Below are 124,906 nucleotides of genomic sequence, written 5' to 3'. Positions count from 1 at the left end.
CCTTAAGAAAGGTTCAAAACGCTGACCTGATGACCTCTGAAGCTGCAACACAGACACACAACATTGTTCAACCTGAATTATTATTACTTATTTATTTCAAAGAATATTATATGAGCTATATCTGAACAAATGATCAAGAAGTTATTCATTCATTCCATGTCCTGTGAGGCAGGAGTATACTTTCTGAGAGCCTCCATCATATCCAGCAACACAGTACACTATAATACAATATAATATTCATCATTTGTAGTTCTGCCTGTGAATGCAGTTTAAAAATCTTGTGTGAAATCAGAGTTTGCAGGACAAAGTTGCATCTAAATCATGAAACCTTAGTCACAGTTTGGATAACTGAAATGTGTTATTTTTAAATAATACATTTTTCACATATTGTATGAAATGAAGTTTCCTTGCAATAAGAAAAAAATTAAGAAACGTTTTCACGTCAACATGTGAAATATCCTGGAGTTTTTATTGAAGGTATTTTTCTAGTTATTCAACACTGACCTTCCACAATACATCCAGTCCTGTATATGCAGTCAATTTCATAGATTCAGAGTCGGTCGCATTCACTGCCCACTACTCAATCAAAAAGTCTATAAAGGAGCGAGCAACTCTTCAAGTGAGGAAGATCCGAACTTCTCAGTTGCATTTCCACCACCGAGACAAGTTCTTTATTGAGTGAAATGAAGGAAATTGCGCCTAGAAACAAGGTTTTCTTCATCTTTTATCAAAGACTTGTTTAAGATTAATTCATCTTTCATGAATAACATCAATTCAAAACAAATCTTTGCACTGTGCCAAGATGGTTGGAGCTTGCATTTCTTGAGATTTTCTTCATGTGCAGCCAAGTGCCGCTATTTTTTTTTTTATCTGGACTAGTAGTATATACAAACACTTATTTTGTGGTTGTACTTGAGCTATACCTTAAACACTTTACATTTTTATCAAAGCCTCATAAATCAATTTTTTTATAAAATTGGTTTGCTTTAGTAGAACCATTCCATGACGACATGGCAGAGGAACATTTCAAGCTAAATTAGCAGGGGAGCAAGAAGCACAAGGTAAGGCAGCGAAGTAACAAGCAGCTGGAGCAGAAGTTTCGAGTCTGTCAGGAGAATAGACACTTTAAATTTATCCTTCAATGACGACATCACAGCCTGTCGAATCTCATGCGAGGCATCTTGAACTTGAATCTTTTGTTCATCTTGCATCACCTTCTTTAATTTACATGATCATTTTCAAGCGCCTTCTGAGGCTCAGGCAGACGGATCAAATCCCGACTCAAGTCACAACTTTGATTCTTGCCTGCGACTTGTTTCAGCAGCTCCGACACGCAACCTTCTCTTCTGAGAACAGAACGTCGTTTCGTCAATCTTACTGGTGCAACGGCTGTGAGAATGTCTTTTAATAAGCACATACATTGCTGAAATAATAAGAAAAAACAAGTTCGCCATCAGCCTTTATAGTAGGTTTGTCGACCTGAACAGTTAAAATGTGTCAGAAACGTATCATCTCTGGTGATTTTTCCTGAGCTTGGAATCCATTCCAGGTGTGAAACACCCTGCAGGCACTTTTCCAGCTGCAGGACACACGTACAATTTGCCAACACGTAAATCAAGAGTTAAAAAAAAGAGCATTAATTAGGGATTCATTAAAAATTCAGACTCACAGGCAGGTGTTCAAATAAAGGATTAGCTAGACATCAATTATACCACATAAGAGAACATTTTTAATTGCAATTCCTGGATTGATTTACAGAGGGGAAACAAGCAGGCACCATGCAATATGGCTGATTGCTCATTTTCTGGGAAAATAATGAGAACACCACCTCACCAGGTTGAACAGTCTCCAGCTGTAGATTAGACGCACGCACGCACGCACGCACACACACACACACACACACACACACACACACACACACACACAGTCAACCAAAACTACATGGGCTTTGTCATGGTCACAAACACGTATCGGCTGAGGTGAAGGTTCGACATCTCGAACCTGGCATTTTGGAGTCACTTCTGTCGACCAGCCAACAGTTTGTGGCAACTTTTGTTCAAGGAAAAAGGTTGTGCTAGTTATTGGACCTCATAAAATATCAAGCATTTTCGACTGTTTCGCTCAATCCTTCACAAGTTTCACACCTACCTCACCCCACTGGGACTCGTCCAAACCGGTCGACTGGATCGACATGGGAATTTCTCTTCGGAGATTAATAAAGTATTTATCTATCTATCGATCTCAAATCCCAACACTGTGAGAGGGTGAAGCCAGAGAGGCAGCAGCCGCATAAACAGTCCCACAGCTTGTCCGCCCCATCTGCCCGCGACACTGGAGAAGTTCTTAAGCACCAAATGTTGCGCTGCTATAACTCAAGTTGTGAATTCTCCAGCCTCCTCTGTGTTCCTGATTACCGCATGATGGCATCTGCTTAATTAGCTTGGCTTGTGTCACATGCTGCTCACGCGGGGGTGTTAAAAAGTGCCCTTCCCACTCGCTCATTATCTGCCTGGATTCTGTGAAGTGTCATCTCTCCAGACAGACATTCACGGTGACACAGGGACAGATGTCGCAGGATCCTGGGCCTTTACGACCCAAATCAACACATGCGTGCACAAAAGCAGCTCGTGAGAAGGTGGAGATGGGGAGGCGTTTCAGTCTTCAGGTGGAGAGAAGTCAGCGTTAGAGGTGAAAGGGCACGCTCACGTATTAGGCGATAAGTGACAACACAGTACAGTGTCCATAGCTTAAATCCAGTGTATTGACAGTAGCATTGTTGCACACCGACCGAGACGCAAATAAACGGCACAAAATTATGAAAATTTTTGATGCGAATATTGTCTTTGCACATCGGGGATGACATTTGGGGCACACAAGCCACAGCGAATAATACGGCCCTATGATTTGCCGGACGGATGGAATCAGGGAATTGGCTGAAACCTTTGTGCGAGGGACATGTGTTTAAGGAAACTTGTGAGGAGGGTGGTATTCTTGAAGGCTGCTCGGAGCTGTGCCTGTCAGCAAGATGGCTGCCCCCTCTGTTGACCCCTTTGTTTACGCTATTATACTCCAAATGTCGGCTTTTTATGTGGTTTGTTGTAAAGAACCAGGTGCTGAGAAATGAACACACTCAAGCGCTCCGCCATGTTGGATGTTTTGGTATGTGACGTGTCAACACCGAGTGATCCGATTGGTCTGATGTGCTCTTGTCGCAAGCAAAACTTCTGGGAAAACAGACCATCCATCCATCGTCGCCCAATTATCTATTGCTGGAAACAGACCTCGGTCCCAAAAAAATAAACGTTGCAATTGCGCTCTGCGAAATGGCGTTGCTGATGAGGAAGCTTGCACTGCAACAGCGGGTTAGAAAAATACAAAATAATGCCCAAAAAAATGTACAAGGACCGGGATATATATATATATATATATATAGGGATATATTCCTCTGCTGGACTATGAATTTCAACTGAAGGTCTAACTGGACATTATAGAGTGAGCTGTATTGTACTTATTTACATTGTTATTTGTCCGGACTTTTGGAGGTTTCTTATTGCCATAGACCTCCTCTTAAACCTAACTATCCTAAGCAAATTGCTAACCTTAACCAGGACTCTTTACCAAACTTAAACCCAATTAGAATCAGATCAACAGTTAGCATTACATGCCAACTCCATGCCAGTGATGCGGACTTGCAGGTGTCCCCCTGGTTCTGAGCTCGGGAATCACGCAGAGGTCAGGTTCCAAGTGAGGGGGGGGGGGGTACCGTACCGTACACGTACCGTACATCATTGCGGGGTCGCTCCCCAGCTCAACGCAACAATGGACAACCTAGCAGGGTCCAGTGAACGCAGCAAGATGCAAGTCCTGGAGCTATGGCTTGCAGCAGATGCAACTATCGTGTTAGAGGTTAATGTTTAATGTTGTCTTTAATGTCTTTAATGTTTCAGCAACAACCAAAATCCCCCCATTGTAGGACCAATAGGGGCAGTCTAATCCAATGTCAACTAATCTAATCCGCCATTGCATTCCAGTATGGTGCTGCTACTTCCACAGATTTTCAACTATCGCACGTGGTCCCGGGACACAATGAGGCAACACCTTATACTTCATCTAGTACACAGACATTACATTACATATTATGCATCAGCATATGCTGAGATAGTCCAGACTAAGCCTGGAATGTTCAGAGTAAATTCTGTAGCAGTAATTTTGCTTTGCATTCTGTAATTAGCAGAAGGAAAAAACTGTCATCCTCACTTAAAAAAAAACTGTTCGTGGCCCTTTTTATATTAAAATCCAGTCGACAGGTTTGGACGAGTCCCAGTGGGGTGAGGTAGGTGTGAAACCTGTGAAGGATTGAGCGAAACAGTCGAAAATGCTTGATATTTTAAGAGGTCCAATAACTAGCACAACCTTTTTCCTTGAACAAAAGTTGTCATAAACTGTTCCAAAATGCTCTGGATGTCCATAAACATTGAAAAGTTGAAGTCATTGGAGGGAATAAAGATTTGCACAATGGAACAGAACCATTTATTTCAACCCACATGGGAGCAAACACATTTCTCCTTCCTGCCGGACACTGGAAATTGGCTGTCATGAGCAGAATCAGGTACAGAGTTAGGACTTTGCCTTGAGGCCTTCTGTCAAAAACACCTTCAGTGCTGTGTTTTAATTGATACTTATTACCTTCCTCATCTTAAACCACAGTTTTTTTTCATAACTTAGACATGAGCAAAAATCACGACTGCCTGGAACCTGCATTTTTTTATGACTGTTTCATCTGTTATACCTCAAATGGCACACTGTTGCATGGGGTTGACTTTAAATAACTTAAGCTTTTCTGAATGGTGGCAACTTTGTAGTTTATGAGAGCTGCAGTTAAAGACAAGACCCTCGCCAGACCTGCACTTCTCTGCACTTCTTCCACTCTTGCCAAGTGAGCAGGGTCGGCGGTATAAAGCAAACACGCCTGACTTCCATCCACCCAGAAGCTTCTTCTGTGATCATGAGGGAAACCCATGAACAACCCAGAGACATCATTTCGTCAGGTGAGGCGTTGACTTGTGCTCGATCCCATTATCAGGGACCAACATGAACCCACCCACTGCAAAGGATCCAGTGAGGACAAGGGCCAGACAGACTTGTGACCTCTCATGACATCCATCAAGAAATGGTAAGATCCTGTGATCTTTTCATACAGATAAAAGAAAGGTGTTACTATATATATATATATATATATATATATATATATATATATATATATATATATATATATATATGTATTCCAAACATAATAAACGTATGACATCACATATTACATGACAATTTTAACAACTGTTCTCAATGTAACTTAGAGGACGGTGTTATCAACCCCAAATTTGTTTACTCCAACAACCCAACAAAACAGATACTGTCGAGAACATTCTTGAGAACAACCATGGCAATGTGCTAAAAGCACAGTGCAATGATGGAGAAGACACTCTGAAAGGATGCTCACGTTTGGACTGAAGAGGGAGTTAGCTGTTTATATGAGTGTTTATTACAACTAGAAAGCGTTGTCCTCTGTTTTCATTTAACGTCACTGTATCAAATATTGAAACCTAGCCTGAATGACAAGGAGCCCTTAATGTTCAAGGTGGAGATGGAGAGGACAAACACCTTGTTACTGGACAGTTTTATTGCTCATTGTTTGAACATCGTACCAGGACGAGACAAGTGGCTGTGCAGAGCTCTGCCCCTGGCAAGACATCAAAAATCATAGGCTGCATCATATTTCCTTGTCCGAACCTCCTGCAGCAACAGCGGATCCCACCCCATGTAACTACTCCACAGCACTCCGTGGACAGCAGAGTTCACATCGACAGCGACAGTCTTGTAGAAGTCTTGTAGAAAGAAGCACCAGGCGTGACTTCATATTGACTTCATAAATTTGTTTGTCATATTTCCAGTTTATTTCTCTCTATCTGTGCGAGCCACATTGTTGCTCCGTGATTGACACCATCCTTGCAGGATCTCTGAATACACTTGTTCTTCGGACATTTCTGCTCATGCTAACACGGTTTTTGCATCGAACGGTAATGTCAACGACGAGACCCTTTATGACAAAAAAGCAAGGTTTTAAACTTAACAACTGAACACAGCTGGTGTCCCAGATTACGCATACTCCACCAACAGTATCAAGCATATGCATATAAAATGAAGTAAATGGCCGCAGATGCACAAACTTGCCCTGAAAGAGGTTTGCTTACTCTGTGATCTCATTCTTAAATGAAACCAATTTGCCTAGAAATTGGTTCTAAGGCCTAATGCTGAACTCTGTACATCAGCACCAGCGCCGCCACACACAAACACACACACACACACACACACACACACACACATTTGGCTTTTACAAACACTTTCACAGTCACACAGCATTCACCCCTTCCTCAGCTGCAAATCATGTTTGACTTTGAAGTGCTAATTTCGGAAGTTTAGCCAATTTTTATTTGCCGCTTTGAAATGTATCCCCTAAGCTGCTGCACCAGCAATGAAATATACAGACCTTTACAATGAGGGATAAGTGGCCAAAATGAGAAATGCCTGGTTTTCTTCGGAATATTATATAACTGTGAATAATCCCCACATAGCATTTTCCTGCTGTGCCATCAGCACCTCAATTTATATTCAAAATATTGTGCAGACCTTTTACTTTCTGCTCTTCCCTCAGTGCCCCCATCGGTCTGAAGTTGGGCCTCATTTAACATCTAAAACTCTGGCTTTCTTTCAAATCCATCTCTGTGGCTTGTGAACAAAATTGGCTTCATTCACCTTTTTATTTTACAGACGGCCAGCAAGCCAACATACTGCACCGCTAACTGCTCATGAAAACAAGAGGAAAAGTAAGTAAATGTTCCTGTGGAAGTTGATTTGTGTGGCAGTTATCCTAAAATACATTGCATCAGAACGGTCCATACTGACATTGCAGGTACATAGAAGATGATAGTAGAGATATTGACAACAGAACTGGACACAAGCCAAACTGACAACCACCAGTCAGTGGAGACATCAGAGTGTTATAAAAATGGAATGTCTTTGTCTGTCTACACCAAAGAACAGTGGAAATTTCCTTTTTTGTCAGATACATGTGAAGAATCAAATTGAATTTTTATTTTTATTTTTATTTTTTTAATTGACTTAACTTGAAAATACTGACATTAAATACACAACTGACTAGGGATATTTGTGTATGAGACCAATGTCTCTGTCGAGGAACTCTCTTTTTGAGGATTTAGTTATTCACTATATGCCAGTAGTAAATTTGCTGCGTCCTATTTGGAACTTTGGAAAGTGTTCAGCCTTACTACAGTACTCTTGCCACACCTCAGGACCAGTACATTATCATATTCCTATCATCGAAAATGTGATAAGTATGACATTTATTTTCTTGTAGAAGTCTGTTAGGAGAAGGAAACATCAAGTATTAAATTTCTGACTTTCATGATATATAATCCAATAACCCAATAAAACATGAATGGTTTTAAAGAAAATGTTTCAGGTTGCTCATTCAGTTCTGTAGTCATAGATCGACCCGCCACCAAATGACCTCGATGTGAGGAGACAAACTGTAACACTGATGTTCCACGATGAACAATATGATGGCAGAGAGTCTGAGATGGTCCTGAGGAAGACCCAACAGAGATGTTGTTGAGACTGGCGGTCGGCCAGAAGCACGAGGAAGCAAGGAAAAACTTGCGGAGTAGTTGGAACTCTGCATCAGGGACAGCAGACAAGATCAGTTGCAGGGGATTGAGCGGTTCATAGAACTTTTCCATATTTTGTTAGGTTGCATCTTCAAGCATAAGGAGACAGTTTATATTTGTATTGCAAATATTTGGTAACTTGATCATTTGCCACAGGTCCATGAGACAAGCTGCGAGACGGCGGAGGGTTTTTGACCCTCGCAGATTTGGCAATCTTGGCTCAGTTGTACGACTGAGAATGCTGGGCGGCTTATACGCTCTTGCTTTGTGAAATTAGAACCCCGTCTCGGTGCTTCTATCACTAGCTAAAGTGTGTGGAGTGATAAAAGCAACCAAGGTTGGTGCAAGTGTCTTTTCAGGGCGACACAAATTGGTTGAAAAGTGCGGCAACAAGGACATCAGTTTCAACGTGTTGGTTAGCCTGGTAAGTCAGGCAAAGTTTGAATAAGTCATATTCAGCCGTTACTCTGGTGACACAGTAGAACCCCAGCGAGATCTCTGTTGCACTGACATACTTTCGCCGCGCAGGTACAGGAAGCCTCATATATGATTAATTAATTGCGGCAGGCTGCCATCTGTGTTTTAACTGATTAAATAGCTCACAAAGTGAGTTGCAGCGTTTGATGTGAACCTTTGGGGACCAGGCACCGTCTTTGTATTCCTACCTTGATTAAGCACAATACCGCCGCACTTCCTCCAGCCGTCTATTTCAAAGTCTCTTTTAATTTGGGAGGTAAGGGCACAAAGGCACCGGCGCTACTTTAAAACCGTGCCCATTTCCAAGACACAAACAGATGTTGCTCCATTTATCCGTTTTCCAAAACTGTCCATCACAAGTTTCGCAAGACGCGCTTAAGCTAGTGAGCATCAAGCCTTCGGCAAAGAATTGATTCTGGTATATTCTCACCTGAGATCCATCGTAGAGGAAAGCTTTAAAAGGTCACACGTGTAATAAGTTCCTGTGGTCTCCGTCCCTTCCAATAATGGGCCTTTAGTCTGCCATTGGAGGCTGATATATAGAAATAATTGAGTAATCTCTGGACCATTCAATTCAATCGTGGCGCGCGGTGACAGTGCAGGACCAGCTGGCCTCAAAGAGGTGATCCTGGAGACTCTCTGCAGGGAAGCAGATTATTCCTCTCATGCGCCGCCAACATCGCCATGCCACAGAAGACCGTTGACATTTTCCAAAGCTGCTCCAAGAAAAAGTGTAAGACGTGGTGCTAGTATAAAGCAGAAAAAAAGGATCATGGAATAAATGTGAATTTAATTCAAACCTACCACGGACAAGATGTCCTGTGTATACAACACGTGTGTCAAACTCAAGGCACGGGAGCCACATCCAGCCTTCTAAAGCATTTTATGTGGCCTGTGGGTGTTATACCTGAAAAGGGGAATTTAATGGAAGATGGAAAGACTTGACCTTCAAGGAGAGAACCATTGTGTTCCTTGTTCAATGAGCTGAAGTCGGCAGTGACAGAGGACGTGCTGTATTGTGAAACTAACCACAGAAAAGTTGCTAAATTCACCATCTGATATTTGGCAAACTGACACCACATTTCTGGTGATAGGACTTGATTTAAAAAAACGTAATTTATTCGTGATTAACCACATGTTAACATTTGACACTAGATTGATCTAGTTTTAGCTGAATGTTTTCGAATAAATGGAGCATGAAAGTGCACTGAACAATTTTGTGTTTCATTTTTTTTTTGTCTCCATCATGGATGCTTTGCTTAAGACATCAATTTATAATGTGGTGCACACATAAAGTTGATGTGTACACAATTGTTCTGTGCTATTTGGACAGATTCCATCAAGCCTTCCATCTCCTCTGCTCACACCACAAACATATCTATGCAGTTCTTGTTCTTAAAACCGTCCGCAGGTTTCTCCACAGCACTACACCGACACAGACCACCGCTTCTGAACGCACTGGCTTTTAAAGCCTTTCAAAAAAAAAATAACACACAATTTTCATATTTCTTTATGCAGTCAAGTCTTCTTTGCATTTTTTTCAAACTGGGGATGGCTCATTGCCACTTTTTTCAATCCGATACCAATACCAATATTTCAGCCTTGAGGTTGAATCGATGCTTTTCTGATCCAATACCTTCTACTTGTCACTCAAAAGTAATGTCAGTTGATGTGAACTGTTTAATACCTCAAACACTGGAGCTGTGCACAGCTGCTTTGGCTTTATTAAAACATAAAGATTTTAAAGACAAAGAAAAGTGCAACATGGAAAAAACAGGCACGTGGATCAGATCAACTGGGTTCTTGAGAAAAAAAATCCAACACCTGATCCAGTCATTTCAGCCTGGATCGGACCTGTCACCCATAACTATGCCTAGTTTTTCCTACAGTAAGATCACCTGTGTGTATATATAGACACTGTTGTAACACACCTACATGGTCACATCATGGCGACACAAACAATGGCTCCCACTGGACTGATGTCATTGAAGCGATGACCTAATACCGAAGTCTGAAACAGGCTTTTAATCGCTCACGGAGCCTTGACACGTACAAGCAGCTCCAGCAGACTCCCCCTCCTCCTTCCTCACAATGAGATTAACATGTGTTTGTGTGTGTATCTAGTCATTTACAGGTTGCATATGTTTTAGAAACCATTCTGTCAGCGGCACATTTCCCCACCAAATAAAAGCCTTCTTGTGTTTTCCTCCGCAGCTCGATGAGTATGTTTGCAGACTTCATACACAAATCGCACATTTCTCAACAGTCTTTCCACGTTCTTTTGTTTTCTTTTTTTGGTCGAGCACAAATGTCCCCATTACAATAGTCCTCCACACACTCGTACACACACGCGCATGCACGCACACACACACTCACAACATGACAGATTTAGAAATATGACTTAAACCAGAACAGATGGCCATTAAAAGTAAAACACAGTAATTCAATCTGGCTAATGGGAGGAAAGCCACAAATGGCCCCATTCTCATTTCTTTGACTAAGAAAGTGAACTGAATTGCTTCTGCAGCTTTGATGCCTCAGCCCTCTATCATAGTGTGTTTCTGTGTTCTCCATGCATATTATAGGACATTTAAAAGGAAAACAGTGTATATTTACCAGACGTGTCTCACCATGTGCACAGACAGAAGCTATTAGTGCCAGACAGACGGGCGATGTATTGAAATTGATTGTTACGAAAAGATTACCCTCTTCAGGAAGCCATTTGGAAACTGCATTTGAGGCTTCATGTAGCAACGAATACCCACTCAGCTCCCGGTTCATCAGGACATGTGGTGTACAAAACCAATTGCCATGCATTATTGGAGATGTCTCCGCACTGAGGCTCATGTAAAGCTCTCTCGACGTGGGGCCTATTGAAAGGATGTTTCCTTTCCATGACAACATGGATCCGCCGTGATAGAAGAGCTCAAACAGAACTCACAAATTATTGGAATTACATCTTGGAATTTATTTGATTTACTATTTCCGAAGCTGCAGCCATTACGGATGGTGAGGTGCGCCACCTATTTGGCAACCTGTTGTGTTACAAACTCCGTTAATCTGCCACCGCTGCAAGGTGCAGGTGTAGTTTGATCCAAGGTCACTTCATTCATAACGGCCGATTACTGACTTATTACTAAAAAAAAAGGGTCGAACCCTTTAAGGCCAAGGCCAAGATGTTGACATGACTTTTGCTAAAATAGAACATGACGTCATCTTGAGCTGCGGTGACGGTGCAACGATGATAGTGAAAGGTTTGAGAGGGAAGAGAAAAAGGGAAATGTTTTTGTAGCTCATTCATCCAAGCAATGATGCTGATGATGATGATGATGATGATGAAGATGGTGACTGGTCATCAACACTGTCGTTTACAGCATGACGTTTTTTTTACATGCCAAATACGTTGTTTTCTGTGCTTCTACGACGTGCACAGAAGGAGCGTAGTGACAGCGAGTCCGATCGATAACGTAGCGTACAGAAGTCGCGATTTGATTGTAACTTTTTTGGAGTAAATGAATCTGATTTGATGCAAGTTTTCGCGACAAGCAAAACACTTACATTATACTAGCAAAAGACAATACAGTGATACCTCGGTTTTCAAACATCCCGGACTTCGGACAAATTGGAGTTCGAACAAAAATTTCGAGATTTTTTTGCTCGCTACCATGGTGTAGCATATTGACGGATGTTTTCAGTCTTCAAAACATTCATAGAAGTACGCCCACAGATGCTGCTCAGTGACTCAGTGACAGGTGTCCACCAACTGCTTATGTAGAGTAGTATGTACAGCAGGCATCATACTTGCAGCTGGCCTTGTTTAATTAGGGGTCGAATGCTTTTTTTTAGGGCCGATACCGATATGGACATCTGGTGGCTTAGATAAGCCGAGTTGGCTTTGGTATTTCGACAATTACATTGCGAAGATATCAGTTTGTTTGCAAACATTCCATGAGAAATAACAGACAGTGTACATTGTGATGCAGAACGGATACATTGCTGAAGTTGGACTGAAAAGTGCTGACTGACTAACACGCACTAACAGTTCAATAACGCTTACAGACAACATGTAATGCAGTCAGTAGCGTGGCCGACAGATTAAGGGAGAATAGTAGAACCAAATCTATCACTGATGAAGACATGAATTAACAAAAACATCAAAAAAAGACAGCAGATTTCAGTAGACTTGCAGTTTGCCAAAAGTACGAATGAGCGGCTATATTCTTAGCACAATCGGACAAATATCGGCAGGGACCCATATGATGGAGGCCGATAACGATATGGAACAATAAGGGAAAAATGGCCCCAAAACATCTGATATATCGGTCAACCTCTACTTTAGACGCAGCAATACTTGTCGTCACAAATGTGTTAGTTTGGCACTAAAAGGGTTAACAGATGTGCAACTGAGGAATTAAAGTAGCAGGTGCCACATGGCTGTTAATTGAGAAATATGGCAAGAAAATGTCTGCTGAGTTAAAAAAAGAAAACTACCATGTTGGTGCTAATGAAAAGCAGTATCATGGAAACCAACCATGTTTGTAAATTCAACAGTAGGAGGCGCAAAACAAGTAACTTACGACCGGGATCGGTTCCGACCAACCGGTTGTAAGTCAGATTTGACGTCAGTGGAATGCCATTCAAAATAGCCGACGCGAGGGTTATAGGTACTACTGTAGTGGTAGAACGCTGTGTGAGATGCTGGGATACTGTGCCGCCGTAACTGTCGTACGCGATGCCGGGCTGCTACGTGCTGCGGGGCCAGACATTGAATTAAAAAAAAAAAAAACCTCTGATGGCCGTGGTCGTAAGTTCAGGTGGACGTAAGTCAGATGTTACTTGTACAAGTGAATGCACTTTTGTTGCCAGATTTTTGCGGTTAACCATCGAAAGGTCCCCAGTCCATCGCCGCAGACATGCACAGCTACACGTAACATGCTCTAGACATGCATAAGTCAGCAAGAGTCCTGGATGAACAGAGGTTCGAGAGAGATCTCCACCCCCCCCTCGCTCCCCCCTCGCTCCCCCCTGCCCTCCAGACATGACTAATTACCCTGGGATTCTAAATGTAGACTTCTATCCTCCAAGTTAATCGACTCTCCATTCGCACCAGAGATGATGACAAACTAAAATAACTGATTTGCTGTGAAACACATCTGTGTCTATTAGAAATAAGTAATGTGTGTCTGCAGGGGTGGCTTTTTTTTGGGGGAAGTAAATTTGGTTTGTGTTCAGCAGCAGCACAGCACGGACACTCTGAGTCGATCTTTGAAAGGTGCTACATTAACCTGCTGCACACAAACTTTCCCAGCCCATTGTTGACAGCCTTTATTAACCTAATGCACTTGTGATGTATAGCACAATAACCAGGTCTGTGACTGCGGGGCGTTACTCTTATTATGGGCTGCTGAGCAAATCAGGCAAAATTATTGTAATGAGACAAAATTTACATACAACAGCAAAATGAGTTCATTACTCTAAGTTATAGCGGCAAAGTTACCAAAAAGAAATGGATGGTTTTATTAAAATTGAATTGAATTTCAGGCAGAAGCAGAGTTAGGCGAAAGACGCAGACAGCAAAATATGATAATAATCGCTTCTGCCTTGTTGAAAGTGTAGCTCAGAAAGGCCTCTGATTCATCGTGGTTTTTCGTTTGTCATACAGCTTCTGTGTCGAACGGGAAGATTGAAATTCTCACAGGCACCTGGTCTGAAATCTGTTTAGTCTGTGGAATCGCTGAATGAGAGCTCGAGAACCAAAAGAAAACAGAGACAAGAGAGTTTGACACGCATTTTAAAAGTGCCATGTCCCAACTCCACAAGTGGCAAGATGGCCGACGTCACGTGAAATTATTTATCTGTTAGAAGTAGCAGGATCAGAGCTGGTATACCAACCACATGCTGCTGCTCAGATCAGTGGTCAGTAAACCAAGTGCACACGGTGACTGTCACCACACACTACTTTCAACATCTGAGACACTGCCTGTATAGTTGCATTGAACAACAGAGAAGCGCCATGGTTGAATAAACAGAGCAGAATGGAACATTGGTTTGGCAACATTGGACAGACACAAAAACACACCCATGTGATTCACCAAAAAACAAAAAGAAAAAAAGATGGCCGACTCACCAGGAAATCTTGAGCCTGTCACGACTGGATGTGGTAGACATGTACGATAGGGGCCGTCAATAGATTTGAAATTTAACAGAGATTAAAATTTCAAATCTATTGACGGCCCCTATCGTACCTAGTCTCACTACTGGAAGTTTACCTGAATGCCTCATAGAGTGGCCATTTTATATAAGGAAGCTGAAAGCTCCGAGCCGTTCTTGAACGCCTCAAACGCTACCAAAGTGTGCAGCAACACCAGTAGAAGGAGAAACACTTGTTTTGTTGTTTCCTTGGGTCTTTACTCATGTCTACCACATCCAGTCGTGACAGGCTCAAGATTTCCTGGTGAGTCGGCCATCTTTTTTTCTTTTTGTTTTTTGGTGAATCACATGGGTGTGTCATTGTGTCTGTCCAATGTTGCCAAACCAATGTTCCATTCTGCTCTGTTTATTCAACCATGGCGCTTCTCTGTTGTTCAATGCAACTATACAGGCAGTGTCTCAGATGTTGAAAGTAGTGTGTGGTGACAGTCACCGTGTGCACTTGGTTTACTGTCGCAATCAGTGGCAAGCTAGTCTCACATTTTGTTTCTGTTGTGAACGTAACTTAAAGGATGATGCGGCCAGTCATGTTTACAATGTTGTGCTGTGCGCCTGTTGAGCCTCTCATGGCCTCTGAGGTTATTCTACAGTAAGTCTGTAAAGCATGTTCTTGACAGTACGTGTCATGTTGACTTGTTGGAGTGAACAAATGTGGGGTTGATAACATCTTCCTGTAACTTACATTTAGAAGATATGCATTTAACATGTAATTGATGGAGCTTTTCTGTTTGTCAGTTGCATGTATTATTAAACAGGCCAGATTAGGCCCACCTTTTCATGTATGACATCATCGAGAGATTGAGGACATATAATATATAATATAAAGTATATTATTTCCATCCACTATGAACTAGTCCTCGTGTGATGACAGGAAACAGATATTATGAAGGTCAACAGTTCATTGCAAACTGTCCAAGAAGAGAGAAATCAATGCCGAAGGCAGCCATTTTAATAAAAATAAATAAGTGAAAAGGTGAATAACTAGTTAGTGTTTTTGCCTCAGGAGGAGATAAGAAGCTTCTTGGTTACATTTCTTAAACATACTTTTAATCCAAGCCTCTCTCAATAGCACGTGCTTTCAGAGACTCTAATTCAGTGTTTGTTTCATTGCATTGTGCTCCATATCTGCGCAGAATCTTCAGATTTTGATCCTTCCAACGGGCTTTCATGCTCACCTGATGTGAATCAGTGTGTGTCATTGGGATTCATAAACTTCTAAAATTAGTGTTAATTTCATCATTCAAGATATATATATATAAATATATATAAGAAATATGTTCATCAACGGCCCCTTTTTCCCATGACGAAGATGAGACGTCACCAATGTTACAATGAATGTACATCATAGTTAAATAAAATAAAACTAGACTAAAACATTTTGCAAGTTTTTTGTGTATCACACAAAAAGAAGTGCAACTCATTTATGACTTTTATTGTCCCGCTTCCACCTTTACAAATGAAGAGAGGGACCAGGTGAAGGCAGCAGCAGACTGAAGAGAGATGTACTTCTCTCCATTAAAAACTAGTTTTGTTTTTAATTTTTTTATTGTCACCAAGTCAATAAATGTCAAAACTTAGTTTCGCTTCTTGATTGGCTGCTTTCCATCTCTGCTACATTAAATTGGGGTGGACAATTGAGACACTAACAGCATGAAAGTTTCATTGAGAATTCATTCTATTTACCTTCTTTCACCTTCTTCTGCCGCTTATCCGGGGTCGGGTCGCGGAGGCAGCATTCGGAGCAGGGAAGCCCAAACTTCCCGATCCACACAAACCTCCTCCAGCTCCTCCCGGGGGATCCCGGGGCGTTCCCAGGCCAGACTGGAGACATAATCTCTCCAGCGAGTCCTGGGTCTACCCCGGGGTCTCCTCCCGGTAGGACATGCCCGGAACACCTCCCCAGGGAGGCGTCCAGGGGGCATCCGGATCAGATGCCCGAACCACCTCAGCTGGTTCCTCTCGATGTGGACCAAGGACCGTGACGTCGCCCGGCATGGCGCAGCCGGGGCCCCACCCTGGAGCCAGGCCTGGGGTTGGGGCTCGAATGCGAGCGCCTGGTGGCCGGGCCTCTGCCCATGGGGCCCGGCCGGGCCAAGCCCGAACGAATGACATGGGCCGTCCCACCACCCACAGAGGGAGTCATAGGGGTCGGGTGCAAAGAGAACTAGGTGGCAGTCGAGACCAGGGGGCCCGACGACCTGGTTCGTGTGGACATTCTCATTCTATTTATTCAAGATATTTATTATTCCAGACTTTCAGTCAATATTTTATCTGTGCAACATAACTCAACTGGAATAAATAAAAGTGTTCGTTTGACGAATACTATACTAAATTCTAGTGACTTTTAGTCCACTAAAACATGACTAACAAATATGACATGTGAACGACTAAACGTGACTGAGATGAAGAATTAACTTTGGCCCAAGACAAAGACGAAATTGAAAAATGGGCGCCAAAACTAACACTATCTAAACCGTCACTCAATGACACTCAATGTGAGTCAGTGTCATGTCTTTGTTCCTAGAGTAGCTTCACTCTCTTCACTCTCTGTATATATATATATATATATATATATATATATATATATATATATATATATATATATAACATATGCAGGTGCTGATCAGGGGCCCCTCGTCAGCTGATGGAGCTCGCAGCCGTGGCCTGCCGTAACAAACGCTAAAGTGAGATTCCTCCCGCAGCCATTAGAGCGTTGTTATTATTCTGAGGTTCCTCCCCTGCTCCAGTGCATCCTCTACATCAATTGATTATGCTATCTTTCAACCCCAGCTGCTTCTGCCGTTTAAGCCTTTGTCAAGCCCTTCACAAGATCGGGGGAACAGCAAACAAACAAATTTCACTTTTGTAACCCTCCACCTGATCATCACTCACTGTACCTACAAGATAAATTACAGCGCAATATTTTGGGAAGGTGCGCGGCCGTGATTGATGTGTGGTGAAAACTATGAAATGGCTGGGTTTTGTTTCGGATCCTCGTCGAGAAAAACTATAAACAAACGGCCTTTTTTTTTTCTTCGTCTTCTTGCTGTTGCCAAGGCACAAACACAACGCTGGCAGCAACAAAGATTCAATTATAAAAGTACAGAAAATAATTAGAAAAAAAAATAATGGTACTTGAAAAAAAAAAATTGCCCCTCCAGGAATTGCGCACAACAATAAATCCGTTAATTAGCTCATTAATATTCAATTGGGGTCAGTGGACTTAATGGAACCTTTTTCATGGGCCAAGGAAATGTTTAACACTTGGTTTTTCCACTGCCTGTTCTCATTATCAACTATGCACAGGCGGCTCTTATCAGTGGTCCAGATGGCGAGGAACAATGCAGCACCATTATCGTCTTACAGCAGCGTGTGTGCCTTGTAACCGGTGTGTGTCTGGGACAGTGAAGTATAGATACTGAGGCATTTAGTGTAATTGATATGTGGTATATATCGTATTGTTTAGGACTGTTTGTTTGCTCTGCTGGTATTCAAGGCCAGGAGAGAGGCAAAGATTGATTTTCACCGCAGCCGCTCCTGCTCTTACCACAGGTCACAGATAACTTGACAACACCTTTTTTTGGGGGGGGAGGAGGAGTAATATATATCAAGGCTAAACACTTAGGACAACAATAGTTGGATAGGGAATGGTTTCTGCTAAAATTGTCTCATTGTCATGAAGCAGTGTGGGGAGAGAGCGTTGTTTTACATACCATTGTTAGACACGGAGGGCAGAAAGGTGGTCTTTGTCTGGTCATGTGGCCTATAAAACCTGTTGAATGAAATCGAAACCAGTGAGGCGTGACTTCCGGTTCCCACTGGATGTGTGCGTTCTGCGTCCTTGGTGGCAGTTGAGCAACCATTGTGATCCAAATGTGTCTCCACTGACTGCCTCCGTCATCTGTCTCAGCCGTCGGAGCACCCCCCAGTGGACACACGAGGATCGCATTTGTGCCGCAACTTATTTCAGCTGAGCACGGTTTAAGCACGATACTTCACTTCTGCTCTGGACTTCCACCCTCATCGGGGAGTCTCATTTCTCGCTGTCCAGTTTTTGTATGCGACTCCATGTTGTTTTGTATTGTTTTTTTTTATGAGTTACATATGACTATAAGGAGCCTAAGTCTCTGCCCCTTCCACTCGGTCCATGGGACCTAAGATCTCAAAACAAATGGAGAATGAGTTTCCACTGTGTTGGTCCTGTAATGTATGATTTATTTGCTTGTGAAAATACACATTATTTGGATTACAAATCAAACGTCGCGTGTTTGACGTCACAGCAGAATCCGACTGCTCCAGCGCTAAGATAGAATCTAAAGGTACTAAGCTATCAAAGGTGGAAGGTAGCAAACATTAGCTGACATTGTTAAACACCGTGACCTGTAGAGCTTGTCCCGCCTGCTGGCTCTCACTGCTCCGACTATCTAGTGAGAGCCTGCGACCAGCCTTGTAGTTCCCTACTACATATCACACAAAACCTAAAGTAACTTTGCTGCCGGTGGAAAAGCAGTGGTCTCACAGCATTAGAATGGATCTTTCAAATTCACAGACATCATATGTGAGATCGTATGTGTATCAGAAAATAACTTTCACTTAGATCCCATGAGGTGGAAGAAGATGGGCAGGAAGATCATGATAATGATGATAAAATAACCTGGACTTTAAATATGAACTGATTTTCTTTTGGGCTGTAAGTGCTACAAATGGCAGCTGTAAAGAGAGAAGGTTGATTTTTTTCTTTTCTTGAAGTTCAAAAATGAGCAAATGCTGGCGTAAATCCTCCGTAGTTTCTGTATAAATGGAACTGGAATTGCTTCACACGTAATATATGCTCTCACTTTGCATTGCCTTCAGCCAGGATTTTATTTTATTGATCACTACTTCGTGTGGAAAATGAAGACGATATCTGTTTTGTCAGCATTTACCACACAGAGAGGAATAAGTGTCTCAGTCAGAACCTGAAATATATGTCATCCATCATTTCTCATTAAACAGCAAAACAGTACCTTGCTGGAAAATCAGATGCATTTTAGCTTGTTTTCAAATATAGCTTTTTCTGATGTGAAAAGATCAGATAAAGTACTGTGGCTAAACACGTTATATAGGCGTTTACTTCAGGGGAATATTCTGAGTTGTGCCCCACCACCAACATGTATTGATAGCTGAAATATTCTAATGAGAACTGAGGTCACCTGCCACCATGGCAGAACTGCTGAGAGTGAAAGTGCTGAATCCGGCGACACTGCAAGTAGAATTGATCCTAAATGAGGTGCTTAAGGGTTGTAGCTCTGGAGTCCAGGTGTCATGGATAATTCCCACTCAGAAAGCTGCGGCTCTCTATCTTAGCCCCCTCCTGCCCCCCACCTAGCTTACCCTCACCTCGGCCAGAAAGGCAAGTATCCATGCCCTTCCAAAGCCCTCCACAACCACCACCCCCTCCCTAGTCTCGGTCCCTAAACCTGTGGGTAAAAAGAGAAAAATGACACTCCCCACTGAGCCCAATTGGGATTTGGCAAACTTAAACACTTCTCAAGCACAAAATTCCAGCCTGGGCAGCAGAGTGGGGATTCTGTCCTGGGGCCTTCTCACACTCACCTGATCACAGGGTCAGTACCAGCATCATCATCCTTCATGCCCATCTTGCACTCTTCAAAAGCTCCAAATGGGCTCAACTTTTTCATTTTGCTTCAAACACTGCTGTCAACAGAATTTCCAGGTCTCCTTGACTCTATTTGATACAGGGCTGCCCTTTGGAGGAGCACAATGGGGAGTGGAGATGCTTGATGAAGGAGCAAGGGAAGAGGTGATTAAAGAAGAAGATGACTAGAACATGTTTCTAGAACCCGCCAAAGAGACCGACAATGTCCTGACGCAGCAGGTTTACTCACCTCCATTCATTACGTTTCAGCTCAATACTTGGCAGTGTTTTTAATGCAAAACCTCACAGTAACTGGGATTCATGTTTGTTCTATCTGACCGAGTCTGGAATCTGTCGAGAAGAGAGTTTGAAGACTCAAATTCTGTTCAGACGGATATAGCAATTAATAAACTTCTGCCATGTCCATGGGTATTAAAACCATCTGGATCTCTGGGTGAATTCCAATTCCTCCCTTTATCCTCAAGTATAACCCTCAACCTCAGCCCTCAAAACCAAGTGTTAAGGGCAATGTGCGACTTAGAAATGGGGCAACCCTTAAATGCACATACTTCCTCAGACTGTGGGGGGCAGCATCACGCAAAACCAACGTTCTGTCTGATAATTCAGAAGAAGAAGAAGAAGGAAAAACATTGTAAAATAACAAAAAAATGCAATGCAACAATGAGGTAAATAATCCATAAAATGGTCTAAGATCATACAATGGTTTCGTAATATTTATATATCCATTAACAAAGAAAATTTGTAGCTCGCTTCTTTGCCACTTTGGACGCCATTTTTTACTGGCTGAAAATACGCAAAGCATTCTGGGTACTCCTCAGTTCTAAGGTAGGTGCTGTCTAATCTCAAGATCCAGGAAGCTACTTTCCTCACTCTTGCTCCTCAGAGCAGAATAGGCTTTAAAGTCAAATACACTGAGACCCCTCTGATTCTATGAGTCAAGCTCATGATCACATAAGGTACTATACATACCAAGTGTCATTAAATTGGATTTCAAGAGCATCAGTACCTTAAGGAGTGACACCCTTTATTCTGTCTTTTTTTTTGTGTTTCACATTATTTTGTTTCACGTGTTGGACAACACTTTCTCACTTCTTTTGCATCAAATACAGCCTAAAACTTTTGCGTCCCAGAGTAACATAAAAGTCAGCATAGCATCTTGACTTCCATGGTAAAAAGAGAAGACAGAGTTGGGGTGGTTTTCCTTTCATTCAGAATAAAAAATGTCTCTTAGCATTTCACTCACGGTGCTACCTACCCTGAATAAAGTGTCCATTTAGATATCATCCCACCTGAAGTAGTGAGTCCCCCACGCGTCCTCACCCCTTTTTCAGGAACATCATGCGGGACGGAAAACGTTTGACTCCAATGAAACACCTATGCATCAAGACGAAACACAGAATGTTGACTTCCACATCAACATTGGACGGCAAAATCCACTTGAAAAGATTCGCCTTGTGATGCCTTAGCATAAAGAATGTGATGGTTGGACATTCCAGTGACGCACTACGTAACGTGGGATCAGGAAACTCAGTAGGAGGTGAAACATGATTTAACTGAAAGCCTAATGTACATATCTAGATATTAGCGATGACGACTTCAATACTGAGCCTTGTTGGAAAGGTTCGGCAGCAAATGTGGCAGATGAGGAGAGGGGAGAATTGTGTAGCGCTAGATCAGTCCGACTTGAGCACCACTCACTTTGTATTCTCCACTTGAACATGTTGGATGCATTTACTCCGTCTCAGCTTGTTCATAGATTGATTTTACATGTGACCTTTACCGGGACAAGGATGGCGGCTTCGGACAAAAGTCAAGTCCGACACAAACACAGATGTTATTTGAAGCTCCAACACACCAGTCAAGGACATCCGCTCTCATGTTAAATTCAATGTTAGGGTTGCATGCCAACATTTGTGAAGCTTTGTCTCTATGACTGTGGTTCGACTAAGGCAGTAGCTCGATAAAGCAGCCAAGTCTGAGTGTGTTATGGTCTCTCGGTTTACATGCAGTGTATTTAAAATTGAGCTATGAGTAGGGCACCTCCGAGACGAGGGGTGGCGCCGTGAGCTCTTCAGTCCTTGACCGTAGAGAAAGAGCGATCGAAGCTGACAGGCAGCAAGGAGCCGTTTCAGACTGTTATATTGAGCGCTGTAGACAGCGATCATGACTGACTAACTAGTTTAACTTCAGAGGTCCAGAATCAGCGCGTCAGAGCGATGGTTCAATGGCATCACCGCCATGGAGCTGTCTTCATCGTCAACACGCTTCCTTTGGCAGGGAATAAACTCGCAAGTGTCTGAATAAAATTAAATATTCTGCAGATTGTGCTGTCTATGTATCACACGAATGATTGATGTGGAGAATCTAAAGAGTCGCGCTTTAGCTCAACAGTGTGGGCGTCAACTCACTTAGCAACAATGCGTCCTAACAGTTGCTAACATGGTGGTAATGTTGTCTCTTTAAACCAACAAATCATGTCTTCCAGTCTTCTTGTGAAGACTAACAATCAAAATCATGAGACACAAAACACAGCTGGTATCAGGTGTGTCAGATTCGGTGGCTTTCGTCCAAGTGAAAATGGCACCTTAGTGATGGTGGAGGAGGCCGATGTGCTGTCGCAAACCTTGGAAATGCTGAAAGGAGACAGCAAATTCCGAAGACAAGAGGACAACAATTCCGTCCTAAAATCACAAGCTCTTGCTGTTAAAAGGTTACTGTTTGTACAGCAACACATCATCTGGTCAACAAACACTTTGCCTCCTTTGCGTTTGTCCTTCTGTCACAGCTCACGTTTGCTTCTACCTTCTTCCTGAAGCTGTTTCTGGATCCTTTTGTGATGAGTCTCTTGGAAGTGAGTGATGATCTAGTAGCAAACCAGACATTTCCAGCTGTGTCTTCACAAGAGCAGTTCAGAATCCAAACCTCAGACATATCGATATTCTTTGTGTCAGCAACTGCACAGAGTCAGGTTGACTATTGCTGCCCACTGAGCTGGGTCGCCTGTAAGGGCCAAGATACAAGAGGTCAAGGTTCCCCACCACAGAAGCGGCACCATGAGAAGAAGAAGAAGAGGGTAAGGAAATGAGTTTCAAACAATGCAGATCGGCCTCCGTTCCCGGACTCTCTTTTGCTCCCATCATCCCACCCTCTCGGGGTTAGCAGGCCTTCCTTAGTGTTCAAAGATTATCTGTTAATCCAGAATGTGCGGGAGCTGGAGACGGCGGGAAAGGGACCAACACCAAAGGGGAGGAAGGGAGGGCTTTATTTATTTGTTGGCTTTCACATTAATCCATTGGAACACAGTGTCGTCCCCCCCCACCACCACCCCACCCCCTCATTTCTGGGCAAGTGTAAACGTTTTAGGGCCATTAAATGGGAGATGAAATTTTCAATGGATAGCATGTAAAAGTATTAATTGTAAAGACCTTTATTTGGTGTCCATGAGGCTGAATCAGCTTAGCCACCCCATCCCCCCCATTTGCATACAAAATGCTTTATTTTGGCAATCAATGAAAGTGCTCGACTGTACGTGTGGCTTATCACACACTTGCAGGAAATGGATTCCTTCGCCATCTCGTTAAATTCTGTTGATGCAGAACAATTTGAAACATGGCACAGACAGCAATGACATTTAAAGATGCCTCGGCTTAATTATATTTTGCAAACATTTGGGCTGTTTGTCCTCGGGGATAAAGTGCCTCCACTACAAAGTTAACTTGTTAATAATTCAAAATGAATCTCTTTTCCACTGAGCACCAATCATTAGCTGCTATTAGCGCTAAAGGGCATCGGAAGTTGCCGCAAAGACATCGGGGAGACACGCTGTTTTTTTTTCACCGAATCTATTGTTTTCCTCTGTGTTTTCTAACCTTCTGACAAACACAATGCGACGATCAATTCAGCAGAATTTCACTTCACACATCTTATATGAAATATGGTTTAACTTGTGAGGCTTGTGAAGAAATAACACTTGAATTGACATTAAAATGGTTGGAGAAAGGACACTAGCAGGTTTGTTAGCATCACAGCTAATCCGATTTGGCTGACACCAGTGGTTCCCAAAGAGGTGGTCAGGGGTTGCTGTGAGGGGAAAGGTACAGGATGCATGTTTTACATAGTTTGATTAAATCACTGTAAAAAACGTTAAAACTGGACTTGACATTGAAGGTACTGAGCTTATGGTTTTTTGTATTTTTAACCTATGGATAGGCCCAGGTTACAAGCGGGTGAAATGAGTTTTCTCCAACGGGTGGCAGGCATCTCCCTTAGAGATAAGGTGAGGAGGTCTGTCACTCGGGAGGGACTCGGAGTAGAGCAGCTGATTCTCCGCGTTGAGCGCAGTCAGCTCTGGTGGTTCTCATGAGGATGCCCCCTAGAGGCCTCCGTTGTAGGTGTTTCAGGATGGACCAGCTGGGAGGACACTGAGGGGTTGACCCAGGACCAATCAGAGCAGGTGGATGTTGCCCCGGAGAAGGGAGTTTGCCGTTTGGCATGACCTTTTGAAGCTGCTGCCCAACGGCTAAGCATTGGGGATGGATGGGTGGATGGATGGATGGGTGGATGGATGGATGGAAGGATAGATGGATGGATGATGGATGGGTGGATGGATGGATAGATGATGGATGGATGGATGATGGATGGGTGGATGGATGGATGGAAGGATGGATGATGGATAGATGGATGGATGGATGATGGATAGATGGATGGATGGATGATGGATAGATGGATGGATGATGATGGATGGATGGATGGATGATGGAAGGATGGATGATGGATGGATGGATAGATGGATGGATGGATGGGTGATGGATAGATGGATGGATGGATGGATGGATGGATGGATGGAAGGATAGATGGATGGATGATGGATGGGTGGATGGATGGATAGATGATGGATGGATGGATGATGGATGGGTGGATGGATGGATGGAAGGATGGATGATGGATAGATGGATGGATGGATGATGGATAGATGGATGGATGGATGATGGATAGATGGATGGATGATGATGGATGGATGGATGGATGATGGAAGGATGGATGATGGATGGATGGATAGATGGATGGATGGATGGGTGATGGATAGATGGATGGATGGATGGATGGATGGATGATGGATAGATGGATGGATGGATGATGGATAGATGGATAGATGGATGGATGATGGATGGATGGATGGATGGATGGAAGGATGGATGATGGATAGATGGATGGATGATGGATGGATGGATGATGGATGGATGGATGGATGATGGATAGATGGATGGATGATGGATGGATGGATGATGGATGGATGGATGGATGATGGATAGATGGATGGATGGATGGATGGATGATGGATAGATGGATGGATGATGGATAGATGGATGGATGGATGATGGATAGATGGATGGATGATGGATGGATGGATGGATGGATGGATGGATGGATGGATGGATGGATGGATGGGCTAAAATCTGCATATCTGTGCACATGTTTTCTGCCTCCCTGTTCAGGCGGTGAGGGTTCTGTCTGTGACCAATATTTAAGGGGACATGGGCTGTAAAGTGTAAAGTTTACACAATGCTTTGTAAACTTGATAAAATGGCTCCTGAACATCTACCGTCCCCACATTTGAAATCATAAAGACAGAGACCTGCAGTGACACTGGACTCTCCACAACAACCATTCACTGCCATGATGAACAACAGTCGACTCGTCCCCAATGCAGCAAAGGAGTTGGGCGTCATGTGGGCCACAGTGAGGCCCGGTGGGTCGTCCAGACAAAGTTACACTGTCTACAGTTAAAATTTACCTCAAATACAGAACACCTTCCTTCAAAAATATGTTTCCATTATGATTGATCAGAAAGTTGACTCCAAATCACCAGCCTTGATCATGAAACCGCCTCGTCTTTCTGATGCAAATAAACAATGGCGAGGAAACATAACCGTGGGAGAGTCAAGGTCCCGCCACTATTGTGAAGCACATTTCAAACCCATTCACCTCCCTGCGTCAGTTTTCACGACAGTATTTCTTCCTTAAATATAGCAGCTATAAATTTGCGACCGTGTGTCCTTCATGACATCCAATATCACCAAAAAGCGGGGAAAAATTAAACCTTCTAAAAATACATACCATAGAAGAGCATTGATTTAATAAAGAGCCATAAGCCGTTGCTCCTACACTCGACATGCAATTTGGAAATAAATTGACTGATTTAGATAGAGGCAGAGCGAAGAGTGGTGGGGGGTGATCTGAACCTGCACCGCCACTGTTGAGTAAGGTGACATTGCGCAACAAATCACTTGCATGAATAGAGAAAGAAAACGATTTCTGTTTCTAAAAAGTAATTTTGTTTGGAGAAGGTGCACTGATTGCCTTGTATGTGAATCTATTCCACACTCCGCTCGAGGAGCATGAACATTCTTATAAAAGTCAATGTTATATTTTGCTGTTAGCATAATAATCGCAAAGGCCACGCTTTCAACAGAATCCCATTTATTCTGGAAACACCAGAGAAGACCAGCAGCAGCCTTGTCTCTGAGAATCATGCAGAAAAGGAAGGTAATTATTCCATACCACTGTGTTTTATATAGTATTGACAATGCAATAATTAGACTGCTGAAAGGGGTAATACAACAACTGGGACTGTGGAGGCACTTGGCTCTCTAGTCCCTCCCCCCCCACCCCCAGTCCAGGAACTGACTCACTGGACATTTCCATTGGATTTTACGAACAGATGAAATCACAGAACATGTAAGGGCTTTACTTCAGCACAAGGTTTTACTACACTAGGATTCTGTCTCCAGCAGTTGCAGGGCATTCTGTACTAAACCCTAACTGCACTCTCAGTGGTTCAGAATGGGGCGATTACAGCCTGCTGTAGCAACCTGGAGCTTCAGTACTACTGGCCCATATGAACAAGTGGGTCAGGACAGCAGGCAAAACAGCCATTCAGTGGAATAGCAATATCAATAGGTGTGACTTAGTGTTATTCGTGTTGTAGTGCGGACCAAGCCAACTGAGACCAAGACAGTATAGAGACTGGAGAGTATTGAGACCAAGAAAATTAGCTCCAGTGGGTGTTAACCAATCAGGAGTCAGCTGAAACAAGCAGCACCAGTCTGACAAACAGACTCCTTACTGGTGTGTGGGTTTCCTCCTGGTTAGTTAGGAACAAAAACCTGCTCCCACTGTGGCCCCTCTAGTGGATCAGGTAGGTATGGAGGTATGACGATGTTAACGTTAACGGATGCCAGTCGACCGTTGTTTGTTACGAAGAAATAAAGCCATACTGTTGAACATACATGTTGTATTGTTCATGTTGTCAGACGCAGTAGACCATTTGAGTCGCTAACGTATGTTACCAGAGAAAGTAAACAAACAGAAGAGTATCCCTAGTTACTAAAATGTCCCTGTTGTCCAACTACTTGTACTTTGGTATCCTGGAAATCTATCCACACTTCATGTTCCCACTTTGTTTTAAGTCAGCTCCGGAGCCTCCTCGGTTTGAAGGGATCATAACGGTGAGTGCCCTCAGTTTTAGAGTATTGGGACACACTACACTAACACGTGAACACGCAAAACCCAGTGTTAGGGCCAAAAATGAGTGTTTGGGTGAGAAATGGGACACAGCCTAAGACCGATCATGAGTACTACATAATTAGTGGTTATACTGTTACACACCGCTGCACTGTACTGTTACACTCAAAGTTGGAGAAAGGACATTAGCAGGTTTGTTAGCATCACAAAGTGTGGCCCAGGGGCCACATGCTGCCCTCATCCTGTATTTAGCTGGTCCTCATGAGGTAAGTGACAAGTGCATCGAAAGGATTTTTGTGGCTTTCATTTCTGACAGTTCAAAGTTTCTGCTGTGTACCGAGACACATACTGGACTGCTCCGGTCGACATGCAGAGCGATCAAGTGGAACACGTGAACCACAACAATTCAACTCGAGGTGGAAGATTCCTCATGACAAATGATCTGGCTGTTGACACTTGAAGCCTCGCGTTTCTATGGTGCTTTATTCAAGTAAACTTACAGACAAATGTAAAACTGACAATCTGTCAAGGGAAATACATGAAAAAGGAGGCAGAAATTGTAAGAATTGTTCTTTACTCTGCTCCTTCTCAAGTACTCTGAAATGTCTGTTGAAATGAGACGTGTAGTGCTTGAAGACACCGTGCAGGCATGTACCAGAAGTAACGCAATATAATGTAAGCAGTAGAAATGTCAAATGTAATGACAAGAAACTGAAATAAACTCATTCATTCATTTAAATTCAAAAACCTGAGGTGAAAATCCGGTAGTTATGGTGAGAGAGAATGACAGAGATGGGTGACGAAAGAAGAGGCTGTGGTGAAGACCAAAAGCAAAAGAGAACTAGGCTTTTGTCAAAACATTGTTCTATACTGCACAGATCATTGCGTCTTGAATGTTTTGCTGAAGCATTCTTGTATGAAATATGCATATCTCTTTGATCTTTCTGCAGTATTTATTTTATGCCTGTCCGCATGTAGCCACTCCAGGTGCCGTTGTTAAAGGCTCCAGTTCCTCTAAATGTTGTGGATAAAAACAGCAGAGCAAGACAAAAGCATCAGAGGTAAAAAAGCAAAAAAAAAAAAGACTGACAGTCAGTCATTTCTCTAAAGAGCTTTCAGCTGTGAATATCCACTTGGCCAAATTCAAAATATAATACATCCCAGCTGGATTTTAGGAATGTGAGTGCTCTGATATTTTCAGCACTCTGACATTAGCAGGTTTTATTTTTTGAGTAATTGCACAGCTTGATGTGTACTCAGGGGTTTCCATGAGAACGGTGAAATTCTTATTTCAACAATACCGCAATTATGGGGGAATATGGAAATACATTTTCAGCCAGTTCACAGTTGACTTGACTGGAATAATAGGAGAAGAGGACGGAAACATGGAGCGGAGCTTGAAAATGGCTATTCAGAGCTCAACTGTCTTTTAAACACAAAACAGATATGGAAACAAATCTTCTCAAATAGCAGCCGCACACCAGCGCCTCAAACACTCCCACGTGGTGATGACTCTGAAGTCGCACATGATGCCAAATTTTCTCCCAAACACTGGTATCTGCTTTATTCAATATACAGCGGCTATAATCTGTGTTGGCATCATACGCTGTTTGGCAGTGATAATCTATAATCCATCCATCCAGAGAGGGTACACAAACGCATATTTGTTTCCGAGGATTAAAAGCTTATAGAGGGAGTATGGCCGGGCCAATGATGTTCATCCATGCCAGCCACGACAAGAGTTTCCAGCCGTATTGTTGGCCTCCAAGTCAGTGTCGCCACCGGGAACACAAAGTTCTGCGGAATTCATCGGCTCCTGTCTGTGTGGTGGAGATTCGCCCACTAGGTCCAGGACCGTGAAGGTGGAGTTTGAAGTTGTGAACCGGTAGAATGATACATGTGACATTGTGCAAACCAATCCACAGACGTGACGGATCCTCACATTTGTCTTCAACAATATCATTTATTATTCATAAAAGTGTCTTATCCAGTGTTACTTAAGAGCGTGTTTCAAACTGGAAGTAACCCATCAGGTCACCCTCGGAGAAGGTTGTACTCTCAAAAGGTTGGGTGGCCCCTGATCTCAAATAGCTGGTTGGTTCGATTCTACATCAGTTCTTCAGTTAAAGTTGTCAAAAGTATCGCAACTCCGAAAAGCATCCATACTGAAACGTGACTTTAGGATTCGATATTTGCCATGGAAGCAATCCTACTGTGCGTGTGCCCGAAGTGCCCGCTGCGCTGGTGTCACCACGCTCATCATGACTCCTGAAATGCTTGTAAATCTACCGTTTATTTACTGATAAATGATGTTCTGGTCTGAACGATAATGTAGCTGGTGGCCTGCATCATGTTTGGTCAGTTACTATGGCTGGTACTGTTACTACTGTTGCTGGCTTCCTTCAGCTCACTGCTGAATGAAGGTTGTTTAGCCATTCACTGCGGCTAGCTGTCTTGACCTTGCTAAAGTGACTGAAACGCGTTTTCTTCCAGTAAAGATGCAGATGTAATTGGAGAGGAGTAGATCTACGGCTAAACCTACAGTAAGAAGTTACAGCCAACTTTTCCAAGAGCTGTGGCCTTGATCATCTGTGAGAATCAAGTACTGATGACTTGTATTTGGGTCATTTATTCAGCATTTAGCGGCTCAGGGGAGCGACAGTTCGCACTGCCTCTCAGCAAGAAGGTTCAGGGTTCGAATCCAGCTCTGGACCTTTCTGAGATACCACATCCAGTTCCTCTCCTTCTACACGGTAATTCCATGGTTCGTTCGTCCATGGACCGGCGTCCCTGACCTCATGAGCTGTCCCTCTCATGTACTGGTTTCTAATCTGGTCTTCCCAAGTCCCGCCCAATGAAAACCTGAACAGCTTCAACTCTTCTCTTTTCTCTCTCTGCTTGCTGCTTTTGTGTCAGAGCTGCCATCAACCTTGCATCTTGGCAGGTCAGCACTCTCTTCTCCACCCCTCTTACACCCCGTCCACATGGAAATGTACTCATTCTGAGTCAAACAAGCCTTTCATCCGCATGAATCGGGTCACAGGAACCAGTGCTTTTCAAAACCGGGTCCAGGAGGGACAACGTGTTCACCTGCCCCGTCCGTCTCCTCCCTCTCCCAGAGAGTTGGAAATGGCACTCGGCACCATCAGAAACATTAGCACCAAGTCCTCAGGCGCTTGTTTATGAAAATGAGGAGGAAAATGATGTTGCCAACAACACAGACATTCAGCGGACATACAGAGGCAATTTCTAAAGAGGAGCCAAACCAGGAGCGTTTCTCAAACCAGGAGCAAATCTATTCCAAGTCCTGCTTCCTTGTGCTGATGATGAACACAACAGCTGAGCAGAGCAGCGACTGAAAACATTCAGCAACATGAGAAACACTGGTCCCTGGCCTGCAACTGAGCTAGCCGAGCGCAAAAGCTTCCCGTGTACCTGCGCCTTCTTCTTTGTGTATTATTAGAGCATTACAACGCCACCTAGAGGCCTGGCATGTGTACCACATGGTTTTTGTCCGTTTTCAGTGGCTCTGCCTCCTTTTTTCAAACCAGTGAGGAAACATATTGCCTTGCAAGAGTAGTGTTTCTGTGTGGATGTATCCTTAACCTCAGTCCATGACACTGAAAGACTGATCTCAAATACCTCCCTGATTCACTAACTCTACTCCATGCAGCTTCTTCCTCGCTCCTCTGACACATGAAATGAAGTTGGAATCGATTCTTAGTTTGCTGTGTTGCTGGTTTCATTTCATCTGACAAAATTGAGTTTGCTGATGTGTTTGAGATAATTACATTTTGATAAAATAAAAAAAAACTGTTAAATAATATATACATGATACTTTGAGTGCATTATTACAGGAAATGTGATTAATTTATATTTATTACAATCGCAGGTTCCCATATTTTTGTTTTACCGTTTCAGATATGCTGTGCATCGCTATTAATGATACAACTTAAAAATTACTGTTATTACGATGACTGACTCTCCCGGCACTACAGTTATTCTATTTTACATCCTTAAGTTTTACCATCAACTCAAACTGTCTGTGACAGAAAGGCAAACTCGAACATGTACTGTATATGCAGACACCCAGACCAAATGTCTGTTGCCACCTAACAGCGAATAACGTAACATTAAAAATAAAAAATATTTAATTTAAGGGTTTGACATGCTTTCATCTCATATGTGTGGCCCCCAGTCTCTGTCATAAAACGTGTAGCATTTTGAGAGTGTGCCAGGTAAATGTAGTGAAAGTAAATGGCGTGTATTAATACGTCCTCATGCTCTGACAAGTTCAGTTTCTGCTGAGGTTGTTTCAGTTTGGTGTGTTTACAAAGGGTTGCATTAACAAGGACATAGTTCAGTTGCATTTGTTTTGAAGTGTATTTGAATTTAAAAGTCTGATGTCTTGAATAATAGAGAACTGAATTTTTTTTAGTTCATACCGAACGGGAAGCGAACTTGCAGGTGTGGATGCGGATTCACCCGTGAGTGCAGATGTTGGTATCTCCGTTGCCATCCATGGTGTGACTGAACGCCATGTTTGCAACAGCTTTAATGTTTTTTCATATTCCATTGGAACTCTCTAATGCTAACATGGATCTAAGTATTCTCATCGCACTCTATTACAAGAGCCAACGTAACGTTTGTCTTACGGAAGCAGCAAGCTGCTGCTCATTATTGTCTCTCTCTCTTGTGCACCTCATTTATTTTAGTGGCCGGCAATATAAAATTACTGGTGTTATCCTGCAGGTCATAAGGTCGTAAATCATTGGGGGCCTCTGAACCCTGGGGTGCTGTAGAGGCCTGTACACTCTGATACGGGGCGCAATCCTTCCTGCCATGGTCTTTGCTAATAAGTCCCTGAGGTCGCACCTACTTGACCTCGCTTCATGTCGGTCCAAGTCGAAGCGCTAAATTGGGCCCCTGACCTCCAACCTCAGATTGGTTTTATGTAATAGTAAAGTAGTTCCGCCCAGCATTTAGGGGAGCTGTGTTTCTGCCCCTTATCTCTGAGGAGCGCAGTGCTGTTGTATGATTAATCATTATTAATTACTGCGTGATTCTATTATCACTCGGCCGGCAGCCTTTCACTTCATTCTGTCGGAGTCCAGCTTAACTACAGGTGTGGGGCATCAGCGGAGGTCACATGTCCACTGCTTCCATCAGCCCTTACCTTCAGGATATATGCTCTCGTGAGAGCTGAAGGTCTGTGACTAAAGTGAAATCGACCCTACAAACTTGACTGTCACCACCGTCTCTGGTCTGGTCCAGCCTCCACGTCGAAGTCGGCTTGCAGGTCGCTGAATGTAGCTGCAAAACAAGACTGTTTTACACAGTAAAGAGTCAAAGAAAAGCTCTACTCTGTTTCATTTGTTGAAGGTCCAATTCACATTGGGACTGAGATTCAGGGGGGAGAACTTCAACTGTCATAGGGTCTTGTTCATGAGTGAGGGACAGATAACAGCAGTTATGCTGTCAGTAGGACAATGTATGGCTCAGTTACGTTGAGAAAGGAGCTGAGCCAGGGGGGGAAATTGCTTTGTGTTACAACCACAACTCCAGCTCAAAATAAAAGAGTAATAAAGGAGCAGAGGCAGGACGTAACATGGAATGTTACTCAAACAAAAAAGGTCAAAAAAGATTAAATAAGAAATATAAATATATATATACAAATGACAAGATTGCTGCTTATGTTGGCAATAGAAAACCAATCTGATCCTAGTCTCAGACTGATAACTAGAGTTAATAAAACTCTAAATGTGATTTGCAGTTGTGATGAAATTGTGTTGCAGCACCACAGAGAATACACAACATTCAATTCATCATGGACCTGAACACCAGCTCCATCTCGGTCACATACTGGGACCGCAAACATGACACGCCTCTCCAGTGTAGATAAAGCAGCTTCACCAGCAGATGGCAGTAGTGATGAGTGGATGCAGTGTCATGTATTGCAGGGTTGATGAAACAGTCTCCGAATTTTCAGAGGCTACTAGATGGGCTCTTGGTTTAGAAATAATGTGAGGTTTCATGAAGTTATTTTTTCAGACAGTGCCACCTGGTGGCCTGTGAATAGCAGGACACGGTGTCATGAAACGCCATCAACTGGTCACAACACGGCAGTATCACTCGCGAAGGTGTTCACATTGAACAAGTCAGGAGCAAGTCATATCTTTTCCTAAACCAGTCCTGTTTTGTTTTATTTTGAAAGGTAGCTTGGTGCCATTGTCTTGCTCTGCTTCCTACCTTGTTTTTTGACCTGGCTCCAACAGAAATGGAAGCCTTGCATATCCACTGCTGATGGCTGCCGCAAGCCACGACAGGCTCATCGTGTCTGCTGAGGCGGTGCAGCGTGGCCTCACTGCAGGTGGTGGATAACGGACAACATGGAGGGTCCAAAAACCTCAGAAAATCCAGGTTATCCTGAGCTCTTTGTTCGACCCATCCCACGATACGTGCTGTGTTTCATCCAGAGTATTTTGCCATACATTCTAATGGTCAAGGGCATCAGGAAAAACACTCAACAGTAATGTTGAGCTTGTTTTCAGTTTTTTATTCTTCAGTATTTCTTGTCCTGTATTTGAGTTCCATGGAATCACCTGAGCTACGCTGAGTCGCCTGCTCATTCTGTGCGACCTACACACCTGGATGCTCACTAAACGGGGTTAACCCAGACCTTGAATAAACTCAAACATAAAGCCTGAGGATGCCGTCATGCCTCACAGGGAAGGCATTGTCAACGCGCCTGCTTCCATCTCGTTGCCTCTGCTCCCTCTGATTAAACCTCCGCTCCCCAATTAAAGGGATGATCACAGTTTACAGGGCCACAAGTATCACATTAAACATGGTGAGAAAGCCGCATAAATGAGGGCAGAATGGAGGCGTGTTTTGGGTCTGAATAATCTGATATGGCCCTCAGAAGACATCATTATCACGCGTGTCAAATCTGTCATGAATCACAACTTCCTATGACGATGAATCCTGAACGTGTGAACCAGGTCCTGCATGAGAGTGTTGGACGTCACCGAGATATTTGAATTTGAAAGAGCCCAAGAGGTTTTTCAATGTGTCCGTTTAATGGAGAAAAATGGGCAGTGCACTTGACAGATGAGCCAGCAAATATAAGGGTTTGGAAGACAAGAGTCCACTCTGTGATGGTCAAATAATGTGGTTCAAGATACTATACTTCATGAGAGGCTGCTCCTGGAACATCATGGACGAGTGTTGGAACGCTGTCTGGTTCAGGAGCTTTATCTGTGGACTCTCTGGGCCAAGTAGGTCCGAGCCACAGCTTCCTGCAACTGTCACACTATGGAATGTACTTCAGCAGCAAAGCACTTTTCCAACTGTGGATGGATGGATAGTTTGTGATGGTTCCATCGACACCTCTGCAATGTTTGTGCCGGGAAGTTTATGACATAAAGTGATTGGAAAAATGAAAAGAACAACTCAGAATTTAAATAACTGTTCAATGTCATTATTATTCACTGAAGACTGTTGATGTTCTGAGAAAGTCCTGAGTCTCAGTTAGGTCGACTCAAACCCTCCCTAGAGTTATTTACACTTTACATCACCATGGTAAAAGTTAGTGATCCTACACTGCCATCTGCTGGTGGCTGCTACAAATCACCACAGTGCTCATGGATGACGTTTGGCGTTCAAGTGTTGCGTTCAAGTACTGCTTCGTTAATACCAAATGTGACGGAGAAATCCTTCTGTAATAAAATTGAATCCAGTCATTCTGCGATCATGGTTTGTTTGTTTACTTCTCTATTTTATTATTTTAACTCAGATCAGATGGTATGAGAAATGTGGACACGATACACCAGACCTGGCAAAGTGTGGCCCGGGGGCCATATGTTGCCCGATGCCTGTATATTTGTTTCCCATTTGACGTCAAAGTAAAAGTATCACTTTTTTTTTTTTTTTAGTAAATATAATATGGAAAATTGATTTAGAAATAAATAGCTTTTTTATCGATTTTAAAAGCTTTATATTTAAACTCATTTTTTCCCTTCTTAGTTAAGTACGTATTTTGGATATTTTTCCGTCCTGTTTTGTAGTCATCGCTGTCTTTCTTTTGATGATGGCCCCTCACAACAGTTAGTTTCTATTGTGGTCCTTCAATTCAATTGCCCACCTGTGCGACACAATAAAAAAAATAATCTGTAAATATCATCACTGTTATGAAGGTGCATCAAGATTAATAGGAAACCTTGTGGAATAAACCTCTGCTGTCTGTCGGTTCATATTCCCTGCAGCACTCAAATGCAGCCAGATATAATCTGCTATAATCTGGATTGAACCGTCAGCAGATCAGCGATGACAGCTTGTGGACTCACTCTTTCATGTTGGAGCTGAAACCATTGCCGAGACAAAATGTCCCTCACAACCTGCCAGAAGGTCACGCTCATATCATGCTGCGTTCTTTGTGTCTCCCTCTTTTTGCCCAGAATGTTTTTGCCCAGGGCCAGGAAGGAAGTGGGGCAGCCGCAGGGTAAGAACGTTGTGTCGTCATCGGTGACAAGTGCTGGCTTCGACGTCAGTGTTGGAGCTGTTTATATGTTTACAACAATAATAATAACACTAGTAACACTGCGTCAAACACTGGTCAGTGCAGTAATAATAGTAAGTAGTTATAATGGTACTGAATGGAGCTGTGTCCTCCACAGTAGGACCTGGGTTCTACCCTCCAGCGAGGCAGCAGCAGGAAGAGCCGGACCACTGGGGCGTGGACCCCTTCACTGCCATTGATACCACTGCCAGAATAAAGCCCATTGGACGGGGCAAAAAATCCAACCTGATGGCTCAGGTCATACCTGTCTACGGGTTTGGGATTCTGCTCTACATCCTCTACATAATCTATAAGGTATGTCATCGCAGTGTGTTGGATACGTGTGAACCAATCACAGTACTGTTCTTCCCAGCTAACATGCAGGGGGAAAACAAAACCAGGAAGCTACGCAATGGCTCCTGTGAACTATGTGGACCGTAACACGCGTAAGTATATATATATATATATATATATATATATATATATATATATGTCATTCTGCTTCATGCATTGACACATCTGCAGCTGTTGAATATGAGCTGGCAAGACTCCAGGAGAGACTGATCCGAACTGAAATGATGATGGACCGAATCGTTGCCAAGAAAGGTCGGAGTTCAACAAGGTACAGTCCATGAATGAGACTATATACTCCATGTATAACTGCAGTTGTTGCAATGTCCAGTCCAGGAAAGTGATTCACATTCACCGCTGGCTGGACCATTGTATTCTATTCAGTGTTCGGTTGTCGTAAGAACAGGGACCTCGGCGGACACCCTGGACAGACTGCCAGTTGCTTCAATGAAGTGACATATGAGTTGCTACTGGAACTTTGGTTCAGTCTTTACACTTGACTGAAGTATTTTCAATAATGATTTAGTTCACACGCTTTAAACTACATGGAGTTTGGTCAAATAAATACGTTTAGTTCTGTTCAGACATTGACAAAATCCTCTATTAAAACTGCTCCTACCTGAGAGCTATTTTGAATTGGACATGGAAGATGTTTTTCTCCATCCACATTTGTTTTGCTGCAAAGACTCCGGGGTCATTTGCAGACCACATTTACGTGAGAGCTTTTTCTGTTACTCACTGCCTCAATTTCACTAAGCTAATGGTGCGTCCCACTTGTCCTGATGGTCAAGCGCATCAAACCTTGTCATCGCACTTTCAAACATTCTAATCGACGCGGTGGTGATGAAATGCAAACAAATGGTTTGTAACTTGGTTGGACCGACTTGAATCGACTCTCATCGTGTCACCAGATGAAGGGTGGTAAAAGAAGAGGAGACATGGAACTCATGTTGTCCCCTCTGCTGTCCCTAGTGGGAGAAGGAAGAAGGGCAAAACCAGAACCTCTAAGCGGGAGGAGAAACTATTACGGGAGCTGAGGGAACTCACCCAGCTGATGCAGGAGGGACGACTAGAAGGGGCGTCGCCAGAGATGGAGGCAGAGGAGGTCCCTTATGGTGCCGACTGGGAAGGTAGTCACCAAAGCAGTCAAGTGTGTCACAGTGTCTTCATGCAGCACTTGTTTGTTTAAAACAACAGGGTACCCAGAGGAGACGTACCCGGAGAACGACTTGACCACCAACAGATATGCACCGAAAATGGTGACCTTCGAGGAGATAACCAATCAGCCCACAGCTGAAGCCCTCGCTGAGAGGATGGAGCAGGAGGAGGATGAGGTGGTGATGAGGAGGCTCTCAGTCGTGCAGGAGGAAGATGAAGATGAGCGAGAAGAAGAGGAGGAGGAGGAAGAGGAGGTGGAGAACACACATGCTGCAGATGAGGAGGAAGAGCAAGTCGATGAGTATACAGAGGATGAAGAGGAGAAGGTTGAGGAGAAGCATGAAGAGCAGGTGGATGAGTGTACAGAAGAGGAGGAGGAGGAGGCAGAAGCGGAGAAGAGACTGTTGATGACTTGTGAATCATCTCAACAAGTGCCGGTTGGAAAGCCGGAGAGACTCGGGCTGGAAGTGAGCAGGGAGCTCCAGGGTGGAGGGAAGAAGCATCTCACCTTCAGTGACCACAGAGATGTTTTTCGCTACCCGAGAGAAGCCACTTTTGAGGAGGACGAAGAAGAGGAGGAGGAGGAGGGTGGGACGGAGATGGACGATGCCGGAGATGAAGATGATCCAGTGATGGAGGCAGAGAGTCTGCAGTTCAGCTGTGTGTGTCCCAACCCAGAGGAGGAAGCAGAGGAGGAAGAGCTTGTGTCCGGAGCTGAGGAGGAGAAGCACATCCAGGAGCAGAAACCGAAGGAGGTCACTGGACTCAGGATGCGGAGCAAGAGGGAGAAGTAAACATGTTCTTCATTGATCAACCAGTTACTCAATTTTAGAGGGTGAGAAATGGAATTATATTGGCTATAATTTCCAATACCTCCATCTAGTGGCTGAATGCGATGCTGCACGGTGGTTTCAAGTCAGCAATGTTATGTGATGAATTTTCCAGAAAGAATTCCTCCCGAGCTCTTTCGAGAAATGTGTCAGTTTATACAGTTTAAGTTTATATAAAGTCTGATGACATTATTTGGCCATTATGATTAGCCTCTATTTCATCATTCATTCGTCATTATCCATTTTCTTTTTTTGAAAAAACAAAAAAAAACAAATGAAAAGTCACACTCCGTTGTTAATATTTTTCTCTGATTCAAACAGCATGAATAGAGATGACAAAAACACGTGAAAACAAGCCCCTCAAACAGCTTGTTTGACTTTGTTTGTTGTTTTTATTTCCTGATGAAGTGTTTTTACCACCACAGCAATCCATGAACTGTACATAACAACCAGAGCACTGGGAACAGAAGGTGAGGGAACTTTTGGTTTACATGTATGAAAGCAAACTTTACAGCAAGAGTATCAACAGTGTAGATATAAATTCAAAATAGCACAGTCGAGTACAAGAATAGCACATTTGATAAAGATCCGACTCATCATCCACAGCAACATTAACAGAGATTGTTCTTTGCCTTCGATCAGCACTTTTTTTTTAATGCTGAAATGCAGTAAGAGCTGCTGCTCTGTGTGATGGTGTTGGGGAGACAACAGAAAGGCTTCAGTTTCATTTGTAGTAAATACACTCTAGGTGGGAGCTATAGCAGAGACACACTGTATCTTGATCAGTGAATACCACCTAACTTGGAAAGCAGGTGAGGAATGAAAGAAATATGAGCGATTTCTGGACTCATGTTGTGACCAACATAAAGCCTTGACTCTAAATCAGGATTGTCCCAAACACGTTTGAAACTTTCAAGGGCAAACCACTTCAAATATCCAACCATCTTTGGAAAGAATTCATATTTAACAGGGATGGGACTCCATTAAAAAATGTATCTAAAAAATAAAAAAGAGGTTTTTAATGTACTGCTCATGATAAATGTTGTTTTAAAACTGCAGAAAGATGTGATTTAAATTGAATCCATAAGATGAAACATCAGGATGACATCATCAAAAATTGATCATTTTTTTCTACATTTAATCAATCAGAATTAACGAAAAGAACAAGCTCTAATAGTTAAAGACCTCGACGCGACTGTTCAGTTCTGAGTCGTCACAGAAGGGGGCGCCAGAACCCACCATAGAGCTTAAGCTTTCAGTCTATATGGTTCAACATGAACGGAATGTTCTGAAAGCGTCCATGTTTCATCAGGAAAACAACTTGGTTCATAGTTCTGGATCACGTTCTCTTACTGTTGTAGTGCGTAATGAGCATGAAATGACGTGACGGACCGTTCACAGTATCATTTTGTGCAGATCTTCGGTCCCCATACAGTACTTCCTTCAAGGCAGCTGTTGGAGGAGCAGCTCACTTGCGACCCAGAATTAGTTCTTGTAAAACTTCATTGTGTGTGTGTGTGAAATATATGAACAATATGCCAATATAAACCACCTCTTGACTCATGTCAAATTCCACTAAGCTGCATTTTTTCACTCCGGTTTAGCTTTTTTCATAATAGAAATGGTATAACAGATGTGATCTGCTTTTTTCTTTTTAAAAATTTTGCTCTTCACTGCCATTGATTTCTTGCTACAAATAAGCCGTCGGAGTAAAACTGTGCGGTTAGTTCAGCCAACTTTGGTGCAACAACGTATCATCCCTATTACGGCTGCAGAGTGACTCGGATGTTAGCTGGGTACGATAGTTTGTCAAACGCGTGTGAGGACAGCGGAAGGCCAGTCCAGGCTCAGCTCTTTAAACAGCTCAAGCAACATTGGTCTGGGAAGGCACAAGAATCTATGTACATGTGACTCTCAGTCGTCTTTGATATCCTCCGCGGTACATTCATGATCATAACACTGTGACGCAGCAGTGAGTTGGTGTCTGTCCTGTCGTATCCTGTGGAAACCTTCTCTCGTGTGCTTCGCTGCTCGGTGACCTCAACGTAAAAGGGTGTAATAAATAGATAAATAACCAAATAAATAACCGGTGACATGCATGTAGATGCTCACGAGACGTAGTCATGCTTCAGAAGTGTGTCATGTGTTACTACAGAAGACCCTGCCAACACGGTGTTAGCTGTCATTTACAGATAAGGATGTGTTAAGTCGGTGCTCTTGGAGACGATACAAAATAAACCAAACTGGATCACTCTTTGTGCTCGTCACTTACACACACACACACTCACAGAGTAAACTTGAGGCCCAAGGATCGTTTGAGGATTTTCCAGGGTTGATTTGGAGCCCTGGTAAGCCTTAACAGCCCTTGTTGGGAGGACAAATGTACCGGCTGCGGGGCTCTGGCCCTCTACTCACAGGCCAGCTTGCTGTCAAAGCTGGAGAGGGCGATGGCGAAGGCCTGCAGGGCGCACATGGGATAGTTATAGTCCATGGTGAAGACGTCCTCTGCCACGCGGCCAAACTGCATCACAATGTAGTCAGCTGCAGAGGAGAGGGAAATACGGTTCAGCTGGGCTGCTGTGAGCTGCTGTCTGAGGAAGAGGTTGGAGAGTTCATGCGCCCCCTAGTGTTGGCGCACAGCTGCGGCCGCAGCCAGAGCTGCGCATGCTAGAACCAGAACATGGTGTGGGGAATTGTGTGTGGTAAATGTCGAAAGTCTAAGCTGCTGAGACGATCAGTGTAGAAAGAAGAAGAACTTCTTTCAGTCAGATGCACAAGTTCTGCTGAATTTTTCAGAGTTTGATGACACATGGGAAGCGTAGCCAAAATGGAGCTCTGGTTGGAATACAATCACTGTTGAATAGAAAAGCAGTTTGAAGACATAATATCAATTCAGAAATATTTGTGTCTCAAACAATGAAATTTTGGTCACCATGACAATAAATGAATGCAAAGCAGCGGTGGGCCAAAATATGTGCTGTGTCTGTTGTGAGATACTGTCTAAAATCTAACTTAGATGAGTGGATGGATATTATAAAACAAGGGGGAAATAAGTGTAATTACACCATGACATGCTTCAAATATATGTAACAATACATTTTATATTCATCCAATTTACAGATTCATTCAATCAGACTAAATCTTTTTTAAGTAGTGGATAGCTTTGCTGGCAGTTTATGTGACGATTTTAACGCCTTTTTGTTGAGATAATAAATATTTTTAAATAACAGTGCTTGTTTTTAAAAATCTTTTTAATTCAACATTTCAATGTGGCTATCAATGGCTGTGGTGACGAAAACAGACACAAAAATGAAATAAAAAAAGAAAAGAAAAAGAAAAAAAAGGCCTTAAAGGTGGGTGAGTTCTATTTATAATTCAAATGAATGATGAAAAAAGTCATTTTCTAGTTTTGCTGTGGCCTTATGAGTGCTGTATAAGTACAGGCCAAGGGCCGCACTTTTCCCAGGTCTGATATAAAGGATGGTGTAATCGTGGAAACAGGTGACTCATGCAGCTGCAGCGCGCCTGTATTGAGTGACTTACGGTCATTGTCGTGAATAATTTGGAAATTTTTGACAGAAGCCTGAGTGACTCTGCCGTGGAAGTTCAGCACGTAAGATTGTGTGTCGTCGTTCCAGACCGGAGTCTTGTTGTGAAGCTCGATCACGCTCTCTGTGCTCTTGTTCTGCCACCGGGCCAACAGGGACTCGTGGTCCTGCAGAGAGAATCAGTCAAAGAGTCGTAAACAACACCCCGGCGGCGCAGTCGAGAGACCTTGCGACGTACGTTCCGTGGCCGAATAGAAACTCTTTCGTGGTCCATGTTCATTCCTGGGATGATCACACTCATTTTGCGAGGCCCTTTAAATCCTAAGACGTTAGTTTCCTAGGCAGAAAATAAAACATTGTCTTTTGTTGAGACGGTTTTGCTTTTTTAATCTTATTTTTTTTCCCCAATTTTAAAAACCCACGTAGCATATGGCTGCAAGCTCTTGACGTAGATTGGTAGCTTCAAGGCTGGTGCTGGTTTTCATCGGGTTGAGCCCGCTGTCGTAGACTGTGAACTTGGTCCCCATGAGGTTTGACCTGCAAGACAAAATGAGGCTGTGACGAGAGGCATGTATTGAACCATGTCGAACTCATCACTTCGCTGCTGGAGGATTTAAAAAAGGAAAACATTTCACTTCTCAAGTGCCTGTTTTCCTGGGTCAACTTGACCCTTCATACAATAGAGTTGACGCTGCTGTAATACTCATGACTGACTGTGGGCTCCCTGATCTCAAGCAGGTACGAATTAACTGCTTCAAATTTCATCTTTTTTTTTTCTTTTTTTTTGGATAGAAGTTTTGCTTCCATGACTTCAGTTGGTTTGCAGCACTTTTCTCTACCTCTTGTCAGCTACGTCTCATTACCACAGCAAGAGAGGAGGAAGAGTTACCTCAATTTCCCAATAAAGCTCTCTCCCCCTCGAGACAGATCAGTGGGATCGATGGAGATAAGGTAATTGGATGTTTTGCTCTTTTTCCTCTTTCTGCCGGCCAGCAGGAACACCTGCGGCCCAACCAAGCACAGACATTTCCCATTTCATTACAAGTGATTAACAGAAGAAGCATCACCACACGATCTGCTGCAGGACCTTGACAACAAAAACACTTTGTCTCCATGAAAAAATGATAAAACTTTATGCTGCAATAATTCGTGCAGTCAGTAGATTCCCATTTTTAATCTATCATGTTTCCAATGTTGTGCATGTTGCTGAGCCTCTTCAGAGCCTCTGAGGTTATCCTGAAGAATGTTCTGGACACTGTTGTGGTCTTGTTGTTGGAGTAAACAAATGTTTGCATGAGGAAAGCATTAATGGCCACTCTGGTCTGCATAACATCTTCCTTAAGTTACATTTAGAACAGATACAGAATGTGATTAATTTGCCATTTGTCATGTCCACACTTTAACCCATTTGTTTTTGCACTGTTTGTATTTTCTCAGCATCCCTTCCTTGTGCTTTTATTTTGTTACTCCGTTCACTCTCGTTTCCATTTCCTCTCCTTCTATCTAACTTCACAGGCAAACGCAGCTGGCTCTCATTGTTTCATCAGTCCCTCCTCAGATATATTCCTCCCGACGCCAGCTACGTTTGCCAGATGGTAGATTTCGACTCTCCACTCAGGTAGCTCTTCCAAGACTTCCGTGTTCTCGCTTTAAGCCCTCGATCTTTCTAAATTCCTCCCGCGCTGAATTCCAATTCTGTCGCAACCCTTTGTTTTCACGTCCTTCCTCGCTATTCCGCTATGTGAGCAGTTATTGGTCTCACTCTTTAGTTAAGAAAGATCTGCTTAGCTTACCCCTCGTGTGCGTGAGTGTGAATAGCCACCCGAGTGTGTTTTCTGTTCTCACAGTTTTAAGGCTTGTGAATTCTAATCCACCTTTCTTGTGTTCCACATTCTTCCCCGTTCCCTGTGTGTTCTTCCCGGTCCACGTTTTGGTTCCCGGCGCCTTCAGTAAATAGTTACTTGTCTGTGTATTTCATTTATAGTATTCACCGATTAAATTGTTAAATTTAATCTTGTCGTCTTGTGTCATCTGTCGACCAGTATCAACTGCACTTGGGTCCATCCTCCCACTAGTCTTGACACCATTGATCGAGAGTTAAAAATGAAAAAAATTTAATCTATAGCCATGGCAATAATGTATTATATGACAGCACAATGTTGCTATGCAGTAGGAGATGTGAATGTGCTTTATTAATAAACGTGCATTTTGCCTTCACCCATATGCAGCAATATATGATGAAAATCAATGACTTTATACGCAGAATAGATGATCTGACCTTCTTCAAAAAGTAAGAAATACTCATTTCTCATGAACACTCATTTAGAAAGCAATATATATCTGAAGAGATGAATTATCAAATTTCGAAGCAGAATGGCCGGCAGTGAAATAATGATGTCAATTTTCTCATTAGAAAACCGCTCCTGTCAATGTTCCCCATGAATCATTAGCTTGTTCTGCGAAAGAAGACGCCGACCTTCTTGCCGTCCTCCCTCTCCAGGTGCAGATAGTAGGTGGGATACATCCCTCTGTCCATGCCTTTCTTGTCCCGGGTGATCCTGCACTTCACTCTGACCCCCTGTGGTGCCGGCCGCAGAGAGAACTCCTCCAGATCGTCCACATCCACGGCAGGCTCGCTGGCTGGCGGCGTGGGTGCAGATGCAACTTCCTGCTAAAACAGAAGCGCCATTAGGGGCGAGAAACCACTGGAGATGATGAAACACAGAGCGATTTGGAGCCTTTGATAAGTGAAAATAATGAGGTGGAGGACTGACTGCTCAGCTGGGACTCCAGAAAGGGAGGAGGGAGTCTAAAACGGTGATCTGCTGAAGATATAAATGATTGAAGATGACAGAGTGAAATGGAAGGAATACAGGAAACCAAAGACATGATGGTTATCAGGGGTAAATAAATCAGCCAAAGTGGTATCTGGAAGCTAAAAATATAACAGCGCTTTATAGACTGGTGTCGTCATTTAGTAACACAGACAGAGAATATCATAAGTTTATCTGCAGTAAGTATCATTCAGTTATTGTTTTTTACTAGAAAGGAACTCAGTGAGCACACACCTTCTGTAACCTCTGTTTACAAACAAAGACACAGAGCCTCAGTGGGAGTGCTGCAAAACTAAAAATCCAAATCACTATGACTAAAAAGACTAAAGAAAATGAATTATTCCTGAAAAACAAATGAAAAATGATTGAATAGAGTAAACAAAGATGCTGTTACGCAGACTGCAATATCATACTGACTTTCACTGACCAATTAACACGTCAAAACAATAAACACGTGAAGAAAATACATTCATTAGAAATAACATGTTATCACAACAGAAACTTGAAACACAAAACATTGGATCATAACTATGTAACTATCACCTTCATACAGTAGTAACCCTAACCCACAGTGAACTGAGGGTCACAGAGCTGCGTGTGGCTCCGGGTCAGGTTTTATTTAGCACTTTCATAATATACACACCTGACCTCTTTCAATAAACATGCACAAGAAAACTTAAATTTATTATATAAATTCATTGTCATTTTGTTTGCAAACATACTGAGTCAACAAACATACTCCTGAAAGATGAATGTCACCGCTCCACCTCATACTTAAAGCAAGAGATGAAGACCTCCTTCTGCTGGTGGCTCTGTTCATTCATCAGTTGCAGCGTAGTGAAATGATTTACGTTTTACTGGCTCATTCTTTTGTCTTTGTTTCCAGCAAATGACTTGTTTATTCCAGCCGGAGATGCAATAATTTGGTCTTCCTGCTGCTCAGCAATGACACACTTTCAAATTAAGTCAAACTGCGCAGCTAAATTGAAGCCACATTTCTTCTCTGCGTGTCACAGGCTGATAATAGTAGATGGTTCGCAGGAGGAATAGAGAAAGATGCCACTGACACCTGAAAAGGGGAACTGTTGTTATGTTTTTTGTGTGTTTACCTTGCATGACTTCTTGCTGGTGGCAGAGCCAGGTCTGGTGTTGCTGTTCAGCTGCGAGGAACTGGAGCTAATTTCATCTTCATCATCTTCCTCGTCGAAGTTCATGCTGCTCGACATTCCTGCACAAACAAATAACAATAAATCAACACACACACACGGTTGAAATAGGAATCACCATAACAGCCGATCAGCACTTTTATTGACTCATTCGTTCACAGCTGATGAAACCTGTTCCCTTTTTTTGGTGCGGACTTTCAGCACCGACTGGCAACAACACTATGGATACAACAGCATGATAGAGGAGGCACTGCTTTGATCGCTCATGGACTTCTTCCAAAAAGGAAGATTTTACAGACTATTTTTCAATCTGTCGAGACTCGCTTTTTAATACAAACTCAAGATGATGATTACGGCTCTTCATCTCATCAGATGACAGGAGAACAAAGAGCCATGTCACGTTTCATAGAAAGGGAAGAAACAGATGACGGTCGTTTCACTCCCTCTTTGCAGCACACAGACAACTCTTCAATTGTGATGTCAGGCATTGGAAAAAGGGTAGTGAGGACACAATCTTATAATGTATGCCGCTTTTTACAGTACTTTACACTCCCACACCTGTTCTCTCATTTGTACATTCCATCGTTAACTCAAAGACACTCAAATATAGGTCAGGCCTGGCCAACCAGCTGCTCTTTGCCCAGTTTCATTCGACTCTTCAACACATGAGTCACTAAAATTAGTCGGAAAACTAAGAGCTATTCCAGCAAAATTTCAAGATCTTGGTCGAAGACTTTGAATAGCAACCAATGCACCTCGCCGCACCCGCGCCACGCCTCCCATTCAATGGCAATGAGAGTCGCGGTCCTCAGAGTTGGATCACGATTTAACATGACTTAATGTCATGACTCCGCTTTTATTTCATTCCCTTGACTACCGTTTTGTTTTCTCCCTCTAAAAATACATGCACAAGAGACATACGTTGGACGCGAACCAGCAACCTTGTGACACACAGGGATGTGCTGTAACCGCTACACTGTGGCTAAGTCACGTGACCAGCTGTTCAGGTGAGCCTTACACATTTGTAGCATGTGGCTCTTTGCAGCAACACAATAAAGAACTGTGGCTATAAGCGTCTGACTGGTTGGCCACCCCTGGTATAGAGGAAGTAGCCATCGTTACATGGTGCAAATAGTTCACTTCGCTCCTCCTCTGATCCTCTCCTGTCTCACCTCTACCCTCATAACACTCTGTGAGGTGACTGTCTCACCGCTTCGGATGCAGTCTTGGCTTTGGAGCGAGACAGAATGCTCATCTTCTTTGACAAAACCAAACCATTTGGTGGAAATTCAGATACATGCCAGCATTTCGTCTGACTCTGAAGCTGGTGTTGTGCCAAGAGGTGATTGCTGCCACAAGTGATAGCGGTCCACAGGGGTGTAACGTTACTGCTGGCTACACATTGTTCTGATGATGATGAAGATGAGTTCGAGTAAGGAGTCGTGTGAAAACATTTGGATACAAATATCAGGAATCAAAAGTGAAACATGATGCTGAGTCACTTTTGACAGCACATCTGGCCATTCAGAAGTGCAGGCAATCACTGATCTTCACAGTGTTGCCGAAGAGAGATGTTCACAAGTGCATGGATGAGGAAAATAAACTTTGAGAAGATCGGGGCTCACAATGGCATTGTTGTTGTGATGAACCTGACACGTGCAGAGCAAGATTTCTCTAGTTGACATGCACAAACTCAGTGGAGCATGCATCAGTGTTGACACGACGCCGGCTCTAAACCTTTCCAAGCTGTACCATTTTCAATCTGCGTTTTCACTCAGCTCCGACAATGGCACTGCATCCACAACGAAAAGTCCCTCACTCACAGTGACTCAGTGACTCTTCCACCTAACCATCTCAGGAGCTTCTTCCTTACTGCTACCTGTTTCTTCCTCTCCTTATAAACCTTTAGTGGATAATCAGGGTCGAAAGTGATCCTGGTCTGGTCTCTCGACAAGTTGCTCAGCCTACCTAGCTTCTCTCAGCTGCGTGAACTCTGACGTCTCAAGGCTAAGTCAGTTATGCTGCCAAGTCCCTGATGTGTACATGAACCACCCAGGTTTTGGCTACAGACTTGATCCAACCTGGAGAGCTGCACCTCGTCCTAGGAAGCGTTCGGCGGAGGGTGACTGCCTCAGGTGATGCTGAGCGTTAGACCCGATATGCGACGCAACTCCACACAAATATATCTGTGGAGCATTTTGACGGACAGATTCTCTTTAATAATATTGTTGGTTTTGGGTTCTGTAACTGTTCTGTAACTCTGACTTGACCCAGCTGCTCCGCAGCTCTCATGAGAGAAAGTTGGAGGGGGAGGAAAGACATGCAGATTTTACTCGGTTTACTTTTGGCTGAGAAACACTTCATATCTGAAGTGACTTCAGACTGACCAGGACAACTCATGCTTGGTACTGACAGAGAAATAAGGGAATCAAGCAGGTGATCCGCACGTGAATGTGTTTGGCTCTCGACCTGAGTGTCATCTGAGTGACACACTTCTTCATGGGTAACAGACCAGCTATTTTGAAAGTAGGACTCCTTTGCGAGTAGAAAGAAAAGGACTGATGCACAGAAGTGTGAAGCTGAACTGCAGGGACGAAGCCCACAGTGTTAAAGCCCCTAAATACCTCTTCCTAGAACGGGTGGGTTTCCTCCTTCAGCAGGCGGTCAGCGGCTTAAATGTGCTGAGCAAATAATAAACTCCTCTTCATGTTCCATCGTGTCTCAGACTGTGTTTGACAGATTCCAATTCCTCTGGAGTCATATTCAGCCTGTGTTGGAGTGGCTTTCAGAGCTGACTCAGTTGGTGAAGGCAGTTTCATTCTTCATTCTTTCTGTTGAATCTACAGCCATCATTCCTTTATTTAGGCTGAGGCACTCAAATAAGAAAACGTGCACTTTATGCCTGTCAGAAGGTTGTGTGTTCAAATCCACGTGCAACTGATTTGATCACTCCTAGACTGCATTTGACTGGTTAAAACTGAAACCCAGGTTTTGTCACAAACCTGTCTGACAGTACCTTTTTTGAGCATGGTCACCCGCAGGTCCTGTTTGCTTTGAGATGGAGTACAGTTCATGACAGGCTCTGTTGGACCCTCCTCTGTGGTGCTGTGACCCACTGTCAAGATCTGGATGTGACCGTCCTCCTGCTGGGAGGCCATCATGTCCATCCCTGCTGAGCACACAGAGGGGAAACCTATTGCTCTTCTATGAAGGAACTGATGGTTTAGAGAGTACAAACCAACTTGACAAAGCGAGCACAGTGTTAAACATGCTCACGTCTTTGAAGCAGTTCTATTGTTCCTCGGCTTAGTACTAAGCTTTAGCTCCGTGTGAGAACAGAACATGATGTCGCCGCTGCTACTGTACAAATATAGCAGCATGCTAAATGACGCTTCCTCACGGGGTGCAGGACGAGACACGCACAAAAAAAACCCCATCCATTTTATATTTTAATACATTTGTTGACAGCATTAAATCCATCCATTCAGTCCACACTTTTATCCCAACTGTACAAGGATTTTATCAGCAAAATCACAGCGAACAAGCATGGAGTCTTAAAATACAAACTTCAGAAACAAAAGTTCACTTTTAATGAAGCCAACTATTATCTGTTCCTCCTCTATCGCAATATGCTCATGAACAGTTGGTCTCTATTGGCTGAAACTGCAATCGTTTCCGCTCCATCGTGCTTTCCAATCAAGTAAAATTCATGTCGCTAGCGAGATGTGAAGAACATCATCCATCACTCTGGACAGTCGCGTTCTGATGAGCTGCTTAAGTTTGTTTGACGCCAGAAAATTTCAAGGAGACGCACTTAAAATCTGAGAACAGCAAAGTGGGATTCAAAGGACACAGATCAGAACAGTTAAATGGGTCAGTGACAGAATGTGGCTATAAATCACAAATGAAGTTAATGTCCAGACTCGACACCTCATATTGATAATGTCCATATCTGTTTCCTCTCTTCTCAGCAGCTTACTGACCTTTGTGCTTCCCCCTCCGCTCCCTCTTGTCGCTGCCCGTCTGTGGCGTGGAACTGGCCGACGCTTTTCCCTTTTTCGCCGAGCGAGGTGGCTGTGGATCTGCCACAGCCTTCACCTCCTCCGAGTCAGCTTCCTGCACTAAAATGAAAACAAACAGGATCATCTTTACTGGTTATTTGAAGTACCGAAGCCCTGAAAGGACGCTCATCATTGGGAGTGGCTGCAAACATATGGCCTTCTCCATCCGGTGCCATCCGAACTACACAATGCAAAGAGTAGAAGTAGAATATTGCCTTCTCAATATTTATGTAATCAATGTAGATCCTATTGATCTGCAGTCAGGAACTACAGCACTCTTAGTCGAAGAAAGTAACTTCAGAATTATCAGTAGAAACCACTCCTTGACCTTGATAGATAATTGTGAAATATTTTCCTTTTGAAAAGTTAAATTACACAGACACATCACTAGTGATGCAAATCCTAAAACGCAAGTATAAACATGGCTATAAAATCCAGCCTGGAAAATTATTTACACCACCAAACTAGAAAAGCACTTAGAGAGTGCAAACCTCTGCCAAGCAGCTTCAGTCCACCCGACGTATCCTTCTAAAAAATCCTGAATCTAAATGCCAATCTGGCTCAAATGCCGAAAATTGTCATGTCTCAAAAATCTCCCAGTGTTAAAAAAAAAAAAAAAAATCCGGATCACGCCCTAAATAATTTATTCCTTGTACCATTTACACCATTTCATCCAAATCCGTCCACAGCTTTTCGGGTATTATTGAGCTCAAGCAAACCGACAAGCCATTGAAAAACATGACCTCCTTGGTTGAGATAATAAACATCTTGTGTGCTTCCAATAAGAATAACACCCACTCGATCCTACCAGTCTGTACAGTACTGTTACATTAAATCAACCCATGTGGGAAAACCAGATAATGGACGGTGCAGATAAAATGAACATCATCACCCTCTCCATCAGATTATTAAACTTTGCCTCTGTGACATTTTGCTAAGCCCCTGCTTTTTCTTCATCGATCAACTGGCCGCTGGAAATGAAAAGAAAGCTTAGACCGCTGTTGTGGTGATGTTAACACAATGTCTACACCAACAGCCTCCACTGGAGGATCCTGCCACTTCTTTAACCCCTTCACTTCCAACTCAGCTCCTAGTTAGGAGGTCAGAGCTTAGCTTGAGCCACCTCTACCGTTCAGGAAACATAAAGAAAAACATTCCTCAACATAACATTCTTCATAATATATTACTATTTTTTGTCAATAAACATAGAATAACTGCTAAAACAAACAAGGCAACTTCATTGACCAATGAACTAACGGAGGGGCCTTCACTCGCCTGACTCTCACAAACGCCCCGTCCCCACACCATATATTGAAGAAGAACACCAGCCAATGAATGACTTATTTGCTTAACATAAGTGGAGCCAGCAAGTCATTAGTGAATGTAGAAGCGCTCCTTGACTGATGTGACTGGGGAGGAGGCGGTGGTACAACACATCCTAAGCACACACAGTGATCGTATCTTTGGACAGGTGGATGAGTGAAATACTGCTCAACATCAGCGACACCAGCAACTATGCTGTGGTTTCCTCGCTGCAGTTTTCAATTGATGAATTTCTAAGATAATAATTCATTCAAAAATGTTTATTTCAACATGTCTCACAACAACCAAAACAATAATGGCTGGTCAGAGGGATTATAAAAGTACATAAAACAATGTACACAACTGAATGAATAAAAGTGATAGAAAAGGCTTAAGGGACTAAGTTTGTCTCAGAGTTTGGGAACTGAGTGGGTGAAAGCTGTGCTCTCTGTAGTCATGATGCCGACAGGGAGACAGTGAGATGGACAAGAGTGTTTCACATTTGGTAATTCAAACATTTCTTCATATTGTGGCGACTGCCGGCCGTAATTCATGGCACCAGACAGTGCATGAAAAGACCCTGAACAGCAATCACTTGGGTGTTGAGAAAGCTGTTGATGGTGAATATAAAAGACTGACACCAGAAGCTGTTGAGTACATCGCTGCTTTTTAAATTCCTCATCATTTAAATAAGATCCTGTTTTACCATGAGGCAGCAGGGATGAGGATCCAAAACTCAGGCCACAGAACTGCAGTCAAGAGCCAGAGTGATGCTCATTTTAGGCAAGGAATGAGATGCTGAGAAAATAGACTGGCGTCACATCCAGATCAGCGTCCATCGGAGAAAGGTGTCCACGACAAACCCAATCGCTTCCTGTTCTCACACATGTTCCAACCCTCATTTTTACCCCTCACTGTTGCCACTGGCTCTGAATCTCGGTTCTACTGAGGCATGATGTCATCACTGTGCCGCAGCAGACTAGGAATGGATGAGTGAATGCAGGTTTTTCTTACCGTGGTAAATGGTGCTGCTGTTGCTACTGAGGTAGGACTCCACCAGAGGAGCCTGTTCCTCACTCTGTTTGGTCCGACGTGTGCGAGATCGTCCATCCACATTGGATTGGACCATTAGAGACTCCTGCCTCTTCTTCTTCTGCTTCTGCTCCAGCAGAACTCGCTGTGTTCACAACGCACATAAATGCACGTCAAATGAAGTTTACATTCCCGAACATAGCATATGCATCGTAGCATCACCCCATGAGTAAATCTGTTTTTGCACATCGAACATCACCACGTTGATGCTGGAGGGAAAAAAACGTTCCTGGCTGTCCTCAAGTCAAAGCTCATTAAATATTGAACGTTTCTATAAGTGATGCAAGAAACCACATTTCAGGATTTTTACAGCCTGAGAGTTCTCTGGCCATATTGAGGCGCGGGGCACACAACCACACACTCACTCACACCAACACATTATTCAGAGTCGTGGGGAAAGGAAACTCACACAAGCCTTATAAAACCCAGAGCAGCCTTGTGCTGGACTCCAACCTGCAACCTGACTAAAATGACAACCGGTCTTCCATGAGATAAATGCCGCCTATCTAGAGCAGAGGCGTGCAAAGTGTGGCCCTGGGGCCACATGAGGCCTTTGCAGTTTTTATTTTTATTTATTCATGGATTAAACTCTCGCCTAGTCTTTTGCCTTTTAAAATTGTATTCCACCAATGGTTGACAGGTTTTGAGTTATTTGTCTCTCCTAAATAAGTTGTTGAAAATAATATTTTTAAAAAATAACCATTACACCACATTGTTTGACTCATCAAGATTCTCAGCACTTTAAAAAAATGTTGCAATATATATGATTTACATTCTAATCTTTAAATAAAATTAATATAACATTAAAGAATATACAGTATATAATCAAATAACATATTTTAAGCATATGATGTCAGAGATTATTACAATTCTATCTTAAATAATACTGAACAAAAGGAAAATTTAGGTGACATATGATTTAATGTCTTACACTAACCCAGTATATAGTGTGGCCCATCAAGGAATGTAACTGTCCATCCCTGATCCTTTACCAAAAAAGGAATCACGCCTCTGCTCAATAAGTTGAGGTCCAATGTGAGGTGTGATCCAACAAAGAGACTTTCTGAATGTTGGAAAACATGACATCCTAGCTCTTCACTACGCTAACTATTATTCACTGGTGAGACTGACTACAGTGCTCGACTCTGGTTCCACCACTTGCATCATGAAGAACAATGACATTCATTTAACATTGTCGAAAAAAGGCAGCATCTACTTTTGGATGATTGAAATCAGCAGAAATGAAGCAACACTCAGGTAACATGCTGGGACTTTGAGATACGCTTCATAACGTAAGCGTAAGCTTCAGCATGTTTTTATGCCCGTTGAGTCTCGTGCCTCTCAGCCTGGAAGACGTCCGTTAACATCTCAGTCAGCCGAATCTTTTATCCAGAAGCACGATGATAAGACTCCATGCCTGTTTGCATTGTTCAGTTTGAGAAACTTTCCAGTCCTCATGTGAGGAGCTCTGAGGAAGGTTTTGTTGAGAGAAAACTGTCTTTTTCCAATTGATTTAGGCAGAATATATTAACCTTCTGCAAGCGCTGCGGGAAGAAGCGAAAACACTGACCTGTCGATCAAGTTTCTGCTGCCGTAGGTTGGTGCCTTCATCATCTAAAGTGCTGCGGAGAAATGAGAAGAATTCAGTTACACGTTTGACTGAAAAGTTTTTCATTGGAACAGCGTTTTTAGATTTCTTATGAAACACAAATCATCTGTAACATTATGAACACCTGCAAACTGTTAGCCCTTTTTGTAGCTTTGACAGCAAAAATATCACAAAACAAGGTAACAATGCAGCAGTGCGTTGGCCAAGAAAAAGAGAAGCAAAGTTTGAATCAAAACCGTAAAACAGTGAGGTTCTATATTTCTATGATTTGACGTGTTTATAATGCTTGTGCTGTGGCAGCTCATACAAGACTGGCCACATAAAAAGACCATGAACTGAGAAACACTTGAACTCCTCAACCACCGCAGGTCGGCATGTTCTGAAACAGACTGATGACGGTGAAGACATTGCTTTCACTTGTCTCTTATAGAACATCAGATAGTTATGAATACATGAATACATTTAAATAATCGATGATTTTTGTGTTTTTGTTTTGCTTTTTTTGTTGTTTTTTTGCAGCATCAGCTGCTGAGCTTGTCATTACAGATGGTTAAAAACAGCCATTTTTTTTAAAGACATGATAAAAATAAATTGTGATCTTTTTATGCTCAGTCCTTTTTAGGACTGAGCATTCACTTACAAGATGGACTTTTTAGTCCATCTTGTAAGTGAAAGCAAACCTCGCACAGAGAATCAAAATATAACACCTATTTGAAGAAGAATCACAAAGCATAACTGTAAACGTAAATACAAATTCACCAAGTCAAACAAAATCCTGTTGAATATAATAGGTTTTTTATAGTAAAACAGCACAATGAAGCGTCCTGAACAAGAGAGAATATTTTGCCACCTCCGTCTACAAGCTGAGTCACAATTGCTTTGTGTTTCTCACAATTTGTCAGTGTTATCCTAAAATCTTCAACACTTCTTGATGCTCAGCCTCACTTATCATTTCAAGAGGAGATTTGTGAAATTATGTGACTTCCTCCTGTTATTGATTTTATGGCACAAAACACCACATTTTGTCAGTGTGAGTAATGGAATGTTTTTGAAGACTTAATACAGTCTCAACACCGTCTGTACAACATCACATAACTTTTTTTTGTCTCCAGTTAAAACCTTTCCTTCATTGATCCTGGAGCAGATTAAGACGGTGAGCCTCCAGTTGTAACTTGATTTTTTTTTTTTTTTTTGTTGCGCAGCACAATCACATAATGTCACTGGGCTGAGCAAAGGTCAGCGAACCAAAACAATGTACCGAGGATTCTCCAGTGCAGTCGCTCTGAGGCTGTAGCAAAGATAGAAAAAAAGTCATTTTTTTCTGCAAATTATTGCAAGATCTACACAGTAAATAGATATTATGTAACTGTTAGAAAGACTTAAACTATAACATAATTTACTGAACTCTCTCTCTGGGGAACCACAGCCTTTGATGGAAACCACAACGGACTCCAAGCAGCAGCAGCAATAAAGGACGATGTCGCTGTGTTTCCTGAACTAATGTTTGTTGTTTCTTTGTCAATTAATGTCCCAAAGTTTGACAAATTAACCAATAAGCTAAAGTGCTTCAAGATAATCCAACTTGCATAACGAGGCTTGCAGATGAGGGATATATGTTAATGGGCCTCATTAGAAACGCTTGGAATTCATTTAGGTGACGTGGCGAGCTCCTTGTTTGCTTTCCCAGTTTTGCCTCAAGTCTTTTCGAACTGGCACGACTTTAAATCACGGCTGACAGATGTGAATGATAGCGTTGTCAGTTTGTGTGGCAGGGCATCGTACGGACCTCAGAGAAACCCTGATGGTTCCCTATTTAGAAGGATATGAAAGTCTTCCTACGTAGCACAGTGGGGGTGAGGGGGATTCAGTGAGGTCTCCATTTCACTGGAATTTATTTGAAGCAGGAAAAAAGATAGCCATAAACCACAGACTATTATATATATATATGTGGGGGGGTTTTTTTTAGGATTTCTCCTTATGCCTTCATGGGGCCCTTCTGCCGGGTCCCACAAGGTTAAGCCTCAATTTGTAGATGACAACTTCAAAACAATAAGGTCATTATTGTTAAATTTGGTTCAGAGTCCTGGTTAAGTTTAGCCAGTTTTGGATGGTGAGTCACTGAGGGAAGGCATTATGGCAATAATGTAACGAGTCAAGGGACGTTGGCGCTAAAGCCACGTGTGGAAGATGTGGAACTGGGATGTCACGTTGCGAGGAACATGTAGTTAAAGGCCACGTATTGAGGACGTGGAGTGGGACCCAATCGCAAATGGTGAAAGTTACAATGAGGCAGGAGCAAGTAAGAAATATTTAATAATTAAACAAACAAACTCAACAGAAAGCGTCACCGAACCAGGAGAAACAGAGCAAACACAGAATGAAAAAAAGAGAGTAACCAAACTAACAGAAGTGCACAAACATGAGTAAAAAGTCCAAACCGAAAGCGTCACCGAACCGGGAGAAAACAAACTTAAGTCACAAATGAAACCGAGAATAAACTACAAAGGAAATCAGGGAGCACACGGAAGCACAAAGACACAAACACTAAACTCAGGCACCACAGTTCAACACAGAAAAATCCAACATAAGCTAGCTGACAGAATGAGAGAACGAAACAAGGAGAACCAGGAGTTAAGAGCTAGCTAACATGAGACCGAAACAATGAGAACCAGGAGTTGAATGAGCTAGCTAGCACACAGAACGAGAAACCAAACAAAGGAGAGCCACGAGAATCGGGAGTTACCACCGAGAAAACGAGGTGTCCAAAAAACTCAGGAAACGGGAGACAAATAGGCGAACTCATGGGAACCAGCAAGAGACTCACAGCAACTAGAAGCACTGACAGGAAACAATGTGGTAAAGGTGACGCTCTGGCAAACAAGAAGCAACGATCTGGCACACCTTGCTGGAGCCCAGGTGTTTATGTAATCAAGTTCATCAGGGGTTAATCGGCTCCAGCCGTGTGCCAAAGGAACAGAGGGAAAAAAGCAAAACCAGGACTCGGAGCCAGGAAGCGGAGCCATGACAAATGAGGGGACCCACAAAGATGGTGTGACAAACCTGCATGTGTGTGTTTATATATTCAATATTTCAACCCATTAAACATATTCAGTGTCTCTTTTACATGTTTGTGTGTGACAACTGGTTGCCTATTGTTTGTGTGTGACCAAGTTTCACCCCCATATTGTTGTAGTCAAGACTGTGTCAAGACCAGAGCATACGGATGGTCAGACCAAACTGAATACAGGAGCCTAAAAGTCTATTTTACCTAGAAACACACACACACACACACACACACACACACACACACACACATTCATTTGTTTGAAGTTGTTGGTCTTTGTGTGCCCTGATGTTGACACTACTCCCTCACAAGGAAAACAAAGGGTATTTAGCAGTTCTCATCGTGACAATAACACTCACAAAAACCCTTGAGAATCAATACATCAACCTTTAACTATTTGATATTAGGCTCCAATACATAAGTGCCAGCTTTGATTTAAGGTTTATACTTGACTCGTGCTGAAGCCCCTGCCACACTGTACAATGGAGTGTACCTAATGGATTTGGCCTCTGCATCGATGTCGTGCTGCGTTCATGTTTCCATCTGAAACATCCTGTCCACCGAAACATGTTCATTTCTATGCACTCGGCGGCCTTGGTGGTCATGTGGATCTTGAAAGTGTCGTTCAGGGATGGCAGTAGACGGAGAAGCATGATTTATATTGCTGCGGCTGGCCTCTGAGCCCTTGCATTCAGTTTTCACAGATCAGTTGCGAGCAAGTAAAGAATCTGCAGAGAACGATTCATCAAGATTCAAATGAAGACGCAGTTCTACTTTCCAAAAAAATAAATAAATAAATCTGACATGACCCAGTCAAGTTGTTCCCTGCCACTGTGAGCAGGCTTCTTCTCTCTTCCCAGCATGATCGAAATACATTTCACTTGCAGCACATCCGACACCATTATGCACTGTTGTTTGCATTCCAACTCTTCTTCAGTTGAGAATCCCTTACTACAGTGAAAAAAAGTCTGACAGTGCCTCTTTATTCCACAATAACCGTACATCATGGTAGTGCATCTATAAATCATTCGGCCGAAAAAGATTCCCACCAATGCGAGTAGGATGACTTCATCACAATTGGCTGATCAAGACGACTGAACCATGCCAGTTTGGAGTCATATGCCAATATTATTTACATGAAAGCTGTCACAAAACACTTCCCCAGCAAACCACAGACACGCCTTTGTGAAGCAACAACCCCCCCAGCCGAAGCACTACAGCCAGCCACCGATGTCTGCCATCTGGGACCACCTCTCCACGAAGGAAGAATTACAACACGCAAAATTTGCAATGACTAAATTAGCGAAGAGGCCAAAGTGGCCAAAACACTCAACAAATATGACGCCCTCAAATCACAAAGAGGAAAAGTGCGGTATGAGCTAACCAGGGCGAACCTGCTTTATGTTTACGTTTCTTTTAGTGCCATTTGAAAAGTTCTTCTTTTTTCACAACAGATGTTGTGCTGTTTTATACGGGGTTATTTAATAGCAAAAACTAAAAAGCAGAAAGTTATATTTGTGGTGCGTATTCAAGCAACCAGCATCAGTCTCCCAGTTGGAGTCTCTAAAAAAAATCTACAAGTGACGCAAATCAAGACAATGGACGTCGTGTCACGCAGTCAAAATAATTCAACGGATGTAATCCGATAGTAGGCATGATGATAAAATGCATGACTAAAATACTGTCAAATGAACGACTGTATCATCACATGGAATGTTCCAATCTGTCAGCAAAAACCCGACCTGCTGCTCCGTCCCTGTTGACTCCAGTTTGACAACAAAAGCCCACGCAGATTCAATGAAAATGCGATTAGCTCCCACCTTCTGTGTAAACAAAGCTCTTGACATCTGCAATCAGAGTTATGAAGCATATGTAATTGGCATCAAACAGGACGAAAATGGCATACGCACGGAGAACAGTTGCCATGGAGGTCAGATAGCTCAATACTGCAGAGAATCTCACCACAGCGTTTCACAGTCAGACAGTCGCTTCATTAAAATTTCTAAATGAATTATCGTACTGTGTGGATTCAAACATTTAGATCTTGTAAAAAAACGAAATAGTAATATGAATTCGCTAAAGACAGTGACTCCAAGAATGAAAAAAGCAAATCAAAAAGTTACATTCATACTTATAAGAATAACTATCAACTACATATTACGACATATGTTAGGTATTATTTTATTTACTTTGTTTTTGGCAGAAACTGTAATAATGCACGGCAGCCTGTGGAAAGGTTGTTAATACAGTCAGGGTTGTGTCAGTAAATGCCATATAACAATGGCTTATATACTCAATATGTTTACTATCTCAATATGAAACAAATTACATTTTTTTTCAGCTATGTATTTTTTTTTCAGCTATATAATTTGCTTCAATTTCTCTCGACAGTATGTCAAAAGATATTTTATTCCATATATATATATATATATATATATATATATATATATACATATATCTTCATAGATAGATAGATAGATAGATAAAACATAATATAAACAAAAAAAAGCACAACAAATCTGTGCATTTCATCTTCAGTTTCTGAGATGATCAAAAGAAATGCTCCCTGAATAAGCAACAGTTTCTCTCTGCTCTCTCTCGTGTCGGGAATTACTTACTTAATTTAGGCGATATCTATCGTATAAGTTTTTGTTTTCGCTGCCAACTTCAATCCACTGTGGTCCTTTTCACAGCCAGATCTTTTTGTCACATCGCTGATACAGACCTGACGAGTCAATTGGACTATTTATAGTTTATACGGAAGCCAAATGGAATTAAGATCATCTGAGTGTGTGAGGACAGACCACCGAGCAGCAAGCCACAGCCTTTAAAATGAAATGAACCAGCCGTCAATCTAAATGGAAGTCGGAACCATCACTGCTGCGACTGAATTGATCATTTGTTGTGTTGCACACAATCCAATAATGAATAGTTTGTATCGTCAAATGAGAAATGCAGTCGAGAATTAGGCGTTCAATCTTGACAAATGTTCACATGCTGTAAAGGTCACTATGCAGCAGAATCCTATTAAAGCTGCGGGCATGTGTCACTCATTTTCGTGGACCCACGAGCGCTCACTGATACACCAATGGCTGTGCCTTTTCTTGTGCTCCTGTCAGATCGATACGGTACCTGTAGGGGATCCAGTCGGAAGAATGCTTGGAGCTCATTGTGAATCAGTCCCTGTGGCTGCCGAACTGCAAGGCTGCCGGCCTGCGACAGCACCGGTGCGAGTCTACGAGGAGGCGGATCACAGCCAGAGAGTCCACATCTCTAGCTCAGCACGCAGCACTACATCCACAGCATCCTTTCTTTTGCCAAACGTCCTTTTGCTTCAGGGCAGCCGAAGACGACAAACAATCCAGCTGCAGTCCGTCCTCGTGAACAGCGAGCTCATAAAAACAGCCGCTCTCCTCCTTTCAGTGTGAACCAGTCAATGCCTCGTCTCTCCTCTGCTAACATCCACCGCCTCTGCTCCTGCTCTGCGCTGGTTTCCCTTTCCCTCCCTCTTCTATCTAAATCTCCCTCCGTTTCTTGCGTGTTAAATCCCACCTCCTCTCTCCATTTCTACCTCACTTCTCCTTAATCTGACTCTCATTATCTCTTGCGCACCATTACTTCCAGGGCAGCATCAGGTAGAGACTCTTAGATAATAAGGTAATGGTGGATCCCCTTTGTCTTTTTCATCTTCCTTCTATGTCTATTTTTGTACCAAATCCACCCCCCCTCGCTCCGATGCGAGAGCACAGTCTCTGTCTTTTTCTCACACCGTCTGCACTGCATGAGGAATGCAAAGCAGGGACTCAGATGTGTTTTCTGCGCCATAATTTATTTATTCCCTGGGAGTGAGGGGCATTAGCATACGAGTGAGCGGACTAGTGTTAATAGCCTTTAATTCAAGACTCTGCAGGGAGACAAGGGCGCCCTGTGATGGAGCCACGGCTCGGGAGCGCTCTCGCACACATCTGCTTCCGCCGTCCTTCTGCAGCCTCACACTGTCACAGCACAAACACACATCACTCACTGTGTTCCCAGGGTGACTGGAGAGTCCATCTATAGACAGTTAATGCGAACCACTTCCTTGTGAAGAAAAGCCTCCACAAGGAGCCGATTCAACTCATCAAGCGGCAAATCTCGAGCCCAAAATGGGCCAATTTATGTTTCCTCCAAGTGGCTGCGCAATTTATGCCCTGCGAAACAAAGATACACACACCGACATATGGCTAGATTAACTGCATGACTAAGTGGGATTAAGTGGGGAACTGAGAAACAGAATCAATAAGATGGCATAAAGTTCACGCGTCGTGTCGGGCGAGGCTTTAAAACATCACCCAGCGGCCATAATGCTGACTCTGGATACAGTTGACAGGTGGTCTGCGGTGCCTCCACATTCATTTCATTCATAATTCAGGGATACATTGCAAACACACTTGCAATTTAACATTATCAAATACATTTTATTCTATCTTCATGTAATCATTTTCCATCTAATTTTAGGGTCTAACAAGCTTTTGATAAATATGTCAGTATGTACGTGTTTCGTTGACGATGAGCAGAAAAATGTTGCTTTTCTTGCTCAGCTGAATTTGATCACATTGATCAAACTGTAATTGTTATTTGCCTACAATTCCATCTTCAGGAGAGACGCCATATCACATATATATAAACCCCACATTCAACGAAAAGTCAGTGTATCAACAAAGCAATGAAAAATGATTTGGGTCAAGATTGTAGCTATGATGCTGAAGCAGGTTTTCTCGGTTTATCTTCCAAATCAGTCGGGCAACGCTAAGCTGGTTCATGCATTAATCCGGAGTGGTCCCGTCAGGTTTCAGAGTTTCTAGAACGAGTGCCTTGGTTGCCTCAGGAACACATCAGTAACACCCCAGCAGTATTGGTGAAGGTCTCGGGGTAGACGGTGTAACCCACAGTGGATGAATGGCCAGACCAGACCACCATTCTTCAGGAGTTCAACACAGATATTAGCGGCAAAACACCTCCACTGGAGGCTTCACATCAACTGAACATGGATCAATAGTTAGGTATTTTCTTAATGTCAGGACGTGACACTGCTCACGGCATGGCCAAACACAGGGGGAGAATTAACATGACCTGGAAGTTAAATAAAAAAGAGCTGATTGAAAATTTGCATCGTTTTGTATTCTTTAAAATATTGTATTCTTCTTGCAATTCGTGCAAAGTAATTTATATTAGATAACAACACACTTGTGAAAATGTTTCTTGTGGGCAGAAAAAGAATGATACTCCTCCGCAGTGCCAAATCTGTTCCTTGGAATATTTAAAGAATAAGTCACGATCTGTGTTTGTATTGTGTTTGAAGGAATAATGGAGTGAAGTGTCTCATCACAAGGTAAAGTGTGCATCAAAACACTTGCAGCCTGATGTTTGCGCGCATCATTGGGTGGAGAGTGGTCATTTCTGGGAAAAAGATGAAACCAATGCCGAGGGTGGTAAACAAAAGAAGAGCCTTCTTGGGTAACAGCGAGAGAATATCAGCCAGAGTGATGAAAGAGAAGTTAAATGGAACACGCTCCTCCGCTGAGGGAAGGGTGTAAGCACAGCACACTGCTTAATATTTGATGCTGGAGGGCGAACTTTGAAGTCTGGAAGCTTTGGTCTTCAGAGAGTAGGTAAGAGGGAGAGATGTGTCTTAAAAGAGTTTGAGGAAGACAAAAAGTGCAGAGCGGATTCCTCCAACAATGGGCTTTCCTCCTGTGTTGGCTCTGCGGAGTGCTAAATATGAAATGATTAGATCTTTAGAGAAATTACATTTTCCTTCCCATTAGAAAAATGTAATTTCGCTCACGTTGCAGTCTGAGTAATCAGTGAAATGGTTCATGAACAGAAGGAAAATGGATCTCTAGTTGCTATCTGTCGTGTTCAGATCAGACTTGCGGGAGCGCAGCTGCAGCACTCACATCCGTAATAGCAGAGCAGCTCTGGTCGAACGTGCAGGACATGTGCCGTCTGACAAGCCAAATACACGCGCTATAGCAGCTACAGTGTGTGTTGTCATTGCCAGCAACAGAGACCTCTCAATATATTCCAGCCAAAATTATCACGTTAAAAACTACCACAAATACGTCATGACACTTCATACATCCTGCAGAAGACCACGGAGCAAAGCCGTAGTGACAGCTGCTCTGCTTCAGGAGCTTGGGTTTAAGAGGTAGTGCGACAGCTCCCGTATGTCTGGAACGTTTGGAACGTCACACTGGAGGAGAAAAATTGGACTGCATTGAAACGGTATGATATGGACAAAAAAGTGATCACGATAAGTGTTGTTATTTCAGCTATAACAGTAAGTATCACGATAAATACATTTTCATTCTATTCCATTTGTTGGACAATCATATCATATCAATCATATCAATCACAACTGTTTTATGATGAAACTTAATAGTGGAGTTTGTCTGCAACATCATCATTTGTTTATGTTTAAATAGTTAACTCAGTGTAGAGGTGAGAAATTCAATGTTTCACATCTCTGGTAGAAGCCGCAGGTGTCTGACAGACTGCTCTGCCAGTTTCATTTAGGGGTTAAATTGAGCCGTCTGTTTGCTGTATCTCATGTCTCATAACAGTTAACTTTAACTATGGACCAGTCTGGACACATTTCCTAGATGCTATTGAAGAAATATTAGAAACACTGTGAATAAATGATCATTTAGTCATATTCTATTCTCCAAATCATTATACAAACTGTCAGTCCTTTGTCTTTTGTGATGAAAGACATTTTCACAATTCTCTCTCCTAAACGGTTTTATTGCCTTATTGAAGACGTCACTAATACTTGTGAGAACTTTAGAATTTGTTGATGGTCCCTAACTGATGCCGGGTCGTAGCATTAGCACTGCCTGTGAGAGTGTGTCCGCGATCAGTGAACACTAATCTGGGACACAGAAGAGGACGCTGCTGCCAATACTGGAGCAGAGGTCCGTCCAATATCCAACTCTTTTCACCACAGTATATATATGTTGATGGGAACCAAGGCAGAGAACCTATGAGGACCACTCCATCGAATAAAACAAAGACGGATCCAGACACTCAGAGTCGACCAGTGTCAGTATCAAAGGCTCCCTGTATTAAAAAACTACAATCGTGAGCCAAGTCCACCACACTCTCTACAACTGTTACACGCCGGTGTCGGCTGTCAAACGCGGCGTGCCGTCGCGGTTTCATCATGTTCACGTGTGCAGGTCCATTGCCGTGTGTTTATCGCATTTATCGTGAGCTGCAGACTTGTCATCGTGGAGATTGTGTTTGGCGACATAGCGTGTACGATAAGTTATCGCCCATCCCTACTTGAAAGTAGTCATGGTTTGATACTTGGGAGTGTGAAATGCATTGTTTATGTCATTGCCCCGAAAGATAACAGCTGGACCAAGGCAATGGTTTGGGTCAGAGAAAGTCACTGGCGTAACAGAACCAGTCGGTGGTGTGACTACTCCATCAAGAAAAGCCTGTGGTAAGAAAACACCAGTTGGAGGTATCCACCTGACACACACAATAAATATTTTCTTACAAATCTCTGCGTGACGTTTGGGATAAATTAACCGCTTCTTGCCTTGGTGATGAAACAATCTGATCGACCATGAAACAATACCACAGGGTTCTAGTGGTGGGTGGCTGTCATTTCATTGGTCACGAAACAGACATGCACGACAGAAGATTGAATTTTAAGCATTAAAGGATCCGCTTTTATTTCAAGCCAATGTGTGTTTCAAGCATAAAAACAACCAGATTTTCCCCCCGGGTCTTGAGTTTGACGCACTTTAAGAAAACAGGCAGCAATGGCAAATATCACAAAACATCTGTGAAAATCCATATGACGCCAGAGCAAGTAAAAAAAAAAACAAATCTTCAGGCACAATATATAGAATTTCTGGTTGCATCAATTTGAATTAAACACTGGGAAAATTATTATTAAAAATGTAATGTTTTAAAGACCCCAATGAAAAAAACACCACAGACTGAGTCATTGAGTGGAACAACATCATAGAACACCTCATATGACATTGATAAGCATATCCGAGGAAATACTCGCCTTGAAGTCAAATGAAATAATTCATCTTAATTCATAAAAAGACATGAAGTATATGGCCACAAAAGAGCTTATAAGACACCGAAAAGGTCAGAGACAGACACCCGGGGCAGAATATTAAGTGCAAACATAAATCCATGTATCTCTGCTCTCTGTGTCCAACAGGCTCCCTGCATAAAACATGATTTGGATTAGGAAATGTCAGGCTGGATAAAATATTGCTCCCAATTCCCAGTTAGTGAAGGAGCTTGACTGCACCAATAAACCGAAGTGCTCGCCGTGCAGTGTAAATTAAAGATTGAATGAGATGGTGACGATTCTCCTTCTGATGAGCCGCTTCAGATATTCACAATACTCTAGCTTTTCATCACCATCACGCCGTGTTCTAAAATCTTCTGGACATAAGATTCTCATTGTTGAGAATGTATTTTCATCAAGCCCAGCTTTTCACTAAAATTCAGAGGGGATAACTGACTCAACATTGAGCCGGTTCCAAAGCTTAGTAGCAGAGCATACGCACTACACACACACACTGTTTGTGTGATTTCAATATTATTGACAGATTTCATTACTTATTTTAACTTCTGACTGTGCTGTACTGGAGGTCGAGTAGAACCTCGGCTGCTTTTGATCCCTTTTTGACTAACCGGTCCACATCGCTATCGGCCTCCATCATATCGGTCGATATGACATTGATACTTGTCCAATGACACCCTCTTGTGTTCAGAATGTAGCCTGCCACTCATTCGTGCCTTTGGCAAAGTGCAAGTGAAATCTAGTACCTTTTCAGAACTTCCGGTTCCTATCATCGTAGAGGAAGAGCGATCAAAGCGTACAGGTAGCAAGGAGCCGTTCCAGACTGTTATATTCAACTCTGTAGACACCAATCGTGCTGAAGTAGTTGTGTGTGTGCGTGTCGGAGCGATGGTTCAATGGCGTCACCGTCATGGTGCCATCATCATAGACTTCCTTCCGCAGGTTTTGTGATTAAACATGGAAGTTTCTGAATAAATTGTGTTGTCTATGAACTAGAACCAATGATCAAAACAACCTGAGTGCTAGCTACATGCTCGCTTAGTCGCGCTATGAACCGCATTATCCAAGTTGTGTCATCCGACTAAGAGAAATTCGGCTTTCTCTTCAGTAGTCAGACTACGCTGTCTGCATTTTACTATGCATTGTAAAAGTCCGAACCGAGTCGGACTAACTCAATAATTCGGTTTTCTGGGCCGTCATGTAACTGCAGTCAATGTGATTTTCGTAACATCAAAACAAAATCTAATGCCCTGCCAGAATATCAGCTTAATACCGGTTGTCAGCTTTCCTAAGCCACCAGATATCGATTTCGGTATCAGCCCTATAAAAGAGCATATTGATCGACCCTTGCACTGTACACATGTGGAGAGATTGTTTGTCCCTGTATTATACATCTATATGTATTGTATATATTTATCGTGCGGTTCCAACTGACTTGCAACTAGAGGTGTCTAAAAAAAGTTTATTACGGCAAATGCACTGAAATTTTGCCTTCCCCAATTAAGTGTCAATTCAGCAAATTCTCTGCATCAATTCACCACCTGTCCAGTAGGGGCGCTGTGAGTGTGAGGCAGTACATAACCAAAACCAAACCAAGTTGGAGGTAGAATTGTAATGCATTGCGGATTGTTTTTTCTTTACCCAGCCCTACTATGATCTTGGCTTTTGTCATCTGCAATCTCCAGCAGAGAATTCAGGCAGAACATACTGTATATGCATTCGACATTCGACTTTGGAGTACGCACATGTAAAGGCAATTCAAATTTCACTTAAAAAAAAAAAAAAAATCCAGTCGTGCTCTCGGAAATGTCCATTGATGGAGTGATTGACACTTCATGGTTCATTGACTGAAAGAAATAAGAGGATGAGCTGACTCATGATTCCGCATCATGCAGTATGAATCCTGTACGCAAGGGCAAGTCCTGATCAGAAAATCCATCATCAGACATCATAAACTTCATGTGTCATACTGCGGACTGGTGATCTTTATGGAAAGGGGGAAATAGTCTCTAGACAGGGGCCCACATCTTGAGCTTTGAAACAAAATAAAAAATATATAAAAATAATATTATTACTGTCAGTTCGTTGCATTCAGTTGACAACAAAAAATTGGGCTTATTTTCCAAGCCATTTAAAGAAAAGATTTATTATTGATGGAGTGGAAAATGACCCCAAGTAAGATACAATATGCTAAATGATGACAGGACTTGACCTAAATGACTCGTGATGAAGGGCTTTTTTGTTCGGATGGCACCTGTAACCAGGGGCAACCGAGGCCCAAACACACTCCATGTTGACAGGAGAGCCATTTGCAACACCTCCCTCCTTCAGCGTTCACTGTTTATGTTTTGTGTCAGACACAAACTGTGTTGTTCATTCTTTGCATTTGAAATGAGGATCTTCCTCTTCTTATCAATGTTAAAATAGAATAGAATTTATTGTTGCGTTATTTCAAAACTGAGTTGAGGATCATCTTAGGCAGAAGTTAAACAATTACTACCTTTCAATGAAGACAGATTTTTATCATGAATTCAGATATATATTTTTTTCCTGACATCATGCACCTCACTCACTTTACACATATTACCATGTAAGAAAGTACTTTCCAAACGACGACGTCTACTTTTACCACCTATATTACTCATGGAGGCGGCATCCCACACAGACTGACGCACACACAAACTTCACACCCAGATGACAAGAGGAGCAGCGAGGCAGCAATGTTACATCAGCGTCATCTTGTCAGGTGTTGTAGACTTGAAGATTTGCATCTCTCTGGGGATGATTTCAAAACGCCAGCCTCTCTCTGCACACTGTATCAGTGCATTTTCTATTTGGATCTTTTCGGTGTTCCTTCCCTTTCTCCCATCACCTCCCTCACCCGCAATTTAGTCTCACGACAGAGTGGGCAGTGTGAGAAATGGAACACTGAGGTCTCATTGTATTAGTTCACCGTCGGCAGTTAAAGGCTCATCTCATTGCCTGTTCCTTAAGAACACTGAGCCACTGAGAGACACTTGCGGCCTAATCCGCACCTTTAGCAGAAGGTGATGGCCGATGTCTCTGTGAGTCATGCAGCCTTGTCACGTACTTGCTCTGGTGACCATGGCAACTGTGCAGTCTGATTATCATTTAAAAGCTCAGCGTACTCCACGTCGCCACACTGGCGGCCCATTCACAGAAATCTCACACAGAACCACCCTCACATTCCAGTTTCTAACCCTGTTTTATGTCATTTGTCTTTGCCAGCAGTACAGCCGCACTGCTGGGTTTAGTCATTGTCTATTTCCAGCAGGGGGACTCAACCTCTGAAAACCAACATGTGTAGTGATGACTCATGGACACATGGAGGTGCTGTACAATAGCTCAAGTGTTTCATCTCAAGACCCAAATTGATGCCAGTGTTTGATCCATTTTTACTCAACACCCACATTGCTCTTCATGCTCTTTCCGCCTTATCAAAGCCGATTGATTTTTGAAGTCTGTTTATGTGATGCAGTTACTTGAGGGATTTGAATAGATCAGAACATGAAACACATCATATGTCACCCAGCTACATGTTACTAGTACAGTTACACAGGTACCAAATTTTGATTTAAATTGAAGACCATTTGCCCTTTAACACTAGTGACTGGATTGAAATCTGGTTTTGTACCAAAATGTGTCACTCAATTGTCATTAATAAAAATAATATTAATATTAATATTTATATTGACTGACTGATTGGCTTTATTGATCCCACAATGGGAAATTTTTGCTTGTCAGCACCATTGTAACATTAAAGACAAACATTTAAGACTTACACAAAGCAACAATGTAGCACAGACCATAAAGTATCATTCTTATTAATAATAGTAATAGTAATAATTCTAATACCCAAAAATACAACAGTAATGTGCAGAAAAGACCAAAACGTCCAACAATGACTGAGTTCGGTCCAAGTCCACCACTGCGTCACCTGAGTAGTGGGCAGGACAGTCCATCGCCAAAGGTTCTTCCCTCATGCCACCTGTCTGCTTCACATCTAGTTTGCTCTACTCGAGTTTAAACATCTCAAGACAAAGTATATCAGGAGAGTATAGGGATGGTTTGAATACTTGGGGGTTTAGTCACACGTGCGTTTCTCAGCACAACAGAACAGGAACAACAGAAACATAATGATTTATGCAACAGTATTAAATCTGCTTCTTGTTTTTCTGTCAAAAAGGTCCTTACAGCAATATAGTATAATATTGTCTAATATAATACGATAGAATATTATACTGATGAATACAGTCTATCCTGACAAAGACATCTTTTGTTTGTGTGAATGGCCACACTCAAGGTTGCAGGTCTTCGCATTCTTCGCACACGCCACTGTTCACTCTTATAGCTAAAACATAACACTAGTGTTCTGCCATGAGGCTTCACCATAGCAACCATTTGCAGAGTTGCTTCTCACACATATCCAGCTGCAGTTATGAGCTGATGGACCAAAGCAAGCATGAAGCCGAACAGCTGCATTCTGAATATAATCAACGTAATTCTCTGGAAATATGTGTGGTGGGGGACAGTATCCCATAATAACTATCTGCATTGTTTGATCAGAATCAGTAGAGATAACAGCTTGTCAGGTGCCATGCTGATAAGCAAAACAATCTCCAGGACATTTTCATCTTCAGTATTTTTATAGTGACCAGCAAGCACACATGCAGGCGAGAGCAGTTAGATACACCCACGCACACGTGCATGTTTGTTTCACTATTTTTGTAAGGACATTGCATTGTCATAATGCTTTCCCCAGCCTCTCACTGTTAACCTAACCATCCAAGACAAATGGCTGAACTTAACCAGGACCTAAACCAAACTGGAATTCAATTAGGATGACCCAGTTATTTATTTATTTTAAGTTCTAATCCTTAAATATGAGGCTTAACTTTGGGGGGGACTGCAAAAGGTTCCCACAAATGACTAAAGTAGGTGTGTTTCCAAGAATTGGTCCCCACAGGTATAGTTACCCAAACACACACACACACTATAATAGTAATAAAATAAATAAATAATAGTAGTAATGAATTACACACATACATGAAAGTGAAAGTAAAACACAATGAAACAAGAGACATAATAACAGAAAATAATACACACTGACACAGTAACACACATTCAGAATAAAGCTAGACAGACACATTTAGACACAAACAATGACCTAAAAAACAAGAAAGGAGGGATTAAGGGGCAGAAGTTCTTCATTCTCTGTATCATTAAAGGAGACATATTGACTGAGTTGTATGCAGTGTAACAGCGAAGAAGCCATGATACATAATGGTTACACAAATGTTGTATAACAATGTATCAGAGGACTGAAAGAAACATTCATTCAGAGGTCATTAAACGTCTCAGCGAAAACAGGAATATAAAGCATGATTTGATGATATAAAGTCAGTGGTTTTCAAGATGAAAACAACATCAGCAAGTTCTGAGTGGTATCGGTTCATGTCCGGGGAACATACATGAAAAAGATGGAGGATGACTGGACTGTGGCCAAAGTTGTGGGTCGAGGTAAAGGTAGGCCATGTGGAGCGTGAGTCACGTTGAGGAACACTGTAGTAATGATGAAGTGCTTTGAAGGCCAGACGTTTCAAAGGGCTGTTTTTCATTTCTAATGTAACCTGGAAAGTAATTTGGCATCTAAACAATGTGCAATGCACTCAGCTAGAGTTTAGATATTATGGTCAGCACTTGGAGCACACAGTGGCGGCTGCAGGATGGAAGACTGAGTGGGGTTGGAGACAAGCAACTGGAGGTTTGGAGAGGTCATTTGCCCACCTCACAACCCCCTCCAAAAAAGAGTACTGGTCTCATTAAAGCCTGTCACTCCATCTTCTCCCTGTACACTTTCTTCCCCTCACGAATCTTCCTCCTCTGCGCCTCTTTCAGCTCCTCTTGTACTCTGAACTCTTTTTCTCATTCAGGAGAGCATTGATAATGCAGGGTTTGTTGTTAGGCAAAAACAACGCACAGTCCTGGTGGGTACAGTGTTCTCCACACAGAAGTTGATATAATCTGTGACTGTGTCAGTGAGACTGTCAATATTCTCTCTATGGGCATCACTGAGGACTTCCCATACAGTAGAGTCAAAACAGTCCTGAAGAGCTTCTTCAGCCTCTGCAGACCAGACCATCTCTTCACAGCTGGCTGCCTCTTTGCCAATGGTTTATACACTGGCTTAAGAAGGACCAAGCTGTGGTCAGACTTCACCATGGGCGGGAGAGGAGATGATATACAGCATATGCCTCCTTGATGCCATACAGCAGGTCCAGGGTTTATTGCCTCTGGTTTTGCAGGTTACGTACTGGGTGAATGATGGAGGGCAGCAGAACCTCATGATATTATTATAATAGTCTATATTTCATCTATATAAGTCGTACATGAGTATCAGTCGCCAGAGCTGTGAAATGGTGTTAATTTCCGAGGATTACCACAAACACCGGAGACAGTCGGGAAATCCCAATAGAACCATCATAACACCTGATGTTTATTGCTTGCGGAACTCAACGGGCCAAATTTAGTCAACAAAAATGTGACTGACAAAAATGATATGAATGTGGATGACTAAATGTGAGTAAGACTAAGAATTAACTGTGGCACAAGACTGAGACAAAATTGAAAAATGGGCGACAAAATTAACCTGACCAGGAAAACACGTTACCCTTCTGATCCTCTCAATTCTCTACATTGTTTCTCAGTTGCCATGAAGCTACATAAATGCCATGCACATCTCATTTTAGTCCTGTCAGACCTACACAGGCTTACAACCTCAGCATTTTATATACATTGAGAAATGTTACAGCTGGTCTCACACTCCTACACAATGGAAATGAAGATGAAGAGGATGGCATCATGACTTCTATGTTAGTCAGTTGGGTTACGCAGGTACAAAGCAATTTAGTCAGGAGTCAATTCAGAAGCATCGTTTTTCTTCAGGAAACTGCCCCTGCAGCTTAAAAGAACAAATTCTGCGTCAATAAATCAATGTGCGTTTTCAAAAAGAACCCGGAACCATCCTCCATTATTAAATATTTGGCCTATTATTCGCATTACAGTGGGAGGACGCTTTTGTTTGTCCTTCCGAGCTCCCTGTCTTATAACAACACAAAGGTAAATCAATCCGGAACCAGTGAGACCAGCAGTGCTCAATACGCGCTGGTGTTAGTGTGAGGAGGCAGTTGCTTATTGTAGTGTATCAGGTCAACAGTATTGAACTGCTGTAATATAATGTGAACAAAGATGTTAAATAGCTAGAAACATCATTCCGACATGAATGACTCACCATGAATTAAATGAAATGTGAATTTCAATGTATTTTTTATATTATGAGGCCAGTGTGAAGAGAGTGGTGGGGAAAAAAACTGTACTTTTTTTTAGGACTGCAGCAGATATGACACATTATTGGCTCATAAAATACTTTTAATGTAATGGAGAATGATCCTTTATGTGCTGCTGATATCAGAGCAGATTTATTGCTTTGTCTAACAAGAACCAAGCCAGAAGAAAAGATGAGCCAAGTGCTCGAATCACCTTCAGCTACTCTGATCAGAGAGAGGTGGAAATCACTGCAGCAAAAAACTTTGTGACCTTAGACTTATACAGACAAAGGCATACATTCACTCTCAGCCAAACCCTTGGAATAAGAGCTCATTCACACTTCATTGCACCTGTGTCTTTCACTATTAACAATAGGAAATAAAGAGCTCACTTGGAGTGATTGTTTTTGAATTCTTGATCAATGGCAGAGGTTCTAAACTTAACCACCTTATATATAAACATCACCTGAAGCTGAAGTTCCTCTGCTCCAGCATTTTTTGTTCTAAATGTTTGCATGTTTGACTGTGTTTTTTTTTTTTTTTGCTTCATTCCACGCAAGTTCTTAAGTCATTCATTGACAAGTGTGTTGGGAGGGGAATGGGCTGGGGGCGCAGTTATGGGCAGGGGGTGGGTCTTTGGACGCTCTGTTTCAAAATCCCAGCTATAAGCCTGTTTACAACAGCATCAAGCATGGAAATCTGCTCATAGTTAATGGCATTAATGGCTTCAACTGACTGTATGCGTAACTCACTTGAAGAGCTTTACAGAGTGTTTTGCATATTACACCAGCAGCTTCTTCACTCGTACTATATTCTGGCCTCTGCTTTAAATGTTAACTCCATTGAAACCCTATGACAGAGAGACAGTTGACCATCAACTGAAGCTGTGTGTTAGCTCCAGCCGGCAGTGACCACTCCCTCACAAGGACAAAAAAACAGGACAAAGTGCTTTTATCCTCTCAATGTCATCTTCAAGGTGTCAGCAGCACTATCAGTCTGACAGCTTTAACTCCGGAGACGGTTGCTCCTGCACACTGGTATTGTTTCGCTGTCCTCCACTGACAGATTGTCTGTGGAAAACTCCCACTGAGTATCACCAAGAAACTTTTTTCACTTCATCACCACAATTTTCACCAGGTGAAACAATTCACGTTGACAACACGTTCGCTTCAGTTAAAGTCAAGACTTATGCTTGGGTGTCCAGGACACCTCAGCAAGGCTTGTTTGGACTCACACACACAGAATCAGGCTGGTACAGGTGTGATAACTTACTGCCCATCAAAAGTAGCTCCCAGTACACTCTTCATATACATCAAAGTATCTACAACAGCATCAGAACTGATAACTTACTGCTTCCAAAATTTACCATGATGAACGTCATTTTGGAAAAAGTCTTTTTCGTCTGCTCGGACCATGTATTCTGGTAGGCAATGCGCATGCCCTTTCAAGATGGGGTAAAGCGGGTTTGGTGATGTGACTCCACCCGACCAGTCAGAGTAAGACAGGAACATTCAAGATAGTAACACCGCTCGTGTATACCACAAATTCATACAAGGACTTACACTGGGAGAATCCCCAGGGGAGAACCCTGTTCAGTTCTTCCGTACATACAAGTTTGGGCTGAACAATATAATTTTATCGTACCTGGTTGGTTTCAACACCTTGGTTGCAGACTTTACCAGATGGTTACTTTGCGTTTCTACAGTAAAGATCTCCCTCTCGTGATTTGTGTTGTCCAGCTTGTTTGGATAACTTTCGGATTCTTGCATGCGTGTCATTTCTGCGACTTCTTAGTTGATTTCCTCGTTTTGTTTCTTTCTTTTGTAACTCACCTTTGTTTTCTCTTGGTAGCTTTCTTCCTCGTGTGTGTGTGTTATTCCACCACTGAGCACTTTTCGTTATTTGGGCCTGTGAGTTTTTGTTTATCCCGTTATGACGGCTTGAGTTTTGATTCACCTGTTTTCGGTTTAAGGTTTTTCCCCCGCTCCGTGTGTTGTCTTCTCTGCTCCGCGTTTTGGTGTCGACTCCCTTGTTTCTTCGTTCCTGTTCGTGTTTGGCTTTTGTGTATTTGTATTTATCTCCTGACACCTGTACACCAGCAAGGATTCTAGCATTAGGGTCTGTTCCCCTGGGCCACCATGACACCGGCACACCATAGCAAGACGTGAAATTTTCGCTCAGCCGTACCGAAAGACATGTAGGAGATTGAACTCATGATGAACACTTGTGATGACTGATGGTGATGATAATGTTGGTCTCCCTCTCACCACCAAATTGGCAGTTCTCGTGTGGAACAGCAATCACTTCATCTAATGACTGAATTAAAATCAAGGCTAAAACTGGCTTGATTGGAGGTAATTTTCCTCTCCTACCACATAAGAGAGTAAACAGAACTCCCAATTGAATACGTCATTAGGTCATTATCGCTCCCTATTGAGGGGTCTGCTCAATTTAGATTAGCAAGTAAGACCAGAGCTGATGTAAGAACCACATTCAACCGCTCATTCACTGCATGGTTTTGATTTGCGCCATGTCCGCCACAACAAAGGACAACACAGTGTCCACCCTTCATGCTTTATTAAAGCTCAGCCTCCCAGAGACCAACTTCATCTTATCAGCCCACTTGTTGTGTGAGAGAGAAGATACAAACATGCTGCACTGCCCATGAAACTGCACCAATATCAGTCATTTTTATTTACACAAAATGCTGCATCCTAGCTTCATCTCAACAGTACTGTCGTCTCCCTCTCCTGCATTCAGAGGCACATTCAAAGATGCATTGTTGCATCCAACAATCCAGATGAGAAAGTAGATAACAGAGGCATCAGAAATGTAAAAACAAGGTACTCATGACCAGAGGTTATGTGAGAACACTGTCTTGAAAATAGTCATCAACCACCCATCTTCAATATAACATTGTCAGTGTACTGGGGCTGCAACTAACAATTATTTTCGTTGTCGACTAATCTATTCCTTATTTTTTTTCGATTACTCGACTAATCACGATGACCTTTCTTTGAACCCATTTTGAATTTCTGTTTAACCTAAAGTTGCTTAAATCGTCTCACTGTGATACTGAGACACCATACATTATTAAACAAGTATACTAAAATCATGACACATAATCCTGGAACATCTATTGACCCTGTGAAGCATGAAGCATCAGGTTGGTCAGTTGGTCTGGGTGGTCAGTTGGAGTCGGACCTCAGTCAGGAACCAATGAAAGGAACATAAATTAACATATCTTAATGATTCCAGAGAAGGTGATCATTTCTCCCTGCTTCTGAATAACAACCAGTTCTCGATGCCCATCCTGCGCCCCGTGTGTGTTTACACCAACAGCAACACGATGCATCGATGCACAGATTTTGACATTGGCGAAATTTTGTTGTCAATGTTATCGATGATGTCAACTAATCGTTGCAGCCCTACAGTGTACAAAAACCAACATGCCTCAGTCAACAAGCAGCATGTTCTGCTGTTCATGTTCAGTTGCTTGGCATACAAAACAAGTGAAAACATGAAGAATGGATTAGCTTTACACACCGATGTTGGGTAGCATCACCCAACAAGGGAACATCAGCAACAATAACAGTACACTGAATCAGAAAGGTCAGTGCAACTGCGTGAGGGTGTGAGGGGTCAATCCATTGGGTCACAGCAGCAGTAGGCCAAAGGTGACAGCAGTGTGTCAAAGAGCACTGGGGTGATGATCAATGCCTCTGTTGCCCATGTTAAATCTACACATACTGTATACGCCTGGTCCATTCTTTTAGCAACAGCAGAAGTCCTGGTGCTCTTAAAACTGACATCATGGAGTAAGAACGCTGATGTAGCTCAAATGAATCACAACTCAGTTGCAGCATACCAGCACTAAAAGGTTAAAAACTTAATGTCTCGCAGCTCAGTTTATTAAACTAGAAAAAAATTGACATAAGCAAAACCAGAATATAGCTGAAATACTTAACTTTTAATGTTGCGCAAAAAGATAGTAGAGGTACTCAGAGTACAAACAGTACATTGTCAGTGAACCAGCGCTTGGTCCTGGTCAGGGTTGCAGGCAGTACCGTCATTGGGAGAGAGGCAGGAATACACCCTGGACAGGTCCCCATAAAGACCTAAGGGCAATTTTAGAGTGACCAGTTAATCTTGCGAGCATGCCTTTGGGCTGTGGGAGGAAACCGGAGTACCTGGAGAAAACCCACCCAGGAGCAGGGACAACATGCAAACTCCACCCACAAAGGTCCAGGGAGTATTTCATTTATTTATTTATTTTTATTTCTTGTATTATTGTATTTTTATAAAAAGGACCCAACATGTGTTACATTCAGAAGTGCTACGTCGGTCAGGGACCAAGTGGACACGCCTCACTTATTCAGGCTCTGTTGATAATGCATGTCATTTATGTGGCGCCTCAAGGTGGCATAAGTCAAACCTGTAACTACAAGACGGGCCACACTTGAAACCCTTGTAACTACAAAGTTACAACTCCATCTATTACGTGAGTTCAACCTGATGAGTCATCAAATTTGTTCCTCTGATTGCTGGTCAGAAATTCTTTTTTCCAACTGGCTTGATCAATTCTATATAAAGTACCAGCTGATGTTTCTTTTTCTTAAAACCCACTTGAGTCACCTTTTATTCATTTAACAGCGACATTGTGATTTAATGGCTGATTAACGTTAATAAAGACAGAACATACTATTGAAATGCCAGAGTGTAGAAGCGTCACTAAATATCAATTCTCATCCCAAACTGTGAAACACTGTTCTATGCAAAAACCCAACAAATAAGCACACAAATATCAAGATATTTAATGGGATTAAAACCCATACAATAGGACAAAATAAAAAAAAAACATTGTGCTCCTCACTCACTCATTCTTGATATGATGTGTTTTTTCAACATACAAGCCCACCAATATTTGAGATAAGCAACACCAGATGAAGAAGCCCTGCTGCGTCCCATCAGCTCCTCCATCCAGACCATTGATGTAAGAGGACGAAGCGCAGGGGGCGCACCAGCCAAGACAGCAGGGTTGCCAAGACTAGAGTCTGCAGTCCGACACCACCTCCAGTTTCAGCTGTACCACCCCTGTGTGTGAAGGACCTTCACAGCATGAGCTTTCTGTGTTTGTTGCCTTCTGCTGTTTGTCATGGTGGCTCACCACATAACAGTATTTTAAAAGACTGGCGCCACGACAAGCCTTCACTTTGCTATGCAATTTATTAGTCACCAACAACCTCAAACATCAGACAGTTGATGTTTTTGGTCTTTAAATGGATGGCACTGGACTTGAATGGCAGTTGATAAACCATCCTCTCGCAGTACCTGCTTGATGTCCATTTGTATTCACAGTAGTACTTAAACACAACGAGGTAAATGCTCGGAGTGGACAACATTTGGAGCTTTACATCCACACATCCGGCCCATTTACTCCACACGCTCCCGCGACACAGCGAACCCAGCCGCTCTCACCTGTCGTAGCTCCATCTGCTGTAGGACATGCTCCTGCTGCTGCTGCTCACTCCGTCCATGTTCGGCGTCGAGGCGCGAGCACCGTCGGCGGCGGCTGGTGAAGAAGAGCTCCAGCGCATCCAGCGGCTCGCTGGGCTGTACCACCACAGGCGAGGGGCGCGCGAGCTATCGGCGCACGTGCGCGCGGGCTTGTTTATAATGCCCGCCCGCGCGTGCGAGACCCCAATGAATCCATGGCGTCCGCGTGACTCCACCAACGCTTCTATTTCATAGTCAGATTTCCAAGTCTTGTTTGTTTGAATCGAATTCACTTGGAGCTGTTATTTTTATTTTCAAATGGATGGACGCAGTTACATGACTTGCATCAGGCTTTTTCTCCAGTGCCGACGGTGGCCACTCATGGTGCCAAGGCTGTGGAGCCACAAGGTTTTCAGCTCTCACAACTGTACCTTGACCCTTTCCCCCTGAGAATGGAGATTGTTTGGGCTTGAGGGTCTCCATTCTGGTCATTAACCCGGACCATGGCTCTCGCACTCGTGTCCCGCTTTTCAAAAGAGGCCCAACATTGGATTCTTTCAATTGAAGGCAAAGATTTAGTCTTATTTTCTTCCACAAATCAACGTGTCAAGCTCCCAACATAAGGCAACAAACAACAGCCATGTCAGTTCCTTTGCTGCTGCCTGAAGGCAGTGAGCGGCGACGCAGCTGGAACACCAGGAGCAGCCAGGGGTTTCACGTCAAAACATTCAGATCGGATCGGGGATTAGGAAACCTTTCGAATGTGGGATCTGAATTCCCCCTCACTGCCGCATGGGTCCCCCACAATAAGGACTCCACTGACTGGCAACCCACACGATTCCCCCAGGCAACAAACATGGATTATCCGTTGCGTTGGTTGGTCTGGTCCTAACAGTGGTGCACTGAAGTGAGACCCGCCATATGTTGGTTATACTGCTGCTATCGTCACACGAGAAGAGCAGTATGTGTGTGTGTTGGCAGAATTTTCTGGTTTTCTTTATGGATTATGTATGGATTATGACTATAATTATATCAGACATGAAGGGTGACATATATTAGCTTCATCCAACTGGTTGTCTCCCAAAGACCCGAGGGGCACAATATGATCGAGAATAGATAGAGAAAAAAAAAAAAAATTATATATATATATTTTTTTTTTATTAATGAAGTGAAGAGGTGCCCGGTGCGTGTCCAGCTCTGAATGTGCGCTTCTGTGCAGTTTGGCTGTGACAAAGTCATAAACCAAGTCACGCTCTGTCCCAGACTCGCCTCATCCCTGTCCCAGCTCCAGCCCACAACAGGACATCAAACCCTGGAGTGTGCGCTCCAGCCTCAGAGGTGTGGAGAGCGAGCACCTCCCCTGTGACACTCTACCACGGTCCAGTGCGGAGACAGGAAAGGTTTTACACCTCAATATGAAGAAAAAACAGTCAGTAAATGCAGCTAACGGGACACGTCTGCATACAGAGGCTGCGTTATACACAATAACAAAGCACGTCGTGGGTCAGCTAATCGGTCCGCGTGCGTTTTTTCCAGCTTTTTTCGGGGGCGTTCGAGTTCTGGTTTCTGATTTTTTTGTTCAACATCCGAAGCAGTTTTTTTTTTACTATCAGGGCTAACCAGAATGACATATGAGTTACCCTTTTAGTTATCACATATGACGCTCTTGCGGGCCACATAGTATCATTTAGCGGGCCAGACTTGGCCCACTGGCCTTGGGGTTGACACCTGTGTCGTAAGCAATACAAAGAGGAGCTTAATCATATGCAAGACACCCAGAATAGACCTGCTGTTGAACACAAAGAGAGTGCAGGAAGTAGGTTTTCAATGGTTGCAGTCCGAGTCAGTTCCTTTGGAGATGCTATTGTTGTCACCAGAACATCACACAATTGCAGAGAAGGTCCTGTACCTGAAGACATTTCATTTTCTCACTGGATAAGGAGACAGTGAGAAAGCTAAAGATGGCAATTTGTGGATGTCAGGGTCACCTATTCCATATATGGGCACCATCCTACAGCTCTGACCTCCATCAAAAATGACTAAAGAATAAATAAGCTCAAGCCATAATAATTCAAAATGCATATCTGCCCACAGTCGCATTCAAGTTTATACAAACTGAAAGGAAATAAAATGTGCATGGTATGACAAAAAACATTTTAGCCGTGAGGTTCCCAGAGTGGCTATTCAGGATTAAGAAGCAAGACAGCAAGCAGAGAATACAAATATTCCACGTACAAACATCATCAAACTTCTGAATTATAGTCAACTTTATTCAGTACTCTCCCGCCAACAAGTTTAAAAAGAACTATTATATCTTTCAAACACAAAAACAAGGTGGCAGTTAAGTCGGTAGAATTTTTCTTAGGAAAAGTAGACAAATGAATCAATATTTTTATTTTGTTAATTGCAAGACTTTCATTTAATATTTATAGCTGTTTTGATATTTGAAAAACAATGAATAGAAATTGGGGTCGGAACTGGGTACCAGTGTGCCCAGCTCATGGCTACAACCAGAGCCAGCACTGAATGAAAAGTGTCTCTCTACTTCTGGCTGCTCTTGAGCTCTGGGAAAACCAACAACAGGGTTCACCAGCATAGCTCTTTGTCCCTCTTCTCGCCAGCTTTTCATCCGTTCCTTCCGGTGTTCCAGACCTGTAGTTGCTCTGAGGGAAGGATCAAATCATATGAATGTCAGTCAGAAAAAAAAAATACAACTGATATATTTTATTTAGCAACTGGAGCTAAACACATGGTAAAAGACAGATGTGGATGGGAAGAGAACAACTCAAAAAAAAGAAGGCAAATAGTGTTTTTTTTTTCTTTGGGACGATGCTCATTTTCTTGTTAACAAAGTCTTTTAACTCTGGATTGCAGCCAGGTAAACATACTTTTCTTTCATTGTACACACCATTTGCTGTCATATTTGGGCAAAACTTTAAAATCAGAACGGACCATTTTACATCAAGCACAGCTTTGATGGGAGAGGGATTATAAAAAAGGTTTGAAAAGAAATATGTAAAAAAAAGTAGTTTTATTTTGTTCTTTAACCCCATTTGCTGAAGAAGACACCAGGAAAAAAGAAAAACCCCAGGGAGAATTGAAGGCAGACGCATCGGTGTCCGGTCTGTGGTGATGACTGCGAGTCACGTCCCACCACAGAGTAATTCGCTGGGCACCTCAAAACTTCTGTGTTGGACTCCCATCAAAATAATTCAGATAAATTAAGGTGTTGTGGTGTGAACTGTAAGTAAAATGTGACAAAACTGGAATGATTTTCTTGAAACAAAAAAGCAAACTTTTGTTAGTCTGTCAAATAGATGAGTAAATTCAATGTTCATAAGATACAAAACAGTGTCAAGATCTTTGTCCATCCCACTCGAAATGGTGAACTAGAACTCATAGAGACTTAAGTCAAGAAAACTGAAGTTCTACACTGGTTCAGCTTTAAGGTCCATATATATTTACAACCTGGTAAATTCACCTTTGCAAGTGTAAAACCAAACGTCTCCCACACTGTACAGTGGTGATTTAATAGTTCATCATTAGAAATACACTTTGAAAATCACAACAAATGTCACATATGTACAACAGCCGGTTAGAACATGGAGAGTAGAGATGGCACGACATACACACAAGCTTCTTATGAGATAATCTCTATGTTCAGGTCAGACACTTGAATCTAAAGAAAGTCATTAACATTCTAGATAAATGGTTTTCAATCAATCTCGGTCGCAAGTACAAATCACTACAAGGCAAGAAGAGTCCTTCAGAGTACAAAAAGAGATCACGTCAGGCTGATTTCAGAAGGCAATGTTTAGTGTTGGGGCTCTGGGAACTAGATTATGGCTGAAGGTAGAGTGGTGTTAGAAATTTGGCATTGTCCATAGCGATGCCCGCGACGATGTCCCAGGGGCTGTGATTCCTGGTCACAGCATCCCAGAGTTGACTGGAGTCATGCACATGGAGAAGGCAGCGGTCAGTCATCCACTCAGGATGTGCTGTCAGGCGAAAGTGTAGCTGCATGAGATACAGTAATAAGGCAGGCAGACTCAGACGATCACACAATGGCAGCCGGTCTTGTCTTTCTCTTTTCCTGTCGGTTCTGGTGATGGAGGACATTCCTGTTCTTGGAATTTCCTGGAAGTGAGATACACATCCACACTTGTTTATTCATTCTCCATCCCTTCCACAAATAAAGCAGCGGAGCAAAGTTATCATCTGTGCTTTCAGTAGGTGAGCGTTTCATCCAAAGAGTTTCATTTTCAAAAAGTTCCCGCAGCAGTCAAAACACCTCATGATCATGTGTGTGATCAAATGTGGTGTACGAAGGCAGGACAGCAAGTACTTTGCAACAATGTTTATACGTGTTCTCCAAAGTGTCAATCCTAACAAACAGCACTTCACTGTTCACTGTCAATTTATGGGCCTGAGAGCAGATTTAATTTCATCTGAGAGCAGATGAAATTAAATCTGAGTAAAATAGAGCACAAAAGCAATTGCTTTCCTCATCATCTGACTCTGTTCAAGAGCTCTTCAGTCGAATAATACAACAAATGTAAACTACTCGGTCAAAATATATAAATAACAATTCATGTCTGTTTGTGAAGACATTTCCTTTTTGTGTGTATGTTGGCTCTTTTTTACTACTTGGCTACTTTTTACTTTTTTTGACTTTATTAGGCCCTCTTCAGAAAAAAGAAGGTTTGGACACCCCTGACTTACTATGCAAGAAAGTGAGCAGGAAAACAGTTTTATTTTCGCAAGAGTTGGGTTGAGCCGGTTCACCTTCTGAACAAAAGCATGCTGTGGCACCAGGCTGCTCATTCTTATCACGTCAGCTAAAAGCCTTGCTCTAATGAAACTGACTAATATTAGCCCGGCTTCATTACACTTGAAATTGCGGCTCCAGTGGGCGTGATGGGTCTGGCGCACGAGTCCGATGGTGTAACTGAGCACTCTTCTTGTGGTGTACAGGCACAATAAGCAGATGACATGCAGTCATATCCAGTCACTATACACATCCCTGTCCACCCTTGTAGTGAGCCCGGACCCTCAGATCCTCTGCCGGTTGTCCCTAAGTCTAGACCTAAGTCAAGAGGGTCTGTCAGGGCTCCTCAACTCTGGAGCAGTCTGCCAGGGGAGATCTGAAAAACAGCACGTACTGCCACCATTTATGTAACTTTCTCCTAACGTTTCCTGATTCTGGCTCACTGGAGGCCTGGCTGTCCACCTTCATGGTCGAGCAAGCGCAGGCATTCCTCACTGTTTGGCCTGTAAAGAACTTTGTGAACGGCATTCTCAAAATTGCTGTATAAAACAAAGCTTTATTATTAATATTGTTATTGTTGCCACCCTTTATTAAAAGAGCTCAAAGCCCATTCAGTGCACACTGACATCCACTGTCTCATGGTACCTGAACTCACCTGCGCAAACCTCCTCACCCACTCCGTCACGCACAGAATTTCACCCCAAAATAATACTGACAGAAAAGGGCAGGGGCTCCGTTGTGATCTGTTTGCTTTCATTTGCCGCCGAGTAAAGAAAACCAAGCTAATAAAAGTCCAGGAAAGCATGCAATTGTTAATGTATGTAAGATATAACAGTTGAACACTGCAAGAATTTGATTTTAAACTTCTTACCAGGTTATTAAGTTCAAAATTCCAGTTGTGATTTATGTCAAACTATCATCACATCATATTACATACATCAAATTCATGTTGAACAATTGGTAGAGGGTGAACTCTTAAAGTGCAAAGAGGTCAAACTCGCTGACTTTGTAGGGCAAATGATCACCAATTCCACCGTCTTGAAATCCAAACGCACCCAGGAGACTTGCCTACAACCGTCCTAGTTCAAGCACCCACCTGATAACTCTAACCAGCTCGTGGAAAGCCTGGTCTACATTCATGCGGATTTTGGCCGACGCCTCCATGTAAGTCACTTTTAACTGTCTAGCCAGCTGTTGACCCTCTTCTTGGGTTACCTGAGGGGAGACACAGGGAGGAGACGTCAGCGGACAAACAGTAAAGTCCATGACAAACAAGTGTCGCATCTGGGGTGGGAGGTAAACACAGGCACAAATGCACACCGACCATCTTTTGAATCACTGAATCATCCTGCAAGTGCCATCGATTTTTACCGCTCTGGATGTGAAGTACCGACATCAACCATTAGAGGGCAGTGTAGTTCCACTAGTGAGAGGCGAGCTACTGCCTAGACTCCACACAACACTGTTCCTCTCATCCATCCTCACCCCGTTGACACCAACATTTTCACAGCTTCTCTTTTATTCCGTCACTCATTTCCTGGATGTCAGCAGTTGGCTGCAGCTGCACTGCTTTTCTATTTTTTCAAATTTGCAAATGTGAATCTTTCTGACTGTTAATATCATTCATGTCACGTGATCTCGCAGGATATTTGTTTGTCAGTTCAGGAGGCAGAATCTCACACTCATACCTGCCTATGTGGCTCCAGGTCTGCTTTGTTCCCGACGAGAATCATGGGGAATTCATCTCTGTCTTTGACTCGTAGAATCTGTCTTTGGAATTTGTAGATTTCTTCAAAGCTGTAAAAGTGGCAATGTCATATTTGTGTGGGGTTTTTAGCCGACGACATAACAAGGGAATGAATATGTAATAAGGCGTTATAAAGGAACGTCAGTCATAGAGGAGCCTAAAAAAGACCACAAACACAGGAAGGCATTCCAGCCTCGAGCTCGCTGACAGCTGTGTAAAGGCAAATTAAATCTGGGAAGACTTGACGAATATAAATGAAAGAAGGAAAGTGTGTTTACTACATAAACATTGGGAGAGTTGTGGGTCCTGGCCAGCGACTGCAGACGACTACACTGCTGGGAAGCTACACAAGGAGTGGGAGTGCACATTTTTATTTGTGATTATATCAACATCCACCTGGTGAATTAAAATACATTCGCTTGCGTGTCAAGAAATGACAGGCTAAATGGCAACACACATGTACAACACATCCTTTTTTGATCAGCACTGAAGACTGTTAGAAGACGGTCAAATGTTACCTTCAGATTCAGGCCCACTGTTGTAAACAATGTCAAGAAATCATTAACAAAAACATATCATCTGAACGCTCATAAGTGTCAACACCAAAAGCAACTCCACCAAGCCGCTCATTTCAACCTACACTGTCATTTTCCTACTTGATACCATAAGCCGGCAGTGACTTTATATTGGGGCTGGGCTTTTAGCACATTTATTTTGTTTCATAAATTCCAGAAAAAAAAACAATTCAATGGAAAAAAGGAGGGAACACAGGGAACACTTTTCATATCAAAACATCCACGATCAAAGAGCGCAAATGAGATGGCGCTGATGGATGGAAAATTTATCTTCTGGGTGGAAACACAAAAAACATTGTTCTGTGCCCTTTATACAGCAAGGAGTTCTTTCATCACTGGAGCACTTCCACCCTGATGTTTGAGCTCATGTCTACAGATTCGACTTCAATTTGATCACTCACTGTGAATAAGCATTAAAAGAATTTGACTGAGACCCAGCAATATAATAGAGATAAAGTAGACTGGCGGACTTAATCATTTTTTCCAGTACCACACCTGACTAAAACACAATCATGCTGTAACGTCACAGTAAAAAAACAAAACACGCAACTGGAATTCAAAACAAAAATCCAACAAAATTTGTGACTCTAGATTTACATGCATCACAAGACCTAGTAACAGAGACTGATGTCAACATTAAAAACAAGGCACTCACAAAACTAAAAACTCACTGCACTGAGTACTGACTGCGATTTTTTAAACCTGCTTATTTAGGGGCAGACCTTTTAAATAAACCACACACATTGAGATTTGGGGGATATATCTGCATATACACACATATATGAGGGAATGAATCAGATAAAATAAAAAAAAAAAAGAATGCGTCAAGTCACTCACACCATGAGGCAACACATTGGTCATTGATAGGGCAGGGGTTAGACTAGACTAGATTAGATTAGATTAGACTAGACTAGACTAGATTAGATACAAGTGTGCTGTATTTAAAAATTTTAATATTAGTTTTTATTATGTTTAATGCTATGAATATACAATGTCTAAAACACGTGGATATAGTTCAGCAGAGCCCAGTGGGCCTAAAGGAAGTGTGTTGTACAATGGAAATACAGAACCACGTGTATCCAGAGACAAACAAATGTACGGCACAAACAGCCAATGGCGGAGGAAGTTAAGAGAACAAATGAAATTAGAAAGCAGCGAAGGTAGGGACACCAACAAGTGAGAGTGCAGCAGAAGATTAATGGGCTTAGAGTTGAGGGAAACAACATGCGGGTTATGGAGAGTATGACAGCGAGGTGCAAGGTTTCAGGAAAAAAGGGTTGGTCATTTTGAAACGCGATGAGAGCTGTCACTCACCTTCCCCTGTCAGTGACGGAGAAGACGAGCAGGAAACCCTCCCCTGTCCTCATGTATTGTTCTCGCATGGCTCCGAACTCTTCCTGTCCAGCCGTGTCGAGAACTGGAGAGCACACGCACGTACACAAACACGTATGAGGTGAATCTGAATTTCTCTACACGTGTGTTGGAGTGTCGACACTCACTGTCGAGTCTGGCCGCCCTCTCGTCGATCACACACTGCTTGGTGTAGGAGTCTTCAATCGTGGGGTCGTAGTCAGTGACGAAGTAAGACTGCAGCGGACAGAGAAGAAGAAAATGTGGTGAATGTGTGTGGAAGGTACAACGGTAGGATCTACACATCCAGCACTTCGACGCACCATTTTCAAAAACACCCTTCGCCTCATTCCAGCTTGTGTACACTCAAAATCTGTCCGCAGAGACAAAGCCATTTGGCTCCGTTGCAGACAAACAGTAAGTCATTTGTGTTTTAGGTGTAAACAGCCGACATCTGAGCTGACCTCTACCTTGATAACCACGCCGCAGACGGGAGGCAAACACAACTGTCCGCGACACACCGAGAGCAAATATGTTTTCACCCAACTATCACTGCTTTGGTTTGCATGTGACATTTACACACCGAAAACACACACAACAAGCCTCCGTCCTAACACTCTCGCCCCATCAATGTGTGCAGTCTTTCAGTTTTAGGGTCACTCCAACTTCCTTGGAACCTTGAGTCAGAGGGAGGGGGCGAGGATGGCGCATACTACTACATTTTCCCATGGTTTGTATCTATCAAATTCTTCCCAGACTTTTTAAGCCATGACAGATGAGGTGGTGTTCTCGAGACGCTTCCCACAAAACACACAGTTATCCGGTATAAGATAAAAACGAATGTTTCATGTCTTAACATTAGTTTCCAACGAATAGCACTCATTTTTTTAACATTCAGCGATGACAGTTGAAGCAGTTAAAACACTTCCTTTATTCAGATTGAACCTGAACAATAAACTACAATCAAAACTTTGACATTGAAAAGCCATTGGCTCAGACTGGGGGAAGCAGAAATGTAGTTCCATGTACTGTACAGCGTAAAAGTAACATAAACATAACATTTTTCTAAGGATTTTTTGAAACCCCCACAAAAGAAAAGAAAGGGAACGGAGCCAATCTAGAATCGATGGAGAAACAATGACTCAGAGGGGAAGGTTTTGACATTTGACATGACAATAAGATGAGAAATGACAACAAAAATGTTCCATAGGTTCTTTCTCTGTAGGGTTGTTTAAGGAATAATACATGAATTTCCACAGCCACCCATAGAAACGCACCCTTCGTTTCATCACTTTATCCATTTTCGACAGGCAGAGATTCCAACCTTCCAACACTTTCAGAACCTGCACGGACAAGCAGCTCTACTCACAGTCTCTAACCAATGACTGAGCTGTGTTACTTCTGTGGCGCAAAACGTCATTGTCCATCTGAATAGAAGGTCATGTTTCGGTTCTAAAATACGAACGCACATCTCCAATGTTTCTTACATGCAGCTCAGTCGTTGCAGGCGACATCGCTCTCTTGTCACTCGTACCCGTCTGTATGTAGCTATCAATCACCTCCTCTGAGTCAAACTGATCAATAATTCATCTCCACGACTATCTTTCTTGGGGCGTGGTGCTTGGAAACTGAACCTAGATTGAGAGACTCCTTGTGCTGTTTTTTTTTCTTTTTTCGTCTCACTGCATCACCCGCGCAGTAGGAGCTTCGTCATGTGACCTGAGCTTCCCGTCAACCTCTTATTCCTATTCTGTCAACTTCAGGCAGCTGCATCTGGCCCCTGCAATGCTCTGGATATTTCCCCCGCTCGCACATGCAACGCTTCTCTGTCCTGGCACGGAGGATTCTCTCAGAGCGGTTTTCTCTGATAGATGAGGCTGTTCTGCAGTGCCAGCAGGGCAGCACAAACACAACCAGCACCCACTTCGGCTCGGGGCTCTGTGTCAGACACTGACGGTAACATGACTGAGGACAGCTACCAGTAACCATTGGGTAACAACAGATTGAGTCACCTCCTCGGACCAGAAACCACCACTGATAAAGTGACCTCAGCACTGCCACTAGAACAGAGAAAGCTACCTATTGATCCATCAACCAGTCTATCTGTTTGTCGGGTCTATCTAGGCAAGATCCAACCATCCATCCACATGAATATAACCGGCGCTGGACAAAAAACTGAAACATTTCATGACTACAAATTTCTGTTTCTGTGTATAGCTACGCTGAAGAATTAAAATCAAGATTTTTTTAAGCAATTATCTTAAATATTTTGCACTTTTTTGTTGTTTTTTTTTCAATATAGTAACATGGACATAAATGTAGATATCAAAACTCAAACGTATCCCAGGGTGCCACTCAAAACATGAATGTTTTTCTCCCATTGGAAAAATGGAGACATTGTTCCTATGAACAACCTGAATGATTTTGCATTAAAGTTATGCAGTATCGTCGTCATCAGGCCAGTGCTGACATGTCCTCCACCCTGTGGGTGAACGAAGCCTGACTACTGACAGGAGAAGAAGAGTCACTGGCAGGGCAATGGTGTCCAATGAAGAAACTCCAGATACAGTTGTGGTGCCGTGGTGGGTCATGTCAAACTCAGCCCTGGTCAGTTCTGCAGGAAGGAAACTCCACCTCTTCAGCTGGCCGCGCTGAGACTTTAGGTGGTGATGATGTCACAGACGACATGTTCCCTAACCCCCGCCTACTTCCAATGTCCAAACCTGTCACTTACTTCCCTTCCAGCATTCCTGATATACATATCCCAGCCCTCCACCCACACGCTGCACATGCAACAGCAGGGAAACATAAAACAGGAGTTTCTCCATAAATACAGAGTGATCAGCAGCTGTGTTTGAATCTGTTCTGCCAAACGGTGCGTGATCCTGATCTCAAAATCCTATTTCATTTTACACTTACTGTGACTGCATTTTGTCAACAATCCAAACGTATATACATAAGAACAGTGTCACATATGTACATATTGACTAAAAACATTAAAGTCAAAAGACCAAAACAGGTTCACTTAATTGTGTCTCTACATATCTCGTGGCAGAAAAGACCAAAAAGCTCTTGGTTAGGTTTGCGAGTAATACCACATTTAAGACATAATTCAACATGTGTGAGTGGAGTCTACACAAAGCCAAGCCAGGTGACATGTGTAGGCGTGCGATCAACATCATAACACTGCACACCTACTTCCTCCCCACACGCACAGCTTACTGACTAAATATAGGACCTTTTCCATCTTTGGCAGTTATCCTACTTGTTTGTGTCGAGCTGTCAGTGCAACCACAAAAACAATCAAAACAGCGAGGCTATATATGATTCAGGTGATGGAGGATACCGTACAACATACAGAAACGGTTCTTTCTTAAATAAATTCTAAAAATGATATTAACTAGGAATTTTTTTTCTCAATAAAAATGCAGACTTGGCTCAGACGTAACGTTAAAAACTTGAAACACCTAAGTGCATTTAACACAATGTTACTAGCACAAACTTAAACATGACAACATGCCACCCCACAATCCTCCATTTTGAAGGAATTTGCCCAATTGATCGCCTGAAGAAATGTTAAATTAAGGTTAAATTAATAAATAATGAATGCATATTTTGCTATTTCCATTATAATAATATTTCTTCTTCATCTATTTAAATCTATTTAATGCACTAAACATTTGGCCGAATAGTGAAAAAAAAGGCAGCATTGGGTCGAAGCCGAATTGTGGCATGTGACACGATCCTGAATGATGATTTTCTCTTAGAACACAATGTCATAGAATGTGTTTTTTAAAACAAAAATGCACCGCGGACCATCACACCACACACCATCATGGCGTGTGATCCAAACTCTACATACTGTGTTGACTGTGTTTACGGTACTTTTAAAGTGTTGGAGAGAGAGAATATCTAGAGCCTTCTGTTTACATTATCAGTCTATTATATAATGGGAAATTGTGCTATGTTTATTATTATTACAGTGGTGCCTCGGTTCTCGATCACAATCCGTTCCAGACGGCCGTTCGAGAAGCGAATTGTTCGAAATCTGAATCGATTTTTCCCATTACAATGAATGGAAAAAGAAAGAATGCGTTCCAAGCCTTAAAATAGGCTTTTGTAGGAGTGAATGTAGAGTGTCTGCTGCAGGTGGCTGTTCCTCTATGTGTGTGGCCGCTGCATGTGGGAGGGGTTGCCGAGTGAGTGACGTCTCTCCAGAAGTGGAGAGGTGCCCGGTGCGTGTCCAGCTCTGAATGTGCGCTTCTGTGCAGTTTGGCTGTGACAAAGTCATAAACCAAGTAACACTCTGTCCGAGAGGAAAGGTTTTACACCTCAATATGAAGAAAAAACAGTCAGTAAATGTAGCTAACGGGACACGTCTGCATACAGAGGCTGCGTTATACACAATAACAGAGCGTGTTGTGGGTCAGCTGATCGGTCCACGCACGTTATGTTTTTTCCGGCTTTTTTCGGAGGCGTTCAAGTTCTGGATTTTCGTTCAAAATCCCAAGCAAAAAAATCTCGAAATTTTTGTTCAAACTCCATTTGTTTGAATTCCCGGACGTTCAAAAACCGAGGTACCGCCGTACTATTATTATTTGAAAAGCCAAGTCTGAAACATAAAAAAATGCCAAAAATGTTTGATCATTAACCTTCTTTGACAAACGTGTGTAAATACATTGAATATATGCAACTCTTTTTAAAATAAAAAAAATTGGATATTCAGTATTATTCGGTTTATGGCCAAGCATTTAAAACTTTATTTGGCTTTGGGCTCAAACTTGCAGTTTGTGCATCCCTATTTAAATGCGTGGGATGTGGCGCTATTTTTCAATTTGCAGTTCATAATAGTTTTCTTCAGCATACCATGAGCTGACAGAATCCCAAGGCCTGTAGAAATGCTCCCGGTGAAATCTTGGCGAGCAGCTCAGCAGACTGGATTAAGCTATTATCAGCTTTAGATGTGTGCCTGATATTACGAGGGCGAGGACACCAGAGAGACACTTGCCAACTTTGTCACTGGTGTCTGATCCAATTTAGCGACAGTTTAAAACCACAGAGGAGGCGAGGAACCCAAGCTACAAACAGCTTTTTGTGTTTTAAGTAAACTTCATATTTGCAAGGGATGCATATGTTGCAGAGAGGCAAAAATAACTCTTTAATCTATCACGCTGCAGAAGTAATTTAACATGCCGCACGTGTGGGCCTGTGATGAAACAGGAGCTGCTACACTCACACTGGCAGCTCCACCCTGGACTTGCTCTGCTGACCATTCATTATGTTGACTCAACAGAGGAGTCAGCAATGGACCTTAATGAGTGCAACCACAAATATAATCAAGTTTCAAACTTTTAAAGAGTAAATAATGTTGTCACTTAGAAAACGGACTCGTTTTTATTCTCACCATGACTGTGAAGAACACTCATTCAATTTATTAAGGATGCTCATTAGACTACTTTTGTTTGTGTTTAATCGATCAAAAAAGGTGACAAACACCCAGTTTTGATCATGAAACCCAGAGCTTACTATTATAGAGACACAGCCAAAAAAGCATTGCTGCATCAGTTGACAAGAACAACTGTCATGCATGAGAGACTGTGAGGTTTTATGGGATTTTTTTAGCTCTAAAATCCCATGTCTGTGACACCAGAAACTTCTTGATACACAACTTTGACCAACAATAGCAACTGGAGTCACGTTCCAGTTGTCCTCCGAACGGGTAAATTCGAGGCTTAACCTCGTGGGGTCGATGCATGCAACATTGTTTATGGAGTATCTTCCTTTGGTAACTGGAACGTGCTGCACTTGGTTGTGACATCATTCCCAACTCTGACTTCCCACTTCTGGGGTAACAGGAATACAGCAGTGGCTGCAGGTAGGTAGCGATTCCTCAAACATAACAGAGAGAAGTTTGGAGAAGATTGGAGAAGATCCACACTTTGGAGGCTCTATTAACATGTGTAAACACAGAAAATACCCCTGAAAGTATTATTTAAAAAAATCGCATGACTAAACTGTTTAATTTCTCTGCGGTATTGCTGGGAACTGAGTATCATAAAAACACAATAAGCATTAGCGCCAGCTTACTTGAACTAAGTGTGTGTCCGTGTGTACTTTTCTATCATGTGATTTATTTTAAACATGAATTCAAGTTTAAGGGCTCCAAATATCGGTTGACTGTTAATAATCTGTATGAGTTATGGTCCTGAAAAAGATGTGGGTCAATCTCTACAGTAATTTCTTTATCTTGTTGAGTACGTTTCATAAAACTTTATCACCAAATACATTTTACACTGCTGAGGAGACATTATTACATATACATGCTATCACTGTTGTATCTTTTCCATTCCTCAACAGCTCAGTTTCAAACACTGGTGAAAAGAAGCCTGTTCCCCAATCTAATGTGTAGCTGAAACTCTGGTGGATAAAGTTAATAGAGTGAGAGTGATTCTTCCACCTGTCATTGTTGCGTCGGGAAAGTCATCTTTGGTACACCACCATCCCTTCCACAAAAGCTAAAAGAATATATTGTTGTAGAAAAGAGAAGTCGGACATGATGGCCACTTCCTCTTTTAAAACACACAGGTGGAACCTTTGGGTCCCAAACAGCTGCTGCAGTTCTCTCAATATGTGTCATCTTGAAAACATGAAAATGTAGATTGCTTCCAGATTTGCTGTTTTTCATACACTGCTCTGATGTGTGTTTCACAGCTCAGCACAGAATTTGTGTCTTGGGTGTTTGAATCAAGGAACCCGGGCACAATGAGGTGGAGGAGTACTCTCGAATGCATCAGGAGGGAGAGTGAGAGAAAAAGCCGGGGGAGGGAAAAGCATTTACTTCCGCTGGAAACACCCACTTTTCCCATGAGCTCATGCAAACTAGAAAGGTCACTTATTCAATACCTAATACACACAGAGAGAAAGCAGGCACACAAAGTGTCCACTGACTCAAGAAGCCACTGCTGAGCTGAGGAAAGCATATGACTGATACATCATCGCCTTGGAAAATGTGCTTGGATCAACGGCGTTCTTATCAGCAGGAGCGAGGCTAGTAACACTTGAATTGAGGGTTTACAGAGAGAGAGGCCAAAGCATCGGATCTTGGCGAAATGCCGAATTAAATGAACCCAAGCACATCACTCCAACAAGCTCTCTTCCTAATGTGCAATGATCAATAACTGGCCCCTTAATCATTGTCCTGTCCTCAGATGCCAGGCAGCCGGTGAAATTTTGCACAGCCAGGCAAAGATAAAACTTGAATCGAAGCAGCACGTAAATACGCAGCAGTCTCCCGACAACAAATGGTAATCTTTTTCAAATACTGTGATCACTGATGACAAGCTGTTTCCATATTACGCTGACTTTCATGGGGTGCATCGATGGTAACGGTCGACTGGTAACATCGCAGCCCCTACAACATATTCTTTTCACTTATAAATCACAAGGAAATTACAATTTAGAATGTGCAAAGCTCGCAACAGCTAAATTTGCTGTGGAGGTCAAACACCCAACACGTTCAACAAATTCAACCAGACACACCACAAGACAAAATATCAGGATGCAATCCAGGCTAACACTAGCTGATGCAATAAAAAAATATCACAATATATTCTAAGATACCATGTCACTCTGAAGATAACCGAACCACTGCCACACAACCGAGGTTGAGATGCCTTTTTTCCCCCACAATATCTGACCAGCTGCCCTGCTCTCGGGTCCACCGTCGCTTATCCTTTTGTCTTTTTCTCCTTAGTCTTAAACCACACTGAAAGCTGAAGTCGCAGAAACTGACATCACGTGTCATGTGGGAACTGATAGCTTGGTGGCTAATGCTACAATCACTCGACGATTCTCAGAGAAAGTTGCCAAAAACACCAACAAACAACTAGTCTAACCAGGGTATCGACCAGGATCGACCATCATCCGCTGACCTAAAACATTTTATAGCCAATCCAGTCATGATCTGACTGAGAAACTCAGAAGCAAAGGGGGGAGTTTTTACATTTACTGAAGACAAGACAATAAAAAGATTATTTTTTAACCATGAATTGTAAATCTGACTCCAGCCTGCTGCCATCCTCACTCGGATCACTCATCCAGGCCGGGACTTTAGTTCCACGAGCAGTGGAGTATTGAGAGTTGTTGTTGCTTAGTTGAAGAAATTCACTCAACTAAATGTGATCTCACTCCTTTGACCACAGTATCCACGTGAAACATTTTGAAATGCCACATTTAGTCTTCATCGTGGTCTGTTGGCTTCACGGGAACCTCTCTCTCTTTTGTTTTTTTTTTGTTTTTGTTGAGGAGGCATGTCCAATAGATAAACAGGGACGACATGAACGAGTAATTGCGCAGCCCTAGATGATGCAAACCTTTGTTATTTATCTGACCTTGAGCACTTATTTAGACTTGTGGTGGACAAAAAAAGGGACCACAAGTCAGGTGACATGGCAGAATTGTTTTTTATTTGTTAAGAAAAACAAACCAGTATTTTAAAGTTCTAAGTTTGGACTTTATATTGTGTTTGATCTGTTCATTAGATTTCATTATTAACACAACAATTTAGTTTTTATACTTTTTGCATTGAATTTTTTTATTGTTTATTTAGACTCGCAGAACCACCTGAGTCAACTCCTTGCTAGTCAAAGCAGCACAGAAGGACTCCTTGCCCTCACTCAGTGGGACACCACATCACTCACGCCATCAACTTGTATCAGAGCAATTTGGTCATGAGTCAGGAATCTATTTGACTTACAGTATTTGGTCAACCCTCAAGGAAACTCAAGGAAACCGGGTCACAGAGAATATCTCGATAGCAGCAGAAACACAGAGCTGCTGTAGTTGGATTTGAACCAACAAACTTCTTACCATTGGGCTGCAAAATGCACCTCTTCACCACCCTGCGGTCCAATCCGTCTCACATGTTTCGATAGGGTGGTTGTGGTACAGTCAGAATCTACTGCATTTATGGCTTTGAACTTGGGCAAAGCCCTCATGTTGAGAATAAAGCCGCAGTTGAACGTCCTACAAAGTGAACCAACTCCTGGCACAGAATCCCCTGCTGGGCCCCTCGACCCTCTCTGACATTAAGACTTCAATCCGCCTCCTAAATATCAATGGGGCTGGACTCTGACCACGTTTGAACCCACTCAAAGTGAATACATCTGAAAGGTGGCATTTGAAGAGCCCCATTTCACCACCAGGTCACTGACCTCAAAGAGTTGGTTTCCCCTTTCATTAGCCACGCAACAAACACAGCGAGTGTGTTCAGTGGAATCATAAACACGGACGCGTGTAATGACTCAGTAATTAGCAATTGAACAAAACATCTCAAATTGAATCTAAAGAACCTCATTGTTTGGAACATCATATGACAGCACAGAGGACACGTGCCAAGTGTGGTGAGCATAAGAAGCCGAGCTAAAGAGACTGGCGACTTCATCGCTAGAACTGTTTGCTCATTCACAACTTCAGGGGGATCCACACTTCCCTATCAGCAGTCACTTCAATCGGCCCTGACACAGGGATACAAGAACCACAATCAGATCAACAGTGGGAGACTCAATGGACCTGAGGACTGTGTGTTTCAAACCCATAATAACAAGGGACTATTAACATCTCTGTCATCTCTATTGACCAAGTGATGGCAATAATAGGTGAGCGATGACATCACCACAGAGACAATGTTAAAGACTTACTAATGTTGATGCGTGTTTTGGGGATCAATGTTAAAACTATTTTTGAACACTGAGAACTCACCACAGCACGATCTTTATATTCATTTATCTATGCAGTCAGATGAAAACTTGACATTCTTGTCAGAGGCCAGGCAATATTCAATTTATAAATGTAACATTGACCTGTTATGAGCAACCGTGAGTATTTGTTACTGAGCAAGAAAAAGTTTTCGGTCAGAAGAGATTTCAAGAAAACAGTTACGTGTATCAGTATGAAGAACTATAAATATATAAATACATTACTAAATGTTTAAATAAATAAATGTGAACATAAATGCAAACATGTCAAAATAAATAAATAAATTATTTATTTAGTAAAAGAACACTGCTACATATATTTATTTATACATTTATTCATGTATACATTTTATTTACTTGTACATTTATTAATTTATACATTTTGTTATTTCAACATTTATTTATCCGTGCATTTATAGATTTTTACTTTTTGACTTCAGTATGCATTTATTTATTGATAATTATGTCACTTATGGTCCTTCATATATCAGGAGAGAAGAGAGAAGACGGTGATAGTGAGAAAACTGTACAAGCAAAAAACAATAATAATAATTTTAAAATTGAAAAAATAATAAAGGAACAAATCGGAAGAGAGAACAAAAAATGTTGACATTACTTGTTAAACATCACTTGAAAGTATGAGGCATTTTAAAATATTGCAGTCAAAGTGTTTCTTTCACAGTAGACACAGGAGAAGCTGACCCGGACTTCAGAGGTTATTTCAGTCAGCATACTAAAGACCTGCTAATACACTGAATTGAGGCCTTGTAGTACTCCAATCTTGGTCTTATGTTCTGTGCTTCAGTTCATTCCTCCTCTGCTTGTCTTTGTGCAGCAGTTCTGCACATGGTGGTGTCGACAAAGCTTCACTGTGAATACTCGGTGAGAGGACACCAGCCACTGCAGCGGCTGTGGGAACAGAGAAACCACTGTGTGACTTTGCAAAATCGGTCAACAGAGCGTGTCTGCGAGCCTATAGACTACAGCGGTCCAAAAAAACAAAAAGAAAAAGTTGATTGGACGGTTTTAGTGTTAACACAAAGAAGAAAGTCTTGGGGAAGTTATTATTGTTTTTAAATCTCAACCAGGATCTTTCTTTTTCTCCGGGTGAGGAACCATGTCTGCAGTCTGCTGAGGACTATAACTCTCTACATGGGGCAATATGTCAAAAAAAAATGAGGCAACTCGCTGGCATCACGCAGATCGACTGTAAGATTACTGTTGTATGCTTTTAAGGCCATCACGCCACGCAGGCCAGCGAGACGTTATTACATTACATCTCGTAAATTTTAGTTAATGGATACATCAACTTACTCTGAAGGCTCTTTCCCTCCTGCTGCGTCGCTATTATTATAATATACAGCACAGGTCACACTTTCTCTGGGGGAAACAAACAGTCTCGATAGCTAAATACGAGGTCTTGATTTGCCTTCGTTTAGCTCACATGGGTCGAGTTTCAGTGAGGAGAAAAAGAAAATAAGAAGGGGATTTTTAGACGGGAAATAGTTTTCAAATCAACAGTGAGACACATCTGCTAGCCAACTTTAGCGTGGAAAATAGGTAAATATTATCCAGCTATTTTTACCTTTCTGAATTTCAGACTTTCATATATGACTTCTGTCAAAAAAAAACAAAACATTTTTGTCAAAAGTATTAAAATTATTTCTAGGGCTGCACCAATCGATCGGCTGGCCGATTTATCAAGGCCGATATGGGAATTGATGAATTGATGAGAAATGTTATTCAAAATAGTACATCACAATGTAAAAATGACTAAAGAAAAGCAGGCATTTCTCCAGAAATCTTCTTGTGATGCTGCAGCCCCACCTGCAGAGTAGACTTGCAGCAGCCGACATTAGAGCCAGCCAGATACGATGGCAGTTGTTTGGCAATACTTCTCGAATGGAAGGATGGAAATCGAATTGTAGTTCGCAACGTGTGCACACATAGACTCAGGCGCAGCATTAAAAAACATGGCCTCAAATCACTGCGCCGAATTCGAGCGCTATCAAGAGGCGAATGAACGAACGCTAACCGTGGCTAACCGAGGAGAAGCCAATGCTATTGGAGTTTATTGTTTTGTACGAGCAGCTGAGTTCTGTTGTTGAAGACTGGAGGTGCGCTATCAGCAGCTAACAGCACACATGGACCCCTGATACTCATTCCCTGGATATGAAGTGGATGACAAGAGGAGCAGTCTGTCTGTTTATAAGGCAACATTCCAGTATTTAACAAGTGAAGTTTACATTGGGTTTGATCTGTTCATTGTCCATAGAAAAAAGAATAGAACATATTAATTTTATATGAAGCACTTTGCCATTTTCACTGTTATAATTTATTTGCTTTAAAGGTAGCTATGTTTTCTGTACAGTGCTGTTCAGTACTGTGTTTAGTAGATTCAGGTTTACTGTAAAAAATAATTGGATTAAGTTGAGGAGAAAAAGGGGAAGAAATTGCAATGGGTATTGGCCAAAAAAATGGTGATCATTGCGTGCTTAATTATTTCAGTTAAAAATCTCGCAACTAAAGAAATAAGAACAAGAATATGCATTTTAGGTCATTTTATTTAAGGTAATCATGAAGCTATCACACGAATAAATTGTGAATTTTTGGTGTAGTTGCGTGTTACACACACAAAAAAAAAACACCTCATTGGGCCAAACCATCAACCAGCGGCGGACTGACACGCGATTTCCAAATACAAGCAAAACATAACTAGAATGCATTTTCATAGAATTCAACTCCTTGCCAAGACGTTTCACTTCCTGTCAAAGTGCCTGTTATACGTTTCCCACTGCAACTTAGTCCTGTTACCATGGTAACAGAAGCCACTAACCTAAATGTTTAGCTGAGGAGGGTTGTGTGGGCTGTGTTTGGTGAGCCAAACAGGGTCAGAAAATCATTAGAATTGGAAGCTTGTCATCAAATAAACCAACACTTCAAGAAGAACTTGCAAATACGGGCAGACAATAGGAAAGGCAAATATTCAAATGGTGGTCCATGGACTCACAAAAGCCAGGGAACGCTTGGAAGCTAAAAAGAAAAAACGGTAAAGGCACAACTTCATGCAGTGGATTTGTTTGTTTGTGTTGACAGTGATAGAAGACAACAGGTTGTCCAGAGCAAATGAAGACATTTCAAATGTTCACAGGAGTTAGACATGCATGTACTTCAGTTGCAAAAGTTTCACCAGTACTTTTAAAGGTTTTGTAAAGTAACAGTTTTTTTACTTTTACTTAAGTGACACTACGGGTAAATTCCATTTCCTCCTTTAAACCCCATCCTTTAACCCTCAAGATAATCCTCAATCTTAACTCTTAACCTTTGCCTTCAAAATTAAATGTTATTGGCCATGTGCTACTTTGAAATGGGGCATGCCTTTAAATGCACATACAGTATGTCCCGAGACTGTGGGGGGGTGCATCATGCAAAAGCGGCATTCAGTCTGTCTGTTCAGAAGAAGAAGAAGATTGACGAAAGATAGTAAAATAAAAATAAATGTCACGTGAGCCATAAAATGGACTAAGATAATACATTGGTTATACATATAATAATACAATATTTGTCTCACCATTAATACATGAGGAGCTTGAGTTCTTCGATGCTTTGGCTGAAAATCTAAAACTCGAGGAAGATACTTTCCTCAATCTCAACTTCACTTTGTGAGAATCAGGAGAGCTCTGGCAGTTTGCGGGAGCGCACATTTTTGAGGTTGAGGATTAAGGAAGGAACTGGAATTCACCCTGCGTCTTCCACGTCAGATTATAATGACAGATAATTAACATTAACATTAACTTCAAATTCACTCAACTTCCGTCGGTTTGAGAGTTATCTTCATAAATGATGCATTTAGTACATCATTCTGTATTTTATGTTGTTGCTTTTTTGCACAAATCCTGATGTTTGACGCTGGTTTAAGGTGTGATTTGTTGCAACCTAAGCTGGCAAGTGTGGAGAAGTCATTGCCTGTAATTCTCATTTACTTTGGAAGCACTCGCTTGTTTTCTCATCCTGGCCGTGTCAGTGAAAAACATATTTGGTAATGAGGTGGATTTTTCTTGGCAATACAGCTGGTAACTTCAGACGAACTAATATGTTTACTTTAAGTTTCAAGAAGCAGCCAGCGAGAAGGCCATAAAACACAACAAGTGAATGAGAAATAAATATTTGGGTACTGTATCTGCGGCTGAGTGCAAAAACACCTTCTCGGCAGACAGAGGTGGCATTTCTAAAGAACTATCGATTAAAGCTCAGATCTGTTGGTGCAGCAAACCTTCTCAATGACAGCTACTGTTTTCTTGAATGCCATAAACTATTCTTTGTAAATTCATTAAAAGCTGCCAAGCTTGACTTTTAACTTTGAGCTCCTCATAGTTGATTCCAGTCAGTCAATCAGTGCATTTGTGCAGCACTTCTCATGCATGTTAATGTGCCACACAAGGTAGTAAAGAAATAAAAGGGGCAAGGAAGTGATGGCCACGGGGCATGGGGTCAACATCAGCAGCAGCGAGGGACACGAGGAGCTGATGAGGGAGGATCGTCCACATCACAGTGCAGACGAAAAGAGGATGGTGACAACGACCGATAAAACGGCGACACAAAGATCAACACTTGCAAGACTACATCAGCGTGCGATGCATTCAGGGAGGGGCGACTGTACTTGCCCCAGTCACACTTGGCCATTGCTGTCAGCACAGTTGGACGGTTCAACATGCTGTCACCTGTTGAGGAGCCTCACCTCCCCCCTGATGGGCAGCAGGTGCCCCCACAGTGCTGGACTCACTCACCGCAGAAAAAAGGCCAAATGTCCACCAGCTGCCTCGGTGCAAGCCCAAAGCCTCAGTCACAGACACACATGCTAAGAACAATCCAGTCTTAGAGTTTATGCTAAATATGCAGCTTTTTAAGGCATTTCCCGCTAGTTCCTGCGAGTTTAACCAATCGTAAACATGTTCCAGTCTCTCTTCTCTATACGCCAAACCATCTGACTCTGGCGTCTATAAGCTCTATGAGCTGTCTCTCTGATATACTTGTTTCTAATCCTGTCCTTCCTGTTCTCTCCCCACATTTTTAACTCTGACCATCTCCGCTTCATGTCTTTGTATCAGCGCTAGAGTCGCTAAACCATACATCATGGCAAGGCTCACATCTGTCTCACAGAGCTTCCCTTTCACTCAAGCTGCCACTTTTTTTCATTTTAATCTCTGTCCATCGCTCTGTATGACTGAGTCCAAATACTAGAATAGCACTTACTACTCCCTGAAACCCGTTAACAGTTCCTATGACAAGGAATGACTTCTGAGCAGCTGTACATTATTGACACTGGACCTGTCTTCTTCTGTGCACCAGGTTTCTACCTCAATGAGTTGCCTGATCACATACTCCTGAGGGGTACTGTCTGACGTTTGTATGACAGAGAGTATTGATGAAGGCTTCCTTGTACTGCTGAACAATTCCAGAGAGCTACTGTATCATAGATCCACAACTAGAGCTGCCAAACGGTGTGTAAATTGCCTTCCTCGACCTGCAGTGGCTTGATTTTTTACCCATAAATTAGCTAACATGGACAAGCTTTGACATTCCTTAACTGCTGCAACTGAATTACTACAATCTAAAAAGCAGAAGATGGTAATGCAAAAATGTATCAGTACAGAAACAGCCAGATGCTGAACTGAAATGTTTTAATGTTCCCTGGTTCACTCAGGATTCATCCATCTCGATGTGGATATCAACCGATGGTTTCATTTAAAACTTTGTTTCCAGAGCTGATTAAAAAATAATAATCTAAAGAGATGTAGTCAAATGTCAAACGCCACACTGAAGTAGAGTTAGCCAGTCGAACGGGACGGAAGTCGGCTTCCCAGAGCCAGACTTGTTGTTATTGTATTAGAGTGTGAGATTTGGGAGCTGATACTGGGGTTAGCTGTGCTGAAACAGACAGATGTGTGACCATGAGACAATTGGCTGAAACAACAGAGGGGAACCACAACGTCCTGTGTCTGTCTGTCTGGCAATGAGCAGTGACCAGAAATCAGGGGTTTGTGTGCGAACAAGGGGGAGTAGCAGCTACTCACACAATATTAAACTTCTGTCACGAAACACACAAGACTGGACTTGACTTTTAGTCACAATATTTTTATGACAGATGTCATGGAGATGAGTTCTGCACTCCATCTATACAGCTACCCACATGATCGGGCAAACTAGATACCACAGTGTTTGCCACATAAACAACGCGTATATGTACCAAACACAGGTTTAGGATGAAACCTGAGACACTGTCACGACAAAGCAAAAGAGTGCCCCTTTGACACATAGCAGGCATTAGTTTAGATGCATTTGAGGTTCAGGGTTTCCTGAAACAAAGAGGTTGAATTCGACAATCAGAATTTTTAGACATTGAATTATATATATATATATATATATATATATATATATATATATATATATATATATATATATATATATATATGAAATGTATATTTCATTCCAATTAAATAAAAATACAACTGACAGCCTTCACTGCTCCTGGATGCAGTGAGAAAGCCGGTTCCGTTGTTTTCAATGGCGTCATGTGACGTGTGCCTGAATAAGGGGTCATTTAGCAATCGCACACCTCCTGGTATGAGGAGAGTGTCATATGTTCATAACTAACAACAACATGAATCACATGATACAGCCCGCGGTCACACAACAATGTTGCTTTGCTTGGTTGAAAACTGTCAGAAATATGATGACAACACATGAAATATACATTCTACAAGACGGCCATTTATCAGCAGAAGCCAAGACTGTTTTGATATTACCCCTGAGACGGCGGATGCAAGTAAAATTTGAGCTTCTGCCATGAAGACTTGGGTGATCTCTCGACTGTATCCAGCAGAATATATATTCACATTCAAGCAATGTGACCTTAGCAGCTGTCTCTATGTCTTTCAGAGTTATTTTCACAAACTTGCAAAGCAAGAAGAACACAAATCATACTCCCAAGACAACATTGGCTCCACATATGCCCAAAAAAACGGCGACAGATCAAAACCACTTGCTGCTGTGCGTGAATACAAGTAGTGTACTCTGATATCTGTGTTACCTGCAGTGGTTAGTGAAGCAAGATTTGAATATTGCCGTCATTACTATTTAAGGTAAAATGTTTCAATCTCTGCTTTTAAGCATTCACACCCCTTTAGATAGAGCTGCAAATTATAAGATGAATTATGAGATCATGAGATCACACAGCAGTCCAGACATGCTTCGCTCCAGGCCTGTCCTAAATTCAGAGCAGACACTTGGCAATAGCACCCACGCATGCATCCACATTTGAGCGTATGGTAATCAGTGCAAATCCATCAATAGTGTTGTAAAATGAACAACGGATTTCTCCCTTGATATTTTTTTAAGGATTTATTTTATTTTTTACTTCTCAAATAAGGCCAATGAAAACGTTTAAAAGGTGCCTCCAACAATTGGAAAATATGAAGGGAAATACAATGGTGGGTTCCGAGCATCAAACATTATTTAAAATAGTTCAAAAATTGAGAAAATATATTTAATGTACTGTGCAAATACATCAGAATAGTTTTACATGACAAAAAAGCAAAGTAGAAAATTGTAATCATTCACAGCAGGGGACTGTCTCGATACAACAGAAACTGCTTCACTGTGATCACCTCCATGAGAAATCAACAGGTGACCCTCCACGCGCTGCACAAACAACGTTCTTTCATCACCTGCCATCACGGGAACGCATAAGCTGCTTTCACACTGGCGTCGGAACACTGAAGTGCATGGAAATGACCAGCCTGAATCAGCTCCCAGGTTAGGTTTAGCACCCTCCCCTGTGGCCCTGATGACGAGCTTTTGAGCATAGATGAGTTTCTTTTCTAAAAATATCAGCCGGTGTTGACAAGTGCAGCCAGTTGCAAAAGCAGAGAACTTCCTGTCACCAGGTTTGGTCATTCACAACAAGCAAAGGGCGTCTGATTTCTCCAAACAAATTGCTGTATAAATGTATCAGTGTGGCCTGGAATCTGTTTATCAGACTGCGCCGTCAATGATGCATTTCTTTTTTTATACTCTCAGTCCTGGATTCTGTATGTGGCATGGGTTTTAATAAGGCTCTCCATTTTCCTCCCACAGTCCCAAAACATACCAAAGTTAATGAACTCTTAGGTGTTAGTGTGAGCGAGTGGGCGCTGTACATCTAAATGACATGACACATAATGCGCTGTTTTGTCCGGAAAACAGTTGATCCGCTTAAGATTTACCGGTACCTTAAGATGAACATGTTTAACACATCATCCCGATCAGTGAGCAGCATGGCTCCATGATCGCTAACGTTGCCGGCCAAAATATAACAGCATGAATTAAAAAACACGGTTAAAATTGTCATCTGGGCTCTGCTTAATATTTTCGATAGGAAAAGTCTCAGCGGAATTCCCATACATAACACACCTCCGTCTTAAAATAAAAATGGCGGCCTATGGTCAATGTATTTTTTGTGTTTACAGCCTTAAGAAGAACAGCGGTTCATACAGATCGGTGGTGATCCATTGCACGTTGAGTCTTTATCAAACAGTGGACATGTTTGACAAAATGTTTACAAAAATAACATGAAAAATTACAAATTCCAATTCACTTTTGAAGACATGATGATCATTGGGCAAGGAACTTATGAGGTAATTTTAGTGTTCCGGAATACCATCTGGATATGGGAATCTTTTTGAACGATTACGGCGCCGAAATGTGTTGTGTGTTGTCAGGGATACTTGTTTACCGCAGTAAGTCGCGAACTCTTTACAATATGGGTGGAAATGAGCTGGTTGGCGGTGGTCTGCTCTCTCTGTGTGCATTTCCAGTTCAACTTGTTTTCTACATTTTTCCATCGTGACTTTGTTGCTAAATGTTCTGAGCTTTTTAATCTTGAGAAAACTTCCCAGAAAAGTCTGGGTACATCCAGAACAGCTACTATTACTGGACCGTGTCAGCACATGCCCGAATACCCACCCTGAACACAGCGTTTATTCTCTTCATTACTACTTGAGGCAAAATGCTTTTAAATCCCTCCAACTCACCGATAAAATGGCATGAAACCAGTTAGAGATGACACAAAACAGGCTTTTTAGAGATGACTCCACAAATCCTCTTGTCACTGCCTCTACACTCAGAGCAGCAGGTATGCAACCCCAGTTAGTCACTCAGCAGAACACACACACACACACACACCATCTCAATATAGTCCTGTAGTTCTCCAGTTGCTCTGAGTAAACCGCGTGTGTTATTCCTTCAACAGTACAGCTGAGATAAAAACAACCTTAACACACTCTACCCCACATGCCGTCTTCACATGTCCGATGTGAGTCATGTTTTCCCCAACTTGGGACGCTTCCTCCCTCACGGACGTCACATTAAACGCACTGTGGGCCACAACTTTTGTCAGATGACTCAATGTTATGTCATTCCATTGCTATTTTAGCTTGAGTCAACTGCTCGGCATTTTGGTGGCCCACAGCTCTCAGCGGCCTGACACTCTTTCATTGCCTGTAATTCTTCACCTCAGCAGCTCCTGTAGGCTTGGCTGTTGCACATAAAAATGTTCTGCAGTCCTTATATAGACAGGATGCATGCGAAGGCATGTTTGATTTAATCATACTAGGCATATACTATAGTAAAGTCCATGCACAGAAAATGACAAAAACATTTGAGGAATTGAATGTTCAAAAATGGAAGAAATGGACGTGGAAATTCTTGGACTTTGTATTTTCACATAATAATCAGTCATCGTGTTATTATTAATCCTTTTTCAGTGAAATATTAAGCATTTATATCATAATTAAAAAATGCTGTGGCTTGAAAACAGTTAGGGATAAAGGTATATTGTAAAGAAGATTCTTCAGTGTGACCCAAAGTTTGGGAAGGAAGTGAATTCACTCATTGTATATGTGTATATCATGACGTCACCAGGCATCACGAATTAGATAACCCTCACAGATCTTTATCTGAGCTGCTGGAGATACTCTTCCTTAACTCTTGAGCAATGATGATGGTAGGACCACGTGAGCACTACTAGCCTCACTGCTACTCCCAGTGTACTGTCTTCTACCGCGTCCGCCACTCTTTCCGCGGTTAGGTTTCCACAGTCCCGCTACCTCCATCACCATTTTGACCGTGCGTCCACCATGTCCCGGACACGGCAAAGCACCACTATGCAGACTCGCAGTCACCATGCACGGAAGAAGCGCCAACGCAGCGTGAAAGCAACACTGCTTCTGCGTCTCACTTTGTGTTTCACTGAATGATCTTCATCACTGTGACTTTTTTCACCTATTTTACCACCCATCAGGATTCTACATCCTTAACAGTCCTCCTTTACAGACTGCCTTAAAAGGGGGAGTCCACCTCGAGTGATGCAGAGAGATTGCTGACATTGTCCCGTCACATCACACTGACAAAAACAATGGAAGACTGCAGCTACACGGGGAAAGTCTAGCAGCTGGGGAGAACCATGGTCAATTGGGTTTTATGTTCAGTTACATAGGTCTAAAAAATGTCACTTTCAACCAATTTAAGACATAAAAATATATCCCATGATCAAGTGAAACATTACAAATAGAAAAAAATCTAATGAAGGATCATTGTTTTGAAGATTAAAAAGACTTACAAAGAAGGTATTCTTGAATAATGTGTGTAAATATTACTTTAATTAAAGTTATAGAGTCCAAATTGTAAATGCATTAATTTGGGGGGAAGTCAACAGTCAATGAAAGATGGCCGTCCATGTAAAAGCCATCACTGATGTTAATCTGAATCTTCATAGTACATGGGCCATGCATCCAAAACAAGTGAAACAACTTTGTAATCATCAACCTGATGCAGATATTTTAGCTCTTCAAATGCAGGGTGCTCATAAAGTCTCATTCCGAATATGTACTACAGAGGCAATTGATGTCCGTTGTCAGATTGAAGGACCTTGTACATCATATGCGTATTTTTCATGCAAATATTTTGCACTTTTTTTTACGGAACCTGCTTTATTTCAATGCAAACTTGTACATCAGCAACGTCCTTTCGCTGAGCGAAATTGCATGTTAATTTGTTTATTTCATTCAGTCAAATCCAGCGATTTCTATGTCAGTTCAGTAATCAGTCAATTCCCAGAGTCAATCCATGATTCTGTGATCGCAGCAAATCACGGTGCCCTCTTATTCGCTGTGACACTGTGTTACGCTTTTAATCGCGTGGCCCCCAATGTGACAGGTGCATCAATATTCGCATCTGAATTTATGGCTATTGCGTGCCCTTTACTTGCGTCACTGTCTGTGTGCAAGAACTTTAAGTCTATTGTATTCTGTTTTTTTGAAAAACACATTGCCCCTCTGCAATGACAACAAAAGGCAACACAGACAGTAAGTATGCAGCAAGACTTTATTAAAGCAGCTGGGTAGTGTAAAAAGACTTTCACACTTCATGCACACCCTGTACGCAGAGATGAAAGCTCCAGGAAGTTTGAAGTCATGTCGATCCCTAACCATTGTATCAAGTATTTGCTCACTCTGAAGCTATTTACCTGTTCAGGTGGAGCAGTTTGCCACCTCTCAATTACCCAGTCACAGACTCAAATAAAACTTCTGCAGAGTGAGACTCAGCAAGCGCAAACTGTTTTAATCCCATGCAGAAGCAATTTAAAAATGCACAGGACTTCCTCACCCCAACGATAATAACACCTTTGTGCAGCACAATGAGTGGTAGCGAAACAATTGTGGTGAATGAGGGCGTTATGTTCCTTCAGCAAAACGCAGGGCAAAGAATTAAATGTTCTGTTTCGATATCTGTCAAAACACTGATGTTCTGTACAGTTCACCAGAAGCATTAGAGTTGGAAACCTTCACAGCCTCTCTGCGTCCAAAGAGCATCCGTTAATCCAAAATGCTGCTTCAGGACTCAGGCGGAGCAGAAAATTAAGTAGCATACTCTTATTCTCTGAATTATTCATGACAGAGTCCGAGAGACCTGGCTGATCTCTTTGATCCTGAATGAACCTTATAGACCTCCCTTCTGTCCTGGATCACTCACTTCATTCAGCTGCCACTGCTTATCTGTTGCCAGGCTGTTTTTTCATCACAGATCTGATCCCTGGGATCAACACGTACGATGGATCATCTCTCTTGATCATGCTCCTGTCATCACAGAGAAGCTGCTGCCTCGCTCTGAGTTTCTGCTGGATGATTGAGACCTCACCTGATGTCTTCAGGAGACCAGGACCCTATGATTTCCACGATCACAGAACCTCAGATTTGCCTGATTAAAACAGAATCGACTGCTTATGTCAAAGCCCAGAATCGCAGACATAGACATAACGTGTCTGATGAACTGTTTTTGCGTAGAAGAGGGACATGTGTTTAGTGAATATTGCATGGATAGAAGCTACTCTGGAAGGCATTACGAGTATCCTTCACAGTCAGACAGCTTGACCAATTGTTGACGGGTAGTGTGGGACGCTAGTATTATTGACCACTTGGTCCCTGCGCGGTACTCTCTACAGCGCTGTTCTCATTCTCAGCGTCAGAACCTCACAGGACCAGACATTCATGCAGCCTTCTGAGGCCCAACAGCAGTGTCAACTGCTTGTCAGATATGTTCAGAAAACCAATTATTATTTGGATGTGGATAAGTGCATAAGAATATTTGGAAACTGTGGAGGGAACACTCAAGTATAGAAGTTTTATAATCCAAGGAGTGACCTCTCCGATGTAGATGTCGACTGATCTATTTGTCACTTATCGGTCCACATCGCTATCACCCCCTCCGTTATATGGGTCCCCACTGATATTTGATAGTTTGAGCTCTCTTGTGTTAAGAATATGGCCTGCCATTCATGGCTTGTAAAGAAATTAATATCTCCTCAATGTAATTTTCTTGCTACCAAAGTCAAATATGACATAAATATCGGCCTATTATCGGCTTTCTTAAGCCATCAGTTATCTGTACCAGTCCCAAAAAAAGCAGATCTGATTCCTACGCCAAAGGATCTCACGACAAATGCTTCAAATAAGTGGACAAGTGGAGAGAAACACACAAAAACTAACTCGTCTTACAGTTGAATAGAACAGGCGTCCATGCCCTCATGGCACCAGCAGAACATCCAGCTGTCATGAAATGCCTCGCCATTTCTCCTCTGACGCTGAAGTTGAAGAGCTATTTTACATGCATTCTAATGGTGTGCTAACAGGATCTTCCCTCCAGTGACATCGCAAAGGCTTGTTTCCAGTTTTCACTTGGTGCAACACGGCTCTGAATTTGATTCACTTAGAACTAGCATTGCACTTACTTAGCGTTGTAATTGAGCATGAGCAACATTGTAGACCAAATAGGACTATTTCATACTGCACATTTATGCATTGTTCTTGTGGCGTGCGGGTGACACCCAAGCGTTTACAATCACATGACCGTAATACTGCAAAGAGTTATGACAGTCCTAACAGTGGTGATCGATATATTTCATTCAACATTCATGATACTAACATCACAAAAAACAATGATATCAAATCGTTCCAAGTTCGTCCTGCAGTTGCCATATAGCCGCAGCAGCTACAGCAGCGAAGACCAGCCAACCACAAAGCTCCTTTCAAGTGGCGTTGATTGATTGAGCGATTCCTTTCTTGAAAAATGAGGACGCAGAGCAGAGTGACGTGTTGTACGGGTTGTGTTTTGTGAAAAAGGTGGTGAAGCAAAGCGGGGCAACAAACTAGTTTCATCACTTGAAACAATTCCACCTCCAACTTTACAAAGAGTATATTGAGAGTACGGTGGCCATGAAGGGTTTGTGGTCAAGTTAGAGGAACATCAGCTTCATTCCAAGTTGCGCAGTTGAAGTGACTTGATGGCTGTGACCACTGCGACACTGTGTGTGGGGGAGCGCCAATGGCTCGGCGCTGGTGACTGACTTCAAAGAAGCATTACCAGAGCGCTCTCACATGCGCAAACAAACTATAATATACTGCTGTCCTCTTCAACCACTGAAGAACGGCTTTGACTTTAAACACCGATTATATTAATGAGGGTCGCTCATCTGCCTGCCACTTCACGGACAGGTCCGATCCTCCGGAATTAGACATGACAGACCTCGATTGTTTGTCGACGACATCAACAGTTGATCTTAGCAGCCCTATATCGCCACGATATCGAGATGATATGGCACACAATATCGAGATGTGGAATTCTGCTCACATAGTTCAGCCCTAGTCCTGACAGCAAAATATTCTATTTTAAGTTTGCAATTTTTAAGGAAGCTATTTTTACATTCATTTGTGTTCAGCATTCATGTACTTAATACAACACTGTTACTGCGGAAGCTTCAGAGGACACATCAGGCCCAAGGGCCTTGACACTTGACACAGTCTTTCCAAATGAACAGAAGAATACTTTATTCTGTTGAATTAGCCCATTAAAGTTTCTCCTGACATTGAGGTGCTGACAGCTTCAGGGTCACTTTCTTCACGGTGGACCCCTCAAACTGCTCCCGGAGTTAAATAATCGCCCTCTCTGGTCGGAACAGTAAAACTTGATCTGTATTGTAGCTCCAACAATAAAACCGATTTATATCAAGTGCTTAATATTTTTGGCACAGCGGTGAACGCACGCACAGATATTCAGGAAGCAGGTCATGTTTTTCCATCCAGGACTGGGAGGAACTAAGCACAGCAGCCGAGGGAATTCCTTTGCCAAAGGGCCAAATTCCACATGGTCCACGACGACCGTTAATGCGAACCCACCCAGACTGACTCAGACCCCCACTGAACCTTGGAGCGGGGAATGCCTCGACTTCACAGGCAGCTGTTAGGTCATTTCCCCTGACTGTTCGACACTGTTTCATCGTCCAAAGTATCTCACTTTCGAGGAAAAAGAAATTCAAATATTTTTTTTTTTGTTTTTAGAGCATATAGCAAATAGTTTATCTATAATGAAGTACCAAAAAATTGAAAATGCAAAACATTTATTGAGTGAGTAACTATATAAATTCCTTATTATTTGTTTAATAAAAAAAAGTTGCATTAAAAGTACAGTATATATATATATTAAAAAGCCAATTCCGCTCAATTTATAAACATCAATGATCACACATCAATGTTTCAGTAAAAAGAATGCCACACAGAGTTTTTTTTTAATGTGAGAATCCAGAGAAATGTGTGCTTACTATTGTGGATTAACAGATTTGAAACGCTGTGTAACTAACGGTCAGCAAGGTCAGTTGGCTATAACAAAAATCTGAGCCACAGTTATCTGATCCCTTTTTACTTGGTATGCAGTTAATGAGCTTTTTGAACCCTCATTAGACTCAACTCCAACTAACACACACACACACACACGGCGTTCACCCCCACTCTGGAACGTGTGTCAGCCCTCCATTGTCTGACAGTGTGGAGACATGCAGCTGCCTGCAGTCTGCTCTCCTGGAAGCAAGCTGCTGCATCGCTCACACACAGACACACTTTAAGGAACACACACATAGCAAAGGGCAAAGTTTGTCATCTTGTGTGCAAGCATGCTCTTGTGCGGTGTGGAGGGGGCTTTCCGCAAAGGAGACCATGACTGATTATTATGAAGGCCAGGGGGGTCAGAGTGGTTACGGCCAGAGAGGTGAACTGTTTCTTCACCTTATATTTATTTCATTCACGACATTAATTGCATTTCAATTACGTGATGACACACTGAGCTTTTCGGGTGACTTGTAAACGGTCATGCAGCTCTTGATAAAAGTGAGGAACAAAGACGAGGAAAAGCATTTTCACTGACTGGAAAATCCTGTAATTAGTTTTTCAATGTATGATGCAGAACGTACAGATTTCAGGCTTTTAGCTTGAGACTGAATTTGAATATGACTAATAACAGAATCGGACGTGTCGTTAAAATGTCATATTACTCAAGAAAAAGAAAATGATGAAGTACATAGACAAGACATAACTCCCCATGGCAACGACATAAAGTAAATTCAAGGAAATGAATTCAGGAAGAGGAACAGCATTTACAAAACGGGAAAATGCTGTTTTCTAGTGAAAAAAAAAAAGGATGTAAATGGCAGTAAATAAACATTTTTAGGTTTATTGCAGCTACGTTTGTTAAAAAAAAAGTTGACTTAGTGTGAGGAAAATACAGTGATGAATGATGGGTGGTAAAATTAATTCATTTATTCAATGTTTTATCGGGTCCCGGAGCCTACTCCAGCTACTTGGGGAGGCAGTCGGAGGGATTGGACCTGGATTGGCAAAACAGTACAACAGTAGCTCACATGAAAACACAAGAGTTTTCTTGAACAGTGGGAGGAAACCAGAGTGTCCTGAGGACAGCCACACATGCAGTGAGACACAGAGAGGACCCAAGAGACGTCTTAAGCTAGAATCGAACCTGCGACCTTTCACTGAGAACAATTGTAAAGGCACTTGCTAATGTAGGATTTAAGGTATTTAAAGCAGAAGTTCTGTTTGACCTGCAGTGAAACACCAAGTTTAATGGTGAGTCTACCAGCATTACTCTTATTCTCCATTCATAAACAGTGTTACTATGAAAGGAAAGCTTAGCTCCTGCCATCGGAAGCTGAAAGGAATCAGCAGAATTCTTCCATTCAAGTTATAAGTCGTCATCATATGTCTGAAGATTCTTGGCTCAACGCTGTAAAACTGCTGTTGACTTTCATCACAGCTGGCTCCTCCAGTTCCTTCTGATATCAGCAACCACAAAACTACTGTGATCAATAAACAAGTTCATAAAAGTTACTGTACTTGCGTGGGATTATGAGGTCTCACTGGGCATAAATGTTTATGGCGATGATGCTGACGAAACGTGTCTTGGGAAGTTCCGCGTGAATACGACTGTCACTGCGGAGGAAGACGCGTCTCGCCGTCAACTTTATTTTTTATTGGCTGAAGTTGCAACAGCTGAATAACGATGGACTGGCCAAGTTCAGAAGGAAGGGACGCGATCGGTTCTCACAAAGTGGAAGTGGTGCGCTGAGAGATCTTTAAAGAGACAGCGCTCCTTCCTCGTTTAATTCACAAAAAAAAAAACGGGCTCCAAAAACAAGCGGTGGGTAAATAGTTGCAGGCCTCTGCAAACTACTTGGAGAAGACAACAGAGCCTTCTCATGTGGGTCCTCACGTCTGGCCTCCCCCCCGGTTCTTTTCGCTGTTCGCCGAAATCAAAGCGGTGGTTTTGGGGCGACGAGGACGTTGACTGACCTGAATAAACTGGATCGTCAGGGCTGATTTCCCGACGCCGCCGCCTCCGACCACCACCAGCCGGTACTTCTCCTGCACCGATCCGTCCTTCCAGCCAGCCATCGAGGACACTTCTCCGCGCGCGCTCGCTCGCCACCGAAGCACCAGCACTTTTCTCAGCCAAAGTCCCGTGGGCCTGCTCGCGGGGCGGAATGGTCCGAAACAGTCAGGCGGAAAAGCCCAGGAACGACAGTTAGGCGTGACGTCTGGGTGAAGGAATCCCGGAGCTACGGGCGCCTGTCCATAAGTGCGACCGTGTTCGATGTTGAGCAGCAACACTCCGGCACAGCAAGTGAGACCAGTACCCGTGTCTGGCGCTAGGGGCCTGCTGCACGCGCGCGCGCACACACACACCAGCCCTGCCCTGAGACTAATGTCATGCAGTCACATTCCTGTCCACCACCCCGCGACACAGTCACGGGCTTACACACAGCCTTTATTTCCAATGTCCCAATATAAAACCAACCGGAAGAAAGCAGAAGCAGATAGAGTAGAAAGGGAAGTGGCCAAGCCTGCTGTAACGATGGTGGGCTCCTATTCAGGGTTCAGTAGTGTCCATGGTAAGTGTCATTTCAGCGTGTTCAACTCCTCTGTCAAGGTATCTGCAGCTGAAGTCAAGTGTCAGGAAAGAATGGTCAGCGCTCCCGATAAGATGGTCACCTCACCATGACTGACAGAACCAGATCAGTTAGTAGAGCGTCATCCTGATTCACACCTGTCCACATGTTAGGGACACCACTAACCTGTGCAACATCTCCTGGAAATAAACAGAGAGGGAGAATAGAAACTGTACACAGCTTTTGAGAGTGTATCCAGTGTATATACAATATGTGCGATAATGTCTCCAGCATCCTATGACGTGAATGTGATGTTTTTAAGAGTAGCATTATTAGTAATAACAGCATTGTTGTGAGATATTCTTCTGTAAAAACAGCTTTCCTTACATGAGTAAGTTTAGTTATTATGCGCTCTAGGTCATCATCGCCTCTCCATCCTCAATGAGACTATTAGTCTTATGAAGTGGAACTAATCTAATTGTTGGCGCCAATATGCCATATGACAAGGAACAGGCATTCATTGTCTCATTTTAACCTTTAACATTTAACTACTGTAACCAGCTTGTTGTGACTGGGACAAGTCTTTTTCATTGCTGACTGGGGGAACTGAAGAAAGAATGTACTTGGAAAAACTAGGGCTGTCAATTGATGGACATTTTAATCCTGTTTAACAAGTATACTAGCATGGTTAACTTGCGATTAATCGCAAATTGATCATGCTTTTTTATCTGTTCTAACTGTAACATCAAGGATCAAGAATGCGTGCGATTGAACAAGATTTAAATTTTCTAAAAATCTGACAGCCGCACCCCCAAAAACAACAAAAAGGTTTTAGGTCAATTCCTCTGCTGCTGTCTGGTTGTTGCAGCAGAACACCGGAACACCTATTTCAGTGAAGTCCCTTTCCAGCAGCTCAATATCCCACAATCATTCATGAGGTCATGATGGGACTCTCTTGGATGGAGGTTACGAAGTCACCCGGCGAGATCCTTGACTCTCTTCAGTGACCATTCATTTGGCTGTTACATCAATAATCCGCAATATTTTCCCCAAAATGTTGCTCCTGAAAACATTTTGCTTTCCTCATGGGTAAACTTTTGAGCGAACGTGATGATCGATCTTCATTCGCTGCTGTCACTAAGACATCGTCTGCAAGCGTCACTGTCCTGTAACATCCTTTGTATTGCTATCAGCTCTGTGCCTTCAGGATCAATAAAATCTTACCTTGGGTATCGCTGCACCACACTGGAGAGGGGGAAGACACACAAGCAGCCAGAGTGCGCCCAAGTTAATTCACATTAATCACGTATTTAAGCTCTGCAGCAGGACAGTAAAGCTGGATGTCACTGGTGCTCTCTGGACGGGTCAGCAGTCCTACACAGCGACAGCCAACCATTCGCTGTTCATGTACACAAGACAACAGGGATGAACTCGTGCGTGGACTTCAAAAGGAACACATGCCTTATTAGATGAATTTAGACCTACTTTCCTTCAGTATAATAACAACCAGTACATTGGCTTCTTTCATGTTTATTAACGTGTTTTTTATTCTTGCATGATAAACTCTCTAGAAAGAGCTCTCTGCTGTACAATCTCTGCCTCAGTGGAAACTTAAAACGACATTCCCAAATTACACTTGTCTGAACACGAACACATTCCAGGCAGAACAGATCAGAAGCAGACCACGAACAGCCATTATTTCATTTTCAGTGTTTGTTTTGGAATTGCAATTATGAATTTGAAGTTTGGCTTCAGAAACCGCGTTTTAAATGCAGCGGTTTTCTCTTATATAAACTCACCGGACTGTGCAATAGATATAAGAGGGAAAGTGACTGAGGTCGATGACATCATCAGAGTTAAAATAGCGTCATGAATAACAACACAAGAATTGTGAGCTTTACCCGAACTCCCTCTGACAAACCTAGTGAGGACAATGGCACCACCTAGTTGCGAAACGCAAAATGTTCAATCGTCGATTTTTTTTGTTGTTGTTGGATTTGTTTGAAGCATGAAACAGATTTGCCAACAACAGGTGAGAAGTTTGACACACTTCCAGTCCAGCTGATTGTTTTCAAAGCCACTTCCTCTTTAACGGCCCCCACTGCTAAATCAGATTCACACTGTGCAACAGGTCACCGAAGGCATTTTAGGAATTCAAATTAAAGCCTGCGGTCCCTTTCAAGCATTTCTGGAAGAAATTCCCTCCCTTAAGGCCGCGCTAATCTTTAAAATAGCCCAGTTAACTTGCTATAACTCGTGAATGCTGACGTACTCCAGCCGTCTCTGGGAAGTATTGCGTTCCATAATGGCTGCTTGGCAAAGGTACAAAGTGAGTTGCAGACAAGCATCGCGGATCTCATCATCTTCAAAGCCATCCAATTATCTGACGAGGTTCTCGATCAACACTTTTGGAGCAGACCACTTGTTAAGTCTAAAGGTCTCTGCGCTGCCTTTTTATGGAGAGCATCTTGAGATGTGCTTGACAGTTTGATCTAAGCACTAACTCACTGAGCCACTCAGCCGTTACAGTGACTCTTTCATCTACATTTCCAACCCTCACCACAGGCAGTAAAGTCATGGGCTTATTGGAGAGTGTGCAAGTCTGCATCCATCCTGCATCGCACAAGGTCACCAGGTGAGCAAACTGAGCATTAGGCCGAGCCAGGTCCTTGCAACAGCAAAAGGAATGAAAATAAAACCTTCAGGTCAGTGTTATATCAGTGGTTTGCCTTGAATAATTCACCTCATGATAAACATGCGGTTGTCAGCTTCTCTTTAAGGTTTCTGGATCTGTGAGCATCCTAAAAACACTAGTGCTATCGTGGACACAAAAGTACCCAAACAAAACGAAAAGGAAGATATGTTATGCATGTAATAAAATGATTGAAGCTACTCAGCCCAAATATTTGAACTGATATTTACCTTTATTGAAAACAAGAGAAAGAAATGCACCACTCAGAGAAGTGATAATAAAACGTGACGCTATGAGCGTGACACATGGATGAGACAGAAGCAGAAAGGAGAGGATTTGATAGGACAGGAATGATTTCAGACGTTTGCCTTTTTCTGGGAGAGGTTGATCTTGTCCCCAAGACTTAAGGCCATCCCCTGTTGAATACAGTGAGAGTGGATTAATTCACGAGGGAGTGAATCCGAAGAAATAACAAGGAAACACTGCTACTGACACAGACAGCTGCGACCTACCTGACTCTTGGCGCGGATGCGTATGTGTCCGTTGACAGCAGCGTCGGGCCCCAGGTGGATGGGCTTCTCTATGCTGACATTAGCCAAGGCGTCCTCGCCGAAGATAGACCGAGCGTAAAGGTTGGCAGCCATGAACCCGCAGAAGCCAGACAAAGCCTGATTCAACAAGAGAAACAAAGCTAGAACACAGTAGCGAAGTGACCTCAGACATATAACTTAGTGCTCTGAACATAACTGACCTTCTCTGGAGTCAGGCACTTCATGTTTGTGGACTTGAGGATGTGCTGCAGGTACTCATTCAGATCTGTGATGTTGGTGTTCACCGTCACCTGCAAGACATCACGAGCTCAGTACGCAAGCTTCGGGAGTCCAGCACAGGCAGGTGAGAAGGAGAAATCACCTTGTTCTCCCACTCAAACTCAGCCCACATCTGTCTGAACTCAGCATCTGTGCAGGACGCAGGCTGGATGTAGTCCATGATGTCAATGTGGATGTCGCTGAGAACGACGCAGTTCCGGTCACTCGCCGCTCCGGACACGTCATATACTGGAAAGTGATGTTAGAAATAGACAGATGAAAACAACCGAATGATTTTATCTCACATTTTATTTTCCTACCTATGTTTCCAAATATGATTCCGTTTTCTGTAGATGCCACTTTAACATTGGCCTTGATGTTGGCAAAGTCATGTGGGGCCAGGGTGAGGGGGGAGGGCTTCTCCACCAACTTCAGATCACCTGGAGAAACAGGTAAACACGATCAGTTCGACACGACACATCTAATGAGTCACTGCACAATACGCTTTCAGTGACAGAGACTACAGCGTTGTACGAGCAAATGTACGCTTGAGAAGAAATGACCATTTCAACACCGAAACGGCAACAAAGAAATTGTATCAACATGCTAACTGTGTAAATAATGAATTAGTATATTTTCTGGAGCATTCTTCCAGGGAAATCTGAGCATCTGAAACAGAAGGTCAACCTACCTAAAGTAGCAAGCTCAAGGGTGCAGTTCTGGAGAGTGTCACTGGTTTGGTTGACGACCAGAACATCCAACACGATGTCGTACTGATTTACGTGAACATAAGCTTCAGCGTAAACTGGGTCGGAGAAACCAGTCAGTTGGGTCACCTGAAACGGGGAAAATAATCTGAATCACTTGACCATTCTGAAAATTCATTTCATAGACTGATTAGTAAACTTTATATTCTACACAATATATTCAAGGAGAATCCATCAGAGTTTACAATAGATAGTGAGCCAGACACACAGTCCATCAGAGGACAGAACAACTGTTACGACTCAGCCATGAGCCTTAAGTGCAATAGATTGTTGGAGTTCATTACAGTCCACCTTAACGGACCACCTTAAAGGCAGACTCCTCCATTGACTGACAGGTGAGAGAGGGCTGATGTTGCTTGTCACAAGGCATTCACTAAAACAGCATGAACCTCACTGCTGAGATTGTCCCAGCAGAGTGGAGCCTCTACCATGAGAAGCACTGATTTATAATGACACATTTAGGGCAATTACATTCGGAAAAATCACAATGTGGGTGTGAACAAATGTGGCTACCGAGTCTACTTCAGTAATTATGAGTTTGATCTACTTAAGTGTGTTGCCTTTCTCAGATTATTTTGGGCATTGGTGGGCACAACAAAGCAAATGTATCATGATGCAGTAAACTACTATCAATAAATGAAATTTCATATCAAGCAAAACATACTTAAACTTGACAACTTAGAAGTAAAAAAAAACGGTAGAATTGTTACCTTGTTGAGTTTGGAAGCCAGGGGGTCGGCGGCCTCCTTTCTTTGTGTGTTGCCCATAGCAGCCAGCAAACTGAGCTGGAACTGGTCCTCTTTAGATGACATCTCATTCTTGGCTGTGAGCTGCATGAAGGAAATTGGGTCGTCTGCTTGCACAGTGACATTTCGCTTCTCAGACTCCTTCTGTGATGAAAAAGGAAGATGGCTCTGTCATTAATGAAATGAGGACACACTCCATTACATGACCTAATGCTTGTATTATGAAAATCACATTTCAGAGTTCGGGTTCCATCATGGACAACAGTAAAGGTAGCATGAGTCCAGTGTCAGTACCTTCTGCGACAGCTTCTCCTCCTCCAGCCTGACGGTCAGCATGTGTGACAGAGACTTGCGACACTCTTTGTTGAAAATGTCATTCATGAGTGGTGAGCACTCTGACAGGACTTTGAGGCACAGCGAGATGCGATCCACATCATCATCTGTGATGGGCTTCTTGGGCAGAGAAGACTTGCCAAGATGGAGCACAGTAACCATGATCAGCATGGCCTCTGCCACAAACGACTATGAAGGAGAGAAAGACATTTAGTCACACAGAAGCAGGAATCACTCTTTTGCTTTCAGCTACCAAACCTACATTCTGTTTCCTTTTGTCTTGAACAATGGCAACATAGCGAAGGGCGATTTTGGTGAGGGTGGTGGCCAGCGAAGCTGCCACGTAGAAATCTCCATCCATGAGGAAGCCTCGAAGCGGAGGCCTATGAACGTCAGAAAACAAACAATTATTCACTTGATTTCAATTCAATTCAATTATTCACAAAACAAACATGAAAATAAGAAAAAAAGGTGGTAAATATTACCTGTCTTCCTCTTTCTTTGATGGCCTGGAGGAGCTGAGGGCACTTTGAGTCACATATGTGCCCATTTCTGTCACCAACTTCTGAGCCGGAGCTGCACTGACTTCATCTTCTTGTTTAGCTTCTCCGGTCTCTTTCTTGATCTCATTCTCCACGATAGGAATCTGCACATACAAGAATGCAAAAGGTTCAGTGACGTGTATCTTTTAATTACAATGACTCCATTTTCTGTTCGAACACAAACCTCTCCCAACGACCTGCGGACTTCTGTCATCACACTCTGAATGTCATCCTTTGTGCTGCAGTATTCACCCAGGATCCACAGAGCTCCTCTGTAGATTCTAAGAGTTCAAGAGAGAAAAGATTTATGAATGAACTGAAAGAATATGTGTAAAAATATTATTTCCCCGGCAGAAAACATTTTTCTTCTGTGATCCTCTTTCAATGAAAAGGAATGATTCATTGAATACATTGAACACATTGAATACATTAACAGAAACAAACCACATTCTTTCAGTTTGCAGTCAATAAATGGGGTCACACAAGTCTGCCACAACACAAAACTAATATATTGGCGACACCCCAAAAAGTTCTTTAAAAACAATAACACAAGCAAAAGTCTCAGGCCACCTCGAACTTTCACCGGGCTATAACAGACTTACTTGACAGTTTTGATGGCATGAAACACTTCCAACATCTTCTCGATAATAAGGGGCCTTAAGTTGTCGAAGCGCTGAATAGCTTCGCGCACAAACTCCAGGACATCGGCAGCAGCAGCCTCATTAGAGTCACTCAGGAATTCCATCAGCTATAAAACCCGTCAAAATAGTGTCGGTCATCGTGGTTATAATATGAGAGCATATTTACTCAGAGACAGAACAAAAGGACGTGCAGCTTACCACCGGAATGACGTTGGCTGCCATGTCAGGGAAGCGGACGCTGCATGAGTGAAGAGTGCGCACCAAGAGCTGCCTATACTTGTCAGTGTCTTCATGTTCGGTTACATTGTTGGTCTTAATCACCTCCTTCTTCAGAACAATCACCAACTAGAGCAAAGACAAACATTGCAAGAGCCCTACAACAGCAAACAGAACCAATGAAAGAGATCCACACCTCTTCCACGTTACGAGAGGAGACCAGGTCCAGCGCCAGCTGCAGAGTCTTCTTCCTCACCTCCAAGTCAGGGGTGCTGAGAACACGCAGGATGTCCATCACAAGATCCTAGAGGAAAAGCAACAAAGTTCTGAAGACCATGACTTTCAGTTTATCAACATTTAGATAGCATGAACAGCTGTAAAGAAGATCATCAATCAATGTTTGACATGATGTGTACATAACTTTAAGACCTTGTTATTTTCATTTTCAAGTCCAACCTAACCCAAACCAGCCACCATAGACCAGCTGTTAGAGGTTGAAAAGTTGATGATGTCCATAAGTGGCTCTGCTTACAGTGCACCGTGTCACTAAACGCATGATTCATTGTGGGTCATATGAATGCACTTTGTGACATCCAGCCACTTTACCAAACAGTACATCACATAGGGGGCAACATATCGCTTATTAAATGCTATTTCTAAAAATTTGCATAACTTAAAATGTAACATACCTGGAGCACACGCTCATGGGTGGGATGATCCTTCAGTTCAATGAGACGGTCCAGAACAATCAGCTTTACATTGTTGTCGCTCTCCTTGATAATAAGATCAATGTAGCACTGGGCAGCAGCCTAAAAAAAACAAAAAACATGACATATGCTAAACTCCACAATTTCAAGGTAAACTTAAGCATATGTCCATTAAAAGTATTTTACAGTACAAACACTAAATTCCATGGTATTATAATGGATTTTTCCACACATTTATTGATTGAATGAACAGCCATAATAAATACCTTGATGGCTGTGGGTGCACTGGAGAGGGTAACTAGAGTTCCAGCAGCCTCATATTTAACAGCTGGGCTTGAGGACTGCAGCAGGTTGTAAATACACCGAATAAAACGGGCACGCTCAGAAGGGTTGGCATGACACACCTGCAGTAACACAAACAAACCCACAAATTCAGCCATAAAGTCAAGCAAACAACATATAAAAAAGATGTTAGGACTCACTTTGTAGATAAGTTCAACAATGACCAGCTGCAGAATGTCACCAAATGTGTGAACTTGGTCAATGCATGTGCTGAGGTAATCGAGAGCTCGATCCTGAAGAAAAATGATTGATGGTTAGTGTGGTCACGTTTAGAGACGAACCGGCTGGCTGGCTGACTGACTGACAAGAATGACCATCAAACGTTACAGACCTGATCAGCATGGATCAGCATCATGAATGCATTCCTCTTACAACTTGCGTCTTTTTCATTGACCAGAAAATCATGGATCAACTCCGGAGCATCAGGGATCAGATGTTCAAAGTTCCTAAAAATAAAATCAATGTCAACAAATAGAAAATTACACATAATAACACACACAAATTGGAGAGACGTTATCAAACTGAACATGCAAATGAATGTTTTACCTATAAATTGTGTAGATGGCAAGGACAGCATTGCGGCGGACATAACTGTGTCTGTGCTCCAGACAGGAGCGGATCGCAGGCATGAGGGGCTCAAGCAGCTCAGACTCCTTCAGCTTGCACAGGAAACGCAGAGTGGAGCCACGGATGAACTCATTTGGGTGCTGGAGATCCTGCAATTTAAAAGAACACCTTTAAGATGGCTAGCAAATACTCTAAAATGTATAAATGACCGGAATGCAATGACTAATGGTTCATGTGATTCAAAATGAGGGTGCACCTAAAGGTTCAGTAAAGGCTTCAACAGCTACACATCAGTATATTTATTGAAAAGTGGAATGGCCCACTACGCACCTTTCTGTAGGCATCACAGACCAGAATCATCTCCTGGAGCAGTTTGCCATCTGGAGTAGTTTTGGGCACAATTTCCCAAAACACCAGCAACAGTTTCTTGATAGTGTGATCTTGAAGTGGCAGCACAAAGCGGATGATGGTCATCAGAAGTCCTGGCAACTTTTCACCATTCAGTATCATGATAATGACCTTCTTCAAGGCCTCTGTTTTTGCCTTAATCTCCCCTTTTTCTGCAAAAACAGAAGTGGTCATTTGGAATAGTCGTCTACCAAAATCAGGACACAGTTTCAAGGAGCCACCTTCTCGATTTGGTGTGAAACATTGAAAACAATTACCTAGATCAGTCTTGAGACTGACTTCAGAGGGAGGCTCTGAGTCAGAAGTGACATTGATCAGGGTGTAGCAAACATTCTCTGCAGCCGTCATTTTGCTGCTCAATCTGTAAAGGTAACCCACTGAATATCACTGGAGAGCCGAGACCTGTGGATAAAGGAGAATATGGTGGAATTAGTCACAGTTGGAGACTCAATGATGTGTGGCTTGGAAAGGTAATAAGACTCCATCAGATGTCATCGAGGCAGTTTTGGACAATAATCTGACAGGATGAATTCTATGCCATAACCAGGGTTAATCCATCATAATAGACGCATTTTGTACAGTAAAAGACACTTTTCTTATAAACCAATTCGGATAACTACCACTTCAAGAAGCGGTAAATGACATTTGACAATTGTGCCTCTTTACAATAAACAGATGTACGGTATAACACCGTCGGAAACACGGCAATGCCATACGAATTGACAAGCAAACAGAGGTCGGAAATAGACAGAGCTTTAAATATTATAAACTCATACAGGCTCATCACTCACGCCGATACGCGAATGAAATGAATGATATTTATGACGAGTTTTAATAAGGGGTCAAATAATATACAGACGAACATGTAGCTAAAAACATAAGCTTCGCAAAGAGAATGGATCATCAACTAGTTAAACGAGAAGTCAAGAGATTACAATGTAGCAAGCTAGCACGGCGGCAGTATTGAAAAGCTGCGACAGCAAAACGACAGGACTAAAACTCGACTACTAACGCAGAAAAAATATACTTATTCGACACAATACACAACCAATGAACAGTTGCTCTTAATGCAAGAGGTGTTATCTAAATTGAACTAGCAAACGTGAGCTAACTTAGCATCTTCCCGGGCCAGCATTGAAATGGAGGACACTCGCGCAGCTTGCTGTCATGACATGGAACTAACATAACGAAATAGAAATATCACTTGTAGAGATGCATAACATACCAATCTTTGCGACTGTTGTTCAAAGTAGTGTTGGTGAGCCAAATTTTTACATTTGCATTTACAAAGATTCCCGGTAGCTCCGTCTGGTGAGCTGTCGTTTACTTCCTACTGACGTGGAAGACCAAGTCGAGCCTGAGCCACATCAACGCTACGGCGAGTCAGGAAGTTCCGAATACAGCTAGACAAAACGCGAACAGCTCAAATCGTGAAGGAATGGTGATTTGGGAATTAAATGGCTTCATATGAGAATCAGAAGCATTACAAAACATACGGAAATACAATGTTTAATAGGGGGCAGGAGAATTATAGGGGAAAGGTAAACATGATACATGTAAGTAAATATTACTCAAAAGAGTGTATATTTGAATACATGGATTCACAGTTTGACTATTCATCTTCAATTCATGTCAGCCAAAAAAAAATCTTTAATATGATTTAAAGTAGACTATAGCAACGGTGTTCATCAAAACAGCAGAAAATTAATTCAAAATCTCCTCAGAAAGGAACCGTACAGAATGAAGATGGGAAGTTATGTTTGTTATGTGTTAAATGCTGACCCTGCGACCACAGTGTTGTGACACCTTTGAACCTGGACCAGTGTGAACTTTTTGACCTTTGGCACCTCATCTGGTGGATAGGTCAGCTGTCACCACCCTCACGTATCAATGAACCTATGTGGTTTGATTTATCACTGTAGCTTTTGTTAATGACCTCTAAAGATACTCTATATGTTACAGACTCTGCTCACAGGTCAATTATTGACAA

At 42.5% G+C, this 124,906-nt stretch overlaps 4 protein-coding genes across 13 annotated transcripts; 1 reads left to right on the top strand and 3 right to left on the bottom strand.

Annotated features, from left to right (window-relative positions):
* The first annotated feature begins 35,927 nt into the window (after positions 1–35,927).
* On the top strand, positions 35,928–44,132 carry ric3a (RIC3 acetylcholine receptor chaperone a). Its single transcript, XM_053865297.1, has 6 exons — positions 35,928–36,112; positions 36,288–36,484; positions 36,543–36,615; positions 36,695–36,791; positions 37,493–37,650; positions 37,718–44,132. Exons 1-6 carry the CDS (start codon positions 35,995–35,997, stop codon positions 38,470–38,472), a joined length of 1,398 nt encoding a protein of 465 aa, XP_053721272.1. The 5' UTR covers positions 35,928–35,994; the 3' UTR covers positions 38,473–44,132.
* tub (TUB bipartite transcription factor) lies at positions 36,909–78,252 on the bottom strand. 10 transcript variants are annotated; one of them, XM_053865287.1, is made up of 13 exons: positions 78,110–78,252; positions 54,082–54,133; positions 52,434–52,596; positions 50,040–50,177; positions 49,073–49,228; positions 46,000–46,118; positions 44,533–44,727; positions 42,946–43,058; positions 42,479–42,593; positions 42,283–42,393; positions 42,052–42,223; positions 37,295–41,049; positions 36,909–37,248 (listed from the first exon to the last, which is right to left on the bottom strand). In XM_053865287.1, exons 1-12 carry the CDS (start codon positions 78,226–78,228, stop codon positions 40,916–40,918), a joined length of 1,587 nt encoding a protein of 528 aa, XP_053721262.1. In that variant the 5' UTR covers positions 78,229–78,252; the 3' UTR covers positions 36,909–37,248; positions 37,295–40,915. The 10 variants fall into 10 exon arrangements, with proteins under 10 accessions (XP_053721262.1, XP_053721264.1, XP_053721269.1 ...); XM_053865289.1 differs by having other exon boundaries at positions 44,533–44,724; XM_053865290.1 differs by having other exon boundaries at positions 36,910–37,248; positions 42,295–42,393.
* Positions 78,253–80,836: 2,584 nt separating this feature from the next.
* rras2 (RAS related 2) lies at positions 80,837–113,911 on the bottom strand. Its single transcript, XM_053865030.1, has 6 exons — positions 113,551–113,911; positions 86,717–86,804; positions 86,532–86,634; positions 84,584–84,692; positions 83,992–84,110; positions 80,837–82,264 (listed from the first exon to the last, which is right to left on the bottom strand). Exons 1-6 carry the CDS (start codon positions 113,650–113,652, stop codon positions 82,177–82,179), a joined length of 609 nt encoding a protein of 202 aa, XP_053721005.1. The 5' UTR covers positions 113,653–113,911; the 3' UTR covers positions 80,837–82,176.
* Positions 113,912–117,030: 3,119 nt separating this feature from the next.
* copb1 (COPI coat complex subunit beta 1) lies at positions 117,031–124,289 on the bottom strand. The gene is made up of 22 exons (XM_053865075.1): positions 124,142–124,289; positions 123,174–123,318; positions 122,839–123,068; positions 122,488–122,657; positions 122,273–122,387; positions 122,082–122,174; positions 121,866–122,003; positions 121,582–121,701; positions 121,089–121,196; positions 120,875–121,021; positions 120,638–120,783; positions 120,220–120,316; positions 119,979–120,139; positions 119,756–119,876; positions 119,455–119,682; positions 119,125–119,304; positions 118,339–118,483; positions 117,968–118,087; positions 117,751–117,896; positions 117,590–117,679; positions 117,351–117,506; positions 117,031–117,254 (listed from the first exon to the last, which is right to left on the bottom strand). The coding sequence occupies exons 2-22, from the start codon at positions 123,262–123,264 to the stop codon at positions 117,195–117,197; spliced, it is 2,862 nt and encodes a 953-aa protein (XP_053721050.1). The 5' UTR covers positions 123,265–123,318; positions 124,142–124,289; the 3' UTR covers positions 117,031–117,194.
* Positions 124,290–124,906: the final 617 nt, after the last annotated feature.

This window comes from Synchiropus splendidus, chromosome 5, assembly GCF_027744825.2.
Source record: "Synchiropus splendidus isolate RoL2022-P1 chromosome 5, RoL_Sspl_1.0, whole genome shotgun sequence".
NCBI lineage: Eukaryota > Metazoa > Chordata > Actinopteri > Syngnathiformes > Callionymidae > Synchiropus > Synchiropus splendidus.
This window is presented reverse-complemented; position numbering and strand designations above follow the sequence as displayed.

Coding starts and splice junctions, on each gene's coding strand:
- copb1 (XM_053865075.1), bottom strand. CDS start 123,264: ATGACGGCTGCAGAGAATGTTTGCTACACCCTGATCAATGTCACTTCT. Junction 122,388..122,487: donor GCCATCTACACAATTTATAG/GTAAAACATTCA, acceptor TTTTATTTTTAG/GAACTTTGAACATCTGATCC. Junction 122,004..122,081: donor TTGTTGAACTTATCTACAAA/GTGAGTCCTAAC, acceptor GTGTTACTGCAG/GTGTGTCATGCCAACCCTTC.
- tub (XM_053865287.1), bottom strand. CDS start 78,228: ATGCGCTGGAGCTCTTCTTCACCAGCCGCCGCCGACGGTGCTCGCGCC. Junction 49,229..50,039: donor GCGGAGGGGGAAGCACAAAG/GTCAGTAAGCTG, acceptor CTGTGTGCTCAG/CAGGGATGGACATGATGGCC. Junction 42,224..42,282: donor CACGGAACGTACGTCGCAAG/GTCTCTCGACTG, acceptor TTCTCTCTGCAG/GACCACGAGTCCCTGTTGGC.
- ric3a (XM_053865297.1), top strand. CDS start 35,995: ATGTCCCTCACAACCTGCCAGAAGGTCACGCTCATATCATGCTGCGTT. Junction 36,485..36,542: donor TCCTCTACATAATCTATAAG/GTATGTCATCGC, acceptor TGTTCTTCCCAG/CTAACATGCAGGGGGAAAAC. Junction 37,651..37,717: donor TTATGGTGCCGACTGGGAAG/GTAGTCACCAAA, acceptor TTAAAACAACAG/GGTACCCAGAGGAGACGTAC.
- rras2 (XM_053865030.1), bottom strand. CDS start 113,652: ATGGCTGGCTGGAAGGACGGATCGGTGCAGGAGAAGTACCGGCTGGTG. Junction 86,805..113,550: donor TGACGATCCAGTTTATTCAG/GTCAGTCAACGT, acceptor TGTCCGCTGCAG/TCTTACTTCGTCACTGACTA. Junction 86,635..86,716: donor GAGGGCGGCCAGACTCGACA/GTGAGTGTCGAC, acceptor TGTGCTCTCCAG/TTCTCGACACGGCTGGACAG.